Consider the following 144,179-nt stretch of genomic DNA (forward strand, 5'->3'; position numbering starts at 1 on the left):
TGTTCTCTTCCCCCACTACCTGTGGATTAGTGAGGTCCAGAACAAGATTTTAAATATGGGTAACAAGGGTGTGTGAAAAACGTCACGTCTGAAAAATGTCCTAATGCCAGCTCCTCAACACCAATTCATGGCCTGACCTATCTGTCAGTCTCTATGGGAGTGGGAGGTAAGTAGTAACTGAAGTTTCTTTACATCAACTGGCAAGGACGACACTGTGGTTCTTCTCCTCCTCGCACACCTTCCAACTACAATTGTATCAAACCTATTTTCTGAAAGAGGAAGGAAATTTCGTAATTAACATCACAGAAGGAGATAGTGAGAGCAGACATTCACATGGACTGTTACCAAAGGAATCTCTTAACTGCAAAACTATAAAAAGATCTGTAGGGCTTGGTTTCTTTTTTTTCTGGGAAGTTACACACAGTAGTTCAAATAAAGAGTAAAAGGAGCTCTATGAACAGCTCTAAGGGCTGGCTTTAATCTGAAATAATTTCCAGATTTCTTTGTTATGAAGGGCATCTAAATCTATCACAGCTCTTCCAGGCATAGTCTGAGCATTGTAATATCACTGCAATGCAATTTGTTCTTCTTTCACTTCTTTTTGGGGTTTGAATTTATAACTCTATGGGAGCAGAAAGTGGTTTACCTAAGGCTCAGTCATCAGTTCAGTTTACGTACTTCTCAGGACTGCCTAATCCTGAAGCTATCACCTTAGTTAGCCTGAACACGCCATGGGCACACTACTTTGGTCACACCATTTGTGCAGAATTGCCTGTTTTGGAGAGAAAGGCACCTATCCCTTGCCTAAAGTAATCCATATTTAGGCAGACAGTCATCTGAGCTCCACTAACAAGCTTGAAAAGAGCTACAAGGGTGATGGTTATGGTTGGGATTTATGGTTCAGATCCCGTTTGCAGGACAAGTTTTGTTTGTCTACTTTGTGCTGACAATGCAAACCACAGGTGCCACAGGGAGCTGAGGCCAGGGCTCCGGGTCTGCTTTAGCCCAGCCACCAGCCATGGGCATGCAATTAGACCGGCCTCCCTCTTGTTTCTTTTCTCTTTGACTCACCTACTCCTTGCTGCATGAATACAAAAAAAGGTGTGGAGAGTGTCCTCACCTAAGGTAAGTCAGGCACCACATTTAAGGAACTTTGAAGGGTTTAGATTCGACTCCTTTTACCCACTGCTGGTCTTCTGCAAACACCTTGACTGTTACCAACAAGACAGTCAGTAATCTGCAGCCACTGCTAGCACCATGTAACCATCTTTAAAAAGGCTTCAGCAGACCCGAGCACAAAATGCTGAAGGCATCTAATGCTTCTTGTTGAGTCCTGCCTTCTCAGGGAAGAGGTAAACACCTAGCATAAATGTACCAAGCTGTTTTCTGGGGATATATATCCCAAGAAAAATGTAGAGAGGGGGAGAAGCACCCAATATACTACTTAGCTCTCTGCTAAAAAGAAATCTGAGAAAAAGTGAGAAAATTCAGAAAAAAGTGTTCAGCCTGGGCATTTCAGACAGGAAGGCTGGATTACATCCACTGGTGTCAATAGCCTGGGGAATTATCTAATGTGGAAAAAAATTCCCAGGTGTTTTCTTGCATTATTAACCAAAACCTAGCAATTTCTTCACTAAAGCATAGACAGAGAAAGAGGAAACTTAGGAACTTGCAAAGCCAAATCTTGCCATTCCTATCTCTGCAACTAGTGAATGTTAAGAGAATGGAAGAGGAAGTGAAAAATGATTAAGAATGTAGGAACAAGCTCTATGTAGAAACATCCAGTTCTATGTAGAAACATCCAGACAGCTGTGAAATGATCTGGTTATCTCCAGCTGGATTTCCATGGACAAAATCAGAATCTCTATGGTGAGTAAGAGAATTTTGCGCTGCCCAAACCTGCCCTGATTTTCAACATATCCAGACAGAGAAGAAGTTAAAGGTTAGTGTTTCTGTCCCCAGCTCTGCCCTTGTGCAACCTATCAAGCCATCCTCCTTTCCAATCAAACCATATATCCTCTAATTTTTACATCTGCACAAAATAATGGTGTTGTGAAGTCTGACATCTAGAAAAATGTTTTCAGCTCCTCAGATACAAGACCTTGTGTCATGATACACAGCATTAAAAACTGCTAGGATGATCTGAACTACCTCTAGAAAGCTGGTAAGCCTTGGTCAAAACTTCAAATTCAAGTCACAGCCAGTTCCCAACTAAAGGACTATCCAAGGCCACATCCTCTGCAGCCAACATCATGCTTTTTTTCAGTTAACACTTATCTCCAAACATTCGTCTAAGTAGGCACATCATTCATCAAAGTACACTTTTGTGGATGTTGTTCATATCACTGCATGTACAGAGTGCTCTTAAGTTAGCTGAATTTCCATATTTATGAAGCCAATGTGCATTTAAAATATGTTTGGTCTCCTGCCCGCATTTTTGGTAATCTCGCTCTTTTTCTTGGCAGCATCACAGTCTATCAAGCTTAAGTCTGTTCTGGAAAGCTTCAGTGCAGAATGCATTTTCCTTATTATTTTACACTAGGCAGTGTCACTGCATTCATGAGCTTAATTCTTCATATCAAAACATATGCATGCACTGTTTAAAGTACACTCTTCATGTCAATAACATCTTGTCAGATGCTTCATTAGGAGGCATGTAAACAACAGAAGTTGAGCAAATATTTGCAAGATCATTTCCTATACCATGAACATCGATTAGTTCTGCACAAGTTCTGCCCAACTTTGCATAGAACAACAGTACGGATTAAAGATCAAAACCAAACGTGATGTTCGGGCTGCAGGACAAACCCATACATTATTTTCATCTACTATATACAGCTTTTTTAAAAAAAAAGAAGATTAATTTGATCAGTCTTAACACTTAGAGACTGACTGGAGTACTTGGAGAGATTTACAGTTCTCAGTAAATACCGGTGAAAACTAGACATGGTTTGAGCGTATCAGAAAACGACAAACAGTATAAGAAAAAAGAGGAACCAAGGAATTATAAGCCAGGCAGCCTAAGCTGAATTCCTGGAAAGGTAGTAGAAAAAATGGTACTATTTGTTAGTCATGAGAGGATAACTAGATAGTAAGGAATCATAGTAAATCCCCGAGGAAAAAGCAGTAATTAACAGTTTATGTTGAACTGGAAGGTGTAGTGACAAGGGGTTTATGGAAAGATTTGGTGCTATTCTGTACATTAACAGCTCAGATAATGGCAAAAGGTGTAGTTAATAAATTATTAAAACTTGGCAAATGAATTTAAATTAAACAGTGCTCAGGAAGAGGCGTTATTGCAGAGTTAACTATCCTGTAAATGGATGTAGGCATGTGTCCTTTACCCATGTCACCGAGCCCTCCCCCGAAGGGATTTCTATGTCCAGTTTGTCACGTCCAGCGTTTGAGGGACCATTCCCATGAAGCAATTTGAACACAGCCACCTCCAGCCTGTTCTGGAGCAACCAAGTTCTTGTTACTAGCATAGATGCGGACTGCTCTAGCCCAGCTGTCCTGAGGAGCTGGCGACATTGCAAAGCACACCAACATTATTAGTATAGAAGCTTTGAGTAGGTTGCCCAGGGGAGGGGTGAAATCATCATCACTGTTGGAAACCTTATACAAGGTTGTATCTGTCAGCGGTTTCTTAGTTTTAGCTGACGCTGCCTTTGGGCAGGACCTTTTCAGTTCCTTATTTCTATTACGTATATGATAAAAGGTTCCTATTCACAGGATATACAAAATTCTAAGATCTTTAACCTTTAAATTATGTCATGCCTTTTGTTGCTTACTTTAGCATTAGAATAAACTCCATTTGCATTTTTCTTCTAGTAGCATCCAGAATAAAAGAGAATATGTTTATTCAAGCGTGATTGAAATCCCTCCTAAATTCAAAATTAGATATTTTTGAAGCTTACAAATCTGAAGTGACACATTGTTTCACAATACAGCTAGTGTGACATGGAAGTGACACATCCCAGTATGAGAACACAATGTGTCTGTGTACTGAAGCTTTATATACTGACTGTTTTTATAAGGCTCTGAAGTAAAATGCAATTCTATCAGCTAAGAACTTGACATTTCCCGCATCACAACAGATTTGCACAGATGCTGTATGTTAGGAATTATAATTGTTATTTTTGCAATTACCCTGATGAACTTCCCATTTTGAGTATCTCTGAATGATACTGCTCCTGTGTACAGACTTGAATGGCTGGATAACTGCTTCACCCCTTATGCAGCATCATCAGCTACTTTTCCTCACATACCAGGTGAATCACCTCTGTGCTTTTCTCTCCTCTGTTGCCTCTGTCTCTTCACACAGACAGAATGAACTGAAGGAAGAGACTGGGTCCATGTGTGCTCCTCCATGGCAATTTGCTTTTGCAGACACCAGCAACTAATGGGTGCTCACTGAGGGTCCCTGCACATCAGGCTGGTCATGAAGACATGATGGAGAAAAACAGGGAATTGGCAAGCAATGTGCAGGGGTTAAGATACAAACAAAAAGCAGAGGACTGAGAGGTAGATAGCAGTCTTGGGAAGGAAACTGATACTGGGAGACAAAACATAAGTGACCGCAGGTTGACAAACAACCTGTACCCACAGCCACTCGGAAATATGAAGAGAAGGAAAACATTGCTTTCAACTCCTGCCTCCTTACTTTCTTTTCTCAGTTGATTTCTTTGGTTTGTTTAGTTGTTGCTTTTTGTTTCACACTGACACTATAATTAATTTTCTGAGGACATGGGAGCCCAGCTGTGTGGAGCCTCACATCTTGTTTGGACCCTGATTTGGAATACCAGCTGTAACTTTTACAACCTACTGGAAGCACTCATCTAATTGACCATAGGAGTTGAGTATATGGGAGCATCAATCCAGCTTTCCAAGTGGGTTAATATAGTAATCATGGCCACAGGAAAAGATCCAAGGTGAGTATCTGATACAGGACAAGCTGCTCTGAGCAAAATGTCATGCAGCAGATTGGGGAATCAAGCCTTGCACATCTGCAGTCTTGATAAGGACTCCACTCAGTGGTAAATAAAAGATGCTGCAGATCTTGAGTGCAGCAGCACGTCAGTGAAGCCGCTTGTGGTCCACGTGCCAGTGACCCGAGCTGGCCTGGCATCACCTCATTCCTCTCTGCAAGCCAAAGCCTTGTGCCCAGGCTGATCTGCTTTAAGCAGTGAGAAAGGTGCCAGAGAGCCATGTGAGCCATGCCTCGCACCCGCTCTGTGTCTGAAGAGGCTATGAATGTCCGTGCCTGGTCTCATCAGCAGACTCAGAACTACAGCAAAGTCACTCACTCACTAATCAAGAGCAGACCGTGACTTAAACGGACAGACAGCTTTCCCCGAAACACAGTAAAAATCATAAGAATATTTTGAGGCATAGTGCAAGGAACTACTTTCTTTCACTACTATCTCTGGCCCTTTTTCAGCAATCACAAGACTTTTCCTAAAGCATTACCAGTGGTACAAGATCTTTAGCTCATGTTATCTACAGACAAATTCATAAAATAGGTTGGCTCTTCTAGATATGATCCCAGATTTCTACCATTCTTATTCTTTATCAGTAACTGTATTTATTACTCAGACTGGCATGAATGTGGCAGTTTCATTTTAGGTATTTTTACACACAAAAATGTATGAGGGCTATTTTCACCAAAATTTAGAAGAGGTCCAGTCCTGCATTTTCTGGGCACATACATTTCCTGATGAAGCACAAACACTGGAGTGCAGAGGGACGGAAGGAAACATCCATAAACTAAAATGCAGAATTAGCTTCATAAAGAATAACTGGCTTGTGAAATGAAATGCAAAATTGAAGATTGTTATGCAAGAAAAGACTGACCAGAGAAAGTTTCCTTTAATTAAAGCGATAGTAACACACCCACAGCGACCACTGTTCTTTATGGGAAGGTGTGAATCAATGTTTTAGTTTTCTGAACTAAACCAGAATAGTCTACCATTGAGCTACTTACAAAAAGAGAAGTATATTTTTCTTCAAAGATGCTTTCTTTTAGAAGTCATCAACTGAAAAAACATGAGTCAAGCTATGTTGGCATGAGAACAGGAATTAAGCAGGATTATAGAATGTCTTTAACTCTGAGGAAAAAAAATAGTATGTCTCTTCAAGGACACCAGATCTCTGCCCTCCGATAGATAGACCACTAGAAAATCTTTTCATATTTGAACATTCTGTAAGTTGTGCTGCACTGCCCTAAGCTGTTCCCTCTGTGAGGCATTTAATAGGATGAATTTGTCGGAAAAGAAATAAACATTTTGAAATGGTAAGAAAAACACAGTGAAGAGGACTGCTGTCAGAAATTGCCTTGATAGATGTGAAGTATCAGAACATCCAAAGGGATTCAATAGGAAGAAAAAAGAGGTAAGCATGCTGAAGAAATACTCAATACTTTACTCTTTCCAAGAAGTATTGCAATACTACATCTTTTCTCTGCTGGCTTTCTGAGGGCTTATATATATATGAAAATTTTGTAACAGTATACACTGAGTGTATTAGCTAGCCTGTTGCTAAGTCTCTATGTGGATTTTTTTCCTATTCCATGCAAATCAGAGTAAATCACCTCACATTTATTGCACATTAAATTTTGTCTATTTGAGGATTTACTGTGGAGTTGCTAGAGTACTGTAAAATTCAAACCCAAGGTTAATTGCATGCTAATTTCTATACACAGATGAATGCAAAAACACTACTTTTGTCTCAGGAAATCTGTGAGCTGCAAATGTTGAGGCTAAGCGAGGCAAACAAAGAGCTATCACTTGATGTTTGCGAACTCTTGTGCTCTTCATTAGGCACAGAATCACAGAATCATTAAGGTTGGAAAAGACCTGTAAGATCATCAAGTCCAACCATCAACCCAACACCACCATGCCCACTAAACCGTGTCCCACAATGCCACATCCACACGTTCCTTGAACACATCCAGTGACGATGAATCCACCACCTCCCTGGGCAGCCTGTTCCAATGCTTCATCACTCTCTCAGTAAAGAAATTTTTCTGAATATCCAGCCTAAACCTCCCCTGGCGCAACTGGAGGCCATTTCCTCTTGTCCTGTCACTTGTCACTTGGGAGAAGAGACCAATACCCACCTCTCTGCAACCCCCTTTCAGGTAATTGTAGAGAGCGATAAGGTCTCCCCTCAGCCTCCTCTTCTCCAGACTGAACAACCCCAGTTCCCTCAGCTGCTCCTCATAAGGCTTCTTGTGCTCCAGACCCCTCACCAGCTTCATCACCCTTCTCTGGACTCGCTCCAGCACCTGCTTTTGAACACCATCAGGGACAGGATGCTAGGCTAAACAAACCTTTGATATGACCCAGTAGAGCTTTTCTTAGGTGGTGATAAAAGCCAAATTTACTGGCTCAATTCAAGCAGACCTCCCTTTTGATGCTGTTGTGTAGGCCTGATAGGGCTCTACAGGGATCCATGTTGCCACAGCTGGAAAAAACGTCTCACAGAAGATGTGTCATATACACACTTTCAATCAGCCCCTTCTGATGTTCTTTGTCTCTTCAGGACACTCTACATACGCCAGTCTGTAGAGCATTTCAAGCAGACTTGGATAAAGTTTAGAAATCTATTCAAGATTATGGAATTTTTCCAAGTGTGTTTAAAAAATATAATGGATAGAACTATAAATAGGACTCTATTCCTGAGTTCCAAGTGTATAAAAATATGCTGCATTAAAACTAATTTCAGTGTATATTGTTTTCTAAATAGCAATTATCCCCCATCTTCTCCAGTTACTGACTTAATATGGGCTTTAGAGAATATTGGCAGGTACCAAGAAATACTTAGAAATAGTATTCAGGCAGGACTTAGAAATATGAAATTTTGGGTCATAACTGACCACTTCCCTTTGCTTTGAGCATTGTCATTAACCCCTAAGGTAAGCTTTAAGGTTTTTGATTAGCCAAAGCCACCTCATCAGCTAAGCTAGGCTCACAAACCCAAGTCAGAAGCCATCATCCTCAAAGGGCAGGGCACAAGACTGAACTTGTTGCTGGAACTTGCCATTCCCAGCAATGCCTTGAACAGCCAGGGACACATTATCATCCCTTCTCTAATGTTATTTTCAGTAGGCTATTGACCTCTCTCCCAGGCAGCTGGTTTGTTGGCCTCTTTACCACAGTAGGAGTTCCTCTGGCCCAGGTCTTGTGCCATCTCTCAACTGTCTACCAAGAAGGTGGACCAAACAGCCTCGCTGGTTTTCTTGGATCCAAGAGCCTATTTTGTGGTCACCTACAGCTAGGGGGGAGAGCCTATCCCTTTGTCTTTTCTAGTTTGGCATGACATGGGGGGACTGCTACAGGGACCTGATGGCTGTGACTGAGTAGTCCTGGAGCTTGTCTTCTTCTTGCTTCTTTTGGTACAGTCCCTGCCACTGCGCTATGCAAGGCTGGCAGGGACAGTGAGTGACATATTGGTCCACTTCTGGACGGGGATGAGGAGAGCAGAGAGGAAAAACCACAGCCCTCGACCTGGTATCACCTGATTAGACACCACAAAAATGACATTGATGGAGGGTGCTTGTGGCATCTGTGCTTTGATCTCATGGTAGTGGAAAGCTTAAGCCTGACATGGGTGCTAGCACTGCCCATACAGCCACCAGTCATGCAGCCAGGAGAGCGGTGCTGCTTCCTACAGTGTTGGCCATGCCTCTTCTCTGCCTCTGCCACGTTTTCTGCTCACTTTCTTTATTTTTTCCAACAGCACGGGCTTTAGCTCATCAAAAGTGCATAATCCTGTACACCACCTAAATGCATAATTCTGTATACTACTACTGACCACAGAAATATAGAATAGTTTACACTGGAAGAGACCTCTGGAGGTCATTTGGTTGAACCCTTTGCTCAAAGCAGGGCCTCAAAGCTACATACTCTTTCAAAGGTTGCTCGGGATATTTTCCAGCTGAGTTGTGAGTATTTCCACAACCAAGAATGACATTTTCATTGAAAAATTTATCTATGTTGACACACTAAGTGTGAGAACAGGCAGAAACTATTTACAAAATTCACTCTGAATGACACTTTAATTGTTTGAGCTATCAAACACTATATGAATAATTGGGCAAAAAAACACCTTATGAGTATTTGGAGTGAGTTATGATAAAATAATAAACTTCTGGAACTGAAATGATTCTAGTATTTAATGCAAATTCAGTCAAATTATAAAAGTGCACAAGAAGCAATGGAGAACAGTTAAAGGAAGACAATTCATCGAATGTGCTTGTCTCTTGTGATTCTTTAGCTGAATGCAAATAGCTTTCATGCAAAATTTAAGTATTTCCTTCCTTTTTATCTTATTTCTACCTTCCTCATTTATTTAAAATCCCTTCCCTATTTTGTGTCACTATGCTAAGTTTTTACATAATTAAATTTCACATCTTCAGTAAAGTAATTATAATGTAGCCAGTTTTTAGTGGTGTAATCAATTCCCTTTCATTTTTAATCCAACTAAGAATGAACAGTTTCACTGTTACATGCTCCGAATGTAGCTTCTTTTCACAAATAATCAGTCAGGAAGGGAAATGGTCTCTCTTTTCCCATACATTTGTTGTCTTTGCAATGTGTGGAGATTGCATATTTCTACTTTGCCATTTCCTGTTAAAAATTTGTTGTAAACAGATTTAACTCTGAATAGATCCTAAGTTTTGCTTGTTTTTAAGTGCATCATTCAGTCAGAGTATACAGCAAAGTGTTCCTTTAACAGAAGCTTACTTTCAGATAGCCTAACAACCATCACCGTCCCATGTGGTATCTCTGAAATTAAAAGTACTGTCCCCAGAAGAAAAGGCTGCTGTTCCCACTGCCTGGTAATAAAAAATTATTTTCTTGCAACATGGGGTGCAGGAGAAACCTATTCCACCTGCCTCTTGACAGCTGAGTCATCGCCCTCACTCCCCCACTGATCACAGGCATCACATACCCAATATATCCTTTCTTCTTCCTGTTTTTCTTGCTTCCTGCCACCCCCCCAGAGTAGACCCCAACTGGCCAGATCCAGCAGGTGGAATGATTGGCACCTTTTCTTCAAACTGAACATGTCCCAGGACACCAGAGGGGGTTTTGTTCTCTAACAGGTTGTTTAGAAACAAACGTCTCCACTTTCCACAGTATCTTTGCAGAGAAAGTGCTTGCCTGTAAGCTTTCTCTCAGTGGTTTCTTGGGTTGCAAAACAACTCATAAAGTTCCTCTGTAGCTCTCTAGGAGAAACCCCTTCCCTTCCATCACCCCAGAGGCTTCCCCACAAGTCCACTTTCTGTTCCTCTTAGGAAAACCCCGGGTTCCTTTCCATCTTCTGCACCCCAGCACGATGCGCCAAAGCATTCCCCCCACCCTGTGCGCACTCACCTCTCTCAAGGAAGAAACCACCTCCTCATATTTCTAGACGGCTCTGTCCTGTGAAAGACATCAGGAGCCAGGGCAAGGCAGAGAGGCAGCCTGCCTTCTTCCCTGATCCCCAGCTGTGGCCTTTCCAAAGAAGACGGAGTACCGAGGCAAATAGGAACAAACATGCAAATATCTTAGCACCCTCCACAGCCTCCCCGTCCACACACACACCCTCTTCCCCGGTCTGAACGGTGCAGCTGGGCTCCTGGGGCAACAGTTCGCTTCAGCTGGCTTTTTCTCTCCTATGCTAAGCATGCTCACTCCCCCATTGCTTCCCCATAACCAGCAGTCCTAGCCTCCTGCAGGAACTGTCCCTTGAAGCCCCTGCACTTCTCCCAGCAGCACCCGCATTTCCCAGACCTCTGCTTTGCTGAGCCATTGCTGACCAGCTCAGCCTTGCCTGGCTCTGCCAGGGATGGTCAGCATTTCTGGCCCAATTCAAACTCCTTCATTTCTGCTTTGGCCTTTCCCTTCAATCGCCTTTTGTTTGGACACCTCACACTGTATTTTTGTACCATCCTCTTACCAACCTCAGTCTATGATTCTCACTGCACGAACCCCTATTCCTCCCATTACTGAGTATTATTTCCTCCTATCTCCAGAACCTCTGTCCCATCATTAGCCTCTTCTGGTGGACCACAGAACAACTGCAAGTCCTAGATGTATATTCCTGACTATTGACTATAAAGGAGAATTATGTCAACTAGTTCTCAAAGAAGGTGAGATGAATTTCATCTAGCTGTCTAGATCAAGAGTCTGGATAAAAAGGCAGTATAATGGTTGCACTGTGTGCGTTCTCCTGAAATGAGAGAAAATATTTCCTCAGAGGAACCAGAACCACTAACCATATCCTTAAAATGCTTTAGATACCATTATTTAACAGATAGTGAATTAAAAGTTGTGCTCTGCAGAATGTCATAGAAGGGAGAAAGCTGGATATGTCAGATAAGGACACAGCTGAGAAGAGACAAAATGAACCCTAACTGTTCCTGTGTCCGGATATGGTGACATCAGGACAACTTTATGCTTACAGAGCAGTTCAAACCTTTCCTATTGACCCCGGAAAATCTGGCTCTTGCCCATTGGAATCTGGCCTGAAGGCACTAGTTCATTTCACAGCTATCTATCTTTTCTGTTAGTATTTATAGATCTTTCTTACATTTTGTTCCAAATTACTCTTCACTTCCTTTTTCAGCCTCCTAGTTTCAGAAACGTAAATGACAGAATTAAACACTTCCAGTTCATAAACTTCTTTTCAGATTCCTGCTTTAGCCAAGGAACTGCAGCTAATATTTTCTTTTCTGTTCCAAGTTACTGGTACTGATATTAGCAAATAGTTTCTCTGTAAATTTGTATTCTTTTGGAGGAGAAGGATGTTCCATTCTTCTTTGTACATCTGTCTGCCATGGCTGTGTCACTCTCTGACATTACAGAAAGTTACAGTGGTGAATTCTTCCACAGCTTTTCCTTCCCTAAAGGCAGTTACTACTTCTTACATTGTAGTAAGTTCGAGTTGAGAATCAATTACTTTTTCAGCCATGTTATAGTTACAATTTAGGGATATAATGAAAATAATGAGAAAAGGCAGGACATTCTCTCTAAAATACCATTCTAATATAGAGAAAGAAAGGACAAGCAACTGACAAAGTAGGTCTCCACATCTTGTCTATGTGGAGAGGCATTTTATAAATGCTATTATGTTGCACGTAAACCCAAATCCAGAATCTATGTGGAAGCTGGACAAATTGACATATTGTGGTCTCCCAAACCTCTGTTTACAGCAGCTTAACCCTGAAGGTTCCCTGGCCAGGTAAAAAGCTTGCCTTTGGCACTAAATTTCCCCCATATCTATTTCTGGGTATGTGTCCAAGCACCTCGATGAGCACCTATTTCATACCTACATATAAGTAGTGTCTTTAAACTAGGTACTAGATCTGTCTCATCTGAGGAGCATTCTTCGAGCAGGTCTATTAGCTAGGATTTGGTATGAAATACAGTGGCAGCCACAGCTTTCCTTCAGAAATCTAGCTGCAGGAGAGGGGATTCTTGGGAAATGTCTGGAAAACCCCTCAGAGGGTCGTACTCTTCATTATCAGGTAGCAGCCACTGCTGTCTTGGATGTGGTCCAAGTTACACAATCTTCTGCTGATGCTTGTGTGCACTAGTAGCCTTGTACAGCCCCAGCAAACTCTTGGTTCAGTTCTCACAGATGCAACAGGATTACTAGTCTATAGAGCTTATCAGTCCTTGGAAACTTTCACAAACTAACTTCTCACTGGGCACCTTTCCTGCCTTTGGCTTATTGTTTTCTGGTAACCATTTCTCCATCCAAATCTATAGATCCTGTAGAACCAATTCAGACAGAATGGTCCTTTAAGGCAAGTGTTACAGTGGTGGATTGATTTTTTTTCATGTGCTCAGTGTTGTTAGGATCTCACCTGAAATAGTACCTTATCCAGTGGTGCATTGTACTGTCAGAAGGACCTACATACCATAGAGCAGGGTCTAAAAGGGAACAGCAAAAAGGATTAGAGATCTAGAAGACATAGCCAGTGAAGTAAAAAGGGAAGAACTAGTGTCGCTGTCAGAAAATACGGAGAGAAGACATGACAAGAGCTACCAAATACATAAGAATCTGTCTCAGAAACTGCACATAAGTAGTCTTAAATTACAACACTTTCATTAGATGTTTATTAGGGTAAACTTTCAAATGTCAGGGATAAAGAAGCAATGAGACACAGTGTTTCACAGGATGGTAAAGAAAAATCGCTACTGCCATTTAAGAACATGCTAGACTAGGAAAAGTGGATGCTCATTTGTGTAAGGAAATTTAAGAATCCCACCCCTTCTTCCTGTTATTTTTACTTTTAAATTAAATTCTTCTGTTTAAGAAGACACACAAGCTTTTACTTGGAACCAGCCTTTTAATGCTCATTTAGTGAACCAACATAGAATAAAACTTATTTACATGTATTTCATACACACGCAAAATATTTTAATTTAAACACAATTAAAAATTGTCAAAAGATTAAAATATCAAAAAATATCAAATTAAATAAGGACTTTCTGTAGACTAAGAGCTTTGAGTCATTTGATTGTTTACATTTGGCATAAAATACACTGGAAATGTAAAAAAAAAACCTTATATGTGAGCCTACTGTATATTTTTAGGGTTTATGAACCCAGGGAATATGCCAGTAGACCAGTATGACATGCAATGTTTTCAGCGCCATTATGATGGAAGTGTTGAATGATGCTCAAAGAATTAAACCAGACTTGAACAGGGGGGGATTTGGTTAGAAATTAGAAAATACTTTCTAATGGTAAGTTTCATTAGGCTTTGAAAAAATGGCCGTAAATGTATGAAACCTTCACTGGTATTGGAGATTTCAAGAATAAATGTTATGTAATTTTTTCAGGTATGAATTAAGTATAATTCATCCTGCCTTTTGCAGAACCCTTTGAGATCCCTATAATATTATTTAAATGATGAAGTATTTCTATTCACAATACATTCACAATACACAATATTATAATTGATCTTTCAATGCTTATGTTACAGAATTATAGCAGAAGAAAAACAGTTTACACTTTCCTTTCTATCAGTCATACACAGAGGAGGAAATAATTGTATTAATTCAGGTGCTACAGACAACACGAAGGGTTTCTGTGGGTACCTCAGTAGCAAAAGGAAGATGTGGACCCACAGCACTGGAGCTGGCTGCCTGGCTGAGGCAGGGAGCTGGTCCTGCTTCGAGCAGGTACCTGCGCCAGGTGAGCTTGGAGGTCCTGTCCAACCTGTCCAATTCTGCTGGTCTGCACTGGAGATCAGGGTGGTATTTTCAGGATACCTACATATCTGGATATACTTTTTGGAGTGTGCTAAGGAGCATATTCTTACAGTTGCCTGTGGTGAGCATGGTTCTTCTTGTGCCTTAAGGTGATGCTGGACCATTGCAGAGACTAGAACTGCCTGAGTGTTCACTTATACAGCATAGATTCAGGTCTATGTGTATGCTCAACAATCCTCCCAAGTACTACAATTTGTGAGCAGATCTCTGGATCTGTATTGTAGATGTTCCTGCTAGTACAGAAAGCAAGACACATCCTGTGCGGAATGAACTAGAATTTCCATAAGAGAAAATGTCTTTGCCTTAAGAATTCTTGTATTCCAGTGCTTTAACTCCTTTCAAAATCAGGCCCAAGATTACCCTGCTTCTTAAACTATTGCCTGCTCATTTTGTTCAATATTAGTCACAAGACAATTTGATTCATGAGTTCCAGGGTCAGCATCACCACGGTATATGGCACTGTCAAAACTGGCCGTAATTGTTTGTCGATCACGTCTTTTTTTATAGAAGAAATAGAATGTAAGGCCAGTTCCTGCCAGCAGAAGGAAGATCAGTATAACAATCACCCCACCTAAATTATTTGCAGATGAAGCAGCAACTTCATTTTTTGATGCTGTGAAAGGCAAAACAGAACAATGACTACAAATGGCCAGAGACTGCTATTGTGTACAACAAACATCTCCCTAAGTAAACCAACTGAGCAAACTGTAAAAGTACTGAACAACCATTACAGCAGTTAAAATTGATGCATGTTCTGGATGGACAATGCAAAATTGGGCTCAATCTCTCCTACATTCCTTTTAAAAGGAGCATTATATTGTACTACATTATACCATTCGTAAAGAAAAAAAAAAAAAATCAATAAGACATCCAGTTTGAGAGAAGAGCTCTCCTTTTAAACACATTCAAAATTAAATCATCTGTGACAGTTAAACTGGTATTTAAATGAAACTTTCCTGGAGGCAATTTTACTTGTAAATAATAAATGTCTATAAACTTAGTGAAATTTCTGTTTAATGGGCTTATAAGAAACCAACTTACCTTTATTGACAGGTGAATCATGGGTTGGCACAGCTTCAATAACTTTAAAATTTAAAAATATAAATATTATACACAGTTCGCAAGCAACCGTTCGAAAATTAAATAAATACTGCATACACAATTTTTCCTTTGCGTTCTTATCAAATTTTAAATAATCATAGAATCATAGAATGGTTTGGGTTGGAAGGGACCTTAAAGATCATCTAGTTCCAACCCCCCCTGCCATGGGCAGGGACACCTTCCACTAGACCAGGCTGCTCAAAGCCTCATCCAGCCTGGCCCTGAACACTTCCAGGGAGGGGGCATCCACAACTTTTTCGGGCAACCTGTTCCAGTGTCTCACCACCCTCACAGTAAAGAATTTCTTCCTAATATCTAATTGAAATCTACCCTCTTTCAGTTTAAAACCATTACCCCTCATTCTATCACTACGCTCCCTGATAGAGTCCTTCTCCATCTTTCCTGTAGGCACTCTTTTAGTACTGGAAGACTACTATAAGGTCTCCCCGGAGCCTTCTCTTCTCTAGGCTAAACAACCCCAACTCTCTCCGCGTCTCCTCATAGGGGAGGTGCTCCAGCCCCCTGATCATCTTCATGGCCCTCCCCTCAACCCACTTGAGTAGGTCCATGTCTTTCTTATGCCGGGGCCCCAGAGCTGAACACAGTACATGGACATGAGAAATATATGAAAACATTTTCCCTGACAATTCAGGCTGAATCCATCAAATATTCTTGTTAAAAATATTTGTAAAAAAAACCCCAAAACCAAACTATTTTCTCACTATTAATTGCTTTGAAAATTTTTTTGGTAGAGGAGACAGATGTTCAAACTCTTTACACTACCACAGTGTAAGGCTTCACATCTCACACTGAGGAACTCAATTTTTTACACTTGCAAAAGTAAAAAGCACATTTGTACTTAACAGCATTTAAGCTATATTTTTAGGCAACTTCCTTTTCCTCCCTCCATTGCTTGGGGAGTATGATTCAGTTAATTGCTTGCAGGACTGGCTGGCTGGGCCCTAGAAAGCTCATGGATGACTCCATTGCCAATCTGCCAACATGTGGAGATCCACAAGCAGGAGACTCAATTGGTTCCACATTGCATCTATTATATTTGCGCAGTGGATCTGTTTGCCAATGGCAAATCTGGCCTATTTCGTACTGTCTCCCAGTTGATGTGTGCAAACACAGCTGAATCCATGTGTATACAGTGACTCACACCAGCTGCACGTGTGCAGGTTTACATCCTTCACGCTTTATGCAACACTGCTGTGCATGCAAGGGGGACTCACCCCAGCCTGTGACACATTCAGATTTTGCAGGGCTGACATCCAAAAAACCACAGAGCCACAAGTAACCATTCAAAATGAAATGTACTATGCTGTTTGGTTGTCTTGGCATGTCTCCCTATGCTTGTGTCAGCAGAGAAATGAATTGTGCCCAACTGCCCACCCTCACTTGACGCTTTCTGCTTGGTCGTCCAGCAGATCCCAGCGCACTTCACTGGTACCGACCCCACCAGCAGCACCTACCTTCTTTCTGCAGGAGCTCGGTGACTTGCACTGCTGTCCCTCAGCTTAGCCATCAGGAGAGTGTCTGCCTTTCTTCTCAGAACTAGTTTAATCATCTATTCATCATCTACTGCCCCTTGCACTCTAGCCATAACGACTATGAATTTTCTCCACACTCTCAGCAGGTTATGTTCGCCCCTACCCCAGGGTACAGCAAATGCCAACAAATCAATGCTTTTAAACTGAGAAGAGGAAGGGATGACTCAGGTTCTTCTCCAACATTGTTTCTCATTGTCCTTAACAGAAGTTACTCTTCGCTTTGATACAGATGCACATGCATCAGCATCAATGCATAAAGCGTACCCAGTGCATAAGCAGTTGGCTTGATGTATATTAACCACTACTTCTAAAATAACCCAGTGCACAGAAATTCAGAACTTACTTTTGGGGATTTTGCAAATAAAATTCTGGTCAACAGAGCAGTAATAGTTCCTCCAGGTACCACTTGAGACATCCATGTCAACACAGTGTTCGTCAAAGATTACTGTAGGCTCTCCTTTCTCCCAGTTGACAAATTCTATTGCACTTCTGTCTGTCCATATCCATTCCCCTAAAATTAGAAGTATTACCTAGTGAATGAATGAAGTGGGGAACAATTTCTAGTCTACCAGGCACAATGACATCAGATATGGAATTTATTAGTTGATTAAATTGATATCACAGAGGGCTCATTTCTCACTCTTTTAAAAGTCAGAGATATTCAGATGGGAGTGTACCAAATGTAAATGCTCACAGACAAAGTTAAGACCATTAGCCTACAGGGCCATGACTGTCAGTGATACAAGGAAGACATGCCCAGGCTACCTGAGGACTTTTAGCTGAAGCCTGTGCCCAGGACTCATTTGTGTCTGGGAGCCTTAAGAAAAGCAGAGCACCTGTGAGAGCCACACGCTGTAGTTCAAGGGTCCAGATTGCTCAAGAGATTTTCTTCATGTGTGTAGCCAAGATCAGTGAATAGCTGCTTTATTAGAACTGGGTTAATCAGTCTTTGAAGACTGAATCAGCTCTCTGTAATAATAACTCCCTGCTCATCTCCTGCTAAGGTCCATCAGGTAGAAATAATTGCCACCTGTGCTCCCTCAGGGTGTGCTTTCATACCAGCATATCCTGATATAACTCGCAACTGCCTCAGTGCCACCTCCTCCGTTCCCCTGTCTGCAGCTGCACTTTCCTCTTGCCTCTGCTTGTACTGCATGCAGCAGTGCGGCAGTGTAGTCGGCCGGTCAGGAACAAATCACTGCTTTTGTACAGTTAGTTTTCAGCTAGAACAGATGAACCTGGCCCACCGTGCAACAAGATGCCTGCCATGGTGGTGAGAGTCAGGGACTTGGGCAGCCATGGCCAAGGCCACTCACTGCAACCCAGTCTAGACTCGCTCTGGAGATCTACCCTGAAAGTCTGCCATGAAAAACAGGCTTCAGAATTACAATGATCTAGAAAACAGGACCAAATTTGCAGTTAAAAAAAAAAAAAAAAAAAGCTGTAATATTTTTGGATTAAAATCAAAAGTTCCACCAAAAAATTTATGAAAAAACCCTGAAATTTAGATTAAGAAATGTTGCCAGGCAGCTCATATGAGCTGCTATCCCCTGTGTTGTTCAGAAATAAATTTCAGTTTAAGGCTGCCTCAGCTTTTAATTACAAGACAGCATTTTTCTTAAAAGACTAACACTGGTTAAATGTCAAGCAATTTGAGTAAAAAAAAGCAACAGGAAACATTTTAATCAACTACTGCAGTGCTAAGCTAGAGCCTTTTACAGACTGAAATATACTGTAATTACAGTTGAATATACAAAAAACATAAACCTCTTGGTGGTTTATATTTTAAGTATTTTAGCAGAAAAGCTGTTAAACATTTAACAGTTGATTTCTCTCTGATTATTTATTTACTATTTAGTATATTAGTATTTAGTATGTTAGTGTTATTTAGTATTCTCTGTTTATTTAATATTTATTTTCATCTCAGTATGCACTGTGAAATAATTACCGTCAATATTTTTGAACAATCCTATCCAAAACTTTCTGAAGTCACTTGCGAGTGGAGACAAATAAAGTAAGAGAAAGTTCATTTCAGCTGAATCTTCTATGGAAACCAGAGAAGCACCTAAAAATATCAATTAAATATTACACATAATTTCAGCAAGATTTTCCGTAATAAGTTAATTATCTCAGTAAACAGTCATGACCTGTTTCGTGATCAGCTTTTTCATATAGTCAAAAAGCTTGATACTGAATTTAAATTAGTTGTAGCTTATAATTTATATACATACACACACATCAATCCATTATCTCTAGGTTCTGGATTAAAAAACCAAACACATAAACAACCTATAAAATATCGTAATAAAAAAAGGCACTTACCCATTTGAATACACGTCATGGAAGCATCAGGCCAGCTTTCTTCAGAAGTGGTGTGAACATAGTAGCAGTGACCACGGAAAGGCATCCAAGATCTACCACGCTTTGGTTCAGGACACTTTCCAGGAAGCTGTGGTGGTTCACTAGGGATTACCTCTATTAAGAAGACACACAGGTTTCAGTGGGGTCTTAAAAGCCAAGGGAAACATGTACTCCTGCACCACACATCAGCCCTACCAATTTGACAGTGATTCCAGGAAAAGGAATATCCCATAGACTTAACTAATGAACTAAACATGGTAAACTAGTGATAAACTATACTGCTTAGAGCTGGTTCTCCAATCTGCTAAAGAAGGCTTACACCAGTCTAACTGCAATTGTCTTCAGCAAGGCAATTGTTACTTAAAACTTGTGAAACAGAATGAGGAATAAGTCAGTATACATAAAGGATCTCGACACCACCATCACAAGCCAGTGGCTTGTGTCCAGCCAGTTTATAGCAAGATTGATCAAAGAAGCTGTCTGTACCTGCCCTTGTACATACATCCTAAGCTATCTAAAAGTAGAATTAGTAGCCTATTGCATCACCTGATTAAAGCCAAAGCAGAGCTTAAATTAATATAAAATTTGCTGTGAGGTATGGTGCAGGAATCAAAAATTTCATATATAATTTAAAATATGTTTGAAAATTAGGAGCAATATTTGAGCTCTAAAGGACCTCAGCAGAAGCTTCCCAGGATCTTATACTTTGAACAAATATAAATTAATCGATTCGGCTGCTACACTGACAGAAGTTTCTTATCTCCCAATATTACAAAAGATACTTCTAAATGTAAAAATATATCATTAATATACTTATAGTTGAACTAAAGTTGATCAATTCTGCAGTTCTTGACAAACAAGGATGCAGAAAAAAACTATTGCATGTGGCATGAAATATTGCAGTTGTCTTTATGATATGCATGTGTTGACTGGCCTGTGAAATGAAATGTCTAGAAATCACTCAAGACAGACTGGATCTGGAGTTCTTCCTTAATGAAAGAAATAGCTTATCACAAGGCATACACCATCTATCACAATCTTTGCGTACGTGGAAAAGCTAAATTCAAATAAAGCCATTAATTTAAATTCCAGCCTCCCAAATCACATTTCTCCCATTCACAACTTACCATCAGATTGTTTACAGAGAGATAAAAATGTTTCGTTGCAAGATGCTGTCTTCCAAAAACCATCCAAATCTAAATAGACACAGGCTGTGTTCTTATTTGGTTCTCCACTGGCCCAGTTATGATACCTGCTCCTCCTTCTATCTGACCATAAGTAATGGCCACGAGTCTAAAAGCAAATGACAATAAAGTATATGTCACATATAAGAATTAGATTGAAAGAACATTAAGATTGCACTTGAAGGTATGCAAAAATTAGGAAAAATCAGAATCACGGTTTCTTGTAGGTTATTCAATTCATACCATCTGTTTCATGCACTAAATGGACAAAGGGCCTTGCAGTAATAAACGTGAATATACAGTTAAGATTTTATCAAAGGAGTGCGCATATACACATAGATCAAATAAAGATTGCAGAGAAACTATTGTTAGCATTCCTCTAACACAGGCTTCCCTATATATTTAGAAACCAAAAAGAAAAAGCAGAAGTTACACTGGAGAGAGGAATAATGACGTTCTTCATGGGGCACGCACCACAGACCTCTGCCACCCATGCTAACAGGGCTCATGATAGGTTTCTAGTTCTTGCGAGGACCAGCTACTAGAGACACGCTAAGCATGTATTTCTTCAATGGATTTCACCACTATCTGCAGAGGATGACCGACATTAGTCACATTCATGGCTCCTGTCACGCCATCCTGCACAGCCTAACCCCTTCTTCCTGCGATCTTTGGAGGCAGGCGTCCATCCAGTTCTTTGTGCCAATTCCTTTCCTGTCCTTTTTCCTTTGAAGTCCTTGGTCACGTTTCATCCCAGATTCCTGTCTAATCCTGGTTTCCCAGTGCCTGCTCTCACTGAAGTGTGGCTCTGGTTTCTCTCACCTCAGCACCTGTGCCCTCTCTCAGTCCTGTGTCCCACCAAGCTCCGGCTCTACCTCTCTCCTCTTGATTTCCTCACAACTCTGGTTCCACAAATATCCAGCTACATCCTCTTTTTTCATGTTCTTTTTAAATGCCTCTAACAGATGCTTCCCCTTTCAGACCTTTCCACTCTTCGCTGACTGAGTTTGGTGGCAGTTTTGCCCAAGGCGTTGGCTTCAGCTCCAAAAACCAGCCTGAGGTGTCCCCATTGCCAGACGTCTGCTCCCACCTCTATGCTGCACCTTGCTATTTCCCCTGTTGCCCAACACAAGCTCTTGTAGTGCTAGGCTGTGAATTAAAACAAAACTTAAAATAACCTCACAAAGAAAGAACTGTTTTTAACCCAAGTTGTTTCCGTGGTGTGCTCCACAATGTGTCTTCAGAAACAGCAGTGCTCCCCCACATCAACATGTGGTAGACCGTGGCGTAGGAAGTGGAAACTCCATAGCCACTTTTACCGCTAAAGCCACTGCCTACTGCAGCTACGTCCTTGGTGGCCTTTGAAATGTGGGCTGTGGCAGTTCTCACTTACATTATGGCCAAACACTTAGATGTGTAAAACCCCTGAAGTGGAGGGAAGTCAGGTACCTCTGCAAGGTTTTGATGCCTACCACGCCGTCACGGATCTGAACAATGGCACTCACATGGGAGCAAACAGCGCCCACAGCAGTGGATCATGTCAACCTCTGAGCAAGAGCACGGCTGATCTATGCTGATCTAAGGTAGCGGTATGATTGTCACAAGCATTTGTTGGACTCACCGTGTTGCTGTTAAGACCAATCCATACAGGCTCCCCGTGCTTTAATATTTGTAACCACAGGTAAGATTCAGCATAAGGATCCAAAACGCTGGCGAGTTCTGCAAACTGGTCTCTGCAGTTCTTCTGTGCTTCTTCCCAGCCCATTTTGTAGTTGATGACTGCATAGCGGTCATCACCGTAATTGTTAAAGCCAAACATCGGAACGATGGGTTGGGAGTTTTGCAATTTGGGGTCTGTAATGAGCAAACAAACAAAAAGAAAAGTCAAACGCTTTATATTGGCTAGACATATAACACTGAGTATACTGAGTGTACTGGAGTAGTCAAGTAATTAAGAGAGGCTGGAATAACAACTTAAGATGTGTCCCAACTATCACTGCAGTGATGAAAGCCATGTTTTTACGTTCTGTGACAAAAATCTTCTAATTCTTGTCAGAATGACCTTTTAGCATAAATATCTGTACCGCCTCCAGGAACATGCCCTGTAAGCTCTAGACCTTCCCAAAGCATACTGTAACAATGTAGGACATTAAAGGGAACAATTCCTCCACTTTTTCCACAATATATTAGCACTTGTTTTATTTCTGACAAGGAACAGGGTATGGTAAGCACACCATGAGCAAGCAGAGGGGTATAACTGCTGCTGATGAAATTGCCTGAGTAAGACTGTAAAGGAAATAAAGCAGGGCAGTTTTTCAAAATAAAGAAGTTGCAGTGCTTTAAAGTATAACAGTAGAATTTCAGTTTTGAAGAATTTACCCATAAAAAGACAAAGTACTGTTCTCTCTCTCTCCCACCTGATCACCAAAAATAGTAAAAAACATGATGATCCATAGATTTCTTTATTTTTTTTATTTACTGGTCTAGTCCTTGAAATAGGAAAGGTTAAGAGTTTTTCTCCAAAAAATAAAATGTGTGCTCATTTTTTTAAAATGGTCCGTAGTGCATATGATACTGTCAGATTAATTTCATTTAAAATAGGGTTGAATATGGGAAAGTCACTCTTAACACCAGCTTGACATAACCACATAAATCAGCTGTACTAGTAAGTGGTGAAAGAAAACTCACCAGAATTTTTCTGACATATGTAGCTTTTGCTTGTTTTACATTCTTCATCTTTCCATTTCCCTGCCTGTTCAATAGGGTTCTTCATCATAAAGACACAGTCATCCTACAGGGGAAATGAGATTAACAAGTAAAACCTGTATAGATAGGAAACACTCCTACTCCTGCTGGATATACAGACTCACCTATCACACACAGGCACACACAGATGAATAATATTAAGGTCACGTATATGAACTCATAGAAGCAATGGTCAGGAGCAGTAATATGACAATAAGCTTTTACAACTCAGCCCTAGGAAAGTTTGTACTTGGATGATGGACGCAGTTGCAGAGCACAGCACAGAGGCAGGAAGAAGCGTCTGGGACTATCTGTATGTATGTAATCTCTATGCATGCATGTGTGTGTGTATGCGCGCACACGTGTGTGTGTATGCGCGCACACGTGTGTGTGCAGGTAGACATGCCTGTGCTAGGTTTGGCCCACAGGACATTTCAGCTCTGTTGCTGTTTTCCTGAAGGCTACAGGGAAACGCTCCTCAGCACTGAAGCTTGCCTGGAGAGCTGAAATCCTTTTCCTGCCCTGATCCGTCACTAGGGTCCAAAGCTGTCACCACAGTGCAGTAAGAAAGAGGTAGCGATTAGAAACAACCTTTTGTGGGGGACACCTCCCAAACCTTTTCCACTGCAGTTTGGGCTCTTTACCTTCCTCCTTTTCCTCCCACAGCATGAGAAGCTGCTGCTTGGCTTTCTGCAGGGGGAGGCAGCAGCTCTCCCTGCCTCATGTCAGCCTAACTTCATGCTACCTCCAAACCCTCTCAGGGGCAGTAGCCCAGGTCTTAGCTGCAAGTCAAGGAAGGTGTATGTGGAGGAACTTGTGTAGGGAAATGGGCATAGCCTTCTACTGAAAGCATATGCATGTGTGAGATGGGGAAGTCCTGGAGAGCCCAAAATCCAGCTCTAGCCTGGATGGCAGCACAGGTCGGACCTCACATAACTTTTTCCCGGTTTAGCTGGACTCAAAGCAATTCTGTCATGAAAAAGAGAGAAACTTGGTACAGCTAGCACAGGAGTACAGAAGCAGTACTATCAAGTACAGTGTTCTACATTAGCCTTTTTACAAATATTGAATAACACTCAGTTACGTCTTGCAATCAAACACAAAATACTATAGCAGTGCTGAAAGTTTCAGTGTTCAGAAGAGATCTTTCAGAAGGAAGATGTGATAGAAGGTATAGAGGGAGAAGATAAAAATGAGAAAGGAAGATCCAGAGTCTCCTTCTTTTGAGGATTTTGTTCAACACATTTATCTGAATAAGCTCAGTGCCAAGAAATGTACACAGTTATCTGACTATTTTCATCAAGTCTAGGTAACAGTCACTGTATCCCAAAATTACACAGCTACTCGAATGCTATGTTCTATTTGAGTCTCCTGATCAGTCATGGTAAAGTGAGGGAAATGCTCACTTGTCTGAGTTTTGCATAATGTTTCCAAATGCCTGTCTGGACTCATAACAAAAAAATCATGACAAAACAGAGAAGTTGAAAAAAATGTGTGAAGGTAGATGTCCTACATGATTACTCTGCTTTCAAAAGCAACAAGATCACTAAAAATCTTCATAAAGGATACTTTACAGAAAATACAGTTGTGGCTATGTACATTCATCTACCAAAGTTATAATGTTTGAGTGATAACAAGAAATTAATGTTTACCTTACTATAATAACTTCGGGAACCTTTTGCCCAATTTGTGTAGTAAACTGGGCTTCCATCTGTCCATAAGTATGTGTGCTCCTGATTTATGTCATTCAGTCCAATCCAAGCATCAGTTGCAGCATTTTTTAAGAGGGACATGAGGAAAGCTGAAAGAAAAAAGAAAAATTGTACAAGGAGGGAAACTGAATGCACCTTTCCGCAAGAGTGCAGACTCTAGTGTGCCTGGAACCAGGATGATGAATTTTATTTTTCTCTTTTCTAATAAGGTCTTTTTTTTATCTTATGATAAAAATAAAAAGAATTGATAGTCATCTGATGTTAAAGTCCGAAAAAGTATTTACAAACTCAAAGATAGGCAAATTTTGATACATACAATTGCTTTCAACATTTTTAAGGAATTTATGTGTACACTCTTCCATGTTGTTGACCATCTGAGGAAGCTGGGAAAATGTTTTAATGCTATTACGGAAATTAACGAGTACTCTACACCCTGGCACATAGAAAATGTGCACTCCATTTCCTCCTTTGGTAACTTCTTTGTTAACCAGACTCAATAACTTGGTTTCTGAACAGGCATAACACAAATAAAAGTACTTATTAACCAGGTATATATATACTGAAACCTCAGCTGTTTGGAAGGCCAGATGCTGTTTCACTTAACTCCTGCCTAGACTGAGTTTCCACTAAAAGACTGTCCTTCGACTGTCCTTGCTCTGCTATAGTAAAAAGCGTAAACCACAAGCACGGATGGAGTGAGCTAGGAGATGGTCTGTGTGCAGCCCTCAGGACCGTTACATTTCCTGAGCAAACATAAGGCCTCACTAAAAAACCTGCAACACGCTGAGCAGCAAGACGAGCAGGCTGAGGTCCAGCAGAGCAAGGGGAACAGGGGGAAGTTGGGACTCCAGCATTGGAGCCTTCTGCTACCTGAGGATGCATCCTGCACTGACACCCACAGCATTTGGCTCAGCAGCTAAGTGCACAGTGATTTGTTTTGGATGTTACTCCGTTTGTGGGCTATTTTTACATGTACACTTAAAAAAATCAACATATGGACATTTTATTACATGACAAGCCCCTAATACAAAATCTTAATATTTGAACAGTATGAATACCTTTGTATGTCCTATATTAGCCCCAGAGCTATGATTCTAAAAGTTAATCAAGACACTAAAACCTATGCAAGCATTTTTCAAAAGGTGCAATTACTCATTCAACATAACTTGATATTAATATGGCATAAACAATAGCACATATTGCAGAAGCTATAACATCTGTCTTAATCTGTTTATCAGGAATTACTTGATGTCTAATCCAGTATCAAAACATTAGTACTTTATACCTTGTGTTTCCTTTTTTGATATAGTAGCCAGGTTTCCTCCAGAATTAATACAATTGTTCCGCGCAGCGTGCCATGTCAATGTATCATTTTCATTAAGGCCAAATACTTTGAAACACTGAAAAAGAGAAGTGTGCCAAATCGGTAACTGGATGGCGTTTTAATTTCCAGCGAAAGCATCTCTGTTTGTAACAAACAAGATAAACTGGATATTCTAAGCAAAAAGGGAGGTTAGATGATTTAACAGTCCTTTCTAGCTTGTCTTTAGGTCTTTATGAAAAAGATCTATACCAGAAAACTAGCATAAACCCCAATATTTTAGCATACACTTAGAAGAAGGAATACATCAGTCTAATGATTTCAGTAGAAATTATGTTAAAACTCCTAAGCACACTTCTGAGGTGTGACTTTGTGGGAGGAATGCCTAAGAAGACCTCAGAAAACAAACATAAGACATGTTAATGAAGCTAAACATCTCACCTTCTGTTGCCCTGTTTGTCATACCAGGTTTGGTTCTCACAGGATAATAACAGAAAGAGAATGATTCTGACATTACAAAGCAAGCCATGAGTTTACCATTTCTTGTAATATGATCTATGAGATTTAACCAAGATGTCATTAGACAGCTTTGCCAGCGTCAAGCAACCTAAATGTGCTGATTAAAGCATACAACTGAAAAATTAAGTAGGCAATTCACGGGAAATGTTGGGCAAAAGGGAGGCAGCTCCATGACAGTCAGAAGTGGTGTCTAAACACTTGGAGAGGAGTCACGTCTTGAAACTCCTTGTCCAGGAGGTGAGGAAGAGAGTGACTTTTTAGCTTGAGAGAGCAGTATGAAATGGAACAAACTCTGAGTTTGTGACTCTTTTCCCTGGGGCTGAGAGAGGAAAGGAAAGAAGAGAGCAGCCACCGTGTCTCAAACAAAGGACATCTATCAAAATGAAATCATATTTTGGCTTAGCCAAAAGAAAGAGAGATGGAGCTAGATGAGGCAATGTAATCAAGTATTATCTTCATTACTAGGTGTATTCTCAACAGTGTACACTGTTGTTTTATAGCTTTTATAGCTTCTTAGATCACAACCTATGGATTTTAAATACATACACACTCTTATCCTGAAATTTTGTCTTTTGAGAAGGCTAAGAGTGATCTTACACAATAAAGTGTGATGAAGCTTATAACTGAATTATTTAAAAACCTTAACAGGTATTTGGTTATATAAAAAAAAATTATAAATTTGCTCAAGGGAAGGTGCCTCAGTGGCTTAAGAGCTGGTGCATAGTAGGCAAGGGATGAATAAGTGTCCTGTGACAGCCAGATAAGCGAAGCACAGTAAACAAGAACATACAATAGCTCCACACAAGGGAAGTTGCTCAGCCATCCTTAGCAACACTAAACACTAGCAAAAATATAAGATGAAGCTTTCTTCTTGTATGTCTCATGACATCTCTCATAACTGCTGTGATAGCAATAGAGGCTACAATTTCTGTTTCAGGAATCTAATGTTTAGAATCTTTAAATACACACAATCAGAACATATTTTGTGATAACCGAAAACCCTATTACAACTGAAAAATTGAACCAAAGATTGTTGTTATTCTGCTCTTCTTAAAACACAATATACTGACATTTCATACTGCACCTTGTTATCAAAGAGGAGCCAGTCTTCTGGACACCCCCCCTTTGGTGGCGGTGAAGTTGGAGCAACAGTTGGACGAATCGTCTTGTTAAGCCTTTCACAGATGAATAACTCAACACTGCCACAGTTGAGATCATTCCATGTACCTGAAAGCACATTAGGCAAAAAAGAAAAACTAAATAACTAAATGCAGCTGAGACTGAGATAAAATGTGTCCTTTCCTAAAGCAAATCTATTTCAGAAAGCAGAACTGATAACTGCATTTGTATTTATTTCCCCCAGAAATAATGAGTATTTTTTATGTATGTTGCTTAGAAATATTCAGGTTTTCAGTAAAATTCAGAATACAAATATTTCATCTGAGAACAGAAATATTTCAGTATTGAAAACCCATAGCATTGCCAAAGGGGAGTTTTAGTTCAAAGGCTTAATTCACCTCTCTAAGGTCTGTAAGATCTCTAGGATCACTCTGTCTATTTGGTATTTGGGCCTTGTTACCTTACTACCTGAGTCTTATAGTCTTCTGGGAAATTTTTCTCCCTCTATGAGTGTGATGTAAGAATACAGCATTAATATCACCATCCCTATTTTACAGATCAGGAATGAATAAGAAAAGGGCATTCATTTCATTAGTTGCAGACAGTTACAAGGTATCTATCTACAGCAAAGCTAATCACACCTTACGTTTAATGGAGACATTGTCATTATAATTCAGTGAAGTTAAGGACATAATTCATCTTATCTTAAAGAAGATCTCCAAAACAGGACATAGCATTTACTCCCCAAAAGTGTTCACTTCCTTCCATTGACCTCTAACATTGCCCAGAAAGATTTTGGGACTAAAAATGTGTAAAGTAGAAGAGATTAACTGCGCCAAAGGAGACTAAGTGCTTGGCTACTGTAAGCACAGTTATTTCCAATTCTCTGTATTAAAGGGTATTTGTATTTATGTCATTAAAATAGTGTATAGCATTGTTTAGTGATAATCAAAGCCATGTCCAAGCCCTAGATTTTTAGGAACTGCACGAGTGATAACAGACAGCTGATGTCCTCGAGATGTAGTCATAAAATGGACAGAGGTTAGAGGAAAAACAGTACTGACTCTATCTGCAGGTGGTCTGACAGTTAACTGCTTTGTTCACTTTGAAATTTTCTGACAAAGATAGGAATCAAATTGCAGGTGTAATCCAATGTGTGAGCTACATAGAATTGAATTTTTAAAAAGTGCATAAATGAAAGAAGACAACATGATCTATTTTCCTATGCTTTTTAAACACTCGATCAAATATCAACCTGCTCAGTATTATAACTTACCCACCCTTGCACATGCAGCCCTCCCAAGCCTATGACACACAGTGTAGACTGAATGTTGTTACAGCACCCACCTGTCTGGGTATACATGACCACACAGTTTTCATCATTATTTGCAAAATTGGGTTCATTTGGAGCCCAGGCAACATAGTTCACTGGACTTCCATCCATCCATCTGAAAGAAGTCATTGGGGGGAATAATAATTCTCAGTTAAGTTAGTTAATATTTCTTTGTAAAGGATGTATTAGAGTTTCCTATATCCTACTTTACAAACACATGTTGTTCTCTGGTAAAAGAAAAACAAGACCTTCCACTTGGAGTTAGTAAAAAAACATCTTTATGTTAACTGCCTACTCTGTTGACCCGGACCAGGTCTGAAGTAATCATCTCCACTGGTGGTCGCAGCCTTTCTTGGCCTCTGAGCATTGATAGCCTAGAGGAAACAAACCAGTGTAGTACTCGACCTGGCTTTCCCTGGAGCACAGAAACAGAAATCTGAACCTAGTTTAGTGATTTCCTGGGTCCAAAAGCAATAATATAAGAACTCGTAGAGTAAGAGAGAGCCTTGAACCACCTACTGGGGACCGCTGGGAACTATTTTGTTAAACAAACGAAAACTTTAATATTATACAGCTATTACGTTCAGTTGTGCAACAATAATTTCCTAGTTTCGTGATTCACAAATTTATTCTCAAAAAGTAGCCAAGAAAAAAATGAAAAAGCTTCAGTGTGCTGGAAGGAGGGGAGTCAAGTGGGGAGTCTGCCAAGCCAGAGCCTTCGGACAACATCAGCTCCAGGGCAATTTAGTGTTTTTGCAAGTAACCTCCAAATAAGGAATTCAACAAGGATGCCTAGCTGCTCCCACTTGCAAGTCTTCCTGAGCCAAATAGGAAAAAACAGTACAGGAGGAGTAATATAAAGACAAATAGTGGCACCATCATCCAACAGGGAGGAGGATGAAACTAGTGAGGGAGCAAGGAAGAACTGGACAAACACCCCGAGCAGGGGATGTGATAAAGAAAGCAGGAGCTCCAGGAGATGAGACTATCCAGTCTCTGTGGCTTGTGGCCAAAAAAGACATCCTGAGGCAACAGAAGAAAGACTGAAATGAAGAGGCTGAGACTTATCTGACCAAGCTTCAAATCCCAGGAGAAGGCACTAGAAAAAAAAGGCAGGAGGGTGGGGCTGGGGAGGGGAGAAGAATGCCACAAGAGCAATATGCCTGCAACTCATCTAAGGCTCCAGGGAAGATTTAGGACATTCCCTTTCTTTCCAAAGACATTTGCAGAAGAGTAATGACTCTGTGTAGCCTGAAGTTGTCCTGCCCTGGGTTCTGACAGTACAACCATTTGGAAATTACCTTCTAGACAAGGGCTCTCCAGTATTGATATTTCACCTCTAAAAACCACCATGATGCCTCTCACTGCAGGTTTTGAAGGTTCTTTTTCTTTGATCATTTGAACATTCAGTAATGTCTGCAAGTACCATCTGGAACATCCTAGAGACCTCCAACCAATTTTATCTTTCATCTAACAAGGAGAAGGGGATGACAGTGCATTGACTGTGAGTGAACATCTCAGCCTCATGATAAAAAAGCGGAGTATAGAACAAAAGAAGAGGAACTAGATAGTGCAAATATTATGGGAGAAGTGCTCCCCTGAGGAGCAGAATCATATTTTAAGACTTTATTTCAGGACGTGGCTGTAGACAGGTTTTGTTAGTCATTGAACTTCAACAGTCTCTTACAGAGAGCCATGCCAAATATTCACATTATGAATCTGACAGACTTAATTTGGTTTTACTTACCGGAATGTCCTGTCAAGGCTCACACTTAAGCCAATATAAAAGTTATTTCCCCAGTCTTTATAGAAAGTCTAAAACACAAAAAAGTAAGAATTTTAATGAGCTGTAAGAAAAAGGATTTCAAATAAAATAAGCAAGCTCTCAAAAAATGCTTTAGCTTCAGTTGTACAATTGCATAGTATGCAATGTGCAGGGAGTTGCTGGGATTATGTGCCTGACTGCAAAATGCAGAATTTTCCTCCAATTTCCAGTATTTAAATTTAAAAACAAAAAGCAGAATGGGATGAAAAAGAAATGGAGCAAAAAGCTATGTTAAGAAGAACAACCTCTTAAGCAGGCTATAAAATAAAGAAATATTTTGAAGAGTTTTAGGAAAGCATAGTGGGAATTTGCTGAAAGGCTACAAGTAAATGGTGGGTTTTAGTACTTAGTCATGTGGAGGAAAGGGTGGAATCATATTTGGTTTTAATAGTATGAAACTATTTTCAAAAGAGTATATCATCATCAGGTTATTCTCTTCCTGTTAGAAAATATTCTGACTTAAACCTTTTACTGAAAATCTAAAATCTGTTTTGACAAAAAAAAAAGGGGAAAAAGCTGTTCTTGAATTCTGTGAAGAGAAGGTGTTGGAAAACAAAACATACTTGGTAACTGTAGCTTTCAGCTAAACAGAGCAAGGTTTTTGAAAGTTGCACCCTGAGAGTGTTCTTGAAAAGAAGCTGAGGATTTGTCTACATGTAGCAATTTTTCAAAATAATTATTATGGTACAGGTCCTAAGTAGATAAGCCCATGAAAGGTGGCACTGATTTTTTTTATGATGGGGACCACTTTCTAATATTTCACAAGCCAGTTGAAAAAGGTGCCTCAGTGCAGGACAGAACGGTGCATTTTTGAAGTAAAACATGTTTCTTACATATTTCCAAAGAAAATTTCTTTCACTTTCATTCTCAATGACAGCAAGATCACCACCATTCTTCTTGCAAAAGTCCTTGGCTTTTTCCATAGGCATTGGTTCCTTGCTGAAGTAGTATTCCTTGTGATTATATATTATCCAGTCATCTTCACTAACAATATATTCATAATCTGCAAGGTAAAACATTAAGCAGTCTGTAATAGAAATAAACATCATTGTATGTTAATTTATTTCTGTTATTTGAAGTACAAGACTTACTGAATGTGGAAGTAGGCTCTGGTTTCAGTGATGCTCCTGCAATGTAAATCAGTATCTGAGTATATTACATTTCTCAGACATCTCTCAATTAAATATATTTATACAGTTGTTAGCATTTTAATTCCAGAGAATAAAATTAATCTTAAGGGTTACTCAGTATGCTTATTTTTGTCATAGACTTTCTCAGAATATCTGAAAAAAAGGTGTTACATTCAGCAAAATACCATATTAGAGCTGATCACAAGTTAAGCTTAGACAAACTATGCGTAACTTTAGGCTGCTGGATTTCACTTAAACATGCTGCATATACATCCTAAACTTACACTTGTATCTCATGGATGAATTCATAGTTTTCAACTGCTTTTTTTTAAATTAAAATGTAGTAAGTGTTTCATTGTGCTTGATGGCACAGCTGGCTCTAATACATGTAGATAGTGTGATCTGACCTGGAAAGGATGTTCTTACCTGTCTCTAAAAGTTTCTCAAGGAAGAAAGTCATCCTACCTTTTTTTATTTGGCAAACATAGTCCTGCATATGTTCACAAAATAAATCATTCCAGTTCATATTATTGTAGCCATTAAACACGCCACATTTTTCGTTTCCATCATAATTGTTTGGTTCTCCATTTGCCCATTTTTCAAAATTTACCTATATTAGAAACACAGCTTTGTTACTATTTTCCTTTTAAAGTGAAACAATTGTCTTATATCATCCTGTTAAAGAAGAATGTACTTCATTTGATTTCATGGTCCATTTTGTGCTTTGGTCCCAGACCTGGTAAGGAGAAGGACATGACTCTTGCATAGCGTAATGATTCGTCAGTGTATTTATAAGCCATGTTAGTATGCCAAGAAGTTGTTGCCCTCTTTGTTATCAGGAGAGATTATGTTCTTCTGTCAAGCTCTAGAAAGAAGTATCTAAGTACCTTCCTCTGACCCTTGTGTTGGTTATCCTGCTCTGATGTTTCAACCTGAGACAGTCCATCAGTGCTGCCATATGGACTTGGGCCTTGCAGAACTTGATCTACTTAAGACAGTGAGGGCAACAAAGCCTAGCTTGTGTAGACATACAAAATTATTTCTAACTGACAAATGGGAATATAGAGATCAGTAAAATCAGATTTGCTTAGATCAAGAGAGATATGCCATTGCCTTTGGTGTTATTTCATTACTCTAAATGTCATACTGTTTTCTATAACTATGAGCTATCAAAAGAAAAAAATTAATTCATAGAGTGGAATCAGGTAATAAAGACTTAAGGTCACTTGCAGCTTGTATAGGAGGAGTTGTGAAAGCTGTCAGCCAAGATATACATGGAAAATTAGACAAAAAGTTGGAACAATAAATTATTTACTCACCGGTGAGCCATCACTCCATATAAATCCACTGTCAGAGTCCAAGGCACTTAAACCCATCCAGTAAGATAAGTGAAGATAATCTCTCTTTCTGAATGATTACCAATATAGACAATCAGACACGGTGTGAAATAGAAAAGGAGAATATATATCATTACACTATTCTCAGTGTTTTGATGCTTGAAGTATCATTTTGGACAGTCATATAAAGTAATCATTTAATTGCCATGTGGGGAAAAACACCCTGGCACTGCACGTGTCAGGAAGCAGTGAAACACAGAGCTACATGGGAAGGATCACAGATGTCATGAGTCCACAAATACTGATGTAAATGAAAATATATTCTAAGGTCTTGGTTTGATCAAGTAGCTTAGGCATCCAAATTCAGACCTGTCTGTACTTATAGGCTTGACTTAAACATTTATATAAGCGTATCAATAGGTCAGATTTTCCTTCACCTCCCAATTTTTCCCGTTAACTACGGAAACAGCACAAACTATTCCTTTAAACAAGATTATTTCATCTACTGATCAACTACAAATGAGCTAAAAAGGTTAGTTTTATCCCTTTGAACTAAACTCAGTTGAAACCAATTTTGATGATCCTTTTCATTTTTGTGCATGTTCAGGCTACTTCATTGCATAGCACCACCTTCCCAGAGGCCTGCCAAGAAACCCTTTTGCTCACCTCTTTCTACCCATTTCCTTCTGCCACTTTGTAAGGATATACACCATCTTTGCAAAGAAGAAATTGATCACCAGAAATCCTTTATGTCTTTCGGAAAGGTCATTTTTTAGTGGGTTTTTTTTTTACAAACAACGGACTGTGCAGATACTTACAAGCCAGCTATTAGGTTTTGTTCTTCTTCACTGTGGATACATGCCAGATCTCCTCCAATGGCTCTGCAAAAATCTCTTGCACCAAACCATGTTTGCATTTTCTCCCTTCCTCCCTGAAAAATCTATAGGAAGTGGACAATTAAATACTGTGCTGGGTATTACAGAAATTTAGAAAGAGCATTCTGGGCTTTTATCTTTCTTCTGGTCTCCTGCTCTCTAGTTTTGTCACTTACTATTTAATTGTGCAACCATAAGTCTGTGGTCATCTATTAGATTTGATTATTGCAACTTTGCTTTTCATATCATCTCAGAGTCCCTGTGACTCCGAACTTCAGTTCAACCTACATACAGCACTTTCCAGCACTTGCCTGACACACCACCTTGGGGATGGCTGGAGACTTGTTAACACAGACTACCTAACAGGTAGGCAGGGTGAAATCCACCTTCCATGCACACATGACACATACTCTCATTTGAAATGACAAGCGTTTGCATTCAGAAGTCGAACACCTACTTTGAAGCAGAAGCTGCTCTGAGGAATGGATTGCCATCCCTCCGGGCACGATGGGAGAGGGGTCGTCGTTGGAGGAGGAGGAGGGGTCACTCCCTCCACCAGCTGCTTGCAGAGAAACATGTTTGTTTCTTCACAGTTCAAGATATCCCATAATCCAGCTGAAATTCCTGTTATCATGGCCACGCAGCCTGACTCCCTTCCTTCATGAAATAAAATTTTTAAACCTTATTGATTAATAGCTGCATCGTCTGAAAGCATATGCTACTCAATTACATGTAACCTGTCCCCACTGTGTTTGGATGCCAATAGCTCACAGTAGCTCACATGCATTTCAATTAAAGCACAAAATAAATTCTATCAAATTCTTTTTACATTACACTATGAATGACCTATCATCAAAACCACTGAACAACAAAGAGTGAATGATACCAACCGACACATGCAGTCTTGGGTAGTCTACTGGAAGGAGCTACCATGATCTCTGATTTAATCCCTTTAGCACAAACGGGAAGTTGCAAAGTCGTTTTTGCCCCTTTATACCAGCAGAGTTTCAAAACCACTATTTAGCTTCCAAACCCTCAATTCTCAGAAACTCAGCAGCCCCTGTGGCACATACCGGGCATGCCTGCATTCCAGTGAGTGAAGGTGATCGGGTCCCCGCTGGCCCACCTGAACGTCCCCTGCTCCTCCGTGTCTGAGAGACCAATCCAGAAGTACTTTGCTGGATTGAATCCAATTACAGAAGTCAAAAAAGCTTGTTCATATCTGTGAAGAATAAGTACCAAACTGATGTATCACATTTTCTCGTAATTTGTTCATTTCTTCAAACAGTTCATTGTAGCAAATCTGGTAAAGGTGATGTGGGCGAAGATAAATACGGATTGAAGCAAAAGTAGTTATCTTACTTTTATCGTTCTAATTGTCGTATAAATTAATTTTTATTTTATATTTTGGTAATGTAAATCATGTTTAGAGTTTAGAGTGATTCTATTCTCCTTTTGTGCTGCACAATGAACAACACAAGCCGAACAATACTTGTGTTAATGAATATGTTATTCATTCTGTATAAATAAGTGCTACAGTGTTTTACTGAGCTTTATGATGAGTTCTAAAAAAGAGAGTGAGTTCTACCGTAAATTTTCCAGCAAAGGAGTCGTGTCACATGAGGCACTATAAAAAACTGCAAAATAGGAAGAGATTTCTGTTTGGCCTTTCCATCCTGGTTGCACGTATGAAAGGACAAGAATTATGTTTCCATACCTGTCTGCCACAGTAGCCAGGTAACCTTTGTTTTCTTCACAGATTTGTTTTGCTTCTGAAAATGTTGCTGGTAACTGCCCCACAGAGTAGCAGTAAAAGCCGTGCTTCATCCAGCCCTGTCAGCGTCAACAGCAGAGATGCACAGAGGGGCTGTCAGATTGCGCAGCACAGTACGCTTCCAAAAGCCACGTTAATACCACACCCCAAGTCAAAATTAATCTCAGGAGCCATGAGAAGAAACAAAGAGGATAATCAAACATAGCTTTTATAACCACAACTCTGTGTCTCACCCCTCGATAAAGGACACACAAGGGGTCTTTGTGAGCAGTGAGCCGCGGTTATGACTTGGAGCTGGCAAGAATGCTCACAGCCACTTTGCAGCTCCTTGTGTAAAGCCTGCTCTGCCTTCTCATCATATAAGTGTGGCTGTTGCAAGAGGCTACAAACCATTTGCAAACCAGTCAGCTCAAATATTCCTGCCTCCTGTGGCAGAATGATTGAACTGAGAAGGCTGCATGTAACCCAAGACCGGTGAGTTACAGCATGAAAAAATACTGACATGCTCTGCGGAGAGGAGCTTTTATGGGTGAAGTGACCAGTTCTGCAGTAGGAGAGAGGTGAGTGAAGTGTGCATGTAAGGGAGGGCAAAAAATAAGTCGATCTACATTTTTGTTAAATAAATAAAAACTTTCCCCTTTAGTCTGAGAAGTATCCTTACATACGAATTAACAGTTTTATAGGGCTCCACCAAGAACAGTCGAAATAATTGACTTCTGCGATACTCACCATCATGGGAGGGAAAGTAAGATGCAATAACCTGTTGCTGCTTTTGTTTTACACTTACTTTCTGGCAGCCTGGGTAAGTAACCTCAGTTTCCCCTGATTCTTCTGCCAAAGGTTTCCTTTTACAGACGTAACCGAGTTTCACTTCACAAGCACTGTCAGCCCAGGATCCATCCTGAGCATGGTAAGAAGAAACAACAAAGAGAAATGAAATCTAGTGAAAATCCAGATCCACAGAGAGAACTCTTCTCCCTTTATATGGCTGAGGCTGTTTCAGCTCTCTTCCTTGCCCTGATGCTTTCTCCAAAACTCCCAAATAGGGAACACAATAAAGACAGGGAGGGCCACATTTCCTCAGAGGTGTGAGAATGAGGGTTACATGTATTAAAGGTTCAGTGGCTGATGAGAGCAGGAAGGAAACACGCTGTTCCACTCTATTCTGACCAGCATAGTATTCATTCTGTTCATATAACCAGATGACATTAGTAAGGAAATGCTGGATAAACCAAACATAAAATATGAAAAATGTATTATTTAAGACTTTTTCCATAGTATTATGATATGCCATTTTATGCTGAGTATAAAACAAGATAAGATTTTTTGTACCTAATTTTTTGTGCCTCCAGTCATATGAGCCTCCAAAGTAGCTCTAATAAATATATATTTTAGGTGGTTTAGGGGAAGCATAAGAAAGTCCCTGCTCTAAGAATTGTGCTATGCAGCTATGATCTGTCATGTTGAATGTGAATGATGTGTTACTTCAATCAATTTCAGGCAGGAGATTTATTGTACCTGTTACAGAGCAGACCAAGTCTCAACACAATGCACTGCTTCTGGTGTTCCACTGTACACCTTCCTAGATCTGATCTGCAGTCTCCCTCCACATTAAGATATTCTGAATTAAACCAAGTTCATAAAAACCTTTAAAACCCCTGTCCCTTTTTTTCTTTTTTCATTTTTTTGTCACAGATGTTTTCCTTTTTTGGGGTCACAAAGTACGTAAGAAAGTACGAAAGTGGGAGAGTGATTTTTACCTCTCCCTTCATAACAATGCAGTCTGCCTTATTCCGTGTGTGGGTTGGCTCTCCATGATGCCACTTGGTATAAGTCACAGGTGTCCCATCACTCCATTCAAAAAACATTTGATTCCTGAAGTCATTTAGACCGATCCACAGCTCATCATCTGGCTCTGGGAACACAAAGGTAATTGTAGGTATAGGTATGTCTTAAAATGGAACAATCACATCTCACACCCACTTTTGACTGAAGAAGGACTTTTTGAAAAAACATTTAAGATTATGGATACAATGATTAAACAAATAATAGCAACAGTATAATTCCAGATAAAAAAGTGACCTGCAGGAATACTCACTGTACCCAAGCTGAGACACTGTAAAACTGTATTCCTCAATATTATGAATACTCGTCAGCTCTCCATCTTCTTTTCTACAGGAAGACTGGGCTTCTTTCCATATTTTGGGTGTTCTGTATATTCTATAGCAATGACCTGCATAGGCCACCCATTCCCTGGGGCACTTAAAAGGCTTTAAGTCACCTAAAAAATTATTTCAAACAATTAACGAGCAGTCCTGTTCCATGCTTTCTTTTAATCAAAACAAAAATTACCTGTACTGACATGAATTTGAAATATTGGAGCACATACTGGCAGAGGAGAGAAGCAAAAGTCTAAGGATCACAAAGGATACAAAACAGATTTTTCCATCCCAATTGTGCTGGGAGCTACCGAAAAACTCTTTTACAGGATTAAACAAATACTAAGTAATTTGGCATGCAAACTTGCAGGACACAACTCTGTGTTAAATCCCCCTCAGTGAGGCTCTGTGTACAGCAATGTTTTACAGAATAGGGTCTCTTTTCCCACACAAGGACTTTATCTTGCTGAATTTTGGAGATTTTGTGTATTTTTTCTCTGGAAACACCAAGTGCTCGGGAGCCAGTTGGTGCTCCTGCACAGCCCAGATCATATATCAGAGAGCCCAGACACATTTATGTTATACCAGACATCTCAGAAATCCCAGCTGCACAGAAATGCCACACACTTTGTTCAGCAGCTATTTCTTGGTGTGAATTTAGTATGGCCAGCCATCTTTCACTGCTTTGAAGTTTCACGTGGTCTGCACCTATAAAGTACGCTGAAGAGGGCAAGAAGTGCACCCAACATTGGCGCATGATCAACCACATTGTTCAATGCTCCCTGGACATGGTTTTGACCTGTGCAAATTTGCATTCCCCTAGGCAACATCCAGGCATGGTTTAGAGGTTAGCATGGGTCAGAAACCATTCCCAGCCAGCTGTCCAGATGCAGCCAGAATGTACAGGGTGCCAGCTGTGATATGCCATTCATCCCCCAAGCCAGCGAATAAACTTATATACTAGTATATATGTAGTTGAGCGAGTTACTGTAGGGTTAGTAGCATGCTGGGAATTCCCAAGTGAAGTAACTGCACACCGTTTTCTTCACATAGATAAGATCTAGTTTGCCTCGGGTGGAAAGGGAACTCAACTGGGAAAAGGTGCCAGACCCATATTCTGAATTTTTCCTTTCAGAATAGAACAAAAAGGGTCAGCAGGAGCCGGGGGAACGTGAACTCTGGCTCACATCGTTCTGCAGAACATATCTTTAGCGTATTTTTCAGAGCACAGGGTATTCATCAGTATTTTGTGGTCTGGATAACATGACTAAACACATAATCCTGCCCTCTCTAGTACCCTGGGTTCCTTTCAAAATGATGAACAACATCTAGACATCATCTTTAAAATGAACCAGAAAATTCTCAGCGTTTGACCCAGGTCAACAAGTGTAACCCTTTTGTTTTGACAATAGGCTGTCATTTCATATATGGCATCCTCCCAGTATTTCTCACTCACTGCAAAAATAGCCTTATTTTTTGACCAACTTACCTGAGGGAATAGTTGCGGAATCTGAGGAGGAGTTTCTCTTTTGGCAAATATATCCCAGTTTCCGATCACACACCTGGTTTTCCCATTTGCCATTCCTACCTTGGAAGGTCCCACATATTTTTCCAGATTCCACAGAGGGATTTCCTTTAGGAAAGAGGCACAACATCCAGAGATTCCCTCTGTTAACACTGAAAATTTTCATCTCATCACAGGAGGGAGCTCACAAATCTTTTGCAGCTGCAAAGCCACTGGCGTATTATTCTTTAGAGTGATAATTCCCAAGAGAGAGGATGAGGGAGCACTGCTGGGATGGCCGAGAGGGCCGACATTTCAGACACGAGACTTGCTCTTCTCCCATGCAGTGCTTAAGGCGAAATTCCCTATGTTTGAAGTACTGCAGCATACAGAAAAAACTTTATACAAATAAAGCTTTTATATAAATTCCTTATGGGGTGGTAGTATTGCAAACAATTCAACATCTTTTACTGTTAAACACTGGACATGAAATGCATATTTAATTTCACAGGAGCGTTCACCCTTTGGATTTCCCTGCAGTCACAACAGCTATTATGAAAATACATAATATGGCAACATGCAACATGGTGACTTAGTTCGTAAGAAAAGAGTGGAAACTTACTAAGATAATGTACATCAGATAAATGTCATAAGCAGTAACTGAGAAAAACAATTGAAAATATTTTTTATGCAATGTTTCTCTTAATTTTTTTTTCTCTTTTCTTTACATTCTCTTTATGCAATTTTTCATGAGCTTTTTGTTTGGTTTGAATAATATGCCTGATGAGAAAATTGTGGATGGAGAAAAATATATGAGCTGTAGATATTTGTTTTTAACTGTTTTCTTAGATGAGCTATCTGCTTTTTCTGGGAAATTCAGAGTTAATGGTGATCCATCTCTAGTGGGATCCCTATTACTGTAATATCCTACCTTTTCCATAATCCCCTGTAATCTGTGAAAATTCTATGAAACCAACGGAATTAGGTAACAGGAATTTGGGGAAGAGAAGAGAATTTTGGCCCAGACGCTGATCATCATTTCAGAAAAGTGCACTTACCTGGAGCCCAGTTTAGGTATCTGAAAGGACTGCCCCCAAGCCACTGCCAGCCACTGTCAAGTGCACTGAAAAGACCAGTCCAGAGCTTTGCATTGACACCCAGATCACTAGTGAGCCCTAAATGGCCAAAAGAAACAAACAGTCGAGTTATTAAAGACCTGATTTTGTAAGTTATTCAATAAAACTTGAAATAAAATTTTTAAACATGGGAAAATTGTCATAATAGTTTTTTATTTAATAAAGGTTAGATTTTTTTCCACTATTCTAACACATTTTTTGTGAGAATGTGACAAGCTTTTTTAAGAATGTTACTAAGACCTATTTTCACAAGGTAAATGTAAGTATCTGTGTTAAATCTCTTGGAGCTGACCTAGATTTTAACCATATGCATTAATTTGTTTGTTGGTTTTTTTTACTTTACCTAATAAATACATTTCTTCATGAAGGTCCGTGACACTTAATAATTCTGCATTCTGTTGTTGGCAGCTTTTTCTTGCTTGGTGCCATGTCAAAAGTGACTCTGAGTTTATCTGATAGCGGGTTTCTGTAACAGGATTTGTTTTCCAAAGGGCGTTGTGGATAGTGTCTATAAAACATGGTAACAGCAACTTGATAACATAATCATACTTGCTAACACAGAAAATAAAATCTTCATTGCTGACTAAAACTACGTAACTGTATGATTTGCTAAGTTTTTACACATAGTTTATCCCACATATATACTTTGCCCATTTGATATCAATAATACATTAATAACATAAGGAATTGTTTCTCCTTACAAACCTAATTTTTCTACATTCACTCTGTTCTTATTTATTTGTATTACTCATCTACTTCTATCACAATTCAGTCCACATTAACCCCCTCACTGATATATTCTACCTGTACACACACATTTCCCTATACAGAAAATCTTGGTCTCCACAACCATTTCTTACCTTGAGACCCCTCTTACGCTCTCCCAGACCTCCCAACATGACAGAAACAATCATTTCCAATCAGCTGTGAAGCAGGGGTGAAGGGGTAGGGTATTTGTGCTGGGGTTACTGGAAAGCTGTGTTGGGTGATTTGTGGGTGTAAGGAGCACTGAAGCACGGAAGGCAGGTGTCCTGCACCCTTCCTTTTGCTCCAGCCCTCCTGTTCTCTGCTCCATCCTATGATACACCGCTGTCTCCTGCTTCCCTGTATCTCACCTTCCTCATCCATTGCACTTCTTTCTGCCTTTCATTTGCCCTGATTTTCTTCTCACCTAGTCCTAAGGGTTTTGTCTTCCTTTTTCCATCAGTCCCAGTCACCACCCTCAAAATACTTCCCGTACCCACCACTCTCGGGAGCACTGTAGGACTACTCATCTTTGCTGGAGAAACAGTGAGAGTGAAGAGCAGACACCTCATTTTATCATTGCATAGCTCACCGGTGAACTAGGCTAGCCAGAATCCAGCTTGCTGTCCAATGTTACTTCCACATCCCAAGGAAATTTTGACCATGCGAGTGGATGAAACTTTTGCTTAATGCTGTTCCTGAAATCTTTATAAATAAATTACCTTTTAGTGGACAATTTCCAAAAAATTGGTCCTTATCAAAGTCTGAGGAAGTTGCACACCAGAGAGAGCCTGCATCATCACTCCGAGGGATGCACTCAGCGTACCATTTACCATTGAGCTTAAAAGGGAACACGCAAGGTGCACCAAAGGCATTTCCTCCCAGTGTATAAATATCTACAAAGAGAAACATAGAGCAATAGCAGTCAGTTGGTATCAAATGATCACCACAGTGTCTGCTCAGAAGCAGCTCTCCATGGACACAGTTGAGTTGTGCAAGAGCTCAGCACATCAGTACTTCATCACTACGAAGCCTTCCAAGGCTGTTCTGCCAGTTAGATATGACTATGGCAAGATATTCAGGATTAAGACAAACAACGCTTATTTGGCCCTCATTCTGGCCTAATTTCCGTCTAATTTTTTCTTCTCATTCCTCTCTGGACTACTGTGTCAGAAGTGCGCATGACTTAGCTTCTCCCATTGCATACATACTTCTGTCCTCGGGTGGTGTTTAGGATCTTTTTTTTAGCCTGTACGGTTGAAGAGGCTTGGAAAGGAGATACCAGATTATTTTACTAGTCTTCATAAGAGGAAGTTTTATCCTAAATTTTCAAGTGACTCTGCTGGGAAGTGACCCTCCCATCTCTATGCCATCTAATTTGCTGCCATCTAATCAAAATTATCACAAACTTCATTCCAGCTGGAACTGTTGTATGGCACGGCAAAAGTTTCATCCCTTGTTATTTAACTTCCCTCCGTATCAGTGTCATGGTAGAAAGCAGGATGAACACTTGATCTTGGATGCCCACTCTACATAGCCCAAAAGGGATAATAGTGCAGGAAAAGGAGATCTGACTCTCGTGTTCCTTTGTCAGGGTGTTAAGCCTTATTGCATCCTAAACTGTTAAAACACTGTTTTTCCTTTTGCTTTTTCTTACTTTTTCTTCTTGCTGAGCCTGGGAAACACCAGGTAAACACTTTTAAAAGTGGATCTTATCTATGTTAACTAGAAATTAACTTCTTAGAGATAGTACATGGTCAAATGAAGTAATAGCAACAATAAGTGTTTAAATATATCAAAATCACCACCACTTCTGCAAACTGATCAGACATATTTTGAAACAGTCACAGATTCTCCCCTGCTGTTGCTGTACAAACAGAATTCTTGTTCTCCCTTATGATTACATCATAGGCCTTTGCCATTTTATTCTATCATTAGACAAAATTGCACTTTCCAGGTTAGGCAGGAATGTGTACAGTCATATTTGCCTTGCATTTCTACTTCCTATTTGTAGTCAGCTCTGCTACTAATGTCACTGTAAGAAAAGGGTTGCTGCATGACAACAGGTGGTGGAATGATTTGTAAAAAGGGGCACCCAAGTTACCTAGAAAGAGAGATTAATTTTCAGTACTCACCCTCATAGCGCTGGGAGCACACGCTGTCTGTGGATCCATGGATTTTCCACCTGCTCCCTTTGCCCAGTCCTTTGGACAACCTGATTTTCTTCCCCTTCCCTTTGCCATAGTTGAAAAATAAATCCTTGCCGTGTGTTGCAAGCATCTCATTTCTACATTCCCACCACTGGAGCTCATTCGTCCTGTTACAGGATTCCAAAGTGATGGCAGCCTCGTCGTCCTTGGTGAGCACTCCCAGGCACAGCTTGAGCGCCATGCTCAGCAGCTGCGTGGCAGAGACCCACCTGAACTTTTGAAACTCATTGTGCTCATCACAAGCGGTAGTTATGACTGAGCTAGAGTTTTGAGCCTGGGCACAGAGCTTGCTGTCTTCATTATAGATTGAAAATATTCCACTATCTATAAAATAAAATGAGAATGCAAGCATCTGAGGAGAGGTTTCGTAGGACATAAGCTAGTGACTTGCTATTTGACAGTCTGCTACAACAAAAAATATATAGAGTCCATAGAGAAAGAAATCAAGGGAGGTTAATCATCAGTATGAAGGATATTCATCAAAGTGTTCTTAAGATGCAAGCAACACAGAAGCTGAAAATACAGCTCTTTCAAGTCAAATTGCACTTCTTCACATCTCTCCTTAAAGCACACTGTTCTCAAAATGCCATTCAAAAATGACCTTTATTAAATTTCATGAGTTCTTCAAAGTTCCGCCACCACACAGCATATTAAACAGGCTTTAATTTTGCAAGTAAAAGGACTTTTTGCTTTAGAGCTATTAAAAATGGTTTACACACTCCAAATTCAACCATTTTTATATTTGTCCCAGAATGACATTGTGGTTTTCAGCTCATCAAGCAAGTGGGGTATTTTTCATTTTTGGTTAATTATTTTGGAAATTTCTGGCAACCGTGCAAAAAATCATTTCTTCACAGAGTTCAGCTTGTGAGTTTCTTCAGGAGGGAAGCCACAATTTGCAGCATCATCACTTCAGTTCTGAGCACAGTTAAGCTAAGTAAGTATCCTAAGTGCCATTAATAGCCACACTTGTAAATAGAAACGTAAGACACTGCACAACAGGGTTTTGTTTCTTAAGACCAGCTTCAAAAAGGGGCACAACTTCAGCCTGCTCCAAACCTTGACAATTTTTGCAGCTCGCCTTGCATTCCTTAGCTCCCTTCTAAGTGACAGCGACATCATCCAACATGCTCTGCTGTGCCATTGAGCTTTACTGCCACCCAAGGTTTCTTGCCAGGGTTGGAATAGTTAAACGGGGCTTCATAATCCCCCACATCCCACAGCTGCCAGGGAGTGGTCGAACAGCCTCACTGGTATTTCTCTGAAAGGCTGCAGACCTGAACAAGCCAGGTGATGGCATTTCCCCTGGCACAGCTCTCCTGCTGAAGAGGTTCTTGAGAAGTTTAGCAGAGGACAGGTTAGAGCCAGCTTGGTCTCACCCAAAAACATGCACAGAAGAAATTCTCCTGTAGCGGATTAGATCAGCATTGGCTAGTCCCTGCTGCCATTCAAGTGATAACACTGGACTCCAGCAGTTCTGTAGCTGGGAGCTTCCTGCGGTAAAGACCTGCAGACACAGCGTCATTTGTTTTCCTCTCAGCTGTAGGAGTGTCTGAAATCTATCAGACAGAAGCTTTTAAGGTCCTTCCTAAAGCCGTCAGCTTGGAAACAGGATTCCAATATGCAATGATGTATGCCATAGTCTGTATGAACTGTCTAAGAAACTCAAAGCACGCATCAGCCAGTGCTTCTGTGCATGCTGAGGGGACACTGCCCTGTACATCTGAGCTGTTCTAACCTCCAGTGGAGTAATTTCAGATCAGCTTTTGTCTGCATTAGGCTGGCTGATTTTCAAGAATCAGCACTGTCTAGGTTATGCCCACATCTGATGGACATATACGCACCTTGGGTGTATACACCACCTCAAAAACTGGGTTAAGGAAACAGAATGCCTACACAGATACCACCAAATTTAAGAGTCGAATAAAACTGTTTCAAATTACATGCTGTGACTAGATATAAACTCACTGTCCACCAAGGAGGACATCAGGAAAGCATGAGAAAGAACTTGCAAACCTCCATACTCAGCAGAGGACAAAGACTTACCAGACATTTGAAGAGATGTACTAAAGGAAAAGAGAAAAATCAGGAGCAGGTAGACAGCCATGGCCAAATGTTTCACTCCCTTCTCCCCTTCACCTCAAATTGATGCTGAAGACCAAATCTGTGCCTTGCAAGAAAACCCTTCTGCACTAAACAGGATTAACAAATCCTTTTCAGTTTTCAAGACCCAACAGATACAGGGAAGTTCTGAGCTGCAAATAAGGAACTGTATCATGTCACATGAGTAATTCTGAAATAATACATTAACGGATAAACTTTGCTTTCTAAGCTAGTTTCTCTACTGTGTAAAAGTTTTCTTTTCCGTGGAAATTTGAGATCTAAGAAGTAACATTTTAGGGAGGATTTTTGGAGACATACCTTACAATTCAGGATCATTATTTTTATGAAGAAGGTGACATGAATGTCTCTTTACCAGAAATAAAGGAAAAAGGTAAAAAAGAAGAGGAAGATTTGTCTGTATCAATAAATGATGAAAACCACCAGAGTGCAATGCAGTACTGTGAAAAATGGGCTGGGACACCATACAAATCAAGTAACTATGACCTTGGAATCAGAGAGAACCGGAATTTCCCCATGTCTGCAGTTCCACAGAAAAGAGAAAAGCTGTAGAAAATAGAAATGTCTTCTTCAGGAGACACCCGTCCCTTCTTTTGCTCCATTCCTGACTATATGCAGGAGCAATGTACGCAAACTGACAGCAACAGTTGAAGAAATTCTGAAAACAAACCACACAATTCTAGGAAGAAGATAACCTGTAACTGGAAAATGGTGGATTTTCAATTATTGCTAGAGATAAAAACTAAACTGATAAGGAATACTGCCACATTTTTCATCCCGCTAGTCTGTGAAAGTTTGCACCCCCTTAAGTGCCCACCCTTCTGGCATTCTGACCAAATTCTGATTTTTACTTTGAAAAACCTCTCTCCTTTATGATAGGTAAAACAATTATAAATACGTAGAGGGTAGGGAAAACACCCTCCCGGGGAAGGTTTACATCCCTTTTTGTATATGGCCTTTGAAAAATCCCGGTTCCCATATCTTCAGGAGAGGCTGGTTTGGGATAACTGCCCCAATATTGTACTTGCAGCAAGTCTTTCCCTGAAAATTGCTGCTGTTGTAGGCAATGAAAACCCTAGATACCTACATGAAGATGTGGGATCCTGCTTCTATTGTTCTGACTCAGATGCAGATGCACGACTCACTGGGTCTAAAAAAGGTACACAAGGAATTAGAGCAGAAAAAGAATTACAACAGTGAGAGAAAATAGTGGGACCTGAAGGCCAGCAGGTACAGCTAGACCAAAAACATGGAAAGAATGGGAGCCTGAGAAGGACTCTGCGACCAGAGGAAAGTGGGGGAAAAGAGGGGGCTGCCTCAACAAAGCAGCAGACAATCAATTACTCAGTTAATTATGATGCATATTCAAAGATGGCTGCACTGAGCCTGGCGTATAAAGCATTCTGACACTCCACAACATGGGAATGCTCGACTCTGCAACCTCAACTTTCCCACTTTCCTTGCTTCCTTCTTCAGGAGCTCCAGATGTGTGGAATGAAAGCATATTCTTATTTAAGTAGGAGAAATGTAATGCTTTGTGGTTCTGCTGTATACAACATCTCAGCATCCCCAAAGCTACCTGGAGGCAACAACTACAGGGAAAAAGAAACTAGTTCTGTTCTGAAGGAAGATGGGTGTTTGGTGAAGGACTGTTATCAATAATCTGCTGAGAGAGGCTGAAAAAGAGTAAAGCATAGTAAGCCTCACCCCAGTGTTTGTATGTTTGTCTGAGCAGACCCCATCGCAGCCCACAAAGTGGGAAAGAAAATCAAAAGATTGCAAAGATGCACTCCAGCATCTTCCACTTGGCAAACACAGCCTGAAATTTTAGAAGTGGTGAGGAGGAAAGGCTGCTGGGTTTTGTGTTGAGTCAGCATTGTTCCTTCGGCAATCTCTGCTCCCAGGCAGGAAGTTACGCTCAGTGTGCAGATTCACCACCTTTTCTCTGAAGTCTGAACTCTTCTGGAGAAAAGGGGAAATGAAAATTCAGCACAAGGATATCAAGAAACGTAGCAATGTGCAAAGAGACAAACCTTTACACACTATCAAATATTGTCATCAAGTCATTCCTCAGCTGCCCACAGAACTGCATGGGTGAGTCCACCCAGGTTCAACCAGATGCTTCCCTACAGAAGTTAAATCATTCATTTTCAAAAAACACTCCATTAAAACCTGAAAGGAATGTTGTGATCATTTAGCCTGCTATAACTTGATATAAGATTTCAACCCAGAATTCCCACACATAGCACAATTGCAGTTTCCAACTGAAAACATTTTTTAAAAAAAAACACCAAACATGCTCTAAACCTCAGTAGAAACATTCTAGCCTAAAAATACCACAGAGCAAACATCCTTTCCATTTCTCTAGACAGGCTCAAAACATACTGAAAGAACAATATAAGGCACTTTCATGCTATATTTTCATGCTACATAATCAACTTTTCTTTTTCTTTCATTTATCAAAACAACCAAGACCAAACATAAGAAATCTTGGCAGAATCAGAGGATTATGGATATGAATTATTAGTTATAATTTTAAAATTTCCTTTGCTTTTCTACCCATAACTTACTTACGTTTCATCTTACTGAGAAATTATTTTCCTTGGGTTTACAGCAAAAATATTTCAGAAAACCAAGATCCCAATTCCTCAGTGAATGTATATTTATGCAACATACAGCCTGAAACCTCTCCTAACTAATGGCATCTACTCAGGAGACAAAATAAGAGAACACAAGAGCAACAGGGCGGTTCTAAGGCAACTGACCGATCCCAACAAGATGAGCAGCAGGTAGTAGAGAATGGCTGAAAGAATTGGTGATGGATCAGAATACCTTGAGTAAGAAATTATATCGCATCCCAATGATTATGAATCATTTCCAGGAAGGCACACTGCTTTTTTTCAATCAAATAGAGCAACATGGATAATTTCCCCAGCCCAATCTTCAAAACTTTTTTTGTGTAGTCAATCACTTGTCAGGAACACTGCAGCTTAGCAGCAGGAAAAGAGGAGATAACGCCAGATCACCAAATGATGTTTGGTAAAACCGTTACACGACAACTCAGTCCAGGGAAGATGAAAATAACAGGAGGGTGTGGAAATAGAGCACCAGTTTGGAAACGACTCACTCAATTTTTCTTGAAATTGTATGATCAGTTTTGTCACAAGCATGACCAAAGGTATGATGATGTTAAAAACCTGGGACTGGACTCTATATTCAGACAGTCTAATAAATGAGTTGCCATCACTGAAAGGTACTAGATGGGGGAAAAAAAGAAAAAAAAAAACATTAAAAACCAAACAACCAAACCCAAACAAAAACACCCAACAGCACCAAAACAAAAAACCAAGAAATCCTATTTTTTATAATTACAATTCCCTACGTAAAAGCTTTCCATTTAATCTTATATTAATTAGATATTGTTTAAAGTGTTCAAGGTTGTTCATTTCTCTACATTCCATTCAAAAATTCCTATTAGAATTTGTGTATAAAGTATCAGTGCTCATCTTCAGCTTACTGTATGGAACTGTAATGATTTCCTGTGCTGTAAATGCCACTGCTTCCATGTTTGCTCTTTCTAATGGGAAATTTGCTTCAATTCCATTGTATTGCAATAGGAGGGACAGGAAACCATGCAGCTTAAATTTCCTCCTCTTCTGAAAATCTTTCAATTCTTTTTCAATCACAGTCTTTCTAAAATGAGCAGGCCAAGTAGAACCACCTTCAGAGCAGAGCTTCTGATTTGGAACCTCCTCTATTTTTTCTATACCCATTTGAACAGGAGATCAGAACAGACACAGCATTTCACAGAAGCAGCTACACCTACTGCCAGCTATTAACTGGCATGGTATTTTTAATTCTCTTCAACTCAAAGATGATGCTGGATTTCAGGCAGTATAAATGGGTACATGATCATCCAGGCTCCAGTAGCTGGGTTCTCTCCCTGACACCCTTTAGCTGTAGAGATGTACCTGATAAGTATGGCAAAGCACCAGAAATGAGACATCCCCTCAATCTTTATTTTCTTTCCAATCATACATTTGCATATATACATGTGATGAAATGTTATCTGGAAGAATCACTTGGTGTGCAGATACTGCCTTAAGATTGTGCAGGGCCCCAGAACAGGACTGAACTTCTTTTCGGTAGAGACTGCACCTATTTGTTGTTTGCACAACAGCCAGTGCAGTGAGGCTGGGATTCCAGTCAGGGCTTCTTGACCTTTCACTGTCCCTTTCACATACTTTTCTAGCTGGCACCACTTCTCCATATAATTGAAACGATGTCATCATTAACATCATAAATCAGTCAGTCAGGAGGTTTCTGGCACGTAAGCCACATCAGATGGCATGAAGAACCATTAGAAGTACTATTCCTTGAAAAGACATGCCCAAACTACTGTGCATTAAATATGGAAACAGCAGTAGAAACAGAGGCAAGGAAATAACTGGAAGAAAGGGAGCAGAGCCAGAGAAGAAAAGGAGTTCCGGGACAAGTTTCCCTATCTTACCTACATGCATATGTAATTCAAGATTTTTACTAAATCACTCGGCGGACATTCTTGTCTTGGTTTTAAGCAGACAATCCCTGGACAGATTCAGGAAAATATGGTCAATACATTACTTGATCACAACTTTGGATGGAATGTCTCCACAGTCGTATCATCTCCTTTTTAACTTTATCCTCTTACAGAGTCTTATATAGACAAGACTATAAAATGAAAAACTATTTAAAAAAATCAAAGCTAGTTACTGTTTATTTCACAGAATAAAATCTGAAACCAAACCTTGCAAACCTTTGTATGCAAGTGAGAAATCATGCATGATCTACATTTTACAGGATTTACAAAAATTAGGAATATAAACTCCACATTGGGGAATCTAAGATTTCCATAAATGGTAACTGATCTAGCCATTTTAGAAAGGAAATAAAATCAGTAGTAACTAATACACTGGTAAAGCTAAATTGTTCTTGACTTCCAGCACACCCCACAAACCTACACTACTTATTGAGAGGCTGTAGGAGAGAAGTACCAACATGTGATCACCGTAACAGCTATCCAGTGCTCCTATAAACCTTCAGAACATGTATAGGTATTGTTCCTCCCTCTCCTCAGTAACTGCTGTCCTGATAAGAAGGAAGTTTTGCCATGACCTTCATCACCTCTCCCAAACAAACCCACTTGTGGCCAGCCAGAACACTGGTAGTTAACGCCAACCACACTTCTCGATTTCAGAGGCCTGCCCCCAAATTTTACCTGATTAAATCCTAGAATACATAAACTACAAGAAATACATACTTGCTTCTCTGTGTTTTGTGAAATTGTGGGAACTGAACTTATAAAAGGATTTTTTTCCCCACGTGGCTCAAAGAGGATATGCCTAAATACAGACTTGTCATCTAGCAACTACCCCTGTAATTAGGTCCCTAGGAATACTTGAAAGCTGGTAGAATTAGAGAGGTGTTTGCTGAATAGCTTGGAGAATCTGTGCATTAGCATGGTTTGAAATAAATCTGGTGCAGAAACTTCAAATCTTGGGAGTCTTTTCAAGTGGATCTATCTACATTTTACTTCCTTTCTTGCATCCATTTCTATTGTTCCATTTAATAATTAGTCAATATTACCTCTTTTTTTAAGACCCACACTCACCAGTGTGGGTCATCAAATGATGAGATCTGAAATCTCACACATTATACAATGGTTACCAAATAAAGTAACTGCTTTATGTAACATTATGCACACACTGAAACTGGCTACTACAGTATTTGCACATGAGAAAATAGCTTTGGCTTAATTCTAATTGCATAATTTTATTAAAACAAGGCACAATTTATTTTATTACATTACATTTTACATTACATATTACATTACATTTCGTTTTATTACATTACAGTGTCGCATGTTCATTCCGTTCTATGTTGGTCACAAGATCCTTTGTGTCACTAGTTCCAGGAACTGCATCACTATTAAAATACAAATTGTTCTCAAAGCTGTCGTTTGTTGACAAGCGATTCTTTCTTCTTTTGTAGAAGAGATAGCCTGCAAGGCTGCTTCCAACTAGGATGAGGATGACAACAATAACTACAACTCCTGTTTTACCATGGTTCAGAGCAGGAGCCTTCTCATCCTTTGTCATTGCTGAAAACAAGTACAAAGAAATCAAGAGGATGCTACATACGCTTTACCTGATTACTGGAAACAATTTCTTTAGAAAGTATGATGTTTTAAGCAAAAGTGTTCCATTTATTTCAAAATAATGAGACACAAATGTAGCAACATAAAATTGATTTATTTTAAAATTCTAACATGGCATGATATATCACAAATTATTATTTTTTTAAAATCTGCATTTGGACACTGAAAGGAGTATATTGTATTCTACTAGGAAATAATATGCTCCTAGGAAACAGATATGGTACTCAGGTATATCAGAAAATGTAAGAGGCATAATACAGAATATGATTTGCTCTGTTTATGATCTTACATGGGACTAGTTTTTGTCTACTTGAAAGACAATAAATATTCTTACCCTTTGTAGGCATTTCAGCTGGTGGTATTTCAGCTGCTGGTGACATTTCAGTTGCTGGCATTTCAAAAGATTGAAAAAGAATTATGTTATTATATTATTCTGTTATTTATTTCTATCTTATTTATTATTTATTTCTATATTTGGAACACACTGAAAATCATATTCAGAGAAATATATGTTAATACATACCACTAAATACTGAAAACACTTGGGTATAGTCCATATTAAGCTATATACACCTATCAAAAGGCATAGCACAATGGTCAATTGTATTCTGGTCTCATATTTACATAAGATGGCAAAAAAGAAGAAACATCAAAGAGCTCCATGGAGACAGATCCTGACATCAGTGTAACACCACAAGAAAATCTACATATCATCTTCAGGACAGAGATGAACAAACATAATCCTGAATATAATTGCAAATTCTTGCAGTATTTGTTATATAAAAATAGCAAGTGTAATAAATTTGGTTTGCCAAGAACTTTTATGGCCAACCTACATAGACAACTAAAATCACTCGTGAACTCCGAAGTGTCTTATCACATCCAAACTAAAGTGATTTAAAATTTAATATGTGGACCATGAAATCTGGATTGCTGGAAAAACTGGGCCATCATTTAAGATGAAGATCTATATTTTGCCATGTGGACATAAAATCAGTCTGTAACTAAATCTTGAATCAATGCATCATGTTTCATTGTGAGAAAGGTGAGCCTGGGAAGTTAAATTGTTTTACCCATCTCCCCACTTACATTGCCTGATTTCATTAATAAACCAACAATCCCGACTTCCAAAGATTTTCTAGATCTCTGCTGGAGTGCCTTTTAGCCCAGCTAGTTTCACATCTGGAGAAAATTATTACTCTATATATAGCCCTTCAAAGTAAAACCAGACATGATTGTTTGGATGTTTCCAAGAGTTTCTATCAAGAAAAGCATCTATTAATGCTGTTTACAATAAAAAGCAGCTTGTAACTTGTCTGCACTATACCAGCATGCAAATCTATGGAAAACAGGGAAACTGGGAGCTTTCTGTACTTGCACACTTTTGAAGTGCTTGCTGGAGGTATTGCGTGTTTGCTACATTATGTGTTGTGTCCAGTTCTGGGCTCCCCAGTATAAGAGAGATAGAGAGCTACTGCAGGGAGTCCAGTGAAGGGCCACTAAGATGATGAAGGGACTGGAACTTCTCTTACATGAGGAAAGGCTGAGAGAGCTGGAACTGTTTAGCCTAGAAGAGAAGGTTCAGGAGGGTTCTTATCAATGTATACAAATATCTGACAGCAGGGTGTAAAGATGATGTAGCCAGCCTCTTCTCAGTGCTGCCCAGGGACAGGACCAGAGGCAATGGGCACACACAGAAACGCAGGAGGTTCCCTCTGAACATGAGGAAACACTTTTTCATTGTGAGGGTGACTGAGCACTCGCACAGGTTGCCCAGGGCGGTTGTGGAGTCTCCATCCTTGGAGATATTCCAAAGCCATCTGGACACGGTCCTGGGCAACTGGCTGTAGGTGGCCCTGCTTGAGCAGGGGGTTGTACCAGATGACCTCCAGAGGTCCCTTCCAACCTCAACCACTCTGTGATTCTGTGAAGATAATGGTCTTATGTCCAAAAGCACAGTGTAAAAAACAGTCTCAGAAATGTAACAAGGAATAGGAGGAAATCATTTACATTATGCAAATTTGGAAAATAATCTTCTGGCTGCATTGCTTCATTTGACTGGAAAATTTTTGGAATATAATAACCTAGATGCTTTTTCCTTGTTCCTCACCAAAAAATGTTGACTGACCAAGTTTGGCATAGGACTGATCATGCATATTATGCACACCACTGTTGGGTTTTGGTATGACTGCATGCTAAACCTTCCTACAAGCAGTTAAACAAGCAGTATATTTAGTGATATGAATCTGCTATTCCTGAAAAGTGAGAGTGAGATACCATGAACATAATATACCTAGTCACTATTTGCGGCACAATCAACTAGCACCTGTTGAACTGCTGAAGAGCTCTTTAGAGTACCTCCTTACTTAAGAAATAAATTTAGATTATTTATGGAATAGACCCATGACAAAATTCCAAATTACTAATGTAAAAATTACCTCAAAAAAAGGAACAGAAAATACCATCTGTTCTACAGGAAGACTTCAGTCACGGTTTTGTGTTTGCAGCCTTTTCAGAAAATGGCAAACATAACAAGCCATAGCAAGTGTAACTAAGTAAAATCAAGCTTCTAACACCCCGTTTATTAGCCTGTAACTATTTAATACATTTTTTCAATTCTGCAAATGGAGCATTATCACAGTCTTGCAAAACTGTGCCGAGCCAAGCTGAATTTCTACAACAGTGTAGGGTTCAATTGTGTCCTGTTCCTGAGTAAGCAACTATATCATCCTTGCATTGACACTGGTATTTGGCTGACTCCATGGCATTCCAGCTGAGGAGGCTAGACTGGCTGAAGCTAATCCTAAAAAAAAAAAACACCCTAGCTTTCATCTGCTTCAGCTCCTTGAAATATCTCTGTATCAAAACAGGTGAATGCCAGTACCAGCACAAACAAATGAGTTGAATGGTCAAAAAGGAAGGGTGGCTGTTGATTTTAACACTTGTTACCTACACCTATTACTATTCTGAATAGAGAATGAAAATAAAGTGCCTTTTTGTTTGTCAATCACAATGTAAAAAGACAAGTAAGTAGACTCTGAACGGATGATTATATCTGACAGTTCTGCAGTATTTCCTGTAGAGATACAGTCATCATTACAAGCACCCAAGTAAGTAAGAATAATTTTGCATGAGAGCAAATTTATAGAAAGGATAGCAGAATTTCTCTCATTTCCAGTCTTGTAGAGAAAGTGGGCATATTTCAGCTACTACATGCATTTCACTCTTCTCAGTAAACATTAGTAAAAGATTTTGATATTGCAATAGATGCTGGAAGATTGCAATGCATGCTGGACGAAATTATTAGGATGACTTTTAGGAACACATATGCACTAGATGTCCCTACTGTCAAATTTGCACATTCAATTATTTCAGGACGCTTCCAGTTTAGCACATTCAGACTATGCTGTTTGCTTTGCTTTTCATTCATTCATCTTCTCAAAACAGGAGAACACAGAGACAAAAGTCCACACAGTCCAAAACTGTTCATTAAGTCACAGTTCATAAATACTCAATTCACAGAAACACTACTTCATACTCAGAAAATGCACGCACATGAAAATTCCAGAGGGAAATAAGCAAAGAGTATTCCTCAGGCTGAGCAGAGAGGATACCCTAAGGAACTCATTTTCAAATAGATGAGACAAATTTGTGTGTGCAAATCACAGTACTAACTTTGTGATTACTCAACAATTATCAATACAGACCAGGCAAACTTGCTAAGTGTACACACTAGGTACAGTTAAGATAGGAACACAAACTTTTTAAAACAATTCTGAAGGGACTTGAGCACTGGTCAGCACTTCCGCTTTCTGACAAGAGTTATTCTTTCTTTTTGTGGGCATGCAAATGTGCATCCCTTGGCATTTATAAAACCTCAAAACATGCAGCTAAAATGCACTGTGTGTAACGGCCACCTACTAATACTATCACACAAGAAGCATACTCCATACATAAAATAAATTCATAGATGTAGCACTTACTTTTTGGCTTTTTACAAACATAGCCTTTGTAGGAAGAGCAATAGATATTATTCCAGTACCCAGAGTTTGCATACATTTCAACGCAGTGCTCGTTTTGTTGAGGGGAAGGCTCTCCTACATTCCAGTTGACAAAATTCACTGCAGTGTTGTCTAGCCACAGCCATTCTCCTAATTGGAAAAACATTGAATATGGAAAAACAAGATAGTATTTATTTCCATCTTGACACCTGCTCCACATTTATTGTCTTCCTGAGAAATCTACTTGTGGCCACTCTTGGAGACAGACCACTAGACTATTTAGATTTTTGGTCTGACACATCATGTTGCCCTTAAGTTTTTACACAAATGATACAACATCAATTTTTGGAAAATGGCAGGCCAGTCTGGCTTATGATGTTACAAAAGCAACAAAGTTTAAAGAAGTATCTCCCATAATTTATTACAATGGTGCAGTGTCAATCATGTATTCTGTTTATAGAAATTACTGATTTCAAAAGATAATTTATCTTCAACAGAATGCCCTTTATTTCAGTAATTTGTAGGAAGGTTTTGTATTACTCTTTTCAAAGCCCCCACGGAAGTCTGTCCAATTTTCTTCCGTTTGTTTTTCAGTTTCTGCTCCTTCCCACTGACTTTACACACACAATTTTCCTTTTTGAAGATCTGCTTCAAAAATCTTGTGATCACTGTTGTTCAACTATGCTGGGACTTTGTGTCTCTTCCTTCCTGTTCCTTTTTTTCTTTCTTTCTTTTAATAGTGTTATTTATTTAGAATAAATGTATCCCTTGTGACTCTTAAGTTGTACTCAAACAAGCAAATTCTTAGACTCAGCATGAAAGCTATGTTTTGTTTTCTTATAAGATACTTCACATTTTGCTGCTTTTTGTTTTTTAAATACCTTCCACCCTTTGTGTCAGGGCATGGCATCTGACTACAATCGCTTTTCCAAATATATGAATTTTAGTTATGCAATTATGCTGAAATCACTGTAATCACTGTCTAGTAATACAATGACATGTACTTGATAAAGAAGCTCTTGTGTTTATGATCACTGTAAGAACTGTATCGTTCTGCACTTGCTCTAGAACCTCTTTAAAAAACATTTAATGTATCAATTAACCACATGAGTAAACCTCAGCTTTTCTTTATGTGTTATGCTTATAAATCGTTACTCTCTTCAAATTCTTTCCTCCTCTACTGAAAACTTTCCCTTTTCCTGGTTAAGATTCAAGTAATGTAATGGAATACTTGTCTTCTCCACAACTGCTTTGTCATTGAACTGGTTGAGCAAGCAGTTGCAAAAAAACCTTTGACATTGTTATACTGGAGCTTTTAGTCTGAACAGCACAAGGCTGAAGTAATTCTTAGATTTATCATGAAGTCAGAAATACCTATTTAATTGAATACTAACTGTATTAATGAAAAAGCAATAATCAGCAAATTTAAATTTTAATTAAAGCAGACTGTTGCCTGTTGTCTCTTACCTTACCTTCCTTACAGTGAGGCAGAAAAAAGAAAATCTTGTGATACACAATTCCAAAGACACAAACAATTCCAGCTTCAAAGTGAAGCTGTTCTGAGGGCCAGCTGTAACTTAAGACGGGTAACTGGTCCTTCCAGGATGGTGATTCCAAAGAATAGAGGTGATGTTAGCCACATTATTCTCTAGCTCAAAAACTGGAGTATCTGAATGACAAGCATATCAACCCAGGGCTTCTCCACATTTGAGAAGAACCATCTGACTTTGGCTTAACTCCCAACACAGACCTGTCTGTTCTCTGCTATATGCACCTTTGTGCCTTGCTTCATTGTGAATTACTTTTCTTGCTTTAAGATGAATTTTCTGTGCCTGGTCTTTGTTATATATTACTGGTTATTGCTTGATTACAATTGACCAGCTTCCACTATGAGCATAATATATTACCTTTTCTAATTTCACTTTTTATGTACTACAGAAGTATAATGTGAAATTTTCAACACCCATGTCAAACAGCTTGTGACAATTATTCACCAAACAAAAAGATGTCAAAAGCAAAGAAATTACCATCCACGTTTCTGTACATTCCTGTCCAAAAAGTTGATGTTTTCCCTTCAAGTGGTTCAATGGTGTATGCCAGGAAGTTGGCTTCAGCTGAGTCTTCAACTGATACCAAAGAGGCACCTGGAAGACACAGAGGAAAAAAAAAAATCTCTTAGAAACATAAGTTTCACGGCGGAAAGCATTCTCATTGTCCTATCAAATGCCAATCTATTTTGGCCACTGATTATCTGTACCAAATTCCGAACAGAGTTTGAAGTTCAAAACAGAAACTAACTTTGGATAGTATCTTACGAAGGACTCTGGCACTGTTGCTGATGTATTTCGATACTGCACTAGCATTTCCTTTGTTTCCTCATCCACTGGGAAATAGCAACATAACTGAACAACAGCTCTAGGCAAAATACAACAGGCCAATATGGTATTCAGCATATTCAGCATAAATTTCTACTGATATGTTACTATTTTAAAAAATCCAAAACCACTCTAAGGAAAGTTTAAAGTTTTTAGTAAAAAGTATGTATAACTTCAGTCTGTACACCATATAACTTCACATATTAATGATTAAATGTTTTCTGAGCCTTTGTATAGCTCATGTATAGCACAGACTTTGCTGACGTTCTGAAGCACGGTCCTTAGTGTAACTCTTTAACCAGGTCTTGTTTATTTTCCTACATTCTCTTTGTAGCCATCAGAGAAAGAAAGATCATCTTGGTCATCTGTTGCCCAATTAGTGTAGTACCCTGTTAGTCATCCACATACAATGATTCATTCTCTATGATGCTCTAGCAAACTCAAGAAGTCACAGCATGGAGCCAGCAGATAGAATGAGCTACATGACTTTGTATGGAGCAGCACTAAACACTGGAGAAAGTGCATCCTCAGTTCTCTTTAGTGTGGGGCTGGAATCCAGTCAATAGGTATGGAGTAATAGCTGTGTTTGGCACTTGACTGGTTTGATTTGGCTGTTGAATTTTTGAAGGTATTTTTTCCCAGGTAAGGAAGGCGAAGGCACAGTTATAGAGAATGAAAATATAAAAGCCATTTGAATCACTGCTGAGCTACTGATAAATTCTACTATGGTTCAGAATTCTACTATGGGTAAGACATAATTGGAAAATGTCCAACTGCAAACAAACCCCGGAGTACAAGCAAGGACAGCAGAATATAAGAGATCATGGAACGTTCCTCTTTTCTCACTGTAGTCTCTATGTTTTTCGAATTGTTCCTCTTTTGCTGAATGGCTTCAGATGTTTGGTTACTATTAGGTTGTGTGACAAAAAGCTTCATTGCACATCCACAAGGGAGCACAGAGAGACAATGGCAGACGGGAAACCCCTTCCCTGGCTGCTCCCAGGCCCATCACAGGACCATTAGCCCATTAAAGGGCAAATGATGGGCCTGGAAGACATACAGAAAAAACCCAGAGGAACAAAGAGGCAAAATGGCAGGGGAAGAACCCAAATTATGGACTCAGAGGATGGGACATCCTGCTCAGGTCCCTCCTACGGCTGTCATAGGACAGCCTCAGCCCTAGTGTCCAGGCGTGAAACCCATCAAGATAAGTCAACGTCAGAGTACCTTGCAGACTGAGGGGAGTTACCTAGGGGTATGGGACACATGATGGGATACAGAAGTGCATTTCAAGATTGCACAAGACTTATTATGAGATGTCCAGGCGAGGAACCAAAGGCAGGGAAAGGGATGGACCTAGATGACTTGGGAGGAACAAGCATGGGAAAAGACAGGGATAAGGGTATAAAAAGACTGGTCATGTGTAAACAGTTTACTGGTCATTACGGTTGTCTGGCCATGCCCTGTGCCTGATCTGGGCAGACAGTCCTATCTTCTTATTAAAATCTATTTCTAACTATTTTCATGGGTGAAAGACTCTTCATTCTGTATGCATGTGTGTGCATGGGGGTCTAAGTACCAGCAACTGGATTGAGACCATGAGTCAGAGACCCTTGTGTCCGTGGTGTCAGCAACTGGAGCAAGTGCATGTACACAAGTGAGTGTGTGATCACTAGGGAATATCGAGTCAGCCTAGCCAGCAAGTAGGTGAGTCAAGTGTGTGTGTGTGCATCACCAAAGGTGAGATCACAAGCTGAGCTGGCTATCAGAGGGACCAGGGGAGTCCCAGCCAGCTGCTGGAGGGACCATAAGGGCTGCGGGTCTCTAAGGATGAGACCCACTGGTGTGCGTGCATCTCTAAGGGTGAGATCAAGGAGGGAATGGCTACTGGGGGACCAGGGGAGTTCCAGCTAGCTCTGTATGTGTGTGTGCCCCTGTGTGTCTCTACAGGTGAGACCATGGGGGATTGACTACTGGAGGGACCAGTGTGTGCATGTGGTGGGGACAGGGTCTGTACCAGCAACAGGAGCCAGGCTGGTGGCTGTGGGTGCTCGTATTTCCAGGTCCCAGCAACTGAGGACACTGAGATCCATGGGCCAGCTGCTGGGTAAACTGAGTGTCTGAGCCCAGATGCTGGAGGGTTCCACATTGTATTTCTGTATATATTCCCACAAACAGACCTTCATCCTGATCAACTGGACAGGTGACTACAATAAGGGCGTTGGAGTAGACTGTGTTCATGTGAGTGCTCAGCATGTCTGTCTGTGCTGATCTGTGTGGCCAGCCATGAATATATGTACAGATTTGTTGTATGTGGGTGTGTGCGCCTACAAGGAACACATTCTCAGCCTTGTCACTGGTTGGACTTGGGACCCTAGAGCCATCGCAACCTTGCCTCTGCTGGGCTGCTGGATTCAGCCTGCCCTAACAATTGTAATGAAAGATTAAGGGCAGCATTGAAGGGAAGGGGATATCAGTGATGTGAAGTCTTAAGTATACTAGTATTCAAATTTTAAATTCCACATACTGCCAGTCTTTTAAAGCACACGCTGAAACAAATGGTCAGTGCCTTTTTTCAGGAATCTTAGTTCAACAGAAAAAGGCAATTCTGATGTAACTGCAGATTCCAACAGCAAAGATGTGGGACAGCTGCGGACAACTTGAGTCAGTGAGCAGAGGCACCTGCTATCACATGCAACATCATCACTCAATTCCTCTCAAACTTCACCTTAAAACTCTTTCATTTATTTGCCCCACTCTTCTTATTGAAAGTCTGTTTCAGAAACTCAGTCCTTCAAATAAATGTTATTTAATTTCTTGCACAAGCTTATTCAAAACTACAATCATTCCACTTAAAGCAGAGAACTGCAGATAACAGATAACAGCTGTTATGTGCACAGCTGTCAACATCCTTTTGACTATGCATAACTAAGAACATACATTGCAGCTTTCAAAGACTGAGCATCTGTCATGTCAACAAAAGAACTCAGAAGACTGTATGGAAATGGGTCATACTGTAACGATTGTCATAGTCTTAGACTGAGCTACAGCAAGAGTGTTGTATTACGGAGACTTTTCTATATTTAAAAGTATATTATCAAGTATCTTCACCCAAATGTTATGCAAATGTTGATGTGGAGAATATAGTAAAATTTAAAGAACCTATACCAAAACTTGAACCTTCCCTCAAAAATACTAGTTTCTCAAACTAGACCTGCAACATACTAGTTCAGGACAACCTAAGAATGAACCTGAGTACCAGCAGAAAGAGTGAGATTCTTCTTACCCAGCTCCAGGTGTCTGTATTTGACATGGGTTTCACTGGTAGGTTTATTATCAGTGGAGACCTAATCAACCCAGTCAGTGGAGTTTAGGTTGCAATTCACCTGACCAAATGTCAATATACCTCCAGCGAAGATAAATCTGTATTCAGTTCCACTGACAGCATGAACAAGATCTCTGCATACTCTAATGGAGGTTAGACACCTAAGTTGCATTGCCACCAATGCTATAGACATATGAAGTCTGGCATAATGAATCTTACATCACTTTCCCAGAGAAGGAAGTTGCAAGAATGAAACAACACAACCCTAGTTTATTAATATATTAACCAGCCTAGAGAGCTGTAACTTTCATTCCAGTGGCATAAAACTGCAACAATCAAGGGGCAAATTAGATCAGGAATACAGAAGATATAAAATGCCATTAAAATAAGATTTTGTGGCTGCTCTGGATGAGGCTGACTACCTCCTAACTGGGACAAAGTCTCCACTTTTGTGATCTCCACTACACTCTAATGCCTGGTCCCACACACATCAAAGAAAGTGTGTGCCACTGGTACACAGCTATTTTCCATCTCCTCCCAAATTAAGGCAATAACTGGATGCAACTGTCTTGTCCAACACTTGGACCATCCTTGTGAAATCACAAAAATACATAGCACATGTTCAGCTTTCCGCATAGAGGAAAAACAAGTCAGAAAGACGTGCTCTTTGATTAAGGATGATACTTACCTAGTCGAAGACATTCTAAGGATGCCTGGGCCCAGTTTCTTGTAGATGAAGATTCAATGTAGTAGCAATGACCTCGGAAAGGGATCCAAGATTTGTGTCCTTCTGATTCAGGGCACTTTCCTGGAAGCTGAGGGGGCTCAGTGGGAGCTTGAACTGTTTAAAAAAAAAATTTAAAAAAGAAAGCACAAAATTTAAAGAAACAGCTTCTTATACATTCTTTTATCATTAATAGATTATTCTAACCGAATGTTGGAAAACTCACTCACATCTTTAAAAAAATGTAATCTTGGTAGCCTATACTGCTTACTACAACACAATGATGGGAAATAGTCCTAAATCTATGAACAAAAAGTACTGCAACTGTAGTCTCAAGAAATCTAATTTAGCAAAGAATCAAAGCATTCTTTTATCTTTTAACACATTCCAAGTTCAGCTCAACTCTTTACTCACAAACATATTTTCACACTTGACTGCTTTGCTGAATTAGGGCCCACATTAACTTGGTCATACAGGTTGTGACCTATTATCATGGAATGCAGAAGGCATTATCAGATGACAGTAACAGGAGTTTCAGGTCAAAAACATAAGAGAAGGCGACCTGAAGAAATATCCTTAAATATTTTTATACCATCTGTAGCTTGTTATTCATTTATAAAAGGAAAACCTGGAAAGCGGTTATAAGTAAACATTCCTTGTGACACCCTATGGCTTGGTCATTCAGCTCGTCCCCCTTCAACACCATACTCACATGACTACTACCTAACATTCATTACCTTTTGATTTTTGAGGTTTTTGGTCTTACTTGCTTACTCAATATCAGAATAAATAGCAGAGTAATGTGAGTCTAAGCTTTGCAAAATATATCTAACATTATTAACATAAAGTGATGGCTCTTCACAGTCACACTAGCTCTTTCTTAATATGTGTTGGCCCTCATTTTAAAGCAGCCCTATTCAACCCAAGTAAATTTTAATGATTTCATCCAATTAGCTCTTGAAATAAAAAAAAGTATCTAAGTATATATCAGCAGACCACCCAGCACAATGAACTCTAAAGAGATAATCATTGTAATTACAATGGTTAGATACAAGTTCTTACCATCAGGTTTTTTGCAAACAGAGAAGTAACTTTCATTGCAGGATCCTGTCTTCCAGGCTCCAGCAATGTCTAGATAGACACAGCCTATTTTCTGCTTTGGCTCCCCTTCAGCCCATTTAGTATACTTCATTCTCCAGTTATCAATCCATTCATAACGCCCATTGGTCTAAGAACAAAACGAATGAACAGAAATTATTAAACTCTAAGCATTAACCACCCCTTCGTCAGTAAATGTCTGGCTATGCAGCACCTTGTGCTAGAAGGTTTTTTTTAGAAATCCATAACAAATACAAATGGCTCAAGCTTGTAAATTTATGTTATGACAAGCAGCTATTCATTGAGAAATACAGCAGTGCAACAAATGCTTTTCAGCAAAAGGAATGCAGAGTAAGTGTCATTGAATTAATTTTTAACTTAATAAATCTGTTAATTTGGGACTAATAAAAATTTAATTTGAAATAATTTGTAGGAGTGGAAGTCTGATGACTAATTTTTGTACTATCTGTTTCCCCCAAAATTTCAAGAAATGTAGATTATTTTAACTTAAAGTATATTTAAAAACGTAATCATTTCCCACCAAAGCTGGTGAACTCAGTGAATCATCCTGTTGATTAGATTAGGGGAATCTTTTGGGTTTTAGGAAGTGGTGTGTTATGTTTACTCATTTGTATTTCTTTCATGTGTTCAGCCAAATGGAGTGAATGTGGGACAAGTGTCTGTGACAAGAAGAAAGGGTGGTGTATTTTAACATCCAGAAAGTATCAAAATACCAAAGAACTGGGAGAGGGAAGACAAATAAAATTAAAATAGGTAAGCCAATTAATTATTTAGCTAACTATCCTCAAAAATGTTGAAAGAGTCATAGCAACAGCACCTTATTCTATTTCTGAAAATTAAGTATTGTTATTGAGAATAAATGCTTTCCACTGTACATCTTAAGATATGCAGATTTTACCTCAAATACACCATATATACAAAGAGATATTTCAAGATGTTAGCCTAAGATGTCTTGTTTGGAAGCGCATAGAGTGTAATATCACCAAAAAAGTGTGAAAAACATGTATAATATATACAATTTAATCAGAGAAATGGGAGAGAATGGATTCCTACCCATAAATCTGACAGCACATCAAAGTATTTAGGACCAAGATATAAACTAATAAGCTAAAGTTAAGAGAGATAATAAGACTTTTCAGTTCCCAATTTGTCCATAAGAGAAGCAGCATCATGTTCAATTAGTTTGATGTTCTTACCACATTACTGTTAAGACCAATCCACATAGGCACCCCATACTTCAATATCTTTAGCCACAGGAACGAATGACTGTAGGGGTCTAAGATGCTGGAAAGGTCAAATTGATCACGTTTGCAGTTTTTTCGTGCATCCTCCCATTTCATTTTGGTATGGATGAACAAATAACTACTGTTACCATAACGGATAATGCTGGATGGGGATGAACTGGTAGAAGGCAGAAACTCAGCATCTATAAAATAAAGGATGAAAAAAGAGTTATATACTTGTTCAAAAGGGATTATGATTTCACTGTGGTTGCAAATAGAATTAAACAAAAAGGCTTTTTTCTTGATTTCATATTCCCTGACTTTTGATCAGCATGGTTTAGATGTGCTATTCTTTAAGCCAGCATCAGTAGTAAAAATCAATCACAAAACTGTAGAAAGGAAAACAGCTGCTTAAAGCAACCTCTGACAAGGACTAAAGGAGTATTCTGTATAATCCTCCAGAATAGTATTACTGAAATTAATTACAATTAGATTAGGTCACCATTTCTTTAATAAAATATTTTTTCATCAAAATAAATGCTTTGCAGAGACTGTGTTGTTTTCCAGGGATTTTTTTGCCAGAGAAAAGGAAAACTCCACAACAGACGAGTCCTTAAAAATCAACCAGATATTTAAATCCAGATTTTCACTGCTTTTTAATTTACTTTTTGGAGATGAATTAGCTCAAATTTGCTGCAGGTGAATTACAGTCTCACTCCAGACAGTTCATACTACTTGTACAAGCCAGTATTCTCCAGAATATGTTTTGAAAGCCAGTGTGTTCAGAAAATGACAGACAAAATCGTGGAACAAATATCATGTCAAGGATCATACTAAACACAAAGATGCAGATACAAATTCCAGCTCAGGAAGGCAGCAACATGGCAGTTAGTGGGATGGGTCAGCTGAGAGTAGTGACTCTAACTGGACCTCTGATATATATGACCTTTGTGTTCCTGCCTGAAAAACATTCTGTGAATGTATCTTTATTGGAAGTGAAATGATGCTGAAATCCACACACCCAAGCAATTCCCTCAAAAATTATAAGGTTTGATTGTGTTTTAACTAAAAAGATAAATACCTGCATTAAGTTGGCATATATATCCTCTGTTGTTATCACAACTCTCATCAGCCCACTTCCCTGCTTCCTTAACAGGATTGTTTCTCATGACAACACAGTCAGCCTCGAGGTAAAAAGATATAAAATCAGTTACAAATAGCTAGAAGAAGCAAATACAAAATTTCAGACTCTCTTTTACATCTTCAGACACAAGTAATGCTGTAGTTTTACTCTTGTATCCTTGTAACATTTAACAGCAAAAAAGTTTTACAATGTGGACGTTCTGTTCCTCTTGCACGTCACAAATTTCTTAATGTTGCTCTCTCTTGTGCAACATTGGGGTGGATAAGCAGACCAGAGAAATTCCAGTATTCTCATATCTCCAGGCATACAGCATGGAGAGAAAGAAAGCCATAGACAATTTAAAGAGAAGTGAAATCAACTATTGTAGAAAAGACTGGTTAACTTTGCCCCAGAAAAAACCCTGGACCCTCAATGCAACATTTCTGACATATCAATCTCTTCAAATTTATTGTTGCAAGCTGTAACACTACACACAGAAAAAAAGGCAGCCATTGATCTGTCAGTATCACCCTTACAGTGACATTTCAACTTCTCTGACATGGACATGATAGCTAGAAACTATGTTAGCACATATTAAACAAACAGTGATGAATGCAAAAGGCTGCACGTGTACAAATGGTTTTATGCAATGAAGCATCCATATTTATTTTATTCTATTTACTTCTTTGGTTTTGCTGTCCAGGAGGACATGCACAGAGAAACACTTCATTTGTGAGTGAAATGCATTAAGATTTAAATCTTTCAAACTGAACAGTTGCATAGTATTTTGTATTAACTATGATAACTTATTTTTTGCTAAGGTCAAGTAAAATTAAAAATAAATCTGAAATTTATAAAATAGGGACTTTCAAAATTTTCACAGAAGACTTCATAGAAATTCTATTACTTTTCATAAAAACAGAAAAATATATATTGTTCCTCACAGAAGTAACATTTTAAAGATGCTTTGTCTTTTGAACTCCGAATTCTCCCAAATTTTCCCCCTCCATTAGACACAAGAAGCTCAGAGGTGCTACTTTCAAAAACAGGAAAAAGGACATTACACATAAAAACAAGATTTCTACATTTAAAATGGCATTCAAGAGAAATAGAATTAGTACTATAATGTGCTGTAGTTCCATAGCACAGAACTATTAAAACACATAAGATTAGACAGAGGAACTATATGACCTATCAGATCAGTTTGTATGACAGAAAAATAGGGGAAGTTATAGTCTTTTTTTTTTTTCCCCCCATAAAAACTGAATGGCTATCTTTTTTTGTAGAAGCATGTCCTTTCTGCAAATGTGACTGACAGAATCTGCTTCTATATGTAAGACATGGCTGTTTGAGAGGAATGTTTGTAAGTGCCCCTTGCAGGCTACATGCCACCTGAGAAACCTGCTGAGTTCAGGCACAACTGTAGTCAGAGGGCTAGGAGGATGTGCTCATTCAGTGTGCTTTTGGGGCAAATGCCATGAGGCAGGAATCCCACTGTCCTCTTTATCAGAGCCTATGAGAGAATGCGGGGTGAAGACAAGCAGTGTAACCTTCATGGACACAGAGAACTGAAATTTGAAACCAGTCTTTGTATGAGCACTCCATAGATCCTGTCACCATCTAATACAACTGCCCAAGGGCCCAAAACCATTCACTCTGTTTGGATTTATATTTGACATGTATAAAAGTATGAAAGTAATAAGTCAAGCAGTAACAGGTCTCAAATCCCAACAAATGCATAAATGCAATCTAAAATCAAATTTCAGTAAACAATTTGTGATTGCTATTTACCTGGCCATCATATGAGTATAAATCCATATGTCCTGATGGGAAGCCTTTGGCCCAGTTTGTAAAGTAAACTCCTGTTCCATCTGTCCAGAGGAACCTCAGTTCATGATTTATATCATTTAATCCAATCCATGTATCAGTAACAAAATCTTTCATATGGAAGGTGAGGAAAGCTAGAGTAAAAAAAAAGCAAAGAAAAAGAGAAATACTTTTAATGAAGGACAATTGAAATGTCTGGTCTCACTGAGACTGGTGATATTAAATATTTTTTCTGAAATACAGAACACTTGATTGTTGACAACACAAGCAGGTAAGATGAAAAGGAGGTGACTTTTGAGTTTAACTAACAGGGAATCAGATATGTAACTGTGGCTTTGGGCAAAATACGTTAGCTAAGTATCTAACCTGGTACTGGGATGAATCCCAAAAGCATGACAGAAATGCTTTTTGCAATGTCTCAAGACATTTTTGAATCCTAGTCCCTCAGTTGACTTAGAAATATACAGCCATGTAGATCACATACATTTTTGGTAATCCCACCAGAGTGGTTACCCCCCAATGGCATCATACAGAGAGCACCATTGAGCACCTACAACTTGTGCATCTGCACAAGTCCTGCTGTTACAGAACTGCAAGAGTGTTTCTTCTCTCCCTGGAGCACGCAGGCAATAGCCTGCACTGTCTTAGCGGGGAACAGAATGCACAAAAAGATGCTTAAAATGAGTCTCAGCAGAACTATTAATCACAAGCAAATCAATTACCACAGCTTTGCACAGTCCAGGAAGGTCCTTGTGTCTTAGCTAGCGTGGCTAGCTCACAAATAGAGCAGGCTAGGTCAGCTGGCATTCATCAACCCACTAATCCACAATACATCAAATACTGTGATAAAATGAACATATCATGGCTTTTGCCAACTGCTACAGTCATTGTTATGAGCTCACTTTTCTCTGCAAACAATAGATGAATTTGTCTGCTCTATCAACCATTCACCTTCCTTTAGTCTTTTAAAATGAACGCAACTTACACTTCCAGAAATTAAAGCTGTAGATTTCTTTGCCAAATGTTAGCATTGCTGTTCTGCCAGAAACTGTAACAGGAACTCAAGCCTTTATGCCTACATTGCCAGCAATAATAATAGTTTTATGCTAACAGCTTTACTGCTTATTTCTCTCTTACATAGAATTCAAGCCCTGTGCATGAACCACCTGAAATCTGTACTACAGAAATTATGCTGGATAAGAATTTAACTATGTTTGAATAGTGAAAGTTTGATTCTTCATCTCCTCACATGTGGAAAACATAAGTAGTACTATGTTCATATCAGCAGTCTAAATTTAAACTATTTAATTGCTCAGACTACAACACAGACTTGTTTTGCAATGGTTGATTTTTCAGTATGCTCTTTTGAGCTCACAAACAGTATGTGTTGTGCAACATCTGTTTCTCATCACTGTAGTATAAAACAATATTTCTAAAAAGAGGGTGTTATTAACATCTATCAAAATCTTCCCCAAATTTTAATTTGATTGTGTGCCGTGTTTATTCAAGCATGAGGTAATTTCCCTCTGTTCATCTCCCCTAGTCAGGGATGCAGCTCTTAGGTTCATTAAAATAAGATCCTCTAGTGAAAAGAATGGTACATCTATGTGGGGTGGGTAAGTGTACAAGCAGTCAAACCTCTGCCCCAAGCTGCCCAGAGACAGGAAGTTCTGATCCTAAAGCTGTTCTGCTTAATAGGAAAGCCATGAAGCAAGTTTAATGACACCTAGTGAAACTACATCATTTGGAATGGAACTTGCTGGGTCCAGCTGACATCATGTTTAAGCAGAAAAAGCACTACTTTGGCTGCCAGGACAATATACATGTATATATATGTCTAAGCCAACATTAAAATTTGGTACATTCAGGTGAAGACTTCATTGTAAATTTCCAAAAATTATATTTGGAACAAAAATCAGATGTGCAGTCATTATTCAAATCCTGTATCAAGTACAACAGTCATCCTGTAAAGGTTAAACGTCATTTCATCTAGTTGTTACAAAACTACACACAGTACCTTGCACTTGTTCATTAGGGATAGTGGCCAGGTTTCCTCCTAAATTCATGCAAGCTGTTCGTGCAGCATGCCAAGTGACACGTTCATCTTCTGTAGATCCAAATATTTTGTAACACTAAAACATGAACAAATTCTCTATATATTATCTTTACTCCAATATCCCTCACAGATTGAAAACCACTGCTTTAAACAAAGCAGGATGGAGAAAAGGCAGTAAAATAATGCAATTATCTGAACAAAACACATTCAGCTTAAAATAAGCTTTTTGTGCTAATCCTTGTTCTATATAAACTTGAAGGTCTCAAGAAAGCATCTTGCTAAAGACACATGCTAGATTTGATCTGAAATCCCTAGAAAATAAGCAAAAAATGACTTTTTATAGACAGTCAGCTAACAGTGGTAAGTTATGCATGACTGATATTAGTCTGCCTGTTTGTTTATTTGACTCTAGAAAGCACACCATGTTAGTAAAGTTAAGGAAGACAAAATGTATTCAGTACTGAAAAAGCATTATGGTTTGGTTAAAAAACATCAAGGTCAAGGCATCAATACTTCAGGAACGCTGTCTAAACTCTTTAGGAAATGCATATCAAAAGGTTTGAAGAGATGACTAGAGAATGACTTTCATCAACTGCAACTGAATATGCCCATCTGCCACTTCATTAGAAGCAGCAAAAAAGCACCTTTCCTGCAAAACAGTGGATGGGCTAACGAAGAAAAGCATGCGGGCGTCAACCAGCTCTCTGCAAAAAATAATATTTTACTTTAATAAGAAACAATATTATTTAATAATTCCCTTGTTTTCTATTTATGCTTTGTCAAACATCCAACATGCACTGTATTTGTTATGGTACCTTATTATGAAAGGAAAGCCAAGTTGGATGACATCCTCTTGGAGTTGCAAATGTTGTTGGAGGAACAGTTGAATTAATGGAACTGTTGTGCCTTTCACATATGTAGGGATTTGGATAACCACAGTTTATATCATTCCAGAATCCTGAATGTAAGATAAATGGAGAACTGTATGACATCACATCCAGAGCTGGTTAAATGGAAAGTATTTTCACTCATTCTTACACAAAGTCCTTTTAGTTGAAAGATAAGATCAAATCCTCAGAGTCTCTCAGTTTATTATCATTTTATATCAGCATGTAGGATAAATATGTCACTTTATACACACTATAATTACACAATGTTAAAAGCAGTGTAGAACCAGGTACTAGAAATATCAATTTTATAGTGGCACATTAGGCCAATTTTAATTAAAAATATAGAACAATTGTATAGCAATCACAACCACAGATCTCTATCAGAGCTTCCCTATGGTAGGCTTAAGGTAAACACAACAGCATAAAACTATTAAGTCCTGAATATAATACTATGGTCTATGTCTATAACATTTTGCAAAATAACAAAAAAAAGGGGGGAAGGGGTGACTCTCAGAAGAAAAAAAAAAGTTGTGACACAAACACACAAATAATGAAATTCAGGAACAAACATACAAAACTCACCTAAATTCTTATACATAACTACACAGTTTTCATCATTATTTGCAAAGTTCGGTTCATGTGGTGCCCATGCCAAATAATTCACTGGAGTGCCGTCCATCCAGCTTAAGAAAAACAATCCAACAAAACACTTCTTTAACATACAAATAGAATTGCTTCCATGTTCCAAAAAGTAATTTTGCAATATGTTTAATGCAGTCATTCATAGTTTAAGGTGTACAAGGTTTTTTCACCAATTTGTTTCTTTGCTGATTGTACTAAACTTACTCTCTGCGCAAAGACATAGGGTATGTGTTGAAGTTGTGTTTACTCTGCATTTAAGCAATATGCTGACACTTTTGCAGCTGATAGGACAATACTCAAAATAATCATTCAAGCCAACATGAAAGCCAGACATCATTTCAGCATGACAGAACCCGGATGCTCGCCGTTTCCCCCAAGTCATACATTCCTTGTGCCTATTATAGAGGTAAGAGATTTTATTCGTAACACTGGTAAAATGCTTGATTTTTCCCCCATGCAGAGGAAAAACTCATGAAAAATCACCTGCAAGGAAATTCCTGTGACAATGTGACTTACCATCAGGTAAAATACAAACATCAAAAAAGTTGTACATCCATGTGGATTAAACAATACAGAACAAAATCATAACCAGGCAACCAAACACTTAATAGGAGACATATTCCTATTGCTCTGCAAGTGACAGAGGTGCCCAGGTTCACCCTTCAGGCACATACACAAGGTACTTCACTTAAGAGTATATTCATCTTAGGGTCCCTATAAAAACAATGGAATGGCAGAGACACCTCATTTTCAGAAGGTGATCTGGCCCACCTAATGTCCTAATTATCCTCTGGAGGGTCCTCATTGTCACTGTGGACTATAAGGAGATCCAAGAACTACTAGGCATCTATCCAGGCACTTCAAGACCCAGACTGAACTGAATCCAGCTATAAATTAGCATCACATGTAAAAATCAATATGGTGCTGCACACTGACATTCAGAAAAGCTTGCAGAAAACCTGTTTATCCTCACAATGCATCTGAACTTCTATAATGGCAACAGCTATCTTTGTGCCACAAAAAGAAAATAGGTCGCATTTTTCCCTTTATTACAGTCTGTTCCTAACAGTTGAGGAAGGGGAAGAAGAATGTTTTTACCTACCAAAAATCTTATATATTTTGACTTGAGGCATCTATTTATATTTTCAATAGAAATCATGGAATAAAGTAAACTAGAACTCCTGAATAAAAATTCAAAATACATTATCTGCAGAGTAATTTTTCTGCTAGCTTGGGTGAATTCTGTTTAGGAAACATGCAGTATTTTTCCTAGATAATCTGGAGCTAAATTAATATGGAATTAAACTACTTGTGAATACAACCATGTTTAAATTAAGACTCAAAACTAGGTATGTCCTTTGAAAATCCATTCCCTATTGAGTTTACTTCTTTGGTCCCAGAGACTACAAAATCTTAAAACAAACAGTAAAGCAGAACTTTCCGAATTTAATAGACCTGATGTAAACTTATAAAAACAAAGTTAATGCTTTTGTATTGTTAAAGAATAAGTCAAATTTTAGGGTTTATGGATCTACTCTAGCTTCCAGTGGTGATCAGGAGAAATTCCATTTACTTGAAAAGGAGTTGGTCCTCTACAAAGAAAAAATTTCAGCAGTATCAAAAGGAAATACTATTTAAAAATTCCTTATATTAGCTATGTTTTATTGGAGTATGGACAAAGCAGACAACAGCTGAGGGCAAAATTGAGATCAAGCTTTTTTTCTGCTATAATCAAATATAGAATAACAGTGGTATTAGTAGGGTGAGAACGCCTAACAAAAGAAATGGGATTAAAGAAAAAGAGGATTAAATATAATGACTCATTGTGGTATATTTACAACAGAATACATTTTTACAACCTTCATAATCAAAAACAGTAAGTATTAAAGTCCCATAGAATTCAGAGGAAAAACATTCTCATTTGCTTTGACAGGCCACAATTTCATTCAAGCGCTTCATTATTTTTGCTCTGCCTAGTCGATTTCTTTATTTTAAAGCACAATGCAAGTTTGATGGTTCTAGTTGGCCTACCTTGTCCGTTGGTCAACACTCAGTTGTAAACCAATGAAATATGAATCCTCTTTGCCATTTTTCAAGATCTAGAATGTAAAGATTAAAATTTTATAAATGTCCTCTTTTTATCATAGAATTCTATTACGTTAATAATGAGTAATATATGTCTGAATGATAGAGGATATGAGCTGCTGTATTCTCTAGCTACAACATTTAAGTTAAAGCAGCTCACAGGTGACAGTCCACAGTCAAACTTCACCGTTGGTCAACAGGTGTGGTCACTATATCAACACTTTTCACAGTCTTACTTGAAAGTCACTGAAATCAGCAACTCTTGCACAATCTCTGCAGTGGGTATCATCTGACAAATTTCTTGCAAGGGACAAGCCTTCCTACAATTTGGATATAAATTGATATAGGCCCTCGTGACATCTCACTGCCATTCAGCCAGCTCAGGAAAAGTTATATGTAGTTCAAATCTGACTTTTAAACATGTTCTTGATTAAAAGAATTTGGCCTCAAGACAGTATAAACAGGCAACCAACCCCAGCCACCTAAGAAATATCACTTAAAAGCTCTTTCTCAGGGTGAAAAGGATTTGTGGCCATGCTCATTTGTTTTGGATGATTTATTCCATAGTACTAATGATTTTTCTTACATATCGCCAGAGGAACTTTCTTTCACTTTCACTCCCAATGACGGCAAGTTCTCCAAAGTTCCTTTTGCAGAACTCCCGACCTTTTTCCATAGGAACACTCTCTGTGCTGAAATAATATTGTTTGTCTTCATGTATAATCCATCCATCCTCAGTAGTCTTGTATTCTGTAAGATAAATGGTAAGCTAACTATATTGTTCCTGAGATACAAGACATTCTCATTAGTAAAAATTTAAAATGCTTTTAGACGTACTCACACACAAATAGTAAGAGCAGTAACACTTACTGGGTGCAGGAGATTCTGTTGGTTCAGGCTTTACACTTGCCCCTGTAAGAAAAAAAATATTTAATATGATTGTACACTTCCTGCTGTAAAAGAAAATATTTACTATGATTGAGAGGCATGTTTTTCTACTGACATTGAATTTTATGGTTAGCAATGGATTTAACATCAAAAACTAGAATGAACTAAATAGCCTAAATCTCTTATTTTTGGTACACTATTCAATTTTAAATATGTATTCTTGTTCCCTGAGGCTCTAAATATAAGCTATTCCTAATGTGCAAGGTATTATAAAATACCTTGAAATTTACCTGAATTAAGTAATTATTTTTGGTATTCACTGGATGCAGAAAACCTTCTGTCCCAAAGCATTAACTCTATTAAGACAGTCCTGTATCTCCCTCTCCCTCCTTTCCCCAGGTCACTTATACATGAATTCTGGGTTAAACCAGAGGCAGCAGGAATGCAGTCTGGGTTATCTTCTTCTCTGATGCCCCAGCTAGTACAGAGTGAGATTTTTTCCCATCTGTCTCTGGTTAAGAAGAATTTCTATCTGGATCTTAAAGATCCCCAGATAAAATCTCACTGGAAAAGATCTCAAGAAATTAACTGATCCTTTCTGAAAAGAAGACTTCAGGTTAAAGAATTCCCCTGTTTGTTTTTGCTGTGGCATCATGGAGATGGCATCCTCGATGACACGATTAGCACCTCAGGAAAACAATTTCTAATACAGGAGATCTCTGTCTTTATAGGTTTACCAATTTATTTTGTGCTAAAATATATTTCATCTCACAGATACTATCATTTAATAAAAAAATATCTGCCTAAGCAATTCTTTTACTAATATAAAGCAGAGATGGTACTTTATTCTCAATAATCCAGTGCAGCATTTTGATTTTGCTCCCCTCCCTCCCAGTATAAGAATGTGGTAAAATGTATAAATGAGCACTTTCTAAAATACTCAAACTTAGATAGATGCACTACTTGTGGAACTCAAGATTTTCCTAAATTATAAATTTTGTCTTGATGTCTTCAGAAAATAAAAAGCATCCAAACTCAGATCTCAAGAGAACCTAGCAAGAAACCAACATATGAATATAAAACCCAATCAAGGCAAAATAGAGTATCTTGAAACCAGGCTCCATCTTGAATTCAATTAGTTAACAAAACAGTACTTGAGCCAAGTAAAGGAGGGAGTTTTCACACATAAAAATTCAAGTATGTGAACTGATTTGCAAACTATTTGCTAATAACTTGAAACTCAACTCAGAAAAAAAATTCTAAAATAGGATTTGTTGGAGAAGGCATGAACTTCTCTAAATGAAAAGTCAAAAATGAATGTGAATATTCAAAGTAACATTTCCTATTTTTCAAGTATCACATTCCCCTTCTGAAATCATAGAGAAAGATCAGTGAGAAGTCCCAGCAGGGCACCAAAGGCTCTATAGCTTTAAATGCATTGAAGACGTGGAAATCCTGACACCACTTTGATATTTCACATTCCACAGGGAAACATTCTGATAAACAGGTTTTGAATTTTTTTATTTCTTAAAGTTAAGGAAAAAATCAACTAAGAATCTTCTCTTATTATACAAACACACAGGAGTAAGAGATACCTTTTCTTATCTGGCAAATCCATCCATACAGATAATCACAGTGCCTGTCATTCCAAAGCATGCTGGAATCGCCACTGATCTCTGCACAAAGTTCAATTCCTTGATAATTATTGGGTTCTCCAAAGCCCCAGTTTTCATACCTCACCTATGACAGAAAAGGTTTTGTGAAAATTCTGTTATATAGAAAAAAAATAATGGAGAGAGGGAGGAGACAGACCTACAATTTGTTCCTACTGTCAGTTTAAAAAGTTAAATAAGAGGAAACCAGAATCTCCCCGTGCAAATGCTGACATTTCAAACTTTTTTTCAGATTGCGAATGCACTGAAGCCTAGATAACAGTCATTTCCGATCACACTTGGAAGAATATTGACATTTTTTATAGGCCCTAAATTCTGTAAAATTCATCTAAGAACAATGATGGGGCATGTTACATGTTGATACTAAATTAAGTAAATATCCTGTATGAGTAAAATAGTAGGACATTATTGAGACACAACAAAAATGTTGGCATTTTTCTCAGAAAAATATTACTGCTATTCTGATTTTCCTGTATAAATTCCAATTTCAGTTTTCTGTATGGTAAACTTCCATCAATATATTTTGACCAACCTTGCATGAAATACACTCACATCTCCAAAACAACTTTTGTTTCTATGGTTTTATATCTTAGTCTAAAGTACAGACAAGTCACACTGGCATAAAACAACTGCCTCCAGCTCCATGGAATGTAGGTCAATTCAGATAAAGATCTAATTAGCAAAGAAGAGAGAAGAGAAATACTAAAGATGGACTATTTTACTCAAAAAATCCTTCCATTTATAAGAACATCCTTTTAGTCTACATGAATTTAATTTTCTTGTTGATTCAATGCACATTTTCTTATAAAAAAATCAGTATGTTTTAGCCAAAAAATCAAGCCATAAAATTGCTATTCATAAGCTTTCCTAAAAAGAGCATGACACAGTAGAGGATTATGATTAAGCAGAAAATTACACAGAAGCACATACACCACACACACTTGAGAAGCACAGGGGAATGCAAAATAACAGCTGTGGAAAATTAAATCACTCACTGGAGATCCATCACTCCAAACAAAGCCATCATCAGGGTTCAAGTAATATAAGCCCATCCAGAAATGCTGGTGGTAATAGCCATTGTTCCTAAAAAAATCCCCAAAACAATAAATGTCCCATTTATAAGAAGTTTAAACATAAAACCAAAACTAATAAGGACATTACAGTATTTTTAATAAGCTATCATTCACAACAATTAATAAGCTTAAAATGCAACCACTTCTAGCTGTTATCGCTACACAATAACTCAAACAGATTGAAATACTGACCAAGAAAATGTCCAGATCCAATCCAACTCCTGAAAATAAGGTGGCGAAATACTTTTGTATAATGGTTAAATAGCTACTGTTGCTCCATTTATCAACTCTCTATTTCCTCTGTAAAGGCACTTAGGGTTTCCAAACACAAAGTTACTTGCTGCAGCTGAATCACATTTAAAAAATAGCACCTTAAACTAATTATTGTCTGCAAGTAGACACACTTTACTGATTTATCTGAATTTATTGAGTCAATTTGTGGTAATGCAGCATCTGAGACTTTGTCCTTACTATAAGTACATAGCTGGGACTCTAGTACGGTTGTAGCATTTTGCAAGGCTGTCTTGTCTTGCTTCCTAGTTAGACAGGGATGTTGAAGTTCATCGAGCCCAGTCTATTCAGGTCATATTGCAAGTGTTACCTCTTTTAAGAGTATTTCATCTCATTCAGAAATCTCTCTCCTGCTTTTCACACTTCAGGGACCTGATAACCTTATTTACATTCCCTGTGTAGGAAAAAATGAATCTGAACTTGTTTCTGCTTTCTAATTAGTTCATTAAAATGACAAACAATCACACATTGGCCAGATATATATCACAACTGTTACCCTATTTGTACACTTGCTTATGTGAAAACAACTGGCATCTGTGGTAATTTTATGATATCCCCAAATCCACAGTAAATATTTTTACATCAGATGATAAATGTTGCCTCAACTAGATAGCTTGCCAATCTTTTTAGCATTAGATTCTGGGGTGATTACCACTAGTCATACAACTCCTGCTATTTCGTCAGCTCTGCTTTTTTGCTATGTGTTTGATACAGATGCAGATAATGAATCCAGACTGGCTTATAATAAAGTAAAAACATACACCTAAAATGAAATATTTCAGAAAGATCAAAAGGCTAATTAAACTGAATGGATGAGCACACTACAGATACTCACGCAATAGAACGCCATATCACATATTGTTCTTCTTTACCATTAATGGAGGCCAGATCTCCTCCTATAGCTCGACAAAACTCTTGAGATTCAAGCCATGTTTTCTTTTGCTCTCCTCTTGAAAAAGGCTAAAGAGAGCATTTTTCAATCAAACAAAATAAACCATGTAGATCACAAGAGCAAGACACATCAGCTACCCAAAAGCAATCAATTTAGAATTAACTTGTGCTGTGGGGTTACAGAACTTTAAATATAAGGTTTATGAGTGTTCACATCTGTGAAACACGGACTTAGTATGAGTGCCTTTAAGCCAAGCTAGCAAACTGCATTGCTGACAGGAGTATCTGCTGCAAGACAACAACTAGGAGAAAAGCACTTTTAATCTTAAAAGAATGGGTAATTCAATCTTAAAAGCATGGGAAATTGAGATCAGAAGATCAGACCTGAAGATCAGACTTTAACGGAATAAAAAAAAACCATGAGCATTTCAATAGAAGGGAACAAGACTTCTACATACACTCTGTAAATAAGCTGATGAAACTTTAAGACATATGGATACCAATTTTTATTGGATGTATGTGCAGCAAATAGAAACTACCTTAATGCAGAAATAAGCAACATGCTTACTTTGAAACAGAAGTTAATACGATTGTTTGAGTCCCAACCTTCTGGACACCGGGGAACAGGAGTTGTTGTAGGAACAGGTGGAAGTGTCACTCCCTCTGCCCACACTTTGCATAGGAACTTTGCCTTTTCTTCACATTTTATTACATCCCATAATCCACCTGCAATTCCAGTCCTCATGGCAACGCAGCCCGGCTTTCTTCCTGGTTGTAAACAGGAATGCACAAAAGCAACAGTTAGGTGGCGGTGAGAATTTAGAAAACTTCATATTCTATCCTGACGGAATTTGTACAGAGTCAAAAATGTTTCTAATGTTACAGCGGGTCCAGAGGAGAGCCACGAAAATCATCAGAGTGCTGGAACATGACTCCTATGAAGAAAGGCTGAGAGAGTTGAGGTTGTTCAGCCTGGAGAAGAGAAGGCTCCAGGGACACCTAATCACAGCCTTTCAATATATAAAGGGGGCTCGTAAGAAAGATGGAGAGACACTTTTTACCAGGGCCTGTAGTGACAGGGCAAGGGGCAACAGTTTTAAAATGAAAGAGAGTAGGTTTAAATCGGACATCAGGAAGAAATTTTTTTTACAATGAGGATGGTGAAATACTGGAAGAGGTTGCCCAGAGAAGTTGTGAATGCCTTATCATTGGAAATGTTCAAGGTCAGGTTGAACGGGACTTTGAGCCACCTGATCTAGTGCAAGATGTCCCAGCCCATGGCAGGGGGGAGGCACTAGATGATCTTTATATGTCCCTTCCAACCCAAACCATTCTGTGATTCTATGATTCTAATTCATCATCAAAAAAATCTGTGGTTCATCCGTATCTGAGATACCAAATTGTGCCTCACAATAAATCACCTCCAGTGTCTGACTCTAGCAACATCACAACCTGCAATCCACTAAGTTCTCCCCTAAAACTGAAGATGTGGTTAGAGCTAGTTTCTCAAATTTGTCTAATTTGACTATGATTTTCAAAAATGAACTTTCTATACATATAGGCCTAGTATTGGCTTCATGGTCTACATAGCCTTACCACTCCACCTGACACATTCAAATCACCATTTAGGCACTGAAATTAAAAAGAATCAGAGGATCTTCTGAAAGGCAAATGCAACAAGCCAGAACCTTGAATGCTGATGACCATCCCCTTTCTAACGTGATCACGTCAGAGATGAAATGACCTCCCACTCCCATAATTTTAGTAGAACAGAAAAAAATAGCAATGGTTTCATCAACAAAACTTAGTAAATAAGGAAATCGCAATTAATCTAGCAAAGATATTAACTAAAAAATCTTCCCTTGGCCTTCTTGTCCTTTCCTACAATCACATTTGCTCTAAGACCAGAGATGCTTCACACATGCTGTGATCCCACACACCTCAGAACATGCCGTGAGCAGGTGTACTATGAGATATGGCTGAACAGGCAGGACTTGCAAGCAGGACACAGTATGCCTGCAGAGATTGCTCTTCCAGCATAGTACAGACACAGACTTTCCCAGAACAGACACAAATCAGAAACGTGACCTTAATGTAAAGTTTCTTCCCAAGCTCATGTTAAAAACTCGTTTCAGCACTAAGCAGGAAGTTAGCAACAGCACTGCATGCTTGAGGAAGCAGCCAGATACATTTCAGAGCAATTAGTCATTATATCATCAAGTGAGGGCTAAGGAAGGAAGTAAAAAAATTCAAGAGGTGAGCAATGTATTTTGGGCACTGGACTCATTAAACAGTATAGAGCCGTACCTACCAGGCATTTCAGAATTCCAGTGTGTAAATAAGACAGATTCGCCATTAGTCCACTTGAATGTTCCCTTTTCTTCTACATCTGAAAGTCCAATCCAAAAGTATCTTTCTGTTTTCAGCCCAACCAGGCTGGTCAGATAGGCTTGTTCATATCTGTTCAAAAGAACACAATAATTAAATTAATAAGGTTGAATTTATTTTAAAAAGTTGTAAAAGGCTTGTTATTTTCTCAGAATTATCACTGTACCTTCTTGAAAGCATAGCTTGGATGGATTTACTTGAACAAAGCACACAACAAAGCACTGCATAATAGATATTTTGTAAGCTTGAATACCAGAATATTCTGCCTTCTCTTTGGATGTCCAGTAAAGAAAGTGACATAATCACTGACTGGGATGAAATTTGTGGGAAAGAAGAAACCTAACATGACATACATGTTATACTACTGTATTTTTTGAGAGTTTCTAGTACCCTTGTATTTTAATGACTTCTTGTTTCAGGCAAATCCAAAACTGGAAAAGGAATCTCAGCATTATTGAAGAAATATACAAAAGTATAGTAGAGTATGATACTAAATCATCAAACTAAGGAACACTGAAAATTAAATCCAATGATCATGCAGGAAAAGCTATGTTTGGGAAACAAACCTATGTAGAGGTAAAGCCTGTCATAGTTCATTATGGTGTTAAAACAAACAGCTCTTAAGAAACCAAAGCAAATAAAAGAAGTCTCCCATTAACAAGGTACAGTCTGAAGACCACATTAATGTTAAAACATTTTTATGACAGCTGCAGTGCTACCTACATTTAGAGAGCTACTATCCCTGACAGCTAGAGCTTTCACACTGGAACATGTCTTATTTAGATTATATAGAAACAAATAAGAGAAAATGTAAAGCATCAAGTCAACTGCAAGCAAAATAAGCTTTGTTTCTTAACCCTAACTTTCATTTTCCCAATATTCCACATTCAATAATGTGCACCAGTTGTTCACAAATTTAGCACACACTGAACCCTGGGAGAATTGTTATGGATTTTCAGGTACTAAGCACTTTATCATCATTTGGTTTCTCATTTAAATCTTTTAAAAGTAGCTCAATTCTGAGAAGACCAGATAGGTGAAAATGATATCCCCTTGCTCATTTGAACTACCTTTTGTAAGGAATTCAGAACCATATCTCTTCATTTAATAGTCAAAATAATTGGATTCTGCATCCCTCACTCAAATAAAACACATCCTCAAGCCACTACAATTAAAGAAATAATAGAAAACATAATTCTATTTTTTTACTTGACATAACCATCTATATCAATACTGATTTCATAGCCATCACCTATTTTTACTGTAAACTGAATACCTGGATTTGAATACACATGCAAAAACTGTGAGAAGTTCTGTATCTACAGATAGCTGTCCTCTCAAGCAAGGTTTTTTTATTTTGATATTCAGATGACGCTAGATGTTAAATCCTCATGTGATCCCCTAATGAAAGTAGACTTTTACATACCTGTCTTCAATAGTTGCTAAAAAAGCCTGATGCCTTCCACAGGTTTGATTTGCTTGAGAAAATGATACAAATGTATTTCCAATGAAGTAACAATAAAACCCATGTCTTTTCCAACCCTGTCAAAATAAACATTAAGTGATTGCATATGAGGCAGCTTTTCTAAACTTCATTTTTTTAAAAAAAAAAAGAAAAAAGTAAAGAAAAAACCCAACAAAACAAAACTGATTTATACCACTGTCAGCTAACGATTAGACAAAGGAACAACTGAACTGAAAAAGCCAGACTGGAAACAAGCAGGCTTTTTAAAATCTTGTTTCATGAAAAAAAATTTCACATATAATGAATTTTTAATCAGTGCATTCCACTTATCAAGGCATGAGAGGTTTTGCTGTGCACCTTTAGTGCTCACTATAGGATTATAACTAGCATACAGGCATTGTGCAATCATAAGAATGGTCTTGAGAAGCAAATTTCAGCTTGGCTTTTCAGAAAGGGAATGACACCTCAAACAAGTTTGTTTACTATTAACGTTAACACTCTCTTCTAATGTTTTGTCATTCAAATGTCATTAACTCAGGAATATGCTTACACAGGAAGAGTTTGTTGTGACCAGTCACAATTAACATAAATTTTCTTATGATGGTTTTCAATTTCTCATCTATGACAGACTTTTTTCTATGAGCATGCACTTAGTTCTCTAGGCAAGGATAACACCCATAAGCATTAGGATCCCTTTAACTTCTCTAACAGCTGAATATTTGTAAGGTTCCCAGGTAGTCTTTAAAATACTGGGAATAAACACCAAAGACTTCCTCTGCAGCTGTTTAAAGCAGACTTTGGAGAAAAGGCAATTTCTTCACGGAAGACAAAACCACAGTAAGATTTCCTATGACATAACAAATTACAGTAGGGTTTTTGGAATTACTGATTGTTATGTTACCAGAAGGCGAGCATTACCAAATAAACAATAGATCTGCTGGCAGTTCAGAAGGAGCACAATGAATTCATTTTGCTGAGGCAGTTGTAACAAATTCTTCAAAGTAGAGAGCACTGCCAGAGACCACAGAAAAGCCTTGAGAATAGTATGTAGACAAGAACACCCTTCCTGATGAGAATAATTTTGAAGAAAATTGTAGGCAGAGCTGAAAAGCAACTGCTGGCAGAGGCAAATTCTTTAGGAAGACTTGAATGCCAATCAAGCAAAAATGGCCTACTGCAGGGACTACAGGTTTGAGTTCTGATTTACGTTCTGGAAAAAGAAAGGGAGCATCAAGAGCCAAATGACAGTCAGAACCTAGATTTATTCCTATGTATCACCTATCCCATCTGCCACAGAAATGAGAAGGCCAACTGTTCTGATGATGACAACACAGAATCCATTTTTCCTGTTTTATCTGTCACCTCGGTGGCATTTTCTCCTCTTAATCATTCCTAGCAGCCTATTCAGATCAGACAGCTTTTTCTTCACTTACTCTCTGGCAGCCCATGTCAATAGTTTCCTCTTCTGTAGGAGCTTCTGACATGGGTTTCCTTTTACATATGTAGCCAATTTTCTTTTCACAAGAATGGTCTGCCCAAAATCCATCCTGAACATAAGAACAGAACATCACAGTCAAGTGGGATTGTCTTCAGAAAAGGTGTTTTATGCTTTTAAGTATTTAATTATTTTTTTCTAGCTTTAAAAGAAACAAAACCTACATGTAACTTCAGTACTTAATTCCAACCTCATTCCAACCTCACTACTGCTGGGGCTGATTCACCATTGACTTAACCTTCTTTGATTTTTTACCCTTCTGAAAAGCAAACCCTTGGAGGTGATAGCAATACACCATCTTTACAAAGACTACTGATTTAATAAGCATGCAGGATGAAAGGGAGATGTCATCTCTCCCCATGGAAATCCAGTTCCGACAGATAAAAAAACCAAGAGACTACATTCTTTAGTTAATACTTACATAAAATTTCGAAAATGCAAAAAGTTCCTTGTCAAAGTTAGAATTAACATTGTTACTCCTCATATTACAGATTCTCAGAAGAAACAATGACATTCAGTGGGAACTATACCGAAACTACGAAACCTTACACCATGTTCCCATTTTGGTTCAACAGATGAACTAAGGTATTGGGAGAGGAAGAGAAACCCCTGTGCAAAGCACTCTCTCACCTGTGCCTTAAAGACTCCACTTTTGTAAAAGGAAAATCATAGCAGTTGGTGGCAAGTTCTTTCTTTTTTTTTTCCTTCCCCCCACCCCCAAAATGTAAAATAACCATCATAGTAATACACAATCCCTTGTGCCACAATATGCAAAGTCTCCAAGAGCCTCAACAAACCCTGCTTCCAGCAAAAACTCTCCAAAGCTCAACACTACTGCCTACAACAATGAAGAACCCTAGGACATTCAGTTGGTGCTTGTGTCTTCTCTGTCCTATGCTGACTGCAAGGCAAGTCCATTGGTGGCTCTCTCATCATCTCCTAGCATTTCTTTCTCAGTCTCACTAGGCTGGTAGGTACTTCAGGAAAACACCCAAAACTCTGACCTTCTCAGCCTGGAAGAAATCAGCACAATTTTCAAAACCTTTAGACTTCTTCCACACAGGAAAACTTACTCTGAAGCTTTGGGTCTCTAGTTGCAGGAAGATCCTTTGCTGTCTTCCCATAACTGTGTCTTCACTGTGAAATTCATGCAGTAACTTCTAGGGTGTTCTTACCATGTCTTATGAGCTGCCTTTTGCAAATATCTCTCTGTTCTCCTACTTCCTCATTAACTAAACCCAAACACTTCCTTTAAAGAGAAGGTCATAGACAAGGGTAGGTTTTGTTCCATAAAAACAAATGATGGATTCAGATGACTTCAGCCAAGGAGTGAACAACCCAAAATACTCCGCAATGGAACCATATATGTACTTAGGTAGACAAACCTCAACAAAAAACAGGGAAAGTCAAATTATAATTATGCTTTGTTTGGTCAGCTGACAGCTGATCCCAAGAGATACTGGGCTTGTGTGCCCAGGTGGCCAAGAAGGCCAATGGCATCCTGGCCTGTATCAGAAATAGTGTGGCCAGCAGGAGCAGGGAGGTGATCGTGCCCCTGTACTCGGCGCTGGTGAGGCCGCACCTCAAATCCTGTGTTCAGTTTTGGGTCCCTCACTACAAGAAGGACACTGAGGTGCTGGAGCGTGTCCAGAGAAGGGCGACGAAGCTGGTGAGGGGTCTGGAGCATAAGTCTTATGAGGAGCGACTGAGGGAAGTGGGGTTGTTCAGCCTGCAGAAGAGGAGGCTGAGGGGAGACCTTATCGCTCTCTACAATTACCTGAAAGGGGGTTGCAGAGAGGTGGGTGTTGGTCTCTTCTCCCCACTGACTAGCAATGGGACAAGAGGAAATGGCATCAAGTTGCACCAGGGGAGGTTCAGGCTGGATATTAGGAAAAATTTCTTTACTGAGAGAGTGGTGAAGCATTGGAACAGGCTGCCCAGGGAGGTGGTGGCGTCACCATCACTGGAGGTGTTCAAGGAACGTGTGGACGAGGCATTGCAGGACATGGTTTAGTGGGCATGGTGGTGTTGGGTTGATGGTTGAACTTGGTGACCTTACAGGTCTTTTCCAACCTTAATGATTCTGTATGATTCTGTGATTCTCGGAACTTCCATGGAATCTGAAGTTACTTTTCCTACTAAGATCAACTATTTAATAGATATGTATTTTGAAAGAGTTCAGAAGAACACACAATAAAATCAGCTTTCCACACAAATGCCACATATATGAAAAGTCTGTATATAGCTAAAATGGGTTGTGTTTTTTTAATCTATAACTCTCACAATAGAAATTACTGACTTTTGAATCCCAGGGAAAACCTGGTCTGATGGCAAGCATCAAGTCCTTAAAATATAGCCTTGAAAGAAATCTTTACCAGTCTGACTCACTACTTGGTATAGAAAGCAAATGAGTATTCCCATCAAAAATAATGGAAGAAAAACTAAAGCATAGCATATGTAAACAGCTACCCTTTCAAAATGTTAAACTGGACAAATGGTAGCTTCTTTGAATCGTAGCAAGTTTCTATCGCATTAATTTGCATCAGTGTCCAGAAAGTACAGAGTCAAATTAAAATGAAAAGTAAAAACAATGTAATGTAGGAGGAGCTCAAATAAAACTGCACCTCCTATGACCACCAATTTCAATGAAAAATAAGCAAAAATCGTAACACAATGAACAAGCTTGTTATAAATAGAAGTCCTTTTCGATGGCATTGTTGCATGCCTTACTGTTATAATTCATTTCTAACTTTCCATTAGTGACCTGAGAGCACCAATAGACCTAAATGGCTCCGACCGTCGTGGGGCCTCCACCCACCTGCCTGCCCATGGGCCCTGGGGCTCCACTTAAGCCCAGACCTGGGCCTTCAATCCCTGACCATGCTGTAACAGAAGTACTTGTCTCCAGCTCCAGCAACATCTGTACCTGGCTATGGGCCTTGTTGATCCAGATCCTGATCTTTGAACTGTCTTCCTGGCTTGATCTTGGACTTGCCTTGTCACTATGGACTGCCCAGCGATCACTGGATTGTGTCTGACGTTCATTACTCTCTTCAGACCTGATCCTGACTCAGCTACTTGGCTTGACCTTGGACCTGCCTCATCATCCCGGACATGGGCTCTAGTCTGGCATCAGCTGCCTACCCCACCTGCCCTGCTCCCATGCTGGGGACAGTGGGATGGGCACTGGCTGGACAGGCTCTGTCCCTGCAAGCTGGGCTATTACGCTTGGCTTGCGGCTCCCCACCTGTTAAGAAGGAGCTGATCCTTGTTGCTCGCTGGTGCTTCCTCTTTTTCCATTATCCTTGAAGGCTAATTACCTGCTGCTACATACCTGAGCAGCAGAGAGCCCAGCCACATAACGCAATGGATATGGAACACTTCTATAATAGTCCACACCCTCTGAGAACCAAAGAAATATTTAGTTGGAAGACCTCAAAACATCCTCTATTTCAGTCCCTCAAAGTGAGAGAGGAAGTAATTTATTTCGCATATCCCTGCTGGCTTCCAGCAAACCTGTTCTTAACCACACAAAAAACACCACTCTAAGTAGCACGAATTGGAAGAATTAATTGCAACCTCTGTAACAAGCTGTGTATACTTGAGGACTTTTGCTCTTTTTCAGATTTCTCTTTTACAAATCAAAACACCCTTTATTTCTTCAGCCAAAACCTACATTGTGCTTTCCGTATTGCTTTTAAGCGCTGATACAGGTAAGAGGATGACAGGTCTTCTAAAGCAGCAGAATGGAACAGCAGGCTGCTACAGATCCTTCTGTACTGACAGATAGCGTGTTAGGTGAAGGAAAAGAAGGCTTGGTCTACCAGAGGACCTACCAGAATCTTCTGCTTCCTCGCTTCCCAAAATCAAGGCCCAGCAACCAGAACCAGTATTTTCAGCTAGTTCTTGACCATAGTATTAAGCACACCAGCCTACCATCAGAAATTCTACTTCTGAGCAATAATCATGGGTTATCTGGCTGCACTGAATGCTGCCACTTTTAGCATGGCACGCATGACATGACCAGTGAGTCCAAAGCTTAATGCTTTAAGACCCTGGCCATTGAATTAATTTTATTTTAATACCCAACCAAATGTTAGATCCCTTTTATAATCTTAGGTCATCTTCTATCAACAGATCTGCCTAGACACATACAAGCAATCACATGCCACTGCATATATCTGCAACTATTCTTGCCTCCTTGTAATTGAACCGCTGGTGTGTTCCAGTGGTTCTGTCTGGGCATATACTTCAGGACTTTACTGACCATACAAAGTGAGGGTGAGGACATAAATAGGAATGACTCCTATTTTTCCATCCATCTCCTTATCCAGTAGACGTCAATGAATGGCCACACGGAGGGGGAAAATACATTAGGTAGACCAACAGTGGTTCTTTCAGGGCTTGGCATTGTGGAGTGGCATGAATTTACTCCAGACCTTGCTGTTCCTGCCCTGCACCAGAGGATGGCGCTAGGTCTAGTCGCAATCTCTCCCTGCCTCGCCTTTTCCTAAAGTCTTAAGGAATGTGTCTTTCCTCTAATCTTGCAACAGAAACTGAGGTAGCTGTCTCTTTCCTAAAGAAATGCAACAGGTGCTAGAATTCAGACTGGAAGAATCCTTCCTCAAAAATCCTTTCTTTGAGGAAGGAGGGATCCTTTCTCAAAAAAGTAACAGCTGTAAGGCTCTAAAACAGACTGCTTCAAAGATTAATACCCCCTACCTTCAAAGACTAATACCCCTGCCCAAATGATAAATGAAATGATAAAATAATTAAGTCAACAGCTACATGAGTTTACCTTTCCCTTCATAACAACACAGTCCTCTTGCCTGTTGTTTGCATGAGTGGGTTCTCCACGAAGCCACTTGGTGTAGGTGACAGGTGTCCCATCGCTCCATTCAAAATACATCTGAACCTTGAGGTCATTCAACCCAATCCACAGCTCATCAGCTGGCTCTAAAACATATGATTAACAAGGTTGATAACAGTCGGTTTATATGATGTGAAATTTTATCTTCATGGAACAGAAGACAAATTATTCTCAGGAAGTTTAAAAGGCAGTCACAGGAAATTAAGGCTCCCTGTTTCATAAAGAGGGCAGACTGTTCCTCATATATTCACTCCAGTCATCAGGAAAGGCCACTCACTCTAGTGGCAATACAGTAAGTGTTTAACTTTGTATGAGACAGCCAAAATACCCTCTTTGTTGAATTATGTTGCAACACAACTAGGTTCATTCTTTTTTTCCAGCTCAAAACTCTTGTAACAAGCTATGAATAAACACCTAAATAAAATGCTACCTCCCCTTTTCCTCCTACCTTTAGTATAGCCAAGAAAGAAGTGCTCTTTTCTAATGCTCAGACACCCAGTGTTGTCTTTTAGAGCTGACAACCAGAGTACTTGCAAGTTTTCCCATTACATGTGTTCCTATATTTTGCTTTATTTCAGAGCAAAACAAAATTCGTGTAGTTGTTGGTCTTTTTTCAGTTTACAGTTAATGGATTTAACTGCTGGGTTTTGGCTGGAAGGAAAGTGCAGGATGTTACTTCACAGCAGCTCTTCCTTAGATGTTTATTTGTCTGTGCTTAAAATCCTCCACTCTAACACATTGCTACTATAATGTTCATACCTAGTTTTCTTCTGAATAAACTATTTGAATAAGGAGGATTAAAAAGTTGGGCATTTATAATCAGTCTGAACTCCATCATCATCAAAGGGTATTTCTCTCTAGAACTGATTTTATGACTTTTTCAGTGCAATGAGAATTTTTTATACTATTTATTTATTTATTTATTTACGGTCTGTCATCCAGCCTATGCTAAAGGCAGGTGTTTCCTTTTGTCCACAGCACTGTCACTCAGATCACACTGACCAACTACATGCAGAGTCCTTTCCTTAGATAGCATTCTTTCCAAGCAGAGTATGAACTACTACTTGGATACTGGAACTTACTCATTATGAGTATTTTTCACAAATGATAGGGAGACTACTTTTTAACAGGTTTTTCCACCACTTATGACCTTACATTTCTACAACCCTTCTACAGCACTCAGAGGTTTTTCCTGTTTAGTTTGTTATCATAGTTCTTGCCTTCTTCCATAAGTCTTCCTCTAACATCCTCTATCCAGACTGACCACAGTCAACCTGACAATGAAATCACCCATGGAAATGAAAAATGGGATTGTGAGCCCACCCAAAAAGACATCAGCTGCGATAGTGGGTCTCTCAATGGAACTGGAACTGTTTCTTTTCTGTTGCTGCTGTTACTGGCAACAGAAGTGCCTGTAAAACAGTTAAAATTCAATGCCCCCAAGGCAATCCTTTCTGATGAACACATTTCAGAAGGAGGTTTTCCTAGACACTCCCACAACTTAAAACTTTTCTCCCATCTGCTAGATACAGGAACATGGAGGCTTCCCATTTTGACCAACCAAGCTGCTGCAAAAATCACCCTCCCAGCCTGTCACTTTTATGGAGTCAACTCTTTCTCTCTTTCTCTCCTTCTTTTTCTGTCCCATCCTGATTATACCCAAGTATGATCAGCCCTCATAGTTCATCCATACTGTCCTTACTATCTCTCCCCCAATAAGAAGGGCTCAGATTCACAAGACATCAGGCTCCATTTTCAAACAGGCACCTTTACCTCTTCTTCCAGACTGCTCTTCATGTTCAGAAGTCCCTCACCACCACATCTCAGTACCTTCCTTTAAACTCTTCTCTGCTACCAAAATCAAAACCTGTTCCAATTCCACTGCCCATCATGCCCTCATTCCTGTCTTAGCTACTGCCATCCATGCTCTCTAATTTCTTTTTTATTTAGTTATCTGTTAAAATCTTTCTGTCTGTGTTTATTGAGCACCTAGCACAGCAGAGGCCTCATCCATGGCCAGAGCTCCTACTGTGGTAGGCTCACACCATGGTAATATGAACAATAAACAGCATTCTTTAACAAAATGATTACATCAAAGTAATCTAAACAAGCCATGCAAATCAGAAATGGCCAAGAGCCATTTCTGGCTCTGTGGAGCCTCTTCCTACAAAAAATTTTCTCCTTCAAAGAAGAAATGCTGTCATAGACTTTTGCAATCATTTCTAAAGCTGGGTGACTAAATATCAAGATTTTTGTTTTTCCCAGCCACTTGTAAATAAGCTGTTTCCCACACTCTCAGACATGCACTGGGCCACGTTTGTGCCATATCACATGCTGGACTTCTGTGTAAACACCCAGAATGCACTTCTTTTTCTTCTTCATGTTCCTCTCTGAAGTTCTCCTTTGTGGGTGATGCCAACAAAAGCTCAGCTACTATGACAATACTCATCTCATTGTACCCCTTCTTTCTTTGTTTTATCATGGGACTGTAAATTGTTTGGCACAAAGACAGACTTTTGTTCTTTCTGTACAGCACAGAGTACAGAACTCTTCAACAGAGTTCTGATGCAGACAGTATTTTCTAGGCACTGCAATACATGGTGTTCTCATCTCAGTGGTGAACAAGGGTAATCTGATACTGTCGTAAACTGCCTTAAAAGGCTTCTTTAGTTGTTCCAGTTTTGCTCCTCTGAAAAGAATGCTTTCAAAACAGTCTGTTTCAGTGAGTGTGCCATACGTGAGAAGCCTGGTTTCCTTCAGGACTATTTGCCTTTCAGAAACATTCACTTTTACAAAAACATTGCAGCGCAGTCAGTTCAGGAAAGGTCTTTGGAGAAGGCGTTAAACTGTGAAATAATCTACTTCCAAGGAGTAAGGTGAAAATACAACTAATTTCCTTTAGAAGCTAACTTCTTTCAAATGTCCTAATGTCTCATCAAGAGGTCCTGCCTTTCCTAATAATCTCCTTTGAAAGACTAAAATTTTCATGTTGTTCATGAAAGAACAACAAATCACTCTTTCAGGAATGTGAGGACAAGCACAAGTTGCCATGGAGTTGGCTAGTATACAAAACTAAAGCATATCAGCTATTTTATGATTGCCACTCCAAGACTGCTGGTACACTGCAGCTCGAAGCACCTTACTGCAATTTCAATGCAGGATAAACTAACTCACACTACCTGGCACTAGAAGCACACATAGGATTAGTTACTGCAAAGAAGCATACATAGGTGTGAACATGCTCCTCCCATCGAAAAGCAGTAACTGATCTTACATGCAAAATCAGGTTCATGTAAAGCAATAGCAACCACAAAATTGCCTCAGCATCAGCATGGTTGCATCTCCGCTAATGAACACACAGCATCTGTAGCCTAACTTGCCATGCAACAACTCAAGTGTGTGCTCAGAAACCGAGCACCTAAGTACCATATTTAGTTTGGGGCACATCTGAATACTGGGACATACAGCTTCCTTTTTCAGAAGAAACACAAGCAGCGTGACTTGAAAAATAAGGACATGGCAGTGCTGGTAATAGGACCCAGATCTCCCCAAACTGTCTTTGACCAACAGACTTCCCTTCCCCTCATCTACCTTTGCAGACCAATAATAAAAATCCTTCCAGTTCTGAAAAGGTTGAAAATTGTTTTAATCTGTATAAAAGGAGGCAGAAGCAGACCCAAAGAAATAGCAGTTTGAGGTTGATGCAATTCACAACATTGACCACAGCTTTACTGTGATGGTATAGTTTGTTTGGGTTTTGTGCTTTTACTGTGGTTTTCTTCCAAAGATTTTTTAAATTTAAACTTTAAGTCCTTCTGCACCCTGTGATCAGGACAATTTTTTTTTTAAACAGTCTCCTCCTTTTGTTAATATGTAAGACATACTGAAAACTCTTTATTTGCTTAGTATAAATACATACATGTGAATGTAAAAAAATACTCACGGTACCCAAGCTGAGAAATAACAAAGCTGTACTCTTCAACATTATGGATGCTCGCCAGATCCCCATCCTCTTTCCTGCACGATGTTAAGGCATCTTTCCATATTTTGGGGTCCCTGCGAATTACGTAACAGTGACCAGCATATGACATCCACTGATCAGGACATCTAATAGGCACATTAGTCTCTGAAAAGAAAAATTACCATGAAGAGTTTCAGAAGTCTATTCTTAACTGAAGACTGAAAATCACATAAGAAAAGATTTAACAAACAAATTAATTGTATATTTTCTTCATGAAGAACAGCAGAGCTGAAAAATATGTACAGGGATAATAATCTGCATGCATGATTAAAAGTTGAAAATTCCAAATTTTTTTAAAGAACACTATAGTTGCAAACAAGTGTTTGCATCTTCTGAAAAGACAGAATTAAAAATTACCATAAAACACAGTTTTGACTTTTATATGCAGACACACATACTAAAAGGTAAGGCCTGCAGAGCTGTGGTTTATCATTTTCTACACTCATGTAAGCCTCTTTTCCTCCATTCTGTATAGCTATATGTTAAGAACCTGCACTTACAAAACATATTTGTGAGGGTAATTTTTTCACCCAATCCTTACACATTTTATGGATTAGCCCCATTTGCTAGACTAGCAAAGAAAAAATAATGCTTCTTCAGGACAACGAGAGAAACCAAACAAGAATACTGCTTTTAGGAGTCCTTTTTAAAAGCTTCATTGAGAAAATTATGCTGTCAAAGTACATGATTTATGCTTAAAACTTGCTTTTAAAACCTCAGTAGAAGGAGTATAACCACATTGCTGTTCAGTGAACAATTCAGCCTTGGGAGGAGTACCACCTGAACATATAATAAACAGAATATTGCTGTTGTAGAAATAAATTATAATTCTTGCAGCAATTTATTTATAATCAGCAGATGGGTTTAGCAAACACCAATATATAGACTAGAACAAGGACAGCAGGTCTGCAGAAATTTTGTTGGCAAAAAAAGCTTGTGTGTGTCAGGGAAGAGAAGCAATGTGTTTGTGTATGACTGTGGGGTATGTTCTGTGGAAATATTTAAGTAGGCTTCCAAAGCCATGGCCAGCCAGGCCCAGGTTGCAAGCACAGATCCTGTTTCAACTGGAATATGCTGGTGATTAGTAGGTACTTCATGTTACAACAGAGATTTCTAGCACAGCTATAAACATAGTCTGCTGTTTGCAGACCTGCCTCAAAAAAGTGCTTAGCATGTTCTCACAAGGTTCTAGTAAAACTGAACTTTGTCACCCCAGGACAAGGGGCTCAGTGCTTGATCAGAGCCCTGTCAATCCTGCCACAGGAGAGGAAAAAGTGGAATAAAGAATGAGGGAATCCTGGAAAAACAAACTGAATGTACGTGTTCGTGTTGGGAGAAATGAGAGAGGACAGAGGTGGCAAATGCTGTTGTAGAGGTTAGTGTGATGCTTCAGACAGCTGCCTAATTTTCCTATGTCTGATCTCATCTCTGCGCGTATGCATTTTACAGTGCTTTGCTATAAACAGTCAGAGAATTGCTTTGAAATTGTTTGTGAATTTGCTTGCGAACAGAGAAGGACTTGTGGGTGATGTGATGGCTGGAGGCTGTCTTGGGGATAGTGATCACAAAATGACAGTTTTCGATTCTTGGAGAAGTAAGGGCCAGGGGTGTGAGGGAGTCAGCAGAACTGCCACCTTGGACTTCCAGGGGGCTGACTTTGGCCTGTTTAGGAGACTGGCTGACAGAGTCCCTTGGGAGGCAGTCCTGAAGGGCAAAAGACTCCAGGAAGGTTGGACATTCTTCAAGAAAGAAATCTTAAAGGCACAGGAGCAGGCCAGCCCCATGTGCCAAAAGACAGGCTGGTGGGGAAGAAGACTGGGCTTTGACTGGAACTTGGGAAAAAAAGGAGAGTTTATGGTCTTTGGAAGAAGGGGCAGGCAACTCAGGAGGACTACAAGGATGTCATGAGGTTTTGCAGGGAGAAAATTAGAAAGGCCAAAGCCCAACTAGAACTTAACCTGGCTACTGCCATAGAAGACAGTCAAAAATGTTTCTATAAATACATTAGCAACAAAAGGAGGGCTAAGGAGAATCTCCATCCTTTATTGGATGCAGGGGGAAACATAGTGACAAAGGATGAGGAAAAGGCCAAGGTACTTAATGCCTTCTTTGCCTCAGTCTTTAATAGTAAGACCGGTTGTTCTCCAGGTACCCAGCAGAATGAAGCCCCCACAATCCAAGGGGAAATGGTTAGTGACCTGCTACATCACTTAGACACCCACAAGTCTACGGGACTGGATGGGATCCACCCAAGGGTACTGAGGGAGCTCGCAGAAGTGCTCACCAAGCCACTTCCCATCATCTACCAGCAGTCCTGGCTAATCGGGGAGGTCCCAGCAGACTGGAGGTTAGCAAATGTGACACCCGTCTTCAAGAAGGGCTAGAAGGAGGATCCGGGGAACTACAGGCCTGTCAGCCTGACCTCGGTGCTGGGAAAGATTATGGAGCAGATCATCTTGAGTGCCATCACATGGCACGTACAGGATGACCAGGTGATCAGGCCCAGCCAGCATGGGTTTATGAAAGGCAGGTCCCACTTGACTAACCTGATCTCCTTGTTTGACAAGGTGACCCACTTAGTGGATGAGGGAAAGGCTGTGGATATAGTCTCCTTAGACTTTAGTAAAGCCTTTGATGCTGTTTCCCACAGCACTCTCCTGGAGAAATTGGCTGCTCATGGCTTAGACGGGCGTCCTCTTCGCTAGGTAAAAAACTGTCTGGATGGCCAGGCCCAAAGAGTTGTGGTGAATGGAGCTAAATCCAGTTGGCAGCCAGTCACAAGTGGTGTTCCCCAGGCCTCAGTATTGCATATAATGCACCTCCAACACACTTAGTGCACCCTTCTGCCAACTGTTAACACTGAATAGAACAGACATCAGCAGTTCAGACATGGCTACAAAGACAGTCACAAAGGTATTTATTCCCCAGTGAGTCTGCAAGAGTTGCTTTTTCAGACCAAAGGAGACTGTGAGACTATTACTGTAAAGACTAAAGCAGCTATGGCTGGGTGGGAGGCTCTTGTAAATCCAGTAACACCAGGGAATTTGTTGCTGGCCGCAAACCAAGAAAAGCAGTTGACAGTCTAGTTTCTTTGGTGCAAGTCTTACTGAATGACATAGCTGGGGATTCCTCAGTAAAATAAAGTCTTCAGTTCTTCATTTCCAGTACTCAGAAAAAATGAACTCTGTTCTTCCCTATTCTCCTTTTAAAGAAAACACATGACAACACAAAGCCATACAATCTATTTTTCATTCCAATGGAAACAGGTACTACTCCCTGAACTTCATTTGACTTAAGCAAAAGAAGCAATGCAAATTAAAACAAGTAAGGTGTAACAAAGAAAATCACATTAATGTGTAAAAAACATTATCCCAAATGGCAAGCTGATGAATTTACTGTGGAATAGCTCAAGATACATAAATGAAGTTTTTAAGCGTAGAATGGTTATTCCTCAAACAGAGAGCAAATACTTTTGTAAACTATAAGCTTGGCTTCCTGAAGTCTGAAGATCTCACAGTCACTGACTTGGGTGTCTAAAAGGGTGAAAGCGCTAGCTGAAGTTTGTCTCATGATTCAGGTGTTCAAATTTCTCTCTCTCACACCCATTCTCTGTGGTCTGATAAGAGAGAGCTCACACAACAGTCACAACAGTGACACTAAGAGCATTTATTTCCTCTAATCGAATGTTTTAGGAAACATTTGGAAACGTAATACTTTAAGATCACTATACCATGTTGGATTGGGATGAAATCTATTTTGGCAGTCACTTGGCGGAGGTAGACAGCCAGCCAGCCTTTCCTTAGAAAAGTAAGTTAAAAAATAAGCAAGTTTTGCAGGTGAAATTAACAGGTTCCTATTAATCTACTTTGCTGTATTACAGGGCAAATGCTTTGAAGCCCTAAGATTCTACATCACTTAGATGTATACAATGACGTGGCGCCCTGCTGGAAAAAGCACTTCTGCTACAAAAAAAAAAAAAAATCTACAGCTGTTGGCTTCATGAAAATATTCATCTGCAACAAAAATAAATACTCTGTAAAGATTTTTCTCTACTTTATTTTGGATACAAGCATGATTACATTCTGTTGTAAAGCGTTCTTCTGTCCCGTGGTCCTTGCATACTGCCTTGTTAGACTCAATCGTAACTTCCAGGATTAAAATTTCAAAGGATTGCCTCTGTGTTTAACATTAAGTGGAAAACTAAGTGCATGTATGAATTTGAGATTAATTTATTTCTTGACTCAGGAGCCCTAGTCAGGAAAACATCATCTGCCATGAGTTTTCCTTTACATCATTAAAAGCTGAGGGCACTTAACAGCTTGCACGATCGCATGCTTATTCCTTTTATGACTTCCCCCCACGAGACATTTTGGAAAATATTTTATGAAGTGAAACACTGCCAAACCCTGGTTAACCTACCACCATGTTTGCTCAGCAATTTCTGTACAATTGAAAACTTTTGTCTCATTTCTGTTCTTCCTCCAAATTACTGGTAAACTGGGGCAGAGGGAGAATTAAAACCCTAATGCATAAGAAAGAAACGGCCATTAGACCCCCCAAATTGAAATTAAATCTACGTAAGATAGCAGCCAGTATTGATTTGATAGTATATTTACAGGCATCAGTGTTGAAGAACTGATGTATGAAACCTGAAAAGCTGAGCAGTAGTCAATTGAACAACCTACATAAATTGAACCATCTGGTTATCAGCTGTATACAAATGCTAACAAAACTTTAAATCTTAATTTAGGAAAGAATTAAAATATGCACTAAAGTCCTTCCCAGCTAAGACAACAAATATGCTTGATTTCAATACTGAAGTATTAGTTTAATTAATTTAAGTATTTAATAGTGATTTCAATGTTTAGTTAATGAGACACTAGTTCATTCTTGTGGTTTCTTTCTCTTAGCAATAAAGCAAAACTAATTAGGCAGAAGTCTCCGTCCAAAGTGTTTTTGACTGGACTGGTTATATATTGGCAAAAGTAGGAGAAACATTAAAAAACATGGGTTTTAAGCCACACGTCAAACACTGAGTTTCCAAAACATCTAGTTTGCCAGTAATGCATATTAATAAATGGACTGGAAATCCAGTAACGGTTTAGCTTTCTGCTTCCAAAAGCTATACAAAATAATGTCAGTGGATTTAGGAGATCCTGGAGATTCCCATGTACATTAGGCAAGTGTCAGAATTACATTTCTTCTGAAAAAGTGTCAATGTATATATAATTTAAATAATTTCATAAATAAGTTAAATAGTTTTATATATATACAAAATAATTTTCAATATCTATATGTAAATATATATCTATGTATAATATATATAGATATATAAAAATTATTTCAATCTCTCAAAAGAATTTTTAAAAATTCATCTAGTCCACTACCAACTTGCATTGGCAAACTTACTCTGTTTCATAAGTAGTAAAAATGACAGCAAGAAGAAATAGACTAGTTTTGCTGAGTACATGGGGCTTTAGATAATGACACCTTTTTTTTAAACATTAAATTATTTCTCTTTTTATTTTATGAACAAAATCTGACAGTTCTGCTTGTTTTTGGAAAAGAGAACTCCACCATTTCTGCAATTTCAAAGCTTTGCAAAATCAAAGCTACTGAAGAAAGACTACTATACCGGAAGCAGGGAGGCCAGAATAAAAAGGAAGTACACACTGTTCACTTCTACAGGGACTCTTGGTCAAGCCACAGTCTGCAGACACCTTTGCTTGGTTTTACCATGTGCAATAACAAATACCTATTAGAACTGCAGATAAAATACACTGCTCATTAATAATTTGTTGAGGGTTTATTTACCAAACTTACCTGTAGGAATAATGAAAGTTTCTAAAGTAGCATTTCCTCGTTTACAAATATAGCCAAGTTTCTGACTGCATTCCCGATTCTCCCACTTAGCACCTTTGCCAGGATTTAATGCTGCACAGACTTTTCCAGGTTCTGGAGAAGGATGTCCTTCAAAAAAAACACAAACAAAAAAAAAAAAAACCAGAACCTCAGCAACAACAACAACAAGAGAACCTCAACAACAACAACAAGGTATAAGCACATCATGGCTACTCTCCCAATTACTCTCACATTTTAATCTGTTCTATGCTTTAATTATAAGATACATTAACATATAGACAGTTGTGATTCTCCACAGTCCTTTAGACTGAACGGGGCAGTTCATTCACTTAAGAGATATTTTATCATGGCAACCACAAGTTGAGATAGTTAACAGCCTCTTCACTGGTTCAAAGTCTTGATGGAAGGTATTACAGTGCACCTATTTTGTTCGGGTTTTTTCCCTTTCTAAATGAAGAATGTCTAAACTCTAGAGCACAATCTTTAGATGAAAAAACTGTTCAGTAAGTCAAAGTCTGTACTTAGTGTAACAGTAAAGACAGAAAAATAATAAGTAATTATTTTGCTAATGTGAACTTCTTGTCCACTTGTCTAAACAATACGACAATAGCAGGATATTTGTGTATTTTCAGTTGAAGATTAGCATGAGCACTAACAGGAACATCTAGAAGAAAAGTAAAACCTGTAGAACAGAACAAATTTCTGCAATAAACCAGATGAACTTTTCAAGATCTGGTGTAATGTGATAGAAATTAACATAGATTTTCTTTCATTTCTGAACACATGCCACTATAGTACATAACAAGCAAGTGTCACTACTGCTCAGCAATAAACACAGCAAAACAATATTCTTGAGTGTGCAGGATTGTTCACTGAAATTTTTCTTGTATCATTATGATTTCATTACCTTAGATTACAGTTAGTCTTATATTTGCAGTCATGTTATATCTTCTTCCCATAGAAGAAAAAGATATGCTTACTTCAAAAATACAAATTTAAATTGTTTTAATGTACAAAAAAAGTTCAGCTGTTGGCAGTTAGCTCTCCCAAATGCCTAACCATCATAATTTTAGTTTAAATGTTGATAACATAGTTCCCATGTTTTTCTGTTATTTATTTAGGCCTAGCAAGATGGAAGAATATGAAACTTCCACACATTCTTTTAAAATATACTAGTGAAGGAACAGCCAGCTCTTGAACATCCAGGGTAACAGGGATTAAATAGAGGTAGGCTGACCAAAGTAAATTCATGAAGGAGACAGCACAAATATAAAATAGGTTATATGGATTTAAGAGTATTACCTTTGAATGAAATTAAGAAACGTAAGGAGTTAAAAGATAAACGGAGCCCATTTTGGTTACACCAAAACCCGTCTAATTCTTTAGAGGACAACTGAGAGTCGTCTGCGGTTTTAACAGCCATGAACACCTAGCTCCCCTTGCCACTTTGGCTTTACTTCACAATAACTTTTCCCCCACTCTTCATTACATGCAGATCCTCATCACTACACCTGGATGACAGACCTATAAATACCTTCACAGCAACTTGCAGTTCAGTCCATCTCTTTGCCTCTTGTGCTCACTCCATTGGAGAGCTATTTATAAAGTAGTTCAATTCACTCTTCAACGCTTACCTACTCAAGACATTTGTCCACATAAAATGTGCTTTTAGCCTTATCTACACATGGAAGCCACTGGATGATAGGATGGAGCGTGCACTTATAGTAACTGCAGATTAATACATGTGACATGCTCAATGAAGATAAAGAAGAGTATTTACACTGTGTAACTTCAGACATCTACTTTAGTCTCCAAAGGCTTCCTGAATAGCCAGTGCAAGGAAACAAGGGTCCTGCAAAAAGACACCTTAACATAGGCACTCTGAATAGTAAACCAGAAAAGTACCTCTTCTTCACCGTGTATGTAGATGGCATAGGAGACTAGCTTTTTTATAATGGCATCAGAGTTCAACATTGCAACTACAGGTGTGAAGTAGCTGGGTTTGCTTTAAAGTAGACTACCCTAACATGTTCAGTTTGGTATGTGTTACTGCCATGGGTAGGTTAATCCCAAATAAAAATGAAAATCCAATCTTTAAGCAAATAGCCAAAACAAATTGGAAAGGAAAGGAACTTAAAAAAAAACTAAACCAAACATACACTGACCAGTCTAATCTCACAAATGAAGACACTTATAGCATCAGATTACTCTGTATTCATATAGAAATAAAGTAAATTAAGAAGATACACAAATGAAGTGCAAACAGGTTACTTTTAAAACATTCCTCTGGATTCTGAGGGTACCATTTCCATTGTGAATAATAAATTAAGCCCAGTGTGTATCCCCAGCATAAGGGCCATTACTCACAGTTTTTATAGCCACAGCCAGAATCTTTCAACATCAAAACAAGCTCAATAATTGCAGGAGAATGGAGTACTGGAAATGAAATATATTACACGATGACCAAATTTTTGTCTTTTAAACTGAGTAGCAACATATTTAACCTTACCTGGAACCCAATTTAAGTAACGAAAAGGAGCACCACCAACCCACTGCCATCCACTGTTGAAATTCAAACTGTTAAGACCAAACCAGAGAGCAGAACTCAGTTTGCCAGTCAAACCTAGGTAACAGAGACAAAGAGAGATACTGGAAGTGCACGGGAAGAGCAAACACTTTCTCAAAACTTGAGAGCTGAATTCTAGCTAAACCGTCTGCTTCTCCTTTTCCCCAGTACAAGTTGTAACAGTTTTTAACCTTTTAGTTAAGGTGGCTATACTAAACCTGCAAAACATGTCATCTTACATGGGTCACTTTAGTTTTAGAATTTTCACATTTTTAAGTGTGGAGAACCTTCTTACAATAGAAAACAAAATGACACTTCTGCATGCTCTTTGTAAGCCGATGATCATAAATATGAAACAAATAATTTTTGTTCAGTGTTATAAAATATTAAATTGATAAAGTTGCACAAAAGGTCACAAAACCAAAAATCAGTTTCCTAAAATGAAATGTGAATAGTTTCCTATTGTATATTTTCTCTTCCAATAAAATTAACAAATGTGAGTTTCAAATTTACAAAATACAGTAAAGTAAAAAAAACTGTTTGCATTTTATCGAACTATATTAAAATGCAATCATTCCACACATCATCTTTTTAACAGCAGATCTTGGACATTTTTCAGACTCATCTGATTTCACTTTGTTAGCCAATGACAAGTCAGGCTTCTAAAACCAGTTCCAAATTAATCCTCCAGTTCTGAAAAGCACCTAGATGTATCATGCTTAAGTATGGTCCTGCTGAATTCTCTAGCATTATTTATAGTCATTATTAATCAATTGTCTATCTCTGCCTTTCATATAAGACTTGGAAGCCCAGTTGGATGGCTGCTGATTTTTTTTAATTAAATGTATTTCTGCATAGCTCACAGAAAATCATTGCGCAATATATATTATTGGCATCCTGCCAGTATGTAATATTGCTCTATACATTTTAGTTGTCTTTGACACCATGATTATGGGTAGCACTTGAAGCATGGCAAGGTTAAAAGGAGGGATAGTTAAGCACTGGAAAGGACTGGAATGTCATACCAGAGCCTGATTTGGCACCAACATATTAATGTGCTCCAGTACTTCTTTTATGCAAACAAGTTGTTATTAAGACAATCAAGAACTGAGCATGACAGGAAATCCTGGTTCTGCCAGGAGAGCTGTAGAATGAAAAACTGTTTTTCACATGCATTTGGCAGCAATATCTACTAGTTTGCAATTAAAACACACCTACTAATAACTCACTTCTGTATGTCAGTGCCAGATTGCTCCCTTGAGCATTAATTTCAACAATAGTTTTCATCACTCTCAGTAAAAAATGTTTTGACCAAATCCTTACATTGAAAACAAAAGTTTAGACAGAATAGACTGTTCATAGCATTAAAAATACATTTATCATTCCTCTAAATTGGAGAAATATGGATCTGATGGATGGACTATTAGATAGATAAGGAATTAGCTGGATGGCTGCATCCAAAGAGATACAGTCAATGGCTCAATGTCCAAATAGAAACCAGTAACAAGTGGTGTTCCTCTAGGGTCTGTATTGGGACTGATACTATTAAATGTCTTCATCAATGACATACACAGTGAGATCAAGTGCACCCTCAGCAAGTTTGCAGATGACACCAAGCTGAGTGGTGCGGTTGACACGCCTGAGGGAAGGAATGCCATCCAGAGGGTCCTTGACAGGCTTGAGGAGTGGGCCCATGTGAACCTCATGAAGTCCAACAAAACCAAGTGCAAGGCCCTGCACCTGGGTTGGGTATCAATACCAGTATCACTAAGGACTGGAGGATGAATGGATTGAGAGCAGTCCTCCGGAGAAGGACTTGGGGATACTGGTGGATGAAAAAATGGGTATGAGCTGGCAATGTGCACTTGCAGCCTAGAAAGCCAATCGTATCCTGGGCTGCATCAAAAGAAGCGTGGCCAGCAGGTCAAGGGAGGTGATTCTCCCCCTCCAGCCCACTCTCATGAGACCCCAGTGGAGTACTGCATCCAGTTCTCAGGTCCCCAGTACAAGAAAGACATGGACCTGTTGGAGTGGGTCCAGAGGAGGGCCATGAAAATTATCAGAGGGCTGGAACAAGCCTCCTGTAAAGAATGTGAGAGAGTTGGGGTTGTTCAGCCTGGAGAAGAGAAGGCTCCAGGGACACCTTATCACAACCTTTCAATATATAAAAGGGGCTTACAAGAAAGATGGAAAGAGACTTTTTAGCAGGGCCTGTAGGGACAGGACAAGGGGCAATGGTTTTAAAATGAATGGGGGTAGATTTAGGTTGGACATAATGAAGAATTTTTTTTATGATGAAGGTGGTGAGACACTGGAACAGGTTGCCCAGAGAATTTGTGGATCCCCATCATTAGAAGTGTTCCAGGTCAGGTTAGATGGGGCTTTGAGCAACCTGATCTAATTCAAGATGTCTCTGCCCATAGCAGGAGGAGTGGACTGGATGATCTTTAAATGTCCCTTCCAACCCAAGCCATTCTCTGATTCTCTGAACTTAAATAGTACAACACATGGCATAGAAAAGTTTATCTTCCAACTGATGTAACATATTCAAAATATTTTCTAATCTATTTAATAGATGAATTAGTGGACTATTTCATGTGTGTACACAGCCTAAGAAGGTAATAAAAAGAAGACAGTCTCATTGTAGAATGTAAATGTATTCAAGCACAAATTCAGGACTTAATTTTTTCAGAGAAGTTTGAAAATTACTTAAAAAAAACCACTGAAGGCGATTGAAAATAAAACAAGCTATTTGTAAGTCCTTTGGTTTATTAGTTCTTTTTCTTCCTTTTCATTATTTTAGCACATACTGACAATACAACAGCTTTAAAGAGATAGGCCAAAACTACTGACAAGTACACACAATAAGTAGAACACAAAAAGGGTGCAATCTTGGTATCTGCATCTTTGGTATACAGACTATTTTGCATTTTCCTGCATTCCAACATTCAGTCTTTATTGCTTGCATTACTTAATTGCTGTATTTTTTGAGTTACTGTAAGTTTCTGGCAAAATTAAATCAGGATAAAATAATCATTATCTGTCTGATTTTTCCAGCTGAATCATTCAAGATAACAATTTGAATCTACTAATTACCAGAATTGAACAAATATCCATTTTCAAGATGGAACTTGCTATATAAGTGTCACTGCTACAATAATGCACTTTTAAAAAAACTTAATGGATAATATTACCCTACCTGTCAGGTATGTTTGTTCATGCAACTCTGTGATGCTTAATAACTCTGCCTTCTGTTGTTGACAGCTTTTTCTCGCCTGGTGCCATTTCAGAGCTGCCTCAGAGTTTATCTGGTACTGGACATTTGTTAAAGGATCGGTATTCCACAACAAATCAATACTATTAACTGTAGGGAGAAAAAGAAAAGCTGTAACTGATTATGAAGACGGAGCCAGAAAAAAATATAGAATAAATTGCTTAGCAAAAATACATAAACCTAACCACTGCAATAGAGAATTGGTTTGAAAGGAGTCCTGAGGCTGTCTAATGTGTTAGTAAATCCAGGGCAGAGCTAAACCATGACAGCTGTGCTGGACAGTACACAGGTAATGAAACAATGTCACCATTTTCTCTGGTATAACAAAGCTGCTGTTTAAGATAGAAGATGAGTGGCTAAAGTCATGCTAAAAGAGTTGATTTCTCAGTGTGGAGAAAGACTAAAAACTTTCAGACTCATGCTAGCTAAGGTGTACAGCAAGCTGACCACTTTTCTGAGATAAGAAACCTCAATTTTTTTACAAATTTTGGGTACTATGTAAAGCATCTATGGATTTTCTTACTGGGATAGAGGTAATCAGAGCCAAGTACTGAACACAAAACCTGTATTATCAGCACCCATCTCACCCTTTCCTGCAATTCCTGATTTGTCTTACGCATGTATCTGACATACCACCATGCTTTCTTCTCTGCCACATGACCTGACTGTGATCTCCTTGAATACCTGAACTTGATACTTTTAGGCAATGCCAAACCGGTGAAAACATCATCCAGCAGGGCCCAACATTAGAAGTGGCTCCAGAAGGTACCACACTCCTTACACTGCTGCAGCCTCTCCAGGCTGATCTCAGTTGAATCCCCACAGCAAGCAGCAGACAACAGTGTGATCTTGCTTTGCCAAAAGAGGCCTAAACACTGAGCTGAATATCACTGCATAAAGAGATTAAAGTTGCATGACAAAAGCAGAATATAGCAGAGGTCACTGTAAGTCTGCTGACAATGGGAAAACGACTGAAATTCCTGCAGCCTGTATCAGAGTTTCTCAAGTTGCAAGCTGTGAAAAATTTGAGAGAAAGAGGTCTTTTCCTTTTTGGAATTCAGAGAGCTCAGAAAACATAAGTGTGCAAATAAGAGGAAAACAGTACAATAAACAAAACTCAGGACAAAGGATGCTACATGTTAAATGTCAGCAGGTCAGTAACCAGTTCCACTTTTTCCTGTATTGTATCTGATAGTCTATAGATAATATGAAGTGCTTCTTTTCAAATTAGCCTTAGAAAACAAAAATCAAACATAACCTACTGTAATATTGACATTTAACTAAAAATGGGAACTTTTATCTGATTATCATTATTCACAAACCAACTTCTGTTCAAAATATTTTATGACTATCAGAAGGCAAAATTTCTTCGCTACACTATGTTCTACAAGACCATAAATTCCTGTGTATAAGCACAAGCCTGGAATAAAATAGAGATTGCAAAAATATTAAAGTCTATAATTCGATACAGAAAACTGGCTCTGACTTGATAGAAAGGGTTTTATAAAGTCTTGTACAGTCATTACAGAGGAAGAGGTAAACAAGTCTCAGGCATTCATCCAACCTTCTACCTCACTCCCCCAGTCTCATAATATATAGCTGACTTGCATATGGTGCTCTTCTGTAGAACTTTGGTCTTTCATAAAAATAAAGTTCATTTCTGAACCTTGGAAAATTTGTTTTTAAGATATTTGAGTTCTATGAGGTCAAATGCCTTCACAGAGCAGGATTTTGGAAAATCTATATGCTATTGTTTAAAGCTTAATATCCCCAGAGAAACCAGAAGATGAATCAGTTTTCTGGAATGACATATTTTAGCATCTAAACTAAATTAATGTTAAACCACACCTGTCCTCAGTACATAACTGGAAAAAGAATAAAAAGCTGAACTTTATCCCTACACAGATGAATTCAACATGCATTTTTGTATACACTGAAATTAGTGAGAACTAGCTATTTCCACTACAATTACTATCAAAGTCCAAAAGTACAATATAGTAAGTCAGAAGATTTCATTTGTATCTTTGAAAGTTCTCAGTCTTTAAAGCAAAGCAGACCAAAAATGCATTGAATTCTAGGCATAGCCCTTGACAGACAAGTTCAAACTTATAGGAAAGGGATAAAGTCCTGACGAATGCAAATATTTGTTACATTTATAATTTAAAAAATGCCAACACGAATATCCTATCAAAATACCATATTTCCTCTGTATTAGGAAATGGAAGAATCAGGAGATTGGTAACGGTATTGAGAGATTTTAATTTCAAAATTGCAAGCTGAAATATGGCCTTTGACTAGCAGTAACAATAAAAGTGTCCTTGTTTGTTTAGTTATCCATTCAAAACAAGCTGTAATCTCAGTCCAATAACATTGCGTGAATAGAATCATGGCAAACAAAACCTGAATATAAATCTTGTTAGATAGCCTATAAAATAACTGTCATCACTTCCTCTCTGAGCATACAGTAGGCAAGGAATCTCATAATAAAGGCATCACAGTTTATGTGAATTTATAATATAGTATATAAAGATATAATGCTGTCAATAGTAAAAACTTCTGAAGTATACTAAACTTCCTTCACATGCTTGTCTTCACTTAGACATTTTTTCCTAAAATGTTTCTCTCTTTATTTTTCCTAGATAAATTTGTGAGGTCCAAAGTCAGTTCATGAGTTCCAGATAAATCAGAAGAAACAACACAAATCACCCCATACAACTTAGTTGAGCAATTCCACCAGGCATTTTGGACCAGACACAAAACCACAATGAAAAACCCTTCAAAACATCTTGAAACACCAGCATGGGGAAAATGCCTGTCATAAAAAATAAATTCAGTATTTGTGAATGAATACAAGGATGTAGATTTGTCCAATGATTAACATACCAGGCTAAGACTATTTAAATATTTCCTCATTCTCTGCACTTTTTATTTCCTTCCTAGTCAGCTGCAAGTTTTACGCATCACTTATAAGGCTTTCTCAGTTCTTCACAGAAGTTCTAGCCCTTTCATCTGTCAAGAAAGGGGCCTCAATGGACTTTTGTTCACTTGAATACAGCTATAGGCACACCTCATGACTTACTCTCCCAATGACGGTCTTACACTGCACAACCTGTTTTCTTCCCCAACACCTACTTTTACATTGCAGTGCAACATACAGGTCAAAAAGACACAGTGTAACCTGTAAGGACAAGTTTCCTAAGCTACTAAAAATTCGCTGATGTAGCTACACTTCTCAGTTTCTTCCTCTGGAATTTAAGTTTCTACTGTCACTGTATCAGCATCTCTTTTTAAAGCACCAAATAAAAGGTTATCCTCACAATTTTGTTACCTCCACGGGTCAAATTTCTACACCTCTGTTGAGTATAATAACTGTTACAAGTATAGCCTTATGCCCTCTTCATTTTGGAGCTGGTTTTGCTCACAATGACAAAAAGTGACTGGTTCAATCATAATTTCACTGTACGTCCAGGTCCCAGTATGAACAGCTGTAATAGTTTGCATCACATATTTTCATATCCACACTTTTTCTCCCCCAGACAGTTTAAGGAACAACAAACACTTTAATCCTACTAAATAAACTTTAACATACGAAGACTTAAATGTTCTACGTTTAAAGGTGCTGTTGGAGTTTATTAACTTCTCACTGTCTCATGTAGTGCATTCCTCTTTCATAGAGCTGACTAAAATTCTGCTACCACAGCCTGCCTCTCATTATAATATATGACCCAAACCTGAATATTTCATAGCCACTACTCAAGAATCAGGAAGGAAACATGCAGGCAATCAGCATAAAGCAGCTTTTTCCAAAAACAATCACAGCCATCTGAATGGATTTCCTTCAATTATGCCAAAGAATTAAACAAAATTTTACGATACCTCCTATTTGCTATACTCAAAGAACGCTAGGTAGCATTCTTAAGTTGCATCTTGCATGTGCTGTATTAATGCGATTGATACTCCCAACATGTTTTTAATATCTTGAGAATAATACTGGCATAGAAAAAAAAAAACCCATGCAATTTTTATTTGTCTGAAATAATGAATGCAACTTTCATGGAAATCAGGCAAGGACACTAATACTTCATCATCAAATCAGTTAAGATCAACTACACTGTTTTCTTCGCATCAAAGGAAAGACATGTTTTTCTCCTTAGCTCTGACAGCGGTCAGCTGGAGCTTTACAGCAAAACACAATAATAAAGAACAAGGGAAGGAGAAGTGCTACCTCTTTCAACATGACATAAGAAGCAGCAGCTTGCAGACAAAATGCTTAGTACGTATTTTACAGAAGTTCAGAGACACTTTATTCAAATTTAAAAGAATTCAAATACATACAGGCATATTGCTCCAATTTACTTTAAGTAATATCAACATTTCTAAATAAAGCTCTGTATATTCATAATACTACAGTTGAAACTAACTACACTCAAATCAGGGAATTTAGAATATAAATACTTCTGATGATTGATTTTAAATACAGAACTACAACGTAGCACACAGATTTGGGAAATACTAGGATTTAGTAAAAAGTTCATGTAAGCTCCTTCATGTTTAAAAGGCAACTCATTCTACAAAGTAGTCTTTCAATTAAGCTATATTCTAGCTTCCAATTAAGCTATATTCTAGCTTCCAATTCTGCTACGCAAACTTCTACACGGGCTTTTGCATATACTAATGTAACATCTTTACATCTAACTAATTTTCTATTTAAGTAAATGGTGTAATTACAGATTCCGGCATATGATTAACACATTTTCACCTGGATGTAGTTGGTCAATTTTTTTTACACTGAGCCCTATATTTGCATATTTAAATAGTTCCTAAAAGGATAGCAGGCCTCATGGAGACAGAAAAATGCACCATTTCAAACTGTACTTTGTACAGTAAAGCCCATGATAAGGACACCAATATTTCCAGGCAGCAGAACAACAGCACAGCAGAATCTTGAACATACAAAACTTACATTTCAATGGGCAAAATCCATATATCTTGTCAACATCAAAGTTTGAAGTGGTTCCACACCAGAACCAGCCATCTGATCTGCCAGCATCTGTGCAGTCAGCATACCATTTATCACCAAACTTAAAAGGGAATACACAAGGTGCTCCATTGGCATTTCCTTTCACTGTGTAGGTATCTGAGGAGACACAAAGATTTAAAAATATATAAGCAGTAATAAGCATGGGATATATATCAATTCAGCTTTATGATCGTATTATAGCATATTACAGCAAGCAGAGCTTGCTAGCTTAGTATACAAACTGTACTAGAAATAGGATGTTGATAGTTTTACTCTCTAGGTCTAAGCTGATACCCGTGCCCACAATGAGACAAATTTTTATTGCTTAAGGACACCACTGATGGTAACTGACTGAACCAAGACACGTACATTCCCATGCTAAATTTTACATGCATAACAATCAAAAGTATAAAATCCACACAGTTAAGCAATTTTCTTTTTAACCAGAAACAACTGTCGATTCTTCTGTCAATAACCCACTCAACTGCTGACCATTTTAGACAGGAAAGAGCACACACATATGAACTTGAAAGATACATACCAGAGAGTGACTCCAACATACCATGCCCAAATAAAACTTCCATTGGCATCTAAAGATCATTTTTGTTTCATCAGAAACCTGAATCGATGAAATTTGTCAAAGTAACTAAAGCAGTTTTCTGTGTGTGCACATATAAAGTACATGCATTGATGGGAGGGCATACAGAGGAACACTACTTGACAGGGACTGCTGGAGAGATGACATACCAAGGTCACTGTCTCACAGAGCTGCTAGAAAACAAAGGAGGAAGGAATGGCAGGCCACCACTCCATCTTCTCCCCACCTCCTTTCACATAATTTGCTTTGCTACAGTTCTTTTATTCTGGCTCTAGACCAAGGACTAGTATTGTTATCAGCCTTTCTGTAAAACCTAGAAAATGCATCCTTGCCTCCCTCTGTGCCCATTTCTGTTTATCAAAGAATAGTAAATGGGAAGCCACATATATTCCCACATACTTATCATAAATATATGCATATATGTATGTATGTATCATACATAACTTTTTCACTTTTAAGTATATAAATGATCTTATTTCTTCGTCTAACGCTTCAGCACCAACTCTGAGACTCACTTCAAACACCTAAGAAGGCATCTTCAATAGGCTGGAGCTGAAGATATCAAGAGTTAATTAAATTCTTACAGCAGAATTCATATTCGCTCCCCAAGGAAAAAAAAAATAACACCACGCCATAATCAACAGACTATACACTCACACCACGTCTTTCTGTACACATGTAAATAGTAAAAGTTGTCATTAACTGTTGTGTAATAGTTATACATGTGTTCTGAATAACCATAGACTTTTTCACCTCTCCAAATGAATCACTACCATGTATGGGTAATTATCTATCAAAACATTGAAAACTTTGACAGAAAAGCAAAATGAACCCGTCAAAAAATGTAAAACACATACTCAAGTATTGCTGATTTCACCAGAAGTCACACTCACTGATCATTAATGAGATGAAGGAAATTCTCCTACACTTCTAAATATTTTAATTAGATAAACATAGAAATGAGTTTGAAATACAGAAATTAATTTACAGAACTTTACCTTCATAGCCTCGAGAACACAGATCGTCTGTGGTTCCGTAGACTTTCCACCTACTCCATAAACCAGATCCCTTGTACAGCATAATATTCCTTTCCTGTCTGTTTCCATAGTTGAAAAACAAATCTTCCCCTTGGATTGCAAAGAGAGTCTCATTTCTGCATTCCCATCGCTGAAGTTCACTAGCTTTGTCACAAGGATACAGAGTGATCGGAACCCAGTCTTTCTTCGAAGGCACTCCCAAGCACAATTTGAATGCTATGCTCATAAGCTGGTGATCTGAGACCCACCTGAATTTTTGTGACTCATTTTCTTGAACACAAGGAGCAACAGTCACTGAATTAGAACTTTGAGCCAGTACACAGCGCTTGTGATCTTCGTTATATATTAAGAAGATGCTAGTATCTATAAGACAAAAAAACACTGGAATCATTCGGTTTGAAGTATCATACTTACTATCTAAATTAAATACGAATCTGGACACTACTCTTAGGGTTAAAATCTCATCATCTGTTCAGCAAAGGTGGGGGGCTCCACTGGCCTACACCTGCTAAAGTGACTGTAGAATGCAACTAGTTCAGATGTGAGGACATTTCAACTCTTCTGCATCAGTGAAAGCATCTATACACAAAAGCGCAAGGCAGCATAGACGCAGACCTCGTGTCTCCTGTAGCTTTAAAGCATGGGTTAAACTGAAGAGAAAAAACACACACATGGTATTACTCCAAGCTGCACCCATGGGAGTTACTGAAACGAGGGAGCATGCACACCGTACACTGCAGATCTTGACACTAAGCACTCCAGCAGCACTGACTCCTTGATCCTGGCTTCCAGGCGTGAGGAGATGACAACAGCCATTGAGTTCTTCAGGCTCCATTTCCCCCCAGTGAGGAGTTCTGTTCCCAGAAGGTCTGCTAAAATCCTTAGAGTCTTAACTGAGAAGAAGGATATTTTTTTAAGCTTTATTCACAACCTACTTGTAGGGCTAGAACAGCATATTCATTTTTCACTCAACTGCAGTAATCAGTGATTTCTTTCTCTTTTCTTGCATTTCTCCATTATGAATGAAAAACTGACAACAGTGGGATTTGCCATCATTAGGTATGCCTCTTAACGACTTATGAAAGTCTATGAGGCTCTTCATAGGTCCCAAAGCTATTTCTCCCTCTAAGTACATAGTGCTTCACAGCACGCATTTTCCTGTATTCAAGGTTTATTTCAAAAATGTAACTGCTAGAAAAGTTTTTAGCATCTCTTACACTTGGATGTACTATGGAGTGCAACATTTCTGAGCTAGTCTTGCCCAAAGACAAGGAATTTTTCCTCTCTGACCCCCCTGAGATACATTTTAGCACAGTAACTTAATAGTTCTCTCTGATATTGGATCGCATAACGTAACAGGATACACAAGTTCTTAAAACTGTATTTTAACTGGGCTACAAGCTAGGGAAGAGAAATACTAATTTATGTGACTCTGGGGATTGAAGCTAATTAAAACATTATTTTTTTAGTGTATGATTACCAAATTAAACAAATTCTATAATGGATAAATATTTAGGGGAAAACAGGTTAACCACAGAAAATTTTCCCTTTTCTGCTGAGGCTCCAATATGGAAATGATCATGCTTTTCTGCAAAAGAACAACCTGGGAACAAATAACCTCTCTCTCAGAGAAAGAGCTGACCTATACTTATCTCATCCATGGTTCAGTTTCCTTCTCCTGTCCTTTGGCTTCCAACTCACTGGGAAGTAGTGTAAAACTGATGAACACTGGAGACAGAAATAGTTGTCTTTTGCCAATCTGTTTCACTCACAGACAATACAAGGAAATGTATAATTATCACTGCTGGTGATAAGCTTTTTTATTCTGCTTTTCTACTAGCATTTAGCACAATATTATTGTAAAATAATACATGCAATGCTTGCAACTCTCCTTTTCCTGAATTCTTATTTAAAGTTTCTGGGTAAAAGAGATGTCAGACATTTTCACATACGTGGAAAACACTGCCTAATCTTTCAAACTGCTAAAATTATATTTGTGGCCTAATACAACATTCCTTATTTTATGCAGCTTATGGTATTAAAGAGAGGATGCTATGCACATGAAAAAGGTACCCCAGAGTCAAAAGCCTGCATTGCTGCACTCAAGCCTGAAGAGGTGCAGATGTATGGCTTCAGAAATAAGGTTAGAAAGCTGAACAAAGAGGTCTGGCCATTGGGGGGGGGGGGGGGGGGGGGAGACAAATCTTTGGTCCTCTGATCTTCTGACTGCACCTTTACAAAGCATTACCAATGTGTAAATACAAAATGGCTGCTTACACAAGGGCCCCAGCACATGCAGGGCTCTGACAGGGAATAATACACAGGTAAGCAGCTAAAGGGCCAACACAGCCAAGCAGGCACTGAAAATAAGTTGGCACCAAAACAGGAGAACAGGACAGGAGGTAGCAGGACGCAGGAGCAACTGTGGCTGAGACTGTAGTTGCAGGATTTCCTTCCACTCAGAGTTGCTCTTGTCTCATCTATGACCATACAGCAGACTTGTAGCATGGTCCTGTGTTGCTCATTTACAGCTTTATTTCTGTGCTTGTTCTGCCTGCTTGGACACCAAAGAAGATTCCCGTACAGCACTTTCCATGAGAGTTATTAGATAGTCTAGAGGGATATGAAACAAGCCAGGTATTTGTGCAACACTTTCTAACACTTGCCAACTCTTCTCTGTAAACACTTGATACTACTCCTGTCAACATGATGAGTTGTATCTGTAAAATGGGCTGAACAGAATTACTCACATCATTAACTGTGTTTCACTGTTCTGTAGCAACATTTGTTATACAGCTCCCATAACAGGGTGCCGTTCTTCACTATAGATGAGCTGTAGGTGGTACAGTTAAAGGTCCACCACAGCATGATCAAGAGTACCACAGTCTTGGTACTTTAAATCACACCAATTTCTAACAGACTAATCCATATTTTGAAAATTACTCCTAGAAGGAGCTTCTTTAAAATGCATAGGAACATGCCAGGCATAGGAACCAACTTAGCTCACCGTTTTAACCCACCCAGGGAGATGTAGCATCTTTTCCCTCAACTGTCCCAAGTAGATCCTAATGGAATTTTTCTCACAGGCCTTCCTTTTTCTTCACCCACCACACTGTGACTATTTGCCTATCTCTGGCCCCAACTTATATGCAAAGAATTGTACCATGTACTGTAAAATCTCACTGACCAGGTATCTTTTCCACAGTAGACGTTTCCAGTATGCCAGTGTAGCTTCACACTCTGCAGCATTTGCAAACTATCACAGATTATGCAAGTGTAAATCAAGAAGTAACTCATGAACCCAGTGAAGCGCTACCAGTGTTAAACAGTAATGGAGAGCGCCAGAAGAGCACACCAAGAGCCAGAAGTGAGAGAAGGGGGAGCAATAAGACAGCAAGCAGGTAGGATGACTGTCTTCTCCACGCAGACTTTAGCTTCCCAGATAGCCTACAATGATTGCTGCTAATTACATAAAGCAAGAAAGATTACAAGGCAGTGTTATGAAGTTGTGCTTCAGTAGACCTCAAACTGGAGCACTGAGGTTGCAGAGAAGCTTTCGGGAAGGGCAGATGCAAAACTTTCACTGAAAAATAGGAGTGCACTGGAAATCACAGTAATTCTCAGAGCGAGAGGGTGCAAGCTCCAGGTGTCATCAAGAAACACGGCTTTCATCTGTTTTCACAGCTCTGTTCTGCGCCAATACCTGAGCTACCTTAACACGCCCCCATGAAAGCCATCTGCCAAAAGCAGGTCCCCAGACGCACTGAAGACCAGAGGACTGGAGGAAAGGCAGAGCCCCGACACCAGGCCCTTCTGCAGACCTCAGCAGCAAGGAGGCAGCTGAGGGAAAGCTGGGTGACGGCGTTAAATCGATCGGCGGCTGAGTGGGGGAAACTGAGGCGCTGCCAGTAACAGGCCTGTTTGGCACCCACAATGCCATGGGCACCCAAAAGCCACCTCATCGGGCAGCTTCGCCCACTGGGCACCTCAGGGTGCAGGCAAGGAGGGGGAGGCAGTTGGGGCGGGCGGCTAAGGAAGGGCCCGAGGGCTAGCCTGCCCACGGGCCCTCCCTCAGCCGCCCGCCTCGCCGCATGGAGGCTCCCCTCAGGCAGCACCGAGGGGGTTAAAATGGCCGCGGGCTTCTCCACCTGCGTGGACGCTCTCCCCGCTACCTCAAGTGCCAGGTCAGGCTAGGCTCGCTGCGACCCGGCTCTTTTCTCTGCGCGTCCCATCCCGCACAGCCCCTGCGGCCACTTACCGAGCAGCGGAAAAACCCGGGGGAGAAGTGCGAGGACAAGCAGGAGCAGGGAGGGAGCCATCGCCGCGGCTTCGTCCGTGGCGCCCCGCCGCTGTGAGGAGAGGGCTTCCCGGCGGGCAGGTCCTCCGCACTTGGAAGGGCTGGTGGATCAGGGGAAAGCTCTGGGCTCGAAATGATAAGGAAATATCCTGTCACATGGGGCGTTTTGAAATAACAGGAATTCGCTGTTCAAACTTTGCTTTCCTAAGCTGATTTTTTTTTTCCCCTCCGCGGAGGGAAGAGCCTCCTTTCAGGCACATGCAGGTGATAAAGTGGTGATAGCTGAGAGGAGGGCTGGGTGATGCTTTTTTTTTTTTTTTATTGTGATGGTGGTTCTTTTTTTTATCCCCTTTGCGACCCTGTCAGCTTTGCATGTGGGTCAGCGGCTGTTTTTTCAAGAAAATGCGCCAAACCTGCGCCGAGGGAGCAGGACATCCCCCTCCTCTCTTTCGGAGGTGAACCCAAGTCTCAAACAAAACCCCCGCTCGAACGACCGGGTTTCTCCCGAGAGCGAGGACGGCAGAAGTAGCAGAGACCTACTTCTGGGAAACCGGGATTTGGGTTGTCCCCCCCACCCCCCGCATCCCCATCACTCCTCCCCCACGTGCGAGCAGGTTGCTCCAACAACCGCCGGGGAGCGGAACGCGGGGAGGCGGCCGGGGCCGGGGAGCAGCGGGAGGCGCAGCCTCTGCTCGGAGCTGGAAAGGAAGAGCCGGCGGGGACGCCCGGGCTTAAAAACTCTAACGAGGCGTTTTCTGAGCCCCGATAAATGAAAACCAACCGATTTATTTATTTATGCTTCTGACTGCGGTGGCTATATCTCCCGTTAACATGATTCAAATCTTGCTCGTGAATCAGAGCGTGAGAAAAACAGAACCTTGCTTGCTCACTGGGTTTTCACAAGCTGAAGCACCTACGTGGAATTAAATTTCTTTCAGAAAAGGTGCCTTTACAGCACAATCTGCCTTGAAGTCTTTATGGCTTCTTACTGTGCTGGGTACGAGACCTCCCTGTGTGCTTTTTTGTGGGGAATAGCATGTGATTCCTTAGAGGCCATTATCAATGTATGGTCTGAAGGGTCCCAAATGAATGGAATACAACAGTCTTACTGCTGTTTTACACATAGAGACTTTTGTAATGTATCAGACTTACTGAGCTTTGTGGTACAGCATACACAAATTTGAGAAGCATCAAACCTACTGTATGTGAAGCATGTTGTACAGCAGCTCTCCCTGTACTGTCATGCACTCAGAAATCTCTGGTAAGTGTTGAAAATCTTTGAAAGCCTCCTTGCTGGAAGTTCTGGATGGAAAAGGAGAGCATGTCCAGGGAAACACCAATGTGAGACTAGTATGGAAGGAGACAGGGCAGAGTGAGAAGGTACTTTGACAATATTATTAGAGGAGAAGAAACAATGGAGATGAAGTCCAAGCTCATTTGAAGTCAATGATGAAACTCCTCTTAAGATCGGAAGGGATTCCAGCCAGGCACTTCAGCTGTGTTGGGCCCTCCTGTGGACTATGTGTGGGGAGTGAAGTGCTTCATAATTTCTCTTGACATCTGTGGACCCACGTAAAGGTCGGGAACAGCCTGGCCTGGGGACAGGAGGTGGGAAGTATTTCAGCCATAATTGGCAATGTTCTGTATCATTATGTTGATGACTTCTCATCTGGGAAACTTTATCTCTTGCTGCAGTATATGGCAGATATTTCTTATTTGCTAACTACTTGCAATGGCCTTTATGCCGAACAACTAAAAGCTCCGAGTGCTTGCACTGAGGAGATTATAGCTAACTCAAATAACCATAGTACAATTCAGAAATAAAGAATTCCTCCATATTCTAGCACTACCACTTTCAAAAGATTCAGGCATTCAAAGCACATATGAAAAGTGGTTTTAGAGGTGGAAGAAAAAATATTTTCCTAAGTCACCTTAATATTTGTTTACATATTTATTTTACTAGCAGTTAGCAACACCTGGAAGCCCAGAAAGCATCTAGTACTAGAAGGAACCAGTCCGAAGATGGAGAGTAATGCTGCTGCCCCAACAGAATACTGTTATTTGTGAGACTGCCACTGAAAGTTTGGGAATTCGTGGTGTTCTTTTGGCTCAAGATAAACAGAGAAGAGAGACACTGCGTGAAGTTCAGTCTCAGTGTAAGTACAACTGCCACAAAAGTCTTTAGATTAAACCCAGATGATTCAAATAGCAAAGAGGGCTGCACATAACTTAAGTGTATGTGTGTGTCACACAAATAGGCAGAAAAATGGAAGTAGGTAGATGAATAGTTATACCTGTTCAGCAGTCAGTGGCTGTACCAGGAGTGAGCTATACTCTGAAGTGACAGAAGGCACTGCATTAGGCCATTCTTGGAGATTCTCAAAACTGAACAGGACAAGGAGCTGAACAACTTCATTTAAATTTCAAGTTAGCCCTGTTTTGTGGAGGGGGTCATACTAGATGACTTCCAGAGGTCCCTTCCAACCAAAATGAGACGTCAGAAGAGCTACTTCCAAGACAGGTATTCCAGCCTTTCTTGGGATCTGTGCCTCACCAAATTAGCTCCCTTCCTGATCTGAAAACTGCCTTTTTCTCATTGTCCCTTGCACACACTGGAGATACTGCCACTTCAAAGCTATTTTGGGTGGTGGTGGGGCGTGTGTGTATATACATATATATATACACACACACCCTTGTCTAGAGCAGCACAGGTCTCAGTGAGCTTATTCATGTAGCCTCTGTGTCTCATCTGCAGCATAGTCCTCAACAAGTATGTCTGGATCTGGCTTGCTTTTGGGGCATCATCGTGCAAATACATGAATCGTATGTTCTGATCTGATATAGTCCAAGGGAAAGATTTTCTCTCTTTTGAGGCAAAAGGATTCATCAAAGTCTCAGGCTATAGTGATTTTTAGGCAAAGAGTTACCAGAAGTCCAATCTGCTAAATAACTAATGACAGGATACATGCCCTAGATAGACATATGTTTTCATCTTTCTCTGTGGGTAGCAAGCCAGCTGCCATTTACATTTGGAACAGAAAGGCCTAAATTCCTCTGAAACAGGTCGGACCCTTTCTGCTTCTGGCACATCCAGTACTTGCAACTGGTGACTCTTCCTGGCAAAATACTCCAAAATCCTGAAGTCACAGTGGCCCTTGACTTTGATAGTCAACAGGAAGATGGAAAGTTCAGTCTAAATGAAATCATATCCAGACCTGCAACATAACGCGCCTATTTTGTTTGTGTTGAAGCAAAACAACTGTGTTATTATCCGTTCTTTCACATTTGCATCCAAGATGTTTTTTCATGTTTCATGTGGGAACCTGTATCTCTCAGATGGCATGCAGTAGTTTTCTATACATTTCTAATGTTTGCATGGTCATATATAATAAACACATATTCAAGAACAAAATGCACGTCTTTTGTATCCTCAGTATTATCACAATACCTATACTATATTAAAAAGCTATATAACCAAGACATTGAGCAGGGAAAAAAAATAGGAATTGGCACAGTTAGTATTTCCTTTTTATGCAAATCAGATTCCTTTGAAATATTATTCAGAAATTGATTTGGGGGTTTCTGATTTCTAAAAATAAAATATAATAAAATGTTCTAGGAAGGAGAAAAATCAAGGCTTTAATATCTGTCACCAGAGAACCTTTACCTAGTAAAAGTCCCTTGAGGATACCACTAATATCATGTACAATATTCACTTTAAATTCAACTAATGCAATCTTCTATCTATCTGTGCTTTAAATTTAAAAACCTTAAAAATGCCAACATTCTGCCTTTACTGCAAAGCAAGAATGTCATTGTTCCTTGCATGTACTTTAATTTCTTCATAAATATACGTGGCTGTTGGGAATGTATGTATACTGTCATGATTTCTAACATTGCAAGTTCAGTTTATGCTTGACCCACACTATGAAAATAAAGAGAAATGTCCACACCTTTGCGTTTCTGGTTGCTTACAGCTACAAACAAGTGTCACCTGCATAGTTAAAAGCCACAGTAAATATAGCCCAAAATTTCCAGATGGTCAGGCCAAGTAAAGACATTCTAGGAGGTTTCTGCTTTCTGTCATCATACAGGAGTCTCAAGTAGCAAAGGAGAGAAGATCCATGGTTGTAGAACACACAGTGTGCCTACATAAATCCTGTAATGTGCCTTTTATCAGTTCTAATTTCATTTGTGCATGGTATTCTACTATGTCATGTTTCAGAAATACAGCTATGTATTGGATGGTGGGGTGGGGACTGTTTCGTATAAAATACAGAGAAGAGGTCCTTAGTTATAAGGTGTTCACATCTTAAAATTAGCATATTATATTAGGGGCTACTTGGTGAACGCAGCTGAGACTTACTTTCTTTTAATGAAAGGACTTCTCCTTAGACAAGCCACCAGTTTAGCATATACATGATTTTTTTATCTCAAAACCAGAAAATTTGTAAGTTATATACATTTCAGAGAATAGCCTGGAAAGTAGATATTCTGCTTAGGTACAGGGAGGAGTGTAGCCATAAACTGGGCCACTTTGTATCCACCCGCCAAGAAAAACCACCTAGTTTAAACAGAATCCTAAGATACCAAAGATTTTTGTACTGGAAGATTCATTCCATGGGCATCATGAAGCCTTCCAGGATTAAGACACCGATGTTTGGAAGATCTGCAGTGGAAGATGCTGATGACTTCTCCGTAGCTTAATTCTTCTCAGTGTTTCTTCTTAAATGCTTGACATCACAACTTGCTTGTGAGATATCAAGTTGTAAATGCTTTCTCTCCTGATACAGACATTACACTCTTACTTTATGAACAGCGAGGTAGTTTATATGCAACCAAGAGAGTTTTTTTGATGCTAGAATGGGTTACCCATAACATAAGCCTATAAGCATGCCAGCGTTTCATTAGTCATCCTAGAATATTTAAACAATATTCTCACACTATGGAATGATTTTGGAGAGTTAGCTTTCTAGAAGATTGTATTGTTGTGAAGAGCTAATTAAAGAAGTTAGACACTGTACTGGTTTTGGCTGGGATGGAATTAATTTTCTTCATAGCAGCTCAGATGTTACTATGTTTTGGATTTATGACCAAAACAGTGTTGATAACACAGGGATGTTTTAGTTATTGCTGAACAGTGCTTGCACAGCTTCAAGGCGTTTTCTGCTTCTCACGCTGCCCTGTCAGCGAGTTGGCTGGGGGTGGGCAAGAAGGTAGGAGGGGACGCAGCTGGGACAGCTGACCCCAACTGACCAAAGGGATGTTCCACACTGTGTGATGTCATGCTCAGCAACAAAAGCTGGGGGAAGGAGGAGGAGGAAGAGGGGACATTCAGAGTTATGGCATCTGTCTTCCCAAGGCAAGCAGGGCCTTGGGAAGTAGCTGAACACCTGCCTGCCAATGGGAAGTAGTGAATGAATTCCTTATTTTGCTTTGCTTGTGCATGCAGCTTTTTGCTTTACCTATTTAACTGTCTTTATCTCAACCCACAAGTTTTCTGTTTTACCCTTCTGATTCTCTCCCCCATCCTGCTGCAGGAGAGTGGGCTGTGTGTGGCTTAGCTGCAGGCTGGGGTTAAACCACAACAGACACAGACTAAAACATTATTTTTGAAGATAATTTCAAGAACTTTACTATTCTGTACATTCTAATTAGTATATAGGAGTCAGAGAATTTAGCTTTATTTACACCAGAATCTTTCAGGGGTCAAAAGGAGTTAAAAGCTAAGAGGAAAATCACAGAAAATGGACAGAAATCTTGAATTTTCTCTAAGAATTTTCAATGACAAACTAAATATAACTATTAAATTGAGGAAAAATTATAGCAGTGTTGCATATGAATGAAAAGAGCCAAGACACAAACCTATGGATGTTGACCAACAGTCACCAGAGCTGATTTCAAATGTAGCTAAGGCTTAATCAGGCACCTTTCCTCCATAGAAAGAAGGGTTATGAAAACTTTCAGCACTTTTTCATCTCATCTCTTGCTTTGCAAGGCTTAAGCTCATTCTGTTGACTTCTGCAAGCACGTAGAAATGAGACAGCTAATGAGAACAGTGAACAGAAGGCGCGTAAGTAGGATTCAGTTCAGCAGTGGTTTTACAGTACCATTATCTCAACAAGAAATTTTTACTACCGGTGACAAAAAAACCCAAAGTAAAGCACTGCCAAGAAAGTTCATTCTGTAATTACTTTAAATCCCACAAAAAATCTCCTCTAAATATCCAAATGTGTTCAGCCCACCTACACAAATCCCAAGACAGCAATACAATCATCCTAACCTCCCTTTGCTGTCAGTGGAGAGAGAGGAGCAATTTGGATCTCATACCCTTCTGTGAACACCTCAGATGTCCAGTCTTACCTAACTTGAGCCTGGAACTACATTTCTGAACAGCATGCATACATCATTGTGCTAAGTGAAGCAATAGAAGAAATATTAAATCGGAATAACAATTTTCTTTTTCTCAAGGCAACACCGCAAGCATTTATTGTTGTGCTGGTTTTGGCTGGGGTAGAGTTAATTTTCTTCATAGTAGCTAGTATGGGGCTGTGTTTTGGATTTGTGCTGGAAACAGTGTTGATAGTACAGAGATGTTTTTGTTATTGGTGGGCAGTGCTTACACAAAGTCAAAGCCTTTTCTGCTTCTCACACCACCCCACCAGCAAGTAGGCTGGGGGTGCACAAGAAGTTGGGAGGGGACACAGCCGGGACAGCTGACCCCAACTGACCAAAGGGATATTCCATACCAGATGATGTCATGCTCAGTATATAAACTAGGGGGAAAGCTGGCCGGGGGACCGCTGCTTGGGGACAGGCTGGGCATCTGTCGGAGGGTGGTGAGCAATTGTTTTCATTTGCATCACTTGTCTTTCTTGGGTTTTATTTTTTGTTGCTGTTGTTGTTATTTTCCTTTTCATTACAATTTTTATTATTATCATCATTATTATTATTTTATTTCATTTAATTTATTAAACTGTTCTTATCTCAACCCACGAGCTTTCTCACTTTTACTTTTCCGATTCTCTCCCACATCCCGCTGGGGCATGGGGAGGAGTAAGCGAGTGGCTGTGTGGTGCTTAGTTGCTGGCTGGGATTAAACCATGACAATTGTGAAGCTCTACATGCTTTTCTTTTTTTTTAAAAAAACTTCTTTTAGTTACCTTTTTTACTTTTCAGTTGTCCAGCATAAAACAAATGGGTTTAACTTCATTCCTCTATCATCTGCCTACAAGCTATGGCAGGTATCTGTTGTACAGGAAGAAAATAGCTCACCACTGATTTGGGAGGTAAAGTACCTTAGTTCACTCACAGAACAGAATTGCTCTCAAGCATGAAATCCATGCTACAAATCCCCTCCAGCCAGGAGGCAGAAAGGGAATGCCACTGTAATAAGCATTGGTTGCTCTTCACAGTCTATTCAGTTTTGTCTCCCATTCTGTAATAATAACGAATTCCTAAGTGATAACTGTGGGAATTTTGTTTTAATTACAGTGCTCTGCATGGCAAAGAGCTGTACACAACCAGAGCAGTGGAACCCACGGCACTGTTAGCTGCACAAGAGACTATTATAAAGCCCTGGAGTGCTATTTCTCATTTACCTAGGTGCCCTAAGCCTTTTGATAAGACTACTTCTCAATTAACAAAATGAATACACATCTTTAGTCCCCCTCATAATTTTACAAGTATACCAGTGGTCTCTAAGTTTTCTTCATGCATAATAATATCCAACTATGTGGATAATATTGCAGAGGCAAAGGTCAGCCAAATTTGGAATTCAGGGGGAGTTGAGCAGAGCACACCTTGAAATTAATGTAATGCCATAACATACTGATAACAGTTACTACCTTTGAGCTGTACACTCAGTTCTAGTTATTTATCATGGTTCAAAACAGACGCAGCAGAAATGTGGCAGTTCACAGATGAAACAGTGTTTAATAAAGGATGAAGAGATTTTCTTACCAGGAAATAGTTTTTTTTAGAAATGAAAGGCCAAAGTTGAGAAATGATAGAGAAAGCTAAAAGGATAAATGGTACAAAGCTGGTTTGTTAGTCCTATTTGCCATATCATGGTACAAGCACAAAAAATTCCAATTTAATTCAAAACCGACAGACTTCATATCCATTGTCACTATCAACTCAAAAGATAACCATAGACATGAGCTTTCAGAGGTCCTTCAAAAACTATCATCCTTTAGGACAGAAATAAATCAGTAGGAGACAGTATTTAAGAAGAAACTTCTGAGCAGGTTGTAGGATCGATAGGTAACTGTCAGGTAGAGAGTCTGGGTTAGCTTTGTTTGCAGAGAAGAGGGTTATTCTGAGGTTTCTTTGTTTGTTTAACTTTACTTCAGATAATCTAATTTGGGGTGAAATCATAGGCCACACTCCTTAACCACAGATTTGATCCTGTCTCACTGAAATAGGAATACTATGGCAGACCTGTAATTATTAAGATACCTGAGAAATCTTTAAATCATTCTTTTGGCAACTATTCTGTTGGGTAGTAGTTGAGCAACATTGCAATATTTTTTATTATAAATAATAAAAGTCTACATACATGATCAGTATGCCACTAAGTCTACGCCATCATGAATATCAATTCATGGTGTTTACAGTAGCAAAGTACTGCACACATGTGACAGAGGAGTTTTATTTGAAAAAAGGAAACAGGTTTCAGTGCAATTTCCCAAAGAAGTATGAAATTAAACAATAATATGAGTTTAAAAAAGGCACATATTTAAAAAAAAAAATTATACTGTCCCTAATATTAGTCAGATTATTGTTACAGAAGTTTAAACATATGCTAACCTCAGGTTTATGAAGTGTTACCCATAGTACAGGGTTTATCCATGGGCAAAATATTAGATTTTTGGAAGGAAATATACCTTATTTCACTAAAGGCATGGAGAATTGCAGTTACATCTATGATTTAATGTTCAAACCTCCTATCTTATTCAATGAACTCCTTAAGCCTGTGCTGTCTGGAATTTTTTTCACCATTTTTGCAGAATTTAAAAATCTTTTTTCATCAGAAAATGAACTCAGTAAAACTGAAATACTATGAAGTATTATGTAAACTAAACAGTCACTGAGTACATACTGCATTTTCAATATAGTAGGGGAAAAAAATTACATTTTATTTTGCAAAACATCATTGTTACATTTCATTCTAATTTCAACAGTAGGGTTTTTCTTTTGGTAATATTTTCTGCAGAACAGAATAAAATTTCCACACCTCAGTTCTGTCTGTGCCAGAACAGAGTGTCCCTCGCAGTGACTTCCCTTTAGGCCAGCACCAGAACTGCGAGATGGCCCTCTGCCCCACTACAGCTCACCCTGTGTTTTGCTCATAACTGTGCTAGGTTTGTCTTTCCTGAGAATTACCAAGACTGATAATGATGTTTTTATTTTACATTGTTTAGTCACCAAATTATGTCATTTTGATTAGTCCAAAACTGTTTATGCATTCAGATGCAGTTCACCAAGTTTATCTGAAAAGTGATTGTCACGCTGGATTCACAAGATGGGATGACTCATTAGACCACAGCAGGGTGCATCAGATCTGGGCACGTGTACAGCAACGGATGCCTCCCACAGGGGATTTCAGATCTGCACAGCACGTGTCCTGTTGCTGCAGTGTCACCCAGGAACATCGCCAGTCCTAATGAACACACAGTTCTCCATAAAGCCAGTCCTAAATACCTAACTTAGTGATCCTGGTTTCACTTTATTCTTGCCCTTACTTCTTTACTCTTAAAATGAGATAGTTACTACCTCCCTCGACTTACTAGAGGAGCAAATATAGTAATGTGTATATAGAGTATTGCATATAGTGAAATTTATGAGCCAAAAAGTGGCTGAGACAGTCTCAAAGCTAATCTACTCTCCAGCCTATTTCAAATGAAATAAAAGCCATGTAACAATTTTGTAGAGTGTGGTCTGAAGAGGTATGCATGAAGGAGGGTGACCTGAGAGACAGGGGTAGAGGGAGGGAGGCTGGTACTACCTGGTGTGTGGGAGTAGCTCTGATGGAGGGAGCAGACCTGCCAGCAGTTGAGGAGGACCTGGGATGATGATGAGTGCTGCTGTGAGAAGGCACATACTGAAACAGGAGGCTGGGACTGGTATAAAAGACACCTTGGGGCTTAATCTTTACCTGGATCTCAGGAGGGTGCTAAAGTTGCAGTAACCGACCCAAGTAATCCACCCAAGGGTACTGAGGGAGCTGGCTGAGGAGCTTGCCAAGCCACTCTCCATCATTTATCAACAGTCCTGGTTAACTGAGGAGGTCCAAGCAGACTGGAGGCTTGCCAATGTGACACCCATTTACAAGAAGGGCTGGAAAGAGGATCCAGGGAACTACAGGCCTGTCAGCCTGACCTCGGTGCCAGGAAAGATTATGGAGAGGTTCATCTTGAGGGTGCTCACAGGGCACGTGCAGGACAACCAAGGGATCAGGCCCAGCCAGCACAGGTTCATGAAAGGCAGGTCCTGCTTGACCAACCTGATCTCCTTCTATGACCAGGTGACCCGCCTAGTGGGTGAGGGAAAGGCTATCGATGTGGTCTGCCTGGACTTTAGTAAAACCTTTGACACTGTCTCCCACAGCATTCTCCTGGAGAAGCTGGAGGCTGGTGGCCTGGACAGGTGTACTCTTCGCTGGGTAAAAAACTGTCCAGACCGCCGAGCCCAGAGAGTTGTGGTGAATGGAGTTAAACCCAAGTTGGTGGCCGGTCACAAGCGGAGTCCCCCAGGGCTCAGTTTTGGGGGTGGTCTTGTTTAATATCTTTATTGATGATCTGGATGAGGGGATTTAGTGCTCCTTCAGCAAGTTTGCAGGCGACACCAAGTTGGGCGGGAGTGTTGATCTGCTCAAGGGTAGGAAGGTTCTGCAGAGGGATCTGGACAGGCTGGATCGATGGGCCGAGGCCAACTGTATGAGGTTCAACAAGGTCAAGTGCCGGGTCCTGCACTTGGGTCACAACAACCCCAGGCAACGCTACACGCTTGGGGACGAGTGGCTGGAAAGCTCCCCCGCAGAAAAGGACCTGGGGGTGTTGGTTGACAGCCGGCTGAATATGAGCCAGCAGTGTGCCCAGGTGGCCAAGAAGGCCAACGGCATCCTGGCTTGTATCAGAAACAGTGTGGCCAGCAGGAGCAGGGAGGTGATCGTGCCCCTGTACTCGGCTCTGGTGAGGCCGCACCTCAAATCCTGTGTTCAGTTTTGGCCCCTCACTACAAGAAGGACATTGAGGTGCTGGAGCGTGTCCAGAGAAGGGCGACGAAGCTGGTGAGGGGTCTGGAGCACAAGAAGTCTTATGAGGAGCGGCTGAGGGAAGTGGGGTTGTTTAGCCTGGAGAAGAGGAGGCTGAGGGGAGACCTTATCGCTCTCTACAATTACCTGAAAGGAGGTTGTAGCGAGGTGGGTGCTGGTCTCTTCTCCCAAGTGACTAGCGACAGGACTAGAGGAAATGGCCTCCAGTTGCACCAGGGGAGGTTCAGGCTGGATATTAAGAAAAATTTCTTTTCTGAGAGAGTGGTGAAGCATTGGAACAGGCTGCCCAGGGAGGTGGTGGAGTCACCCTCACTGGAGGTGTTCAAGGAACATATGGACATGGCATTGCAGGACATGGTTTAGTGGGCATGGTGGTGTTAGTTGATGGTTGGACTTGATGATCTTACAGGTCTATTCCAACCTTAGTGATTCTGTGAACGAGCCTTCTCAATTTTTCCTCCGCTCCAAGAGATAAACACCTTACCATCTTCTCTTGATGCAGTGTCTCCTGTGCTAGGTCTTCATTGGAGAAAGATAAAAAGAAGGCAGAAGTTTAAACTGCTGTCCTCCTCTTACAAAGTTTTGATGACATATGAGGAGTGAGTCCAAGTCTGTAAATCATAATTTCTGGGAAATTCAACAGCCTTACCTTGAATTTTGAGAAGTTGGGCAAGAGGTCCAAAGTTATTAAGAAGTGTAGCAACACGTTAAATATATGAAGAGCACTACATTGCCTAAAAGAATCTGCCATCTGAAAACTGCACAGTGAACCAGTAGTGAAATGATTGACTTGGGCCAGAACCATCCTAATGTAAGCCATCATGTCAGCTCTTCATTGCGTAGCATTTTCAGCAGAAATGCCCTGGCATGAAAAAGCAGGGAGACTGACTCACCTTTTTCTCTCCTACTGGGAAGAGTTACGAGGAGTCAGAAAATCTCACACTGCCTCAAAGCCAAGCTGTACCTATTGTATACATAAGGAAAACAGCCAATTTCACTATTACTTGTCCAACTGGTTTCCCATTAAAAGAAATACTTTAAAATGTTGAGATTTAAGCGAAATGTCTTGTACCACTGTGTAACAGACTCAACAGGCGTTTCCTTGAGAATATTTATGAATATTGACTTTGTAAAATCTGAAAGGGAAGTAGTCCAGATTCCCGGGAGCTATGCCAAGAGATTTTGAAGCCAGGGAAACAGCACTCTCATGTTGTGCAAACAGGACTAGAATCCAGAGCTCCTGAAATTTAACCTCAGCTACCGGTTTTCTATGTGTTCATGGTGCACGGCACAGTCACTGCGTGCCACATTTCACCAGTTCAAGGCATGCAGACGCAGCGTATTGTGTAAGTCAATCAATACTTGTAAGATGATGACCACTCATAGATGAGATTGCAACGTTCCTCAGGATAAAACTTGTTTGCAGAGTGAGCAGTAAAGTACAATCATGAAAGCTTTCCTTAGAACAGCAGGGAGGCAAATTCAAATGTGGTTCTGAAAACCACATAAAAGACCAAAATGCTAGGCAACAGCACCCAGTCTGGGTCCTAGTCGAAAAATGTCCTGCTCCACAAAACACCTCAGAGTACTGTACTATTTTCTGTGACTACTATCTCCTTTTTTGCACCAGCAGCGGGGGTCAGCCCTCACACATGTGGACATCAACAGCACTGTAGGGCTGAGGAGCCTCATACACTCTCCCTTTCCCTCCTATGAAATAGTCCTGTACCTCCTCCCTGGCCAAAGAGCAATGGTGTTGTTACCAGGAAAGCCTTCATCTCCTGTTTTCATACAGATACAGGTTGTTTATGGGTGACCTGGACTCCAACTTTTGTAGGTATTTCCATAGATGGACAAGACATTTCTTACATATGTAAGTCAAAGTAAAAAACAGAACAAAACAAAAACCCCAAACCACACATGGGAAAAAACATCCAGTAAAAGGTAAAACATGCCTACAGGAAAGTTACTCACTTTTCCTGGTACCTTGGCTAGAAGCAAGAGATCGGCCACAGTTGTGGCTGGATTATTTTGATGCCTTGTTTCAGTGGGAGTTAGGCATCAAAATTACTTTGAAAATGTGAAACCTAGCTGTTAGTTTAATCCCAAATGTGATGTCTCAAGATTGATTAAATGGCAGTTAAATAAGAAAAATTCAAATGGAAACAATTACTCTGACAGGTTAAGTATAGTTTTGTGATAGGGTAGGTTTTTCCTTTTTTTGGACACTCTTTTTGTCAAGACCAATGTTTTTTCTATCATTTGCCATTTGCCATTTTACAGAAGATGATCAAGCCTAGAGGTTTCAAAAAGAAACTTCTTAATATTTCAAAGCACTTTTCTCAGTTCAAGTACTGTGAGAGTCTGTAGATAAATCACAGATTTTTCATTGACTAACAGTTGGCTGTGCTATCTGCATTTAAATCCAAATTAGATTACCTCCACTAGCAATCCCAGAAATTAGATAGCTGCTGCATTCAGTTCATTACAAGACATCCTCACAGTTTGTTTCTGAAGGTACAACAGCAACTGTGCCATTTGTTATTTCAACCAGTACAGTGTGTAACTGCTCAGGCAGACCCATTATGGCAGCCTGCCAAGCAATCAAGACAGCAACGACACAGCAACCACACAACAACTTCATTTCTCTCTTATTTCATTTCATATTTACATTGTCATCTTATCTAGCCATTCTGTAGAGCAATGGGTTTGAAATCATGAACTTAAAATATCTGTATTTTCTGAGAACAGCTTCCTTCTGCAGTATCAAAATATGACATTTGCTTTTTCTTCCTAAAATAAAAATATTCACTTCAGCTCTGTGCTGCACGGAGAATTTATACGGACTATTCTTCTTGGGAGTCGTGGCAGCTCTTCCTGCCTGTTATCTATGACCAGAAGTGAGCTGATGTATCAGTTTTCACAGGAAGCCAAATCAGCAAATGTCACACAGGCAGCAAAGCAGGATATAGTAAACCATGCTCCATGTATACATCTCATGCTTCCTTTACACTCTTAAAGCTGAGAGGCAAGTGGCAAACAGCAAACGTAGGGTAAGGGGGAAGAAAGGTGAAGTGGTTTATAAAACATAAAAACTGATTTTCCCTACAAACTAGTCAGTGCAAATGTAAGCAATTGAAGATAAACACTGAAGTGCTGAAGATATCGCGTGCCATAGGAGTTGGAATACTGTCCAAAAAGACTTGCCTATATATCCTTAATTTTTGTTCATTTTGATCATCCTCTTAGGTGAGGTACTTCATTACTGCACCCAAAGCAGGAAACTTCTCTAAGCCTCTTGACATTACAGAACATGCCATAATTCTGATTTCACTCACAGCCCTGGCTTACCTCACATCTTTTATAACACAAAGAGGTTACTTTTTACACGGACTTAAAATACTGCTTGGTTTACAGACAACTGAGGGTTTCTATGGATGAAACCTTTCTATATGAAATATGCATGTCCTTCTAGAAACAAAGCTTTAATAATAAAGATTCATTTATTTGCACAAAGTCTTCTTCCTTCTTTGTCTTTTCCGATTGCATCATCCACCTCAAGTGCTAATTTGCTTTTTTTCTTCATTCTCTCCACCACTCTTAAGTCCTTGAGACTCTACTCCACATGTCATACCCAATTCGAGTGAAGCCAACGCTTGAAAAATTTGGCAATGAAGTACTAAGAAAAGATACTAAATACATTTCATCATGGTCTCTTGCTTGTCATTGCTATTCCAAAGTACAACATTACCCAAAAAGATTGACTACTGTATTCCGTGTTTTACCACAGATACCTTCAACAGCTGCCCCTTCTGTTCTGCCAGACAAACAAGTATTAAAAATAAAAAATAAAATAGCCCAAATACCTGTAGTGAGCTATGTGTAACAAGTCTGATTTAGCTGAGGAATTCAGACAAAACAAGTATTTCTGGGTAATTATGACAGGCTAGATCTGCAGTCAAGATGCATTTTATGGCACAACATCCTTTACAGTTTTGCATTGGGAGTCGCAATCAATGAAAGATCAAAAAATCAGTGAAGCAAAGATTACTATCCATAGAAAGCATGTACTAGAAGTGACATCTATATCAATACCTGTATTCAGCATCCTCCTATCAAAAAAGCTAAAGATCCTCCCTTATCAACCCTCTCAAATGCAAAACAAACTCTTTAGGTTTGCAAGGCTGATACTGACCTTACGCAGAACCGATTTTTATTCTTAAAATAAATCAACACAAGACTATTGTACCTCAGTGGCCAAGTGCCTTTTCTTTCCAAGGGTCAATTTAAAACTTTGTGCCCCTAATGGAAATAGGAGAACCAGGTGATCTTGATATTCCAGTAATCTCAGTGCACAAGCTGGGTTTAAATATTCTGTGGATATGTAGACATAGCTGTCCTGTAGGATCCCAGGGCTTAGGAGGGAATCATGAAAAAGAGGTTTTTTCAGACTATGTTGATAAGAAAGGTTCTTAAGCCTACAGGATCAACTGTTGTGGAACATGCAGTAGGGCTGTTGATAAAAACCAGTCTGGCAGTAATGAACCAGGAGGTTGTATTCCTTAATAGGGCAGTGGAACCTTCAAAAAATAAAATTGCCTATGTAGGAGTTCAACACTATTTTTCCTGACTGTTGCCTATATGTGAAACTGTATTGCAACTGTAATAATAACAGTTTTGCTATTAGTAAGAATACAGAAAATTAACTCTGCAAGCATCCACCATCCAGGATCTAAGACCTTCCAGTCCCTTATTTAGGATGAGCATGTGTGCAATGCCACGTTCAGTCTGGACCACTCTCAAAATACTGATGTGGAGTCACGCCTCTAGTGTCATCCCTTTGCATACCAGTAGCCCAGGATATGGAGGTCCCCGTGAGCATGGGAATTTGGATCTGGATTTCTTGGAACACATCCAGGGAATGTGTGGCACTTACCCTGCTTTTTATCAAAAATATGAACTGAAAGTAGTTCTGATCAGAGCTGCTACTTATTTGGTTAAATCTCTGACACAAATGTCTTCCAGAAAAAAGAGGGAGGAGTTCCAAGATCATAAACTGAATCTAGTCAGCACTGGCATTATATAGACAACAAGAGGCTATAAGGGGCTAAACTGACATTATTATACAAAATTCCAGTAGCTGATGGGGACATTATCACTGTCAAGACACACTTTAATTCTAAAATAGCATTCTCCGATGCTAAAACCATTTTAAGCAAGACAATTCTCTTCAAACTTGGAGGAGAGGGAACTGTAAAGTATCCATTAGTGTTCCGAATAATTTTAAAAATCAAACTTAGTAAAGAAGATAGCCAGAAACAAATCAAGTGACCATAAACTGCAATGATGGCAACAAGATTCCTGGTAGACCACAGGAGGATTTTGCAGCAAATTTTCAATGGTGAACTGTTATTTCCAAATATTGAGGAGAACTGTGCATCACACAAATGGCTGCAGCCTGAAAGACTTGCTGGGAAGCGTGACAAGTAAAGTTGAGGTTTGTTAGGATAAAGTGAAATGAAAATGCAAACATAGGAAGGAGTAGGAGGTAAGACAGCAAAAAGGAGAAAAATGTCACGCTCACAATGTTTTTGTGTGCAATAGAGTTAGTAATTTATTTTAAAATGAGCCAATACAAATGGGAGAGGGAAAAGACTCATTTTTCCACCTAATACTAAAATAATAATAATAATAAAAAAAAAGGGTTGGTGAAAGAGGCTTGTTAAATACAGTATTTTGAAGACCGGGATGGGCACTCCCAGCATGATTACAAGTGTGCTGCACTTGGACCCATTGCTGACTCCATATTTTATGAATGTGATTCTCTTTTAGCTGGGAGTTGCCTTAATGTAAACTCTATTAAAAAAAAAAAATCATTAAAATTACCGAACATAATAATAGAAAAATATGACGAGGGAACAGATTAATAACGCAAATACCATGATAAAAATACAGAAACATACTGGATTATGCTTAAGTGGAAACTCTTACAGGGTCTATTACAAATTCCCCCTCTTAAAAGGGTAGGCTAATTAGGCAGACAGGCATTTCCGGTAGAATATTGTGTTCAGCACAGTATGACACTTTAAAAACAACAACTTCCAAAGGAAAGCATTTACTTTTAGACACTTAAATCTACCTAAGTACTTAAATCTACCTCAGTTTAGACAGTTAAATCTACCTTAAATCTGTGATTCTACTACCTACATGGTACAATTAAAATAATTAGAATAGCCTCCTCCTGAGTAAAGTATGAGAAAAAAATTAAGAGCTGGTTATGAGATTTTGTTTAACCTTAGAACCGTTCCATAACAGAATATTTTTCTAGCAGTTTAGTTTCAAAGATGAGGCCACGACATGTCAAAGAGAATAGTCCCAGCAGCACTGACTGACTGACTTGTTCTTGGAAAAGCTTAGGGTCTTCAACTGTGTGTGTGGTAAAAATTGCAGCTATTCAGTAAGGCGTAAAGAGTTATCATTTCTATTTTTTACTACTTCGAATTTGTGTGCTTACATTAATTTATCATAGAATAAAGAAAATATTTTATTTTCTAAGCAATCCATGGTATTCTGGAACTACACCCCTATAGCCAGAGAATTTTTATGTTGTATTTTGTTACAGATTTAGAAACTTGTTTTTTTCAGGAATTTGCAGAAACAACCTATGCTCTTGAAGGACATGCTTTCGCTTTGGAAGGTATAAATTAACACCTGAAAAATCTGGACAAAAACTTTGATAAATGCAGAGTTGCAACAGCCTGCTCTTACACTTTTAGCAATCACCTTTCTCCTATGCTCCCCCCCCATCCATCCATCATATGAAGTCCTTATTGACAAACTAGAGTTCAAAGAATGAACAAAGTCTCTAGCAGAGACAAATGAGTCTGCAAAAGCTGTTAAGTGCATGGTCTAGTTGGAATGAAAGCTGAAATCACCTCTGGGATTGTATAAGCATAATCAAATTCTTAAAAGCAACACACAATGTATGGTGAACCACTCATAAAAGTTTATGATGGACTTCCCACACATACTAAAGTAATTGCCTTTCTGAATACTGTAACAGATAAAAATAGCAAATAGGATGAAACTATCAACTTGTATCATTAAACCATTTGGAACTAAACTTCGGTCCCAAAGAAGAGAGGTGCTCTTTTCCTGTATTGAAATCTGGCCAATTCCCTTGTGAAACTGTACCACAGATGAACAAAAAATAAAGCGAATCAGAAAATGATGATCCAAAGTTAATGGCAAGGTGCTATGTGAGGAATAAACCGTAGGCCAAAGCGACATTACAGAGACTTGAAAAATACAAAGCCCAATTATAGCAGTTGTGTGACTGAACCAATGATGAGGGAAAGAGAAAGTATTTCAGATATTAAAAAAGAGCAGGATTGTCTGCATTTCAAAAAACAACTTAAAGGCTCCACAAGGCCCCTGCATTATTGTGGAAGGACAGTCTGCAGAGTGGAAATGTCCAAATATAGAAATAAATATGTATATATATAAAATTAATTAAATTTACTATTTACTAACCATCAGTATTTATGGGCAAGCTTACAGTAAAAATCAAGTATGAGAAAGTACATGAAAGAAAGGGATAACTGTTAGGAAACTTATATAGTATGTGTAACTGATTGAATATATATACACAGGAGGGCTGGGATTTGCATTCTTTTTATTCCTGCTGCTGAAGTGCAAGATCCCACTGAATGCTGTTCAACTCAGTACTGTTTGCAGATGCACAATTAATTGCTTTCTATCTACTATCTGCCCTGAACAAAGAAACCTGAGCAACAAATCTGGTGTCCATTTGAGCCTCATGGATAGACAAATTCAAGGGAGTCTAGTTCTTCGAAGAGGCAAAATTAGGGACTGGTTTGAGCAACCAAGGCAAATAGCTGCCCCCTGAAGTGATCAGTGGGACTCTGAAACCTTGGAAGGAACAGCCAGCATTTACAGGAAGCCTTGATAATCCGGAAGATAAGAAGTGCTCAAGTAGAAAGCATGTCTGTTTTCATAGAGGACAAGCTTACTAAGATAAATTACTACATGAAAATTATCTACTGTACAGCTAAGGGAGGAGGAGGAGGAATTTTAAAAATTACTAATGCCAAATCTTACTTGAGTGTCATTCTCCACACAGTCAGATAATATAAATCACGATTCCACAGAAGCTGCAAGAAATTTATTATGAAATGAGACTGTGGACTCTGTTAAAGCAAAAAATTCTTCACTATTTGTTTTTCCTCACTGCACCAGGAGGAAAGACAGCCCTCTGAACAAACACACCCCTAACAACAGTCTTTTAGACAACACCTACGGTTTCTCTGGAAAACACCTATTTTAATGTTTCAGTAGCACATTTCAGTGAGGTGGTTGGTACTGACCCTGTGTTCTTACAGTTCCAGAGAACCATGACTTCTCTGTCCTCAGCTGAGCTGAGACTTCCATTTGTTCTTTTGTAAAACACCATATTTTTATGTAAATCATCATATTAACTATATTCCTCAGGCTGCCTGTTTTTTGCTGCAGGGTTTGCCTAAATGAACTCTGCCACAACTCTCCAGCATCAGCTACGAAAGTATGTCACCAGGCGAACAAAGAAAAAGATAATTTGGGGAAATGTTCACAAGTCTGCAAGACATTAAAACCAAGGTATCTAAATGTTCACACTCCTTTGTGAAGCACAGTAAATTGGGACAGTCTGACACATAGTTTGCGAAAGTAAACACGTCTGCATAATCCACAAATACCTGAGGATGCATGAGTCAACAGGGGTAAGCCATCACAACTGGCTAGAAATAGATTCTGGTGTGATTTCAGTAGCAGTCAGGGCAGATTTGTTTGCTTATTAGTAAATCAAGCTTAGAAAACTGCTACAGAATATACTGTATAAAATTAAGTGGCTCAGGCATGGATAGATTGAAGGGTTCCATTTCTTGATATGTGTGCTTCTTATAGCCAAAAAGTGGTAAACAGAGACACTGACAAGTCAAATGAGTTTCTACTAGTGAACAGTGTCACACTACTGACAGGCTTTACCAACCACACAACACGTTCCTGCTGGATTCAGCACCTCTTTGTGGAGGGTCCAAAGTACAAGTGCTAAGGTAGAGGATGTCACCAGTCTCAGAAACATGGGGCATAAACACCAACCTGTATTGATTTTAGAAATTAAAGGCGTATGCATAAGGACTCAAAACACATGCTTAACAGGGTTAAGCAAAGTCAAAGCAAAATATAAGGTGCTACAATCACTACATTCCTTGTATTTTATATCATCTCAAGAGATTGTACTGTAAAGATATGGGTATTAGGAAAAATCCGGATATTAGGAAAAATTTCTTTACTGAGAGAGCGGTGAAGCATTGGAACAGGCTGCCCAGGGAGGTGGTGGAGTCACCCTCACTGGAGGTGTTCAAGGAACATGTGGACGTGGCATTGCAGGACATGGTTTAGTGGGCATGGTGGTGTTAGTTGATGGTTGGACTTGATGATCTTACAGGTCTTTTCCAACCTTAGTGATTCTGTGAAAGATGCTCTCAATCTACAACTGGAAATACATATTTGCCTTTTTCACCCCCATATGATTTTCTGTATTATTGCATGTTGCCCATGTATATTCCCAACACCAATGTGAATTTTAAAAACTGCAAATCAGCCTTAATCAGTGGAAGTTTCTCCACAAGTTCATTCACAATGGCTTATTTCTCATTTCTCACTTAAAACACAGATCACGATCAGTATCAACCAAAACAGCTGGGACTTAAAATAATCCAGATAATTTAAATTTACAAATATTGTGAGACATAAGTCTTTATCCTGCAACAAAGTAGCATAAGATTTTGAAAAACAGCTACAGTAGTAAGACAATGTACAAAGGTCCCCAGCTTTGTAATGAAATATGAAGTGGCTGCTATGAAGAGAGATTACATATGAACCAGTTCATCCCAAGTTTGAGTGAAGATAGTTGGTTTGATCCCCTTAAACACAAACCGATGCTTGTTTTACCTGTTGCCCAGATTCATAGCAGCAAATTTTACAATAAACTTTAAATACTATGGAACAAACTCTCAAACTGTACTTTCATCATAGGCATCTCAACAGAAACATGCTTTCTGTCCAAAAGAGAGGGGCCATAAAGCAAACTCAGTATTAATTCCCCCTCCCTGTTCCAAATCAGACACATTACATGTTTCATGTCTACACAACCTGTAGGACTTTTAATTCTGTCAACTGAATTTATATTCTCTTGAAACACTGAAATTACCATACTGAATTAACCTAAGGTGTTTATCTCACATTTTTAGGAAGAGACCCTAAGAACAAGCCAAACTGATAATCTGCTGCTCACTGCTCCCAAGTCCCATGGTGATCTCAGATACACACATTGGTTTAAGCAAGAAACCTATAAAGTTTAATATTAAGAACACAGCATACATCAGTCAAGACTATCAAGTTTCAATTGTGACAGTGTTTTAAGCAGTAATGTAGATTCACAAACTCGGCTTTAGCCCTATCTCCAACTCATTTCACATAGATCAAATAACCAAGTTTTACGCTGCTTCATGTTACTGTCATCAGAAATGGAATTAACTGTCAAATAACTATGTAAATTAACTGTCAAGCTGCCAGTAGTATTCACTTATTGATCCGTAAGTATTCACTTAAGTATATACATTAGACTGTACAGATACAGTTGTTTTTATTTGTTCTTTACCACCCCTTTAAAATATTCACGCTGTATTTCCTACCAAAAGAAAGAGGACATGCAGCATAATTGAAATAAGATGTACAATGTATTACTTGAATTTTAGCTGAAGGAAGTTAATGACAGATGAAAAACTTTAAAAGTAAAAATAATATAATCTATGTGTAACCAAAAAAATCCCCAGAAGAACCAAAAACCCACCTCCACCCCACCTGAAATCAGAAAATTTGAGCTAAGTACTTCTAACAGACTTTGCCTATTGCATCTCCCAAGTCCTTCCAGCAAAGGAAATTATTTTCTGATTATTCTTCCATGAAATTTATAAATTGACTTTGCAACGTAATGAACTAAATACTCCAACTTTAATATTTTGCATTCATAGCAAAAACAATTAACAGTTTTTACAAATAGTGTTATTTACTAAAACAATTCTTGTACAGCAGTGCAGTATATCTAAATATATACATATGTCAACATCAAAGGGAGCATCAAAACAAACAAAACCAAAAATGCACTTTGCTACTGTGTACACTTTATTAAAACCAAAGCAGACTGCAGCAGGCTTCTTTTTTTTTTCATGACAAAGACAAAAATTGTTTGGATTTCTAGAAGCACATGCAGGATAGAACAAAAACTCCTACCACCTTTTTGCCAAGGTAGCAGCATGAAAAGTGAAGTTTAGATCTGCAATTTTACATAGTAGCAAATGGAATGTTTTCAAACACAAACACCCTAATTTAAGAAACAAGGCTTCAAAAACATACATAGTGTTTTTTTACATATTGAAGCAAAAAGTTCAAATGTGAAGGCCTTCCCATGTTTCACTGTGGTGCTGGATAGTATACACATAAAGGGTAATACTCTTCATTGCAGCTGAAAATGGGAGTATCTGTAGTGTGGAGTTGGTCAGCTTTACCAAGATTGAATAACAGAGTAAAAAATGATTCTGCCTGCTGTTAGTAATGGAGGGTTTTGTAACTTTAACTTTACCTTTTTCTTTAAAAAAAAAAATCTCCTCCCAATTTTTAACTGGAAAAATTGTGCTCCCTTGTTCTTCAAAACAGGTATGTGCATCTTCTCCAAAGGAAGCTGCAGTTAAGTAATTCAAAGTGCTATTGTAGCTGCTGTAATTAGAGATGTTCTTTTTCATTCTGTTTGTGAAACCCAGCAAAGAATGAGGTAAGACCTTTATATCTAAAGACTGCACAGATATCTTTGAACTATGAATGAAAAATAAGGTACGTGACATTAGAGAAAATACTAAAAAAATTGAAGAATGAGGTATTAAGCAGTTCTCCAGTGTAAATCTGATGTTCCTGCCATCTAGATGAAATCAGAGAACTATAATAGCAGCCTAGATTTGATCACCAAAATACATACATGTGATTAAAAGCACATTTATCTCCTTTGTTTCATCTAAGCATCTGCAATCTGGCAGAATTCTCTGAAGTTCTGGTTACTCAAATTCATTTCAGTTCCACCCCCCTCAAAATTTATGAATAGTAACTCTACCATGATGGCAATATGCTGTAATGCATGCAGTAATTCTTATATTTTGATCCTTTTTACTGTTGTTTTACTGCTGCCTATATGTACTTTGGCCGGTGACACTAAATACACATCTACATGGGTACCAGTTACTAAACAGAGGTGGGTAAATACGCTGCAACTGTTCCTGCAACTGCGCACTCTGGAACACACTGCCATGACATCAGTGTAGCAAATTTTAACATGCTGCCTCAGTATTTTTCCTGGGATGCTTTACAGTAAATCTTGACATCTTTGTTATGCCCACATAAATTGAGATGATACACATGGGTAAACAAGCTTTCTTTATAGAAGTGAAATGCACAGAAGGCACTTTCCAGAGTTTGCTCCAGTTCATGATAAACAAGCCACTAAAATACCCCTTCTGGAGTTAATTAACATTTTTGTATTCCTTAATGAAAGGGTTAAATAACAAAGGTTTATACAAAATATTATGAAAACATTTCAGCCTTTCATTGACAATTTACATGTAAAGAAATAAGACATTCAAAAGTTAAGTCTTCTATTGGAACATGAATAACAGATCATTTCCAGGGATTCTTAACTTTCAAATAGATTAACTTCCTGACACTTTATTTATTTGCTAAAAAGCTTTTCCACACAGTAGCTGTACATGTACTTTCCCCCCTCACCCATATTCAGTGTTCAATACCCTAGTAAGACAGAACATACATGAACTTGGTCAAAACAATGCATAAACGAGGAATCTCAGAATAAATCACAGCAGAGAAGCCCCAGCAATGGCATCTCCAGGTTCATGATACTAAACCAGCTGAGGGGAAGTGAATTGAAATGTAATTGCTAAATTATCAGTTAGAGAGGATGTGTGAAGGAATTAGTGCAATGACAGCATCTAGCAAGGTAGGAGGAGGCATCACTTTAGAAAATCAAGCATATGGGACACAAGCAAGTGAGAAGACGAAATAATCTTTTCCAATAAATGAGAAAAATCAACATGAAGCAATACAGCTCCAAATTCAATTTAATCTGAAAAGTGCATCTGAAATGGAAGATGCAGGATGCAATAGAAACGCTAAGAGTCTGAACCTAAAAATCTAGTGATCTGCTGCACCAATTGTGGTCAATGAAAACTGATTCTAACTCAACTAAAATTCGCAATTTGTTACAAGAGGTATCTTAGAGCAATGACTCTAATAAAGGCATAAAGGAAAATAAAGTGTCCATCTTTTTTTCAAAATTTTTATTATACTGAATTTATAGTGGCATTGCATTTTAGAAAGTGTTTTTTTTGGTCACAATGAACACAAATGAAAGGTGATTTTAATTTTCTGAGAGATGGATAAATGCCCAAAATAAGTAAGTTGGAAGGCAGAAAAACTTAAGACACACATAAGTTTTCAGTGTTCAAAGGAGAAACCAGGAACAAGCATTTATATGTGTTAAGGAAAGAAGACTTCAAAAATTTTAAAAACAAAGACAAATTAGTAACAAAAAGTATTTTTGCTGAGACATTTCTGTACAGAAGTTCCATAGGCCCTTATTAGGGAACACGTGACACAACATGTGAAAACCTAAGAATACAAAGAGTCAATGTCAGCTGGACTATTTGGATGCTTCAAGCTCCTTGAATATTTTGGAATAAGGTACTTAAAGCATACAGACAACACTATCTAAATGATACTACATGCCCTTTCTAAGGAAAATCCATTAAAAATTATCTATGATGGTATCTTGGATTTTTTTTTTTTTTTTTTATTATTTCCTTTCAAATTCCCCAGACTTTTGTGATGACACCAAGTACTGACAGCTTGTGAGGGTGCCTAAGAATTCTGTCAAAAAAAAATACATGAAAATACTAGTATTAAAACAGCCAGCTGGCTAGAACATCCCTAACTGGAACACATCAGCTATGGGCACATTTTGTAACCACCCCAGTTAGAAGTTATGCGGAGTAGTTGTCTGAAAGCATTAATAGGCAAAATACCAGTGTCTATTAAAATAGTGAAACAAAGGAATGTTAGATAAGTGTGAACAGTCGCAGGAGTGTACGGGATAACTGAGGTCAGCTTATAGTATCATGTACAATTGCAACATGTAATTCCTGAAGCATCACAATAAAATATAGGATACAAAAGCAAACAATTTCTGACATACACACTAGCAAGACTGAAAATGCAGATCTGATATTGAAGCTATCTAGTATTGCTCTAATTGGAATTAGAGTTGCTGGAAAGTAAGAGGAAAACAGGATGCATTAATAGATTGAACACAAACGCAAAGTAACAACAGTCTTTGTACAAGAAACTCTGATAAGGCATATCTAAAATGCTGCCTTCCATCACCATGTTCCTTTTGCAGCACCTCAACTGTAGAAAGAAAATATCACACCTTAAAGAGCCACCCAGCTAAGTTACTGAGAAATGCAAGGGTTTGGAAAAGGTTAATGCATGTTGCTGCAGAAGAGAATTCAAAGAAACCTGAAAGTGAATGAAAATAAGATGCCTCATAAACCATTCATATTATAGAAGGGCTAATAAACTCAAATGGTACAACTGGAAATTGAAACAGATGTTTAAGGCAGAAGTGTTTGTGTAAGAACAGTAAACAGAACAAATTGCTAAGCAAGGCCACAAGAGATAAAATAAAGCCCTGAAGGTTTGTTCAGCAAAGTGATTTACATGTCCATAATTCTCCATGTTCTAATTAAGAAGACTTGAATAAAGTAGTGTTACTTATGTTGTGTGTTCCAGTTTAACACTCCACCATTTCCCCTCCAACTCAATTCCTCTGTCTTTGGTGTAATCTCTACCAACACACATAGAATACAGTTCTGGTTCTCATTGTAAAAAGCAACTTGGAAAAAATAAATTACATGCTTCTCATCATAAAATGCAAGATCCTGATCTGTTGCATGGTCCCATGATATGTTTAGCAGCCTCTGAATAGTAGTTTTAAGTTATTAATTATATCTGAAGCAGAATCATAATTTGCTGTTATCCCCCCAAATCACTTACTAGTTAACTAGTTTACTTTGGTAGATAAGCCATCTAATAGTCATGATACACTTGTGTTCAATTCAGGAAGTAATGAAACCTAGACTCAGATAAGTTTGTAAATTCATATATAGACCTTAGCTTGTAAGTGTAACCATGATATGCAGAATTACTGCTTTTCCTGCATTGTAAAAAGACATCACATCAGTCATAAAACTAGACAAAACTATGAAACGTGGTTGTCAGTTCATGATTAAAATAAAATAGTAAATTATTTTTAAACATTGTGTTAAATATATTCACATGATCACCACAGCTATACGAAATGGCCACTATTGCAGTCACACACTATATGTACATAACATATATGCCACAACAGTTTGCAAGTGTTGAGTTTTCACAGACTAGCCAATTTTACCAGACATAAATAATCTTGTACCAATTTTTAGGCATTTTAAAAGGAATTAAATGTCCTAAATATATCTGTTCCTCTGCAAAATTAAAAAAAAAAAAAATCCTAAAAAGTCAGTGCAAATTGAACTTGTTCACCAAGATAGATTCTTATTAAGCCGAGGATACACAAAGTTTAAGAGATTAAAGGAAGAAACTCATAGAATTGCCAACTGCCTTTAGCAGAGGTTAAAGAAGATTAGGAATCTGAAGTCCTGGATCCTATAGCAGAGCCTTCTGTGAGTAACTATGCTGTGGTTGTTGAGGTGGTGGAGGCTGTGGTTGTTGTGGAGGTGCTTGTTGACTGCCTGCTGTCTGTGGCAGAGGTGTAGATGCTAAGTTATAGTTTGGCACCTGGGACATACTAGTTCCAGCATTCTGATAAGCAGCAACATCAACAGTAGCAGGTGGTGGACTATACACTGAAGCTTGGTTAGAGTAAGTATTTCCAGCAACAGAGCCAACCATTGCACTGAAAAACAAAATTAAAGTTGAATTAACAAACAATTTACCAACAGAACAGCAACACTTTATTGCTTCTTCAGCTACTCTGTATATACACACAAAAATCTCCTAACTCTGGTCACCTTGCGTATTTAAACTATAGCCAATGAATATTCCGATTAAAACTCAAACACACTCCTCAGATTTAAACACATCTAACACACGTCCCATGGATTTAAAACTAGACTGTGAATCTATACTTTGTTTTATTTTAATGTGCAACACAGAATCCCATCTATCTTCCATTCTGCTCATGAAAAAAAGAAAACCCAGCCAACTGTTTTAAATAGCAAAACAAGTCAGGTGAAGTATGCAGAAACTCGCTTCATCAATATATGTGTTACCACCCCAAATAAGTAACTTTGGGGGACCGAAACTAACAAATACTTTAATAACTCAAGATGGATGTCTCTCCCAAATTTAAAACTACTTTATACAGAGAGTAAAAAAACAAAACAACCCACAACCTAATCTTTTCCTAAGGTCAATTAAAAACTTCTTCACAATGTAGGTAGCTTAGTCAAAGCTAAGCATCTTTGGGCATCTAGCCAAAATAGAAAGCCACTTGTAGCTCCTTTATATGGGGAAGCTGTATAAGCTTTAGCAAGTGTTGGTAGACCATTCACTTCTTTTCCAAAATAAGCAGAATTCTCCCCATGCTTCCACAGTAAGATATTTGAAAAAAATAACAATACAATATAAACTATCTCAGAAGTTATGAAAGTCAGCCAGAGCAGCAGATAATCTTCATCATTAAATGTATATTAAGTTCTCTAAAAAAAAAATTTAAAAAAAAAATTCAGTCATGTCTATATCATTTTCTCTAATTTTACTTTTATATAAAAGAAATATATATAAAATTATATATTTCATATATAAAACTAAAAACTAGAGAAAATTATATAAACAACAGAAAAGTTTGACTTTTGTCAGGAATTTTTATCAAATACACAACAAAAAAAGCACACTGGAAATAATTGCACTGAAGTATCTTTCAGTTGTGTTTAAAATTATATTTCTGCAAGAAAAAAATCTCCTTTAAATATTAACTGTAGTCCTTTATGTTTAAATTGATTTAAACTCTAATAGGAAAATACTTTAAATTACTTTGTGTAAGACGTCTGTGCAGGCTGACCAGGCAGTACTGAGCTGGCAGATGGAGTAACTGTGCCTTGGCTGAGAGAAGAGAGTTGTTCAGGAGGAAGATTATAGCCTTGAATATGGCCCATCTGTGCACTCCCTGCCACCAAATATGCATTACTTTGAGGTTGCCCCGGATAAACCTAGGAAGTTAAATAAATGAATAGTAAAAACAAAATACAAGAAAATTTGGTATTTAATATCTGACTTTGGAACTTAACGACAGTCTCTCAAACCTTTTATTACAGATGTTTTAATAGAAAGCAA

The 144,179-nt window shown here is 39.0% G+C and overlaps 3 protein-coding genes across 6 annotated transcripts in view; all 3 read right to left on the reverse strand.

The window, feature by feature from the left end:
• Window positions 1-13,429: 13,429 nt before the first annotated feature.
• On the reverse strand, window positions 13,430-46,018 carry LOC104262361 (macrophage mannose receptor 1). Its single transcript, XM_009818713.2, has 30 exons — window positions 45,958-46,018; window positions 43,837-44,235; window positions 42,424-42,597; window positions 41,301-41,465; window positions 40,880-40,996; window positions 39,807-39,950; window positions 38,257-38,439; window positions 37,919-38,073; window positions 36,946-37,059; window positions 36,102-36,217; window positions 35,458-35,606; window positions 34,842-35,041; window positions 34,328-34,449; window positions 33,492-33,579; window positions 32,638-32,782; window positions 32,134-32,169; window positions 31,876-32,045; window positions 30,965-31,032; window positions 29,232-29,332; window positions 27,850-27,992; window positions 26,211-26,325; window positions 24,866-25,014; window positions 23,157-23,259; window positions 22,090-22,322; window positions 20,412-20,577; window positions 19,246-19,398; window positions 18,872-18,988; window positions 17,267-17,434; window positions 15,311-15,352; window positions 13,430-14,882 (listed from the first exon to the last, which is right to left on the reverse strand). Exons 1-30 carry the CDS (start codon window positions 46,016-46,018, stop codon window positions 14,638-14,640), a joined length of 4,341 nt encoding a protein of 1,446 aa, XP_009817015.2. The 3' UTR covers window positions 13,430-14,637.
• Window positions 46,019-51,920: 5,902 nt separating this feature from the next.
• LOC104262360 (mannose receptor C-type 1) lies at window positions 51,921-115,349 on the reverse strand. Of its 3 annotated transcripts, none has more exons than XM_059818849.1 (30): window positions 115,289-115,349; window positions 110,992-111,393; window positions 109,339-109,512; window positions 104,301-104,465; window positions 101,045-101,158; window positions 98,497-98,643; window positions 92,596-92,778; window positions 88,581-88,738; window positions 83,721-83,834; window positions 82,249-82,364; window positions 80,746-80,894; window positions 79,003-79,202; window positions 78,379-78,503; window positions 77,175-77,262; window positions 76,102-76,246; window positions 74,489-74,530; window positions 74,205-74,368; window positions 73,565-73,632; window positions 71,474-71,574; window positions 70,817-70,959; window positions 69,963-70,077; window positions 67,910-68,079; window positions 66,077-66,179; window positions 64,969-65,198; window positions 63,716-63,881; window positions 62,618-62,770; window positions 58,257-58,373; window positions 56,215-56,379; window positions 52,563-52,625; window positions 51,921-52,171 (listed from the first exon to the last, which is right to left on the reverse strand). In XM_059818849.1, the coding sequence occupies exons 1-30, from the start codon at window positions 115,347-115,349 to the stop codon at window positions 51,921-51,923; spliced, it is 4,392 nt and encodes a 1,463-aa protein (XP_059674832.1). The 3 variants fall into 3 exon arrangements, with proteins under 3 accessions (XP_059674832.1, XP_059674835.1, XP_059674833.1); XM_059818852.1 differs by having other exon boundaries at window positions 52,563-52,616; window positions 56,212-56,379; XM_059818850.1 differs by having other exon boundaries at window positions 52,563-52,616; window positions 56,206-56,379.
• A 26,968-nt stretch (window positions 115,350-142,317) lies between these two features.
• STAM (signal transducing adaptor molecule) overlaps window positions 142,318-144,179 on the reverse strand; it is a 14,401-nt gene continuing 12,539 nt past the window's right edge. For both annotated transcript variants that reach the window (XM_059818690.1, XM_059818689.1), the window contains 2 exons: window positions 143,880-144,055; window positions 142,318-142,740 (listed from right to left, as the gene is read on the reverse strand). In XM_059818690.1, coding sequence (XP_059674673.1) covers window positions 142,491-142,740; window positions 143,880-144,055 — 426 coding nt within the window. In that variant the 3' untranslated portion in view covers window positions 142,318-142,490. The remainder of the gene's footprint in view (window positions 142,741-143,879; window positions 144,056-144,179) is intronic.

The sequence above is a fragment of the Gavia stellata genome, chromosome 6, assembly GCF_030936135.1.
Source record: "Gavia stellata isolate bGavSte3 chromosome 6, bGavSte3.hap2, whole genome shotgun sequence".
Lineage (NCBI taxonomy): Eukaryota > Metazoa > Chordata > Aves > Gaviiformes > Gaviidae > Gavia > Gavia stellata.

Excerpts from the sequence above, each read along its gene's own strand:
- LOC104262361 (XM_009818713.2), bottom strand. The coding sequence starts at position 46,018 with ATGGCTGTCTACCTGCTCCTGATTTTTCTCTTTTCCTTTAGTACATCT. Across the intron at positions 31,033-31,875 it reads GAAATTTTCTTTGGAAATAT|ACTTTCTATAAAGACTGGGG; the intron begins GTAAGAAACATG and ends TTTGTGTTTTAG. Across the intron at positions 17,435-18,871 it reads ATTGTTCAAAAATATTGACG|GGGAATGGATATGGACAGAC; the intron begins GTAATTATTTCA and ends TTCTAATTTTAG.
- LOC104262360 (XM_059818849.1), bottom strand. The coding sequence starts at position 115,349 with ATGGCTCCCTCCCTGCTCCTGCTTGTCCTCGCACTTCTCCCCCGGGTT. Across the intron at positions 83,835-88,580 it reads GTGTTGTTATGAAGGGAAAG|GATGGATTTTGGGCAGACCA; the intron begins GTAAACTCATGT and ends TCTTATGTTCAG. Across the intron at positions 70,960-71,473 it reads AGTTATGTATAAGAATTTAG|GATTCTGGAATGATATAAAC; the intron begins GTGAGTTTTGTA and ends TCTTACATTCAG.